At 44.2% G+C, this 140047-nt stretch overlaps 3 protein-coding genes across 19 annotated transcripts; all 3 read left to right on the top strand.

The window, feature by feature from the left end:
• The first annotated feature begins 1282 nt into the window (after positions 1 to 1282).
• ARFGAP3 (ARF GTPase activating protein 3) lies at positions 1283 to 36498 on the top strand. 11 transcript variants are annotated; one of them, XM_028728752.2, is made up of 17 exons: positions 1283 to 1495; positions 4811 to 4929; positions 7154 to 7226; positions 8268 to 8399; positions 11196 to 11279; positions 12117 to 12204; positions 12667 to 12723; positions 13285 to 13329; positions 14716 to 14762; positions 16248 to 16387; positions 20232 to 20357; positions 23552 to 23680; positions 25047 to 25184; positions 27623 to 27746; positions 28294 to 28384; positions 33706 to 33827; positions 34888 to 36498. In XM_028728752.2, exons 1-17 carry the CDS (start codon positions 1427 to 1429, stop codon positions 34903 to 34905), a joined length of 1602 nt encoding a protein of 533 aa, XP_028584585.2. In that variant the 5' UTR covers positions 1283 to 1426; the 3' UTR covers positions 34906 to 36498. The 11 variants fall into 11 exon arrangements, with proteins under 11 accessions (XP_028584585.2, XP_028584589.2, XP_028584584.2 ...); XM_028728751.2 differs by having other exon boundaries at positions 1284 to 1495; positions 12664 to 12723; XM_028728756.2 differs by lacking the exon at positions 11196 to 11279.
• A 23151-nt stretch (positions 36499 to 59649) lies between these two features.
• Positions 59650 to 110021, top strand: A4GALT (alpha 1,4-galactosyltransferase (P1PK blood group)). Of its 5 annotated transcripts, none has more exons than XM_077930746.1 (2): positions 59650 to 59776; positions 102758 to 110021. In XM_077930746.1, the coding sequence occupies exon 2, from the start codon at positions 102805 to 102807 to the stop codon at positions 103864 to 103866; it is 1062 nt and encodes a 353-aa protein (XP_077786872.1). In that variant the 5' UTR covers positions 59650 to 59776; positions 102758 to 102804; the 3' UTR covers positions 103867 to 110021. The 5 variants fall into 5 exon arrangements, with proteins under 5 accessions (XP_077786872.1, XP_028584591.2, XP_028584593.2 ...); XM_028728758.2 differs by lacking the exon at positions 59650 to 59776 and adding an exon at positions 59785 to 60119; XM_028728760.2 differs by lacking the exon at positions 59650 to 59776 and adding an exon at positions 66799 to 67094.
• Positions 110022 to 125392: 15371 nt separating this feature from the next.
• Positions 125393 to 139824, top strand: LOC114596899 (poly(U)-specific endoribonuclease-like). Of its 3 annotated transcripts, XR_013393325.1 has the most exons (8): positions 125590 to 125666; positions 129015 to 129114; positions 129549 to 129660; positions 132821 to 132942; positions 134600 to 134712; positions 135758 to 135911; positions 136964 to 137652; positions 137701 to 139824. XR_013393325.1 is itself a non-coding variant. In XM_028728762.2 (7 exons), exons 1-7 carry the CDS (start codon positions 125570 to 125572, stop codon positions 137225 to 137227), a joined length of 885 nt encoding a protein of 294 aa, XP_028584595.2. In that variant the 5' UTR covers positions 125393 to 125569; the 3' UTR covers positions 137228 to 139824. The 3 variants fall into 3 exon arrangements, 2 of the variants coding, with proteins under 2 accessions (XP_028584595.2, XP_028584594.2); XM_028728762.2 differs by lacking the exon at positions 125590 to 125666 and adding an exon at positions 125393 to 125589 and having other exon boundaries at positions 136964 to 139824; XM_028728761.2 differs by having other exon boundaries at positions 136964 to 139824.
• Positions 139825 to 140047: the final 223 nt, after the last annotated feature.

The raw sequence follows: 140047 nt of genomic DNA, 5'->3' as shown, positions 1-140047 counted from the left end.
TTTTTGGTGGGACAGGCCTCCATCCCTTCCCCAGTCAGTGCCAGATTACCAAATAGGTAGCAGGTTTTCAGGAGCCCTGCAACTATGGGCCAAAATAATACTGATCTAGACAGAAAAGTACAATTGAGCTTTAAAATCCAAAAATACATTAAGAGTTAATTTGTGAGGGGCCCCCTGAGATTTTGGCTGCCTAGGGGCCTCCACAGAGTTTGGCCCTGTGCCCAGCCAGCTTCTTTTTAGTTGCAGGTCATATCACATCCTGCTTCTTCTCTAATTGGAAAGGAGAAACGAAGCCCTACATGAAACCCGTTAGATTTCTTTCCCCTTCCTCTCAAGCCTGCGCTTGTTTTTCATGTAGGTAAACAACATAACAAGGGACGCAGGTGGCGCTGTGGGTTAAACCACAGATCCCAGGACTTGCCGATCAGAAGGTTGGCGGTTCGAATCCCCGCGATGGGGTGAGCAGCCGTTACTCGGTCCCTGCTCCTGCCAACCTAGCAGTTCGAAAGCACATCAGTGCAAGTAGATAAATAGGAACCGCTCCACCGGGAAGGTAAACAGCATTTCCGTGCGCTGCTCTGGTTCACCAGAAGCGTCGGCCAATAAAGCGAAATGAGCACTGCAACGCCAGAGTTGGCCACGACTGGACCTAACGGTCAGGGGTCCCTTCACCTTTAAACAACATAACAAAAAAGCCCTCCAGCAACCCCCTTCCTCTTAATTTCTAAGGACTTGAGGAGGGGGCTGAAATCTTGAACGTTTTAGTGCCTGTACCTTGAGGCAAACCTTCAACCAGTTATTTCTCCGCTCCCCGACCCTCCAAAAAAGAGCACCTTTATTTTCTTGGATCAGGAAACTATTTCAAAAAGGGACTTTGTATTGGGTATAAACTTTTTGCATCTCCTTTGAGGATCATCAATGAAATGTGAGAAAACGAAACGGGCATTGGTGCTTTTCCGTTCACTTGTTGAGCGTTCACACGTATATCCGTGTCGCCTTTATTCGCGTGTCTCCTTTATATGCTCCCCCCCCCCCGCGCATTAACCCTCTCCGCGCCCCGCCGCCCTGGGCCTCGGCTCGAGGGGAAAGGAACCCCGCCCTCCCGGTCTCCCAGGCAACGCCAAAGCGCCCAACCGGCTGGCGCGAAGGAAGCCCCGCCCCGCTTCCCGGCCTTCCCAATCCGCGCCCAACAAATCAGCCCTTCCCCGGGACGCTCCCCACGCGGAGCGTGCGTGGCGCGACGTGGGCCTGCGCGCGCCCCCGCGGCGCCGCGTGGAGGCCCCGCCCCGTCGGCGGGAGCGTGCGAGGCGCGCGCGGCTTGGCCTCCCTCCTCCCTCCCCTCCCTCCGTGGCGCTTGAGGCGGCGCTTCTTGAGGCGGCCGGGTCGTCGTCTCCGGGTCTCCGCCGGGCGTCTGCCCAGAGGAAGGATGTGCGAGCCCAGCAAGCAGGACATCGGCGCCGTTTTCCGGAGGCTCCGCGCCGTCCCCACCAACAAGGTGAGCAAGCGGGGCCAGGGCGGCGGTGGCGGCCCCAAGGAGGGAGGCGGGCTTCTTCTCTCCGCTGACACGTCGCGCCTCCCGGCCCGGCCCGCATCCCCGGGAGCTTCGTGGTTCCCGTGTGGTTGTTCACTTTTGCCTGGAGCCGAGGATCTCGTCGGGCCGCCGCTTCGCAGCGCGGAGAGGCCGGGCAAAAGCACGACGCGCGCGAGGAGAAGAAGATCCCACGGAGATCGTGATCCTCGTCCTGATTTCGCACCTTCTGTGGCCCTTGCGCCCCCCCCCCTCGGTGCTTTCCGATCTCCCTCCCCGAAATCGCATTATCCGCCAGGCGCTTTGCGCTCGCGATCCTAACACCCCGAGGTATTCGTCCGATTAGGCGGGGCTTGCTTTCGCGTAGACGTGGCCAGATTCCGTTTCTCTTTTATTTTTTGCATTTGTTTATTTATTTCCTTGAGCTCAAAGTGGGGCACATGGTCCTCCTCCCCCTCCCGCTCCCCCCATTTCATCGTCACAACAACCCTGTGAGGTCGGTCAGGCTAAGAGAAGGAGGCTGGCCCAAGATCAGATCACCCATTGAGCTTCATGGATGATATGGGGATTGGAACCCAGGTCTCCCTCTTGCAAAGGACTTCATTTCTAGGGACTTGAGGAAGGGGCTGAAACCTTGTAAGGGTTTTGCTGCATTTGTTTGCAGACAGACTTTGGTTGAGTTGCTTTCAGCTTTCTTTTTTCTGCTGCCCAAGGCCAAACGCAAAAGAAAAAAAGGGCACATTGATTTACTTGGATCAAAACAAAAAAAAATTCCTTCCAGTAGCACCTTAAAGACCAACTAAGTTAGTTCTTGGTATGAGCTTTAGTGTGCATGCACACTTCTTCAGATACACTTGGATCAAGTATAGGGAAACTGGGAAACGTAGGGACAGCTATGTAGGTAGATGTGTCCTTCCTGATTTATATCCATCCATGTCTTGTGGAGCTGACGTTGTGATTCATCCCTCGCCTTTTGGAGGGTGAAGTGCATCTGCTCCCTGCCCAGAACTCCTCACTCCTTTTTCTTTGCTGGAATTCATGGTCAAGGTTCTGCCTGCCTTGTCACTGTTGGCAATATTCCTTTAAAGCACAGCATGGAAGGGAGTGGAAACTGATGAGGTGGCTTAGGAACTAGGGCTGTAGTTGATTTTGTCTTTTGCATTTTCTTCTTGGTGAAGAGTGAGTCAGTGACCTTTCAGAATAGGAGGAGCACTGTAATGTGGGCTTTTCCCACAGGCAGTTATTTCTGCGTATTTTCTTCATGTAATTTTGTTTGCTCGTTCCTGCACACTCTGACATGACTGTATAATTTTATAATGATCGGTTACAGTGCCCAAAGTCAAGTTACTTTATCTTCTGTTCTGATGGTTTGTGGAAATATGAGTAAAACAGCATGTTCATTTCAAGCAGTGATTCCGAACTTGTTCTGAGTTATAACAGATTAAGCTACGTGGATGATGAAATCATTTTATAAGATGATGAAATAGAAATGCTGCAGGGCAAACAGGTTCACGCAAATTGGTTGCTGGCAAGTGGGCTAGCTGAAAATAATTACTGCTCTGTTATAGTTCTTTAGTGATATGTAGATATGATCTTCAGGTTCACAAAGTTCAAATGTTGGATTATAAGGCCACTGTTACTTCAGTCAAGTGGTTTTGAGGTAGCTGTGTGTGGACATGATCATAACAAGGAGGATTTGGAATTCAGAGGCTACTAAATGGATAAAAGTAACATGTTCTTCTGGTACCTTGGTAGGTGCTCTAACGTCTTACAGTTTAAAAACTGGGTTGTATATTGTTCTGGATCATATTAATGTTTGTTAACGGGTCTGTTCACGTGCACATGTTAGGAGGTGTCAGATGGTGACAGTTATCCTAGTGAATGTTTTTTGTTTGTATAAATCAGAGTGGGTATCAATTCTATGTATAGTAATTTGGAGAATGCCTACTGTCTTCTAGATGCTTAACTCCCAGTTTAAGTGTGCATAGAATTGCAGCCCTAGACATGTTGGGCTTCTTTTGTGCAGTGTTCTGATAGGTGACCTAATAAAGAGATAGACCATATAGTCCGAAGCAGCTAGGTGACGGTCTTCCACCTGCAGGTACAGTGTTAGAAACTCAGATATATAAACTAGGTGCCAAGTGGCTCCTTAAACCAAGATTACAGTCGTCAAAACGGAATGTCTAGTTGCCATTTTTGGGCAAGAGTTTTCAAATGATAGACTGACTGTGATTGATTAGTTAAGGTAGGTAAAGGTAAAGGATCCCTGGACGGTTTAAGTCAAGTCCAATTCGACTATGGGGTGCAGCGCTCAACTCCGCTTTCAGGCCGAGGGAGCCAGCGTTTGTCTGCAGGCAGCTTTCTGGGTCATGTGGCGAACATGACTAAACTGTTTCCGGCTCATGGAGCACCATGATGAGTGCCAGGGCGCACGGAAACACTTGTAACTTCCTGCTGCAGTGGTACATATTTATCTACATGCACTGGTATGCTTTCGAACTGCTAGACTGGCAGGAGCTGGGACAAAACAACAGGAGCTCACCCTGTCACACAGATTCGAACTGTCAACCTTATGGTCAGCAAGCCCAAGAGGCTCAGTAGTTTAGACCACAGTACCACCTGTGTATCCATCAGTTAAACATCTGGCTAATTCAGATGGCATCCTTGAGCTAGGTTAAGAGCATTGAGAACTTGAAGGAAAGTCACTTGATTCAAGGACAGTCCTCATATATTGGCCTATTCCTACCTCTTTTTCTTAATGGTGACACAGACCATTCATTACATGAGAATATTCTTCACAACTGTGAGCTGGGCAGTGGGGTGGGGTAGTTGAAGACAAGCTACAAAAATTAACTATAATGTTGTTCACTGCTCCCCCTCAGGCTGAACAGAAAAAGTATTTTGGTTCCTGAAATTTATTCAGATTGTGCAGATAAAATATAACTGATAGAATTCTACAGGATGGAGTATTAGTGTTGAAAACAGGCAAGATCCAAGGATCCCCAGGCATGCACCTCCAGGTGGTAGAGATGTCAGGCACCACCCTGGCACCCAGGAACCTTCACTTGGTCGAAGTGGTTGATAGGTCCAAAATGTGCCTGATACCCACTTGATTTCAAAGACTGCAGGTACACTAGAAGTTACATCAAGGCAACCAACTTTTTGCCTTACTTCAGGTCATTTGCTGGAGTAATTTAGAGCTATTTATTCTGCAGGTCTCAAACTGCGCTTCAGATGCTTACTTGTCACTATATGCTATACACTTTTTGTATTGTTTTCTAGATATGCTTCGACTGTGGAGCGAAAAACCCAAGCTGGGCAAGCATAACGTATGGCGTTTTCCTGTGTATTGACTGCTCAGGGACTCATCGATCACTCGGGGTTCACTTGACTTTCATTCGGTAAGGAATTTGCTTGCTGTTTTTGGATTGAGGATGCTTTTTCTGTGTTACTGCATTTGTCTGACTTTCTCCCATATTTGTGAGTAAAAGGTTTGTTCATCTTGTGTGCCTCTTTTATAAGGATGGTATCCAACATGGCCCTTCTGCTGACAGAAGGCACCTGTCATCAAAACAGGGGAGGGAGGCAATTTTCAGATTTTCAGCAATGTCTTCCCCCCGCTGCCACCTCTAGCGCCACCATAAATCTACTCCGGAGGGCCTTCTGTTGATAGAGAGAAAGCATTGAATCCCACCCTCAGAATGCTACTTTAGCATCATTAGTAGATACAGGAGAATTTCTTTGGTGTGGTTTCCAAGGAGTGGTTAAGATCTGAAAATTGCTCTTTCAATATCAGACAGTCACCTTTTGGATCAGACCTGAAATTCTGGATACGGTTTAACCTGGCTTTTGTTGTGCTGACTCTTACTGCTTTTATCCCCTCCTAGTGGTGCAACAATGAAACTGCTAGAACAGTTGTAAAGCTAAGCAGAGTCCACTATAGTTTCAAATAGGATGGGGCACCACTTGCTGGGATCAGACTAGATGAGCCTTGGGGGACCCTTCCAACTCTGCAATTCTATGGTGATATTGTGTTAACTGTTTTAAATGGTTTCTTGGGTAGTCTGAAACGGTGGGGTCTAAATTATATAAACATGTTGAAATTATTGGATTTATTCCATTCTATAACAAAGGCGGCATTTTTTCATCTCTGCCAAGCTAAGCAGTTGGCCCCTTATCTCTCTCGCCCTGACCTAGCCACTGTGATCCATGCGACGGTCACCTCCAGACTGAATTATTGTAACTCGCTCTACGTGGGGCTGCCCTTGAGACTGACCCAGAAACTCCAGCGGGTGCAGAATGCCGCGGCGAGACTCCTTATGGGGTCTTCGCTGCGAGATCACATTCATCCGGTTCTATACCAGCTGCACTGGCTCCCGGTGGAGTACAGGATCAGGTTTAAGGTGCTGGTTTTAACCTTTAAAGCCCTATACGGCCTAGGACCCTCGTACCTACGGGACCGCCTCTCCTGGTATGTCCCACAGAGAAACCTACGGTCTGCAAATAATAACATCCTCAAGGTCCCAGGCCTCAGAGAGGTTAGGCTGACCTCAACTAGAGCCAGGGCCTTCTCGGCTGCGGCTCCAATCTGGTGGAATGCTCTGTCACAAGAGACTAGGGCCCTGCGGGATCTGACATCTTTCCGCAGGGCCTGCAAGACAGAGTTGTTCCACCAGGCCTTTGGTCAGGGCGCAGCCTGACTCCCTCCTCTGGCAACCTGCACAGAATTTTGCCTAATCGGTTGCCATCAATTTGATTTTAATTAATTTTTATAATGAAATATTTTTAGAATGTGTGATTATTTGACTGTTTGATTATTTGATTGTTGTTAGCCGCCCTGAGCCCGGCTTCGGCTGGGGAGGGCGGGATATAAATAAAATTTATTATTATTGTTGTTATTATTATTATTATTATTATTATTATTATTATTATTTTACCATTGAGATGAAACATTTATATTTTTATTAAATTGAAGTGGTTTTAAATATAAACAAAGATTTGATTGCCTTCAGCTTTACTGTGAATGTTGCCGTCTGAGGGTTGTGCATCAGAAAACAGCAATCATGGGTTTACATTTTTGAACTTAACATTTATGAGTCATATATCTGATACTGAATATCACAATCTTTATTTACTTTACCAACCAATCCCCTGTGTCATGCTGGTAGTTGAGCTTCATACTTTGAATACTGAATATTAGAACAGCTTTCCTAAAGATTGGTTGGTTCTGTTTACAGGATCTAGAATGCCAGAAGTATAAATGGAAGTTTCCCTTTTAGATGACTGTGCCACATAATTGACAATTTTGTATTTTGGCTTTAAAGACTTAATTTTTAAAAAAAAGTAATTCATCTGAATTACTTTTTACATGGCGTATACAGCCATGGGAAAAAGAAAGTGCACCCTATTTGAATTCTGTGGTTTTATCTGTGAGCACATAATAACAATCATCTTTTCCTTACCAGGTCTAAAAAATAGGTAAATACAACCTCAGATGAACAACAACACATGACATATTACACAGTGTCATGATTTATTTAACAACAACAAAAAAGTTTTGCTTCAAGATTTTGTTTGGAAATAATGGTTAGTTCTCAATTTTTTTCTTATTTTTTATTTTGGTAGGTCTACAGAGTTAGATTCTAACTGGTCATGGTTTCAACTGAGATGTATGCAAGTTGGAGGAAATGCTAATGCTGTAAGTTTATTTGTGAAGTTGAGTTTTTACTCCCTGAACTGAATATCATTCATATTTTGCAGAAGCTCTCTCTCTCTGTCTCTGTCTCTCTGTGTTATTTTTGTGGGAGCAAAAGCTGCACTTTTTAATTTAAACCTGAGTGGTTAACCTGTAGCCCTTCAGATGTTACTGGGCTAAATTCCCACCAGTCCCAGCCAGTGGTCCAGCAGCATCTGGAGAACCACAGATTAGTCAGCCCTGATTTATGTATATAATTCTACTCCATTTATTTAACCACAAAGTGTTCCCAGAACAGCAAGCAATACTGTACTGAACACAAAATTCTGCTTCTGAGAATCCTGTCTTCTTTCTTTGTTTACAAGCAAGTTTCTATTCCTTATGGATGCAAACATATGCTTGAAAATGTATGAACAATGCCTGCTGAAATCTGGGGTTGTTTTCTCATTGGTATGGGGTTAGGGCTTCCATGTTCTAGAAAAACCAGAATACATTATGCAAAACATCAGCAGCAGAATCAACTGCAGAATCAGAAACTGTATTTTGCGCAATTTATACAGGTTATAGAATTCGGATTGCCTGTGTGCACTTTTTAAAATAATGCTTGAGTGCATGCAATCTTGCTTATGGCTACTAGATTTTCTCATGCTCCTGATATTTACCCCAAACATGTATGCATTATAAACGTTTTATTACTTGTATTTTAGCATGTTGCTCTCATTAACTTTGTTTTCTTGCTCTTTTCTTTTCTGGCTATAACCTGTATTTGGTTGACCAATAAATTTTGATTTGATTTGATGTTTGAATATTTGATATTTGAATTTACACTCAGATGGAAAATATGTAAATACTATAGAAAAATGCTACAACTTTCATCTCATTGCATACATACAAGGGTTCTTGATAATGTTCACCCACCCTAACATAGCATAACCCAAACATAAATACATTTGCTTTAACTTTAAGGAATAAACCCACCCTCAAATGCTTTTAAAAATACACACATTGTCTTTCTTTAATGTACTCTCTCTTTTTTTTTTGTAGTCTGCATTTTTCCACCAACATGGTTGCACTACAACTGACACCAATGCTAAGTATAGCAGTCGTGCTGCTCAACTTTACAGGGAAAAAATTAAGTCGCTTGCAGCTCAGGCAACACGGAAGTATGGTACTGATGTAAGTGATCTGCACTCTACCTCATTCATTGATTCTTGTTTTTACTTTCTTGTTAGACCACTGTTGTATTTCCTGGAAATCTAATGTTTATAAAGCTGACATGCAACCAATCACATGGTGTTCAGACATTTGCTTAGCTCTTTAAGAATGTTGCAGTAATGAGGAAAGATGGAAGATGCTGTATCAATTAATATCATGGCTTCCGTCATCTCTTTGGTGCATTCTGTCACCTCTGTAGCATTTAGGCATAGTTCTGGCACCTCTTTTTCTAGAAAAAAAGCCCTGATTAATATTAATCACTTAAATTGTATTTCCAGGGTGCTTTGCATTCCTGAACAGATTATTACAAAAAATTAGGGGGGGGGAACCCCACTACCATATTTTCACTGAAATGAAATATTTTTGGCCCCAAGTATCAGCGTGTCATCACTTGGCATGTTGCCTTACTGCACCAAGTACAATCTTGTTCATCGTACAGTTTCACCAAAGTTGCAGAAGTGTTTATGTTGGGTTACAGTACCTGTATAATTAATACATTACCTGTGCAATCAGATGAGGTTTAATATGTTCACCAACATAAAGTGTGACCAAGAGGTTCACTGATTTTGTATGAACTGTGAAACATATTTTATAAAAGTCAAAATTAGTTTTACAAATGGATATGAGATTTTTAAAATTTTGAAACATCTAGCATTATCTTTGTACAAGTAGAATGGATTTCTGTTAGTTCAGTGGGAATTTACCTTTCTCTGCATACCTCCAATCACTCCCAAAATCTTCTCTGGAGGGTTGGAATGAGAATGAGAGGAAGATGAAGTGCTGTTGCACAAGTGGAAGTCAATTCAAGCAACATTGAATTGCACCCTAAGCAGCGTTCAAAATTCACCAGGCGCATTGCAACTGGCTATTGGCCTCTTGTGACCAAGTGAAGATGCCCGGGTGGCAGGATGGCACATGATGTCTCCACCATCTGGAGGTGCATGCCTGGGGATCCTTGGGTCTGGACTGTTTTCACGCACAATCAGAATGAATTTCAGGAACCAAAAAGTTGTATGAAAAAATATGACTTTGAAGCCAGCTGGCCCTGAAATGACTTATCACCTGGTTTAAGGAGCCATTTGGCATCTAGCTTATAGATCTGAGTTTCTAACACAGACCTTGAAAAAGTAATTACCTAATCTTTACTGCAGAGGTATGAAATCTTTTTCTGTCCAAGGGCCCATTCCCTCTTGGTCAAATTTTTGGAGGCTGCATGCAAAAGTGGGCATTGAATGTAAGTCTGACCTCTGTACAGTAGGCTGTGTTCCAGCCCTGCAAGCCAGAGGTTGACACCCTGCAAATCCCCCCCCCCACCTCCACCCAAGGAAATGAAGAGACATTCTCATTATTCAAGGAGACATATGGTAGGTGTGGAGCATGGCTGCTAAAAAGTGGGGCCTGGGGAGCGTTCCACAGTTTTGGAGAGACTACAATAAAAACCCTGTTCTTGGCTGTTTGTGTTTGCACTTGCTTAAAAAAAAAAGACAATAAAATAATCTGACTGGATATCAACGGGTATGGGGAATTTATTATGCAATTATAATGTCTTTATAGTCCTGATCTAATCACTTTTATGTTAATCTGATGCACTGATCATATTTAAAATTAATGACAACTTATATAGGTTTGAAATATTTTTTCTGTTTTTCTGACCTTAGTTACTTCTGTTAACTGTATTCTTCCTTGAAATGTAGAACCTCATCTGTAAATACTCAAAACATAAGTCAAATCTGCTACCTTTTATACGAGGCCATTAAATGTAATATTTATCTTCACATCTGTGTGACTTTATGGAAGTCTACACTTTGTTCTGCAGAATGGAGCTCCCTTCATATGATGAGTATGTGAAAAGGACTACAGCTGCCTATAGGAAACAGTAGAGAAATTGAGCATTTTAGCGGTCCCAGCGCCTGCCAACCTAGCAGTTCGAAAGCACCTCCGGGTGCAAGTAGATAAATAGGGACCGCTTACTGGCGGGAAGGTAAACGGCGTTTCCGTGTGCTGCGCTGGCTCGCCAGATGCGGCTTTGTCACACTGGCCACGTGACCCGGAAGTGTCTCCGGACAGCGCTGGCCCCCGGCCTCTTAAGTGAGATGGGCGCACAACCCTAGAGTCTGTCAAGACTGGCCCGTACGGGCAGGGGTACCTTTACCTTTACCTTTTATGATTGGGTAGCAGCAGTATGTTTTCCCACCCCACCAAGGCAAACAAAGAGGTATGCCTGTCTTTGGCTTTGAATATAAACCTGGAAGTTTCCTATTTGGCAATACAATGGTCTACTCTAGTATTGATTTTCTGTGGCTTTTGGAAGTCTATAGAACTGTGTTCTTTCTTGAATTGTTTTCTTTTGATTTATAAAAGTACATTTCTTTATAGCTAGGGAAATCCCAAATGTCTAGAATCTATGTGACCTTATTTTTGGGTAGCCTTGTGTCAGTTTCAAGCTGACAACCCAAATTTGCTGTCAGATGGAATGGTGATGCTGAAAGAATTTGAGAACTGCTGAATTTTCATTGGAGCATATGAATGCCAGTGTAAATTGTCTGGAGCTTAGGGGCCATCAGATTTTGAATGCTTACATTAACTGTATCCGTTGCAACATTTCCAATAGGTCTTGCATTCCTGTATGTTTGCCTTCGTTTCAAAGACTAGTCCCGTGTGATGCCTTTATGAAACTGTCTGTACATGCTGTTGATTATGCCTGAAACATACATTGTTGAGGGAACATCATGAGATGACATGCTGTGTTTGTTCTAGTTGTGGATAGATGGCAGTGGAGCCCCTCCTCTATCACCACAAGAAAAAGAGGAAGACTTCTTTGCATCTCACGTTTCTCCTCGGGTATAGAATAAGTTGAATTTTGCTTCTTAAGTCTCTGGTATTTCTCAAGTAGCAAAGTTTCAGTATCTGTTCTGGCCCATGCATGGATGTACAGTAAACGTCCCATCTGTTGTCTTGAGAGGGCCATGGATCCATGCTCTTCATGGCCACCACAACCAAGAGTGGGAGGGTGGGGGCTAGTGTTGTCCCTGTGTTGGCATGAGCTGCCTCTGTTCAGCAGCGGAATAGATGATGTCACTAGTTTACGCCAACACAACATTGCACTTCCTACAGTTGATCATAGTAGTAGGTGGCAGTTTAGTCCTTGCTCTCCCACTCTGCACTGGTGACCAGATGTGCATCCAGCATCCCCGCTACGGACTGATTGAGTAATATGTGACCTGCCATATAATGTTAAATCTGAAAGTGCATCACTTTTTATCAGTCTTGTGACAATGATTGCTATCAGTTACTGTTCATACAAAATACAACACTTTGTAATCAAGTTTACATTGATTTTAAATAATGTTTGTAGGGTTGTTGAATTTATGGAATTGGCAGTCGTCTTATCTAATTCTGTAACTTTATGTAAAATATTCTGTAACTTTATGTGAAAATATTCTAGTGACAAGTTATGGCAGAACTATTTGGATCCTTTACTTTTGTTCCGTAGATGATTCATAATTTTTCTTACTGAAAAAATGTAGGTGTGAAATTTTAGATGTCTTATACGTGTGTTTATAATTTTCATGACGGCATAAACATTGAGATTAACCAGTGTCTTAGCTAGTTCAGTTTTGGGGTTACTTTGGGCTTATTCCAAATAGATAGTAGTAACTAATTTTTCCTTTTCTGCAGGTTATCAACACAGAATGGGAGTTATCACATCAGGAGACAAGTACTCTAAAACAGACTTCTCTAGAAAATGATTCAGAAAGCAAAGAAGGTACAATTTGAGGAGGAGAGACAGAGTTTTTAGACTAAAGTTTAGCATTCTTGGCTACGACTTATTCTTGTGTGGCCCTTTTATAATATTGCTGCACATTCAATAATGATAGATGCTAAAAAACAGGCACCTGTGTTTAACAAACTTCTGCAAAAGGGGAATGTCTTATGCTGCTTTATGAATAGTCAGTTCTATTGTCACTGCATCTGAAGCACAACTTCAAACATGATGGAAATGCAGCATAGTTACAAAAATCTGTTGCCACTTTCATGTTGTAATCCATTTGCAGTTCCAACTTCTGAATACTGTGATTAACTTATTTTTCTGGTGAAAAAAGTTCACGGAGAGTGGAAGTTCGGTGTGGGGGACATGAGTGTTTCTGGGGGGAAATCTCTCTACTGAGGTATTTTTGAATATTCTAAAATGGACTATTTGTACTTAATGTTTTTATATATCTAGAAGATCCTGAACATGGACCAAGTGTTGATTGCCTTAGTGTCTCGCCACAAGCTTCATTAGGTAATCAGTCCAAAACAGTCCTGTGTGTTTTGATGTGTACATGTTTGAAGTGAGTTTGGTTTGGGAAAAGCAGTGCAAATTTTGCACTGAGCCTTTGGTGACTGGCACCAGAGCCAGCACAGTATCTAGGTATGAAGAGCATCTAAATGTGCTCTTTTGCTCCATTCATGATGCTTATTTCTCTTCTGAGAAATGTAATGTGATAAAGGCCTCCTGAGCCTGTCACAGGTCAGAATGTATGTGGGGGATTGCATATTTGAATGCTCTTCCATGATGAATCCTTTCATATAGAAAACCAACACATCTGGCAAAAACAGGCTAGCTTGTTATAAGTCTTGGCATATGTAACATAGGGGAGTTTAGACCTGTAATTTTCCCCAGCTGTAGTCTGGAATAGTGCAGTCCTTCGAAGACAGTATCATACACTTAACCCCCTCCCTGCCCTACAATAGTTTGGCCTTTAGGGTCCAGCAGTTGCCATGTGCTATAAATTCTGTTGTTTATTTAAAACATTGACCTTTTTAGTTAGTGACGTGTGTTTGTTTTTATCTCTTATTTTAGCCAACTCGGAGAATGTAAATGCTTCTGGCACCACACATAGCAAAGGTGACCGTGGATCTTTTTAAATATCCTGTTTGACTGCTTGAGTTTCCACATTTAGGACTTACGTGGAATAGAGCATTATAACAGTTTTCTTAGCTTCTTATACCAATTTAAGCAAATACCTCTAACAAATTCATTTTTTGTTTTTTTATTTTGAGGAAGTAATAATAAAAAATAAATAAGAATAAAAATGTGCACCCCACTACCGAGACCACTCCATTGTAACTATCCAGCCTCCCAAAATTTCAACACCTCTTGCGATGGTTTGACCCCTTTCTGTTTTAACAGTACAAATTCTACAAACACCTTCAAACCTCTTAACAATTTAAACAGTCTTAGATGCTTTTAATTTTCCCCAACTATATTTCTGGATCGCTGATATTCCCATACATTTCTTAAGCATCTTGAATAGCCTCTTGACCTTTTAATACTTCAGTATTTGCTGTATTAAGCTGGCATCAGTCTGGAGATCCTCACATATAGGAGTGGTCTGCATCCTTATTTCTGTGAATGCGGATCTTCTTTTATTCAACAAACAGATGATTGACAATTTCAGCTCTGGGAACATAAGAAAAGATTTGCTGGATGGGGCCAAAGGCCTATGCAGTTCAGAATCCTTTTTCTCACAGTGCCAGTCAGACGCCTCTTGGAATCTCCACAGAATACGAGAGCAGTCTCCTCTTGTTCCCCAGCAACATGCTGCCACTGATTCTGGGGATAGTATGCAACCTTCATGACTAGTCACCGCCATGATTTTGTCTCATTTCCTTTTAATAAGTGCATAAGAAAAACTTAAGGTGTATCAACTGGTTTAATGTCTGCTGGTTTAGATTTATGACCCGAAATTCTATTCTGAAACTTTGAGTTGAAGGGTGGAATCTAAATGCATTAGAGAGAGGAAGCTAAGCTATTTTTTTGGAGATGACATATAAGTTATTAACTGGTTTCCTAATTTGTGCCTAGTGTCTTGATTCCCTCCCCATTCTGCCCCGGGGCATATAGTTTGTTCATACTTCTGTACCCCGTGTGTGTGTGTGTGTGTGTGTGTGTGTAAAAGTGTGTAAAATCTGACAACTTTGGTTAAATATCGAGGTATGCTTGTCAGTTGGACAACTTCTCTGAATTGCTATATCCTTCGCCCTTTGTGAATTTGGTAGTTCACAGAAATGTATATGTTTATACTATAGCTAATATTTTAATGTTGAAAATAAGACATTTCATACTACACTGTACTGCTAATTTCTTTATTAATGAAACTGCTATATTTCAGTTAAGGAAAATAAAGGGGGAAGCTTGCTGATACATCATGCTTTTGTGCAGATTGCTGTTAAGAACATTTGCATGCTCAAAAAATACAGATCATAACAAAATATGTGTTTAACTTTCCAGAGGCCAGCTCAATGTTAAAGAAGAAGCCAAATCAAGTAAGAAAGGGGGTAAGTGATTCGGTGCCATGATTTCTTCTGTTAATGGTGTTGTAAATCAGCTTTCTCCATAGGATCTATGTTGCATTTTTGTACACTGCCATTTGTCTTTAGGTAAAAGGTATAAAACACCAAAATAAATTTTAAAATCCATAATAAATATTGGGACTCCTGCCCAAAAGAAGTACTGCATGCATGTAGTCCTCTTCTCAAAAGCTGATTATCCTTTTCATTAGCTACAGTGGTACCTTGGGTTAAGTACTTAATTTGTTCCAGAGGTCCGTTCTTAACCTGAGACTGTTCTTAACCTGAAGCACCACTTCAGCTAATGGGGCCTCCTGCTGCTGCCACGCCGCTGGAGCACAATTTCTGTTCTCATCCTGAAGCAAAGTTCTTAACCCGAGGTACTATTTCTGGGTTAGCGTAGTCTGTAACCTGAAGCGTATGTAACCTGAGGTACCACTGTATTTGGCATGGAAGAGAGACTGGATCCAGCTCTCTAGTCCCCTTTTAAAGAGCTGACTTAACGAGCTTCCAGCTTTGTTTGTTTACTTAAAGTCTATACATATAGAGACCCAGCTGAGGATTCACACTCAGGCTCAGTTCTTCAAGCATGTAGGAATATGTATGCTGAAGCGTTGCATTGAAATAAAGGAGTGATCCATTTGCGGGAGGTGTTTCTGCAGTTATATAGCACTCTAGATGACTTTTGTATCTTGGTAACAGAGTACATTTGTTCTCTCTGTACAGTAGACCCTCGGGTTACGTTACTCTCGAGTAACGTAAACTTCAGGTTGCGAAAGTGGCAAACCTGGAAGTATTTTTCTGGGTTTCGCCACTCGCACATGCACAGAAGTGTCGCCTCTGGATACGGATTTTTTGGGGTGTGCACGGATCCCGGAACAAATTAAATTCATATCCAGAGGGTCCACTGTATTTTATGTAATTTGACCACAAGCGTACAAGGAGTAGTATTTGCCACAATTGGTAAGCATTGTGCTAACATTTCATAGTGCTGCATATTGTTGAAAAATCATGGCCTGGCCATCAGGAGTGTTCTGTGGGATGGCATGCTCGCCTCTGTTCCTGGTTCAGAGCAAACTAGTTTTTGCGTCTGAACTAGCGAGACATATGGCGACTGCTAACTATAGTGTGCTTCTAAATCCCTGAATCTTTTTTCATGTTGTGGTTTGAAGGCAAAATACATTTAGGTGTCAAAACTTGAGCTTACCACAAACCAGGAAGTGCAGGAGAAATTGGGGTTTGGTTTGTCTGTGAGGTGCAAACTGGATCTTGATTCAGCCGGCTATTGCCATTGTTGGAACTTTTTTCTTTTCTTGTTTACCATGTGATAGAACAAATGCACATGTAGTTTCTTTACCTACCTGTACAAACAGATGCATTTGTTTAGTTTACTTTATTGGTCCTCTCCCTCTCCCCTCCTTCTATTCACTTACATTTCGGACTGTAAAATGACTTATTTCTTTCTCATTAAAGCTTGGAGCCAAGAAAGGTGGTTTGGGGGCCCAGAAGATGAGCAGCAAGAGCTTTAACGAAATTGAAAAGCAAGCCCAAGCCGTAGATAAAATGAAAGAAGATATGCATGCTAGCAAAGGAACGGAGAAGGAAGAGCCGCTGTAAGTGTAGCTCACTTTGCATGTATAATATGTTTGCTTAGCAAATACGTAAGCTGGATTTTTGTAGTTGTACTGAATGGTTCTTGATGCGGGGAATGCTTTAGACCAGGGGGTCAGCAAACCTTTTCAGCAGGGGGCTCATCCACTGTCCCTCAGGCCTTGTGAATGAATTCCTATGCCCCACAAATAACCCAGAGATGCATTTTAAATAAAAGGACGCATTCTACTCATGTAAAAACATGCTGATTCTTGGATCATTCGCGGGCCGGATTTAGAAGGTGATTGGGCCAGATCCGGCCCCCAGGCCTTAGTTTGCCTACCCATGCTTTAGACAGCACCTGTTATGCTTTAAGAAGCACCTGCTTTCCTTTAGCCTGAAGCGTAGCTGATGGAGTTGAAAAGCAGTTTGAGCAAGCTGTGATAACAGGATGTTCTCAGACTTGTGATGCTTTCCAGATGTCCTTGGGCTCAAACTCCCATCAGCCCCAGCCAGTGGGGATGATGCCCATAGCATTCCAATAACGTGAGTAGTGCACAGTGTGGACTACCTCCCCCTTAGGCAACCCCCCCCTTTTATTTCAAAACATGTTATACTGCCTTCAAGACTGCTTGCAGTCAATTTAAAATGCAAAATATTTTTTTTAAAAAACATTTTAACAAGCGGCTAGAGAAATAAAATGCTAAAAAGCAGATGAGATTAAAACGCTAATTAAAAGCACCCAAGAAAATGATTATAACAGCTTCTGACAAATGTGAAATGCTTAGCCAAAATCCTTCCTGGAAAGAAAGATCTTTGCAGTGTAGCCAAATGCCATGGGAGAGATAGGACGGATGGTGGGCCTCCTTTGGGAGGATACTCCAAAGCCTGGGCATAGCGACTGAAACGCTACCCCTCGCCCCGTCAGCCCCAGCCAGGTGTATTTCAAGGGTTGTTCAAGGGACCCAGGGGCTTCCACTGAAGAGCTTAAGGATGAAATTTGCATGCATCTTGTCAGTGGAAAAAGCTTGCCAGTTTCCAGGCAAATGGGTGCAGCGTTTTCGTTTTTGGCACCTTTAAAGTTGGATTTTATTTATTTATTTATTCCTAAGTAGCAAGGATGGGTTGCAGGTGGCGCTGTGGTCTAAATCACAGAGCCTAGGGCTTGCTGTTCGGAAGGTCGGCGGTTTGATCGGAAGGTCGGTGGGTGAGCTCCCATTGCTCGGTCCCAGCTCCTGCCCACCTAGCAGTTCGAAAGCACGTCAAAGTGCAAGTAGATAAATAGGTACCACTCCAGCAGGAAGGTAAACGGCCTTTCCGTAAGCTGCTCTGGTTTCGCCAGAAGTGGCTTAGTCATGCTGGCCACATGGCCTGGAAAAACTGTCTGCGGACAAACACCGGCTCCCTCGGCCAGTAAAGCAAGATGAGCGCCACAACCCCAGAGTCGTCTGCGACTGGACTTAACTGTCAGGGGTCCTTTACCTTTTTAAGTAGCAAGGAGTGTCCATAAGATTGCAACAAATGCTAGGCTGAATTGGGCAATTTAGGGATATTCAAACGATGTCCAACACAAAGCGGACTGAACAGAAATGACTTGCTTGAAGTGGAAGTCTCCTGTTAAAATGCCCAGCTACCTTTCAGTTGGCCACCAGATGGCAGCATAAATGTGTTTTTAGGAGTTTCAAGCAATTATTATGGCTCTCTCAAACCAGCGATCTCTTTCATATTCCAGGATGAGCTTGTGGAAATCCCCAGAGCAAATGTAAGGGGCATGCAGGAAGTTGCAAGGAGAAATCCCTATTCAGATGGAACTATTAGTTCGATCCCGCCCCTAGACTACATAGTTTACTTTAAGGCAATATATCCCTGAATATTTTCCTTGCACCCCGCCCCCCAGTTATTTTCAGGGATAGTTTAAGGTGTTTGGGGAGAACAGCACATTCAAATACAATGCACCCAGCTTGTCCTTTTAAAATTTGGCTGCAAACATTTTGGCATTTCAACACATCTTAGTTAAAACTTTTATGAATATCTGTGCTGTCATGACCCCTTAGGAGGTTATTCATGGGTCACACACACAAAAATTGCACCTTGCTTTGAAGACGCATATTGTTCTTACCTTCTTGATTTTGTTAATGCTGTCAGAGAGAGATAAAAGTAAGTGTGGTTTTTGTTTTGTAACTGAAAAGTCAAGTGCACGTTGGCTGAGCGAAAGCTTTTGCAACTTACTTGCATGGCTTCAGGATCAGAAGCTCTATTGCAAAAACTCCAGTGAATGTAATCCTATTAATATGTGTTCATTCATCTAGCTGTTATAATCATTTCAATTTCATTTCCTTATTTTCTCCTCTTAACTTTTATTCCCATGCAAAGTATTTTTAAATAAGTATCTGACAATCTAAGATACTACCTGGTGGTCATGTTATGTCTTGTGATATTTCATTGGTTTCTGGGTTGTATAATTGCAGGAGATCAATTGAATGTACCAATGTAATTGAAGAGGAGCACAGGGCCAACAGAGGGAAAATGTAGCCTGGGTCCCCATTCCGGGAGGGGAATGCCTCTTGTACTTCTTAGAGTGGAAAGCTAGATGTACAACAGGCAGCTAAACATATATCCATCAATAAGATTTTTGAGTTAATTATCTCCCCCACCCCCTTTTGTGTTGTGATTTGCATTGAATTTTCAGAGTGGAGAAGATTCATTTTGAACTTAGGTTCCTGGGTACTGCATATATATACATGAAATTGCGTATAGTGGGAACACCATCTAAAAAGCTGGTAAACACCCTCTAAATATTCAGAAACCCACAGAAATCCGCCAAACTCCACCACAGTCATTCCCTCCAAACCTCCTTTCTCAAAATCCAACTCTCCGCAGGCCTCAGAGGTCTGTGCAAAGGCTCCTGGGATTGCAAGCTTGGGATTTCCCCGCTCTTTAGGAGCCATTTTTGCTGTTTTTGCAGTTTGAATTGATTTATTTAACTATTTCCTGGCACTGTGTGTATATACACATGTGTGAGCCTAATATGCATAAGTGGAGGCCTGTACTTAACTGTCTCTGGTAGGCAATAATCCATGCTTTTGGATACACTGAAAAGCTTCAGCAAATGCCCGCTCTTCTGATCACGTTGCCCTGTCCTTTTTACCGGAGGATCATTTCCTTAGGTGTCCAGACTCAAACTCCACTGTTCTTGCCCAGCCAATGGCATTGTGCCTTCCTGTAAGCCTTTGGACTCCTTTTGGTTGACTGTACTGCAGCTCCACAGATCATTTTGGAAGGTCCCCTGCCCCCTGTCTTAGAGCAGTGCTATACAGTGGTGCCCCGCAAGACGAATGCCTTGCAAGACGAAAAACTCGCTAGACGAAAGGGTTTTCCGTTTTTTGAGTCGTTCCGCAAGACGAATTTCCCTATGGGCTTGCTTCGCAAGACGAAACGTCTTGCGAGTTCTTGCGAGTTTGTTTCCTTTTTCTTAAAGCCGCTAAGCTGTTAATAGCTGCTAAGCCGCTAATAGCCGTGCTTCGCAAGACGAAAAAACCGCAAGACGAAGAGACTTGCGGAACGGATTAATTTCGTCTTGCGAGGCACCACTGTACTTCTGACATGTTTGACTGTGTATGTGTTCTTCTGTGAAAAAGCCTTTTCTGTTAGGAATAGCTAGAAAAGGTTTTGGCTCAGTGTGTGCTTTCCCCACACAATCCTCATGTGACAGTTGCATGCAGTCCCGGCACATGCATTTGAAGAGCATCTCACACCTTAGGGAGCACTTTTGGTCACCTGCTATTACTGTTCTCTGCATTGATCAGTGGGTGGTGGGTGGAGATTCAGGTTTCCATTTGACATACGTTGACTCTGCTCTGTTTTTAGGGTGTCATCATTACGACTGGCCTACAAAGATCTTGAAATTCAGATGAAAGATGAAAAAATAAATATGGCTGGTAAAAAGAAAACTGAGGTAGAAAGACTTGGCATGGGATTTAACAGCAATAGAAGGTATGTATTGTTGGTTTTTAAAATAAAATATATATTGCTCCTTCATTGCCATCGCAGAGCAGGGTACCTAAAACAAAATAAATTATAACTACATTGCTAAATGTTTACTTATTTAAATATGTATAGACAATTTCATTAAAATACAGCAAGGTAGTATAGAGCATGGACGCGGGTGGCGCTGTGGGTAAATCCTCAGCGCCTAGGGCTTGCCGAACGCATGGTCGGCGGTTCGAATCCCCGTGGCGGGGTGAGCTCCCGTCTTCGGTCCCAGCTCCTGCCCACCTAGCAGTTTGAAAGCACCCTTAGGTGCAAGTAGATAAATAGGGACCGCTTACAAGCGGGAAGGTAAATGGCGTTTCCGTGTGCTGTGCTGGCTCGCCAGATGCAGCTTTGTCACGCTGGCCACGTGACCCAGAAGTGTCTGTGGACAGCGCTGGCCCCCGGCCTCTTAAGTGAGATGGGCGCACAACCCTAGAGTCGGACACGACTGGTCCGTACGGGCAGGGGTACCTTTACTAGTATAGAGCATACAAAAATACAACAACATCATCAATAAAAACTGCTTGGGAAAAGGAAGTTCATGTTTCAGAGGCCTGTCTGACTTCTGTCGTGTCCACTCAAGTTGACTCCCTGCTCCTCATCATTTGTTTAGCACTTGGAGGAGTGTGTCACAAGGAGCCATAGTTAATAGTTTACCATGAACACAGAAATTGCTCCCACTCAACTCCTATCCTGGGGTGAACTATGGTTCCTGGCTTAGCATAAGGCTCACGCTGGGATCAATGTTCCTTTTCCTCAAATCACGATTTGTAAGCCATTTGTTTTGTTAAAAAAACCAAAAATATTACTGTGATCTTTCATTTGTTCTTTGGTTCTTGATCTCTGTGTTTACAGTTTCCCTTTGTGAGGTTTCCTTTGGGCTTGTGATCCTTATAAGGGCTTTAATGGGAATAATGAAGGGGAAGGGGCAAAAATTACTTGGAGGCTGAGGAAACCATGAAGGTTTTCCTTACTAATATCCTCTCAGTGTGCTGAGTTCTATCAGATTTTAGTATGTGTAGTTTTTATTATTAGGCATAATTTTAAATGCCTATATGAAGAGAGCAAGGCATGTGTAAATATTATGAATTACACAAGCTGTACTTCCACTCAGCATTACCACAAGGTTCCTGATGCTATTCCGCCAAGAATTTTCTCAAGGCAAAATATAGTTGGCAAGCCTCAAACCTTTCTCTGCCCAGAGTCAAACTGAATGAAAAACAGGTGAATAGGGTAGGGAGAAGACTGCTACGAATTTTTAATTCCAGAGGGGTATCCATATAGTGTGCTGCAGAAAAGCTCCAGTGCCTTGTAATACCTTGGCTAATGATTTGTTGTGGTATAAACATTGGCACGTATTCTGCTAGTCTGCTTTGTCAGATGCATGAAGGACACCATCAGATGAAGTGGGCTGTTGTCCATGCTGTGAAGGCCTTTGGGTATGTTTAGCACCACAATACTGTCGTGTTGCCTTTTCTGCAGCAGACTAACTGACATGGCTTGCGGAAGGCACTGGAATTAAGCTTGTGAAGTGACAGACACCCATATAAACAGCAGGATTAATCCAGGAAAGCTGATCCCATAATTAATCTCTGCTGCATTTGCTCGATGTTCTAGGCCAGGGGTCAGCAAACCTTTTCAGCAGGGAGCTGTCCCTCAGATCTTGTGGGGGCCTGGACTATAGTTTGAAAAAATAATAATGAACGAATTCCTATGCCCCACAAATAACCCAGAGATGCATTTTAAATAAAAGCACACATTCTACTCATGTAAAAACACCAGGCAGGCCCCACAAATAACCCACAAATAGATTTTAAATAAAAGGACACATTCTACTCGCTGATTCCTGGACCATCCGTGGGCCGGATTTAGAAGGCGATTGGGCTGGATCCGGCCCCCAGGCCTTAGTTTGCCTACCCATGCTCTTGGCCCTTCAATACAAAGCTGTCTTTATGCTCTAATAAAGTTACTCATTGGAATAAGTGAGGGAGAAGCTTCAGCATTTCTAGTGAATGTCCTGGCCTCACTAGGATGTCTGGCATCAGTTTGAGACTCAGTGCTCTAGAACAGCATGAGATTGCAGAAAGATTTCCCCCCCTGAAAGCTACTTTAAAATCTTGTTGTCATGGCTGAGGAGATCTGAAATTTGAGTTGTTGTATTAAGCTTGATTATTACATCGGGCCTTGGCCTAATTAGATGTTTACTGAAAATTCAATTCATAGAATCATAGAATCATAGAGTTGGAAGAGACCACAGGGGCCATCGAGTCCAACCCCCTGCCAAGCAGGAAACACCATCAGAGCACTCCTGACATATGGTTGTCAAGCCTCTGCTTAAAGACCTCCAAAGAAGGAGACTCCACCACACTCCTTGGCAGCAAATTCCACTGTCAAACAGCTCTTACTGTCAGGAAGTTCTTCCTAATGTTTAGGTGGAATCTTCTTTCTTGCAGTTTGGATCCATTGCTCCATGTCCGCTTCTCTGGAGCAGCAGAAAACAACCTTTCTCCCTCCTCTATGTGACATCCTTTTATATATTTGAACATGGCTATCATATCACCCCTTAACCTCCTCTTCTCCAGGCTAAACATGCCCAGCTCCCTTAGCCGTTCCTCATAAGGCATCATTTCCAGGCCTTTGACCATTTTGGTTGCCCTCCTCTGGACACGTTCCAGTTTGTCAGTGTCCTTCTTGAACTGTGGTGCCCAGAACTGGACACAGTACCCCAGGTGAGGTCTGACCAGAGCAGAATACAGTGGCACTATTACTTCCCTTGATCTAGATGCTATACTCCTCTTGATGCAGCCCAGAATTGCATTGGCTTTTTTAGCTGCCGCGTCACACTGTTGGCTCATGTCAAGTTTGTGGTCAACCAAGACTCCTAGATCCTTTTCACATGTACTGCTCTCAAGCCAGGCGTCCCCCATCTTGTATTTGTGCCTCTCATATTTTTTGCCCAAGTGCAATACTTTACATTTCTCCCTGTTAAAATTCATCTTGTTTGTTTTGGCCCAGTTCTCTAATCTGTCAAGGTCGTTTTGAAGTGTGATCCTGTCCTCTGGGGTCAGGATTCATAAGATGGGCTTTGTCCTTTTAACTGAATTTCTCTTTGTCCGTTTAATGCTAACGCAGTCGTATCTTCTCTCCCATCCCAGTGGCATTTCCCATTCCGTAACTTCAGATATGCAGATGATACAACAAGAAACACCTATAATGGCAAAACCAAGGAAAAAGTACAATAATAACGATGACGTCGACTCCTATTTCTCATCCCCTAGTTCAAGGTAACACTTTCACTTACTTGGTTGGATTAAGATTAAAACGTTTAGGCAGTGGCAGAATGTTTTGTATTTCCAGTTCAAACTCTTGAAAGCACTTTCAGCAGATGCAATGTACTAATAATTTAGAAAATCATAAGCGTGAAGGTCATGAACAGATGGCGATATGAGGGAAGATCGATGAAACACCTTGTTTTCATGTTGACTTTCGTATAGTTTTGGAGGATTTGAAACCCTGTTTATCTATGAGATACTCATATCCATAAATACCTTCCTTATTATTTTTTAACATTTCTGCAGGTGTTGGTTGTGTTCACATGACCAAACTCTGGTCTTAATAAGCCAAGGTGTTCATGAGCTTGTGGCACTTAAATGCAGCATCCTTTTCGATTATAGGGAGAGAAACCAGGAAGCAGCAATTGAACTATGGTTTAAACCAGGCTTCCTCAAACACTGCCCTTCAGATGTTTTGAGACTACAACTCCCATCATCCCTGACCACTGGTCCTGCTAGCTAGGAATCATGGGAGTTGTAGGCCAAAAATATCTGGAGGGTTGAGTTTGAGGAAGCCTGGTTTAAACTTAGCTTCTGAATCCTGGCTAATTTGGTATGCATTAATCTGGCATCCACATTATTTATTTGTGGAACTCCTAAACCACCCATCAAAATAGATCCTAAGGTGGCTTGTAAACATTAACAAAATTATAAAACCTACAACAAACCAAGTAACGTTTCTGAAAACTATCACACACAGTAAAACTATGAAACAGCTGTTCACACAAGTCCTAGGACCTTGGACAGTCCAGTTAAATTTCACCCAAGGCCTGGGTAAGTCAATGTGCCTTAACTTGGCTCCAGAAACCTAATAATGTAGCCACCATACTCGCCTCCTTGGGGGGAGAATTCCTTTGTCAGGCATGACTACAGGCATGACTATCCTGGGGCGCAACAAGAAGGGCCTCCCAAGGCCCAGGTTGGCTGGTAATGTGAAGCTATGGCTAAACATGAAGCACCTGCATGAAGGGAGGAGCCAAGAAGAAGCAAGGCGGCAGCATGAGAAGGCCTGATGCTCATTCCTATCTTGATTTATTATGGCATTAATTGGTCATGTGAACAGGTTAGTGGCTTGAATCAAAACGACCGCCGGTAGAATTCCACTTTCCCACACTTCACAGCCCCTTATGTTTCCTGAAGAGCTGGTGCTGGAAAATCACCTAATGCTTTCTAAGTAACAAAATGCATTGCCGTTGGACTAGAGGAAAGCATCGCCTTCCCAAAGGCGCTTTCAGCTAAAGGCTCAGCTCTTGCTGCCCCGAAGGCCAGGGGGACCCTCCAGAGCAGTAGTCCAATAACATTCTCTTTTCCCACCCAGGTACTTTGATTCCTCCGAATTGAGAAGTAGCACTTTTTCTAACTGGGACGACAATTCTGATTCCTTCTGGAAGAAAGAGAGCGGCAACAGAGACTTAGATACAATTCTGTCTTCGAAAACTTCAAGCTACTTAGAGAGGTACCTAAAGAAAACCTTCATGTGAATAAATCTTCAACTAGGGATGATCTGATAATAATCTTACTGATTTTCAATTACAATCCAATAATAGCCTTGTTATAACAGTACCAAACTATAATACAATTACTAATACTGACCATTCAAATACTGAATTATATAATTTAGGTGCCCCCCCCCCTGCCAGATTTGATGAACCTTATCAGTTCCTTGGCAAGTTCGCAGATTCCTTTTATCCCTCCGTTCGGCTCAAGATAAATGAGCAATTATACCGTATTTTTCGGCCCATAGGACGCACCGGCCCATAGGACGCACCTAGTTTTTTTGGGGGGAAATAAAGGAAAAAAATCCCCCCCCCCAGGTGCGCTGTGCTAAGCCCGAAGCTTGGGGCGTGCGGAGCTCAGCGCGCCCCAAGCTTCTGGATGCTGGCAAGGTCTCTGCTAGCCGTCTGCTCATTTTTTAAAAATGGATATGAAAAAGTCATATTTAAATTCATATTTTAAAAATACAGTTGTATTTTCTCTCAGCATATGCTTTTCTAATTTATTCTAAAACTTGAGTTTTTAAAAATGCATTTTACATCTGGGAAAGCTCAGTCGGTAAAGCGTGAGACTCTTAATATCAGGGTTGTGGGTTCGAGTTCCACGCTGGGCAAAGAGATTCCTTCCTTGCAGGGGGTTGGACTAAATGGCCCTCATTGTCCCTTCCATTATTCTACATTTTCCAGACAAGAATTACATGTCAAATTTGGAGAAATTCTAAATCCGAAGGATAATTATGTTCTGGTCTGGTCCATGTATTAATTTAGGAGTTGTGAATTAGGTCAGTTTATTTAAAAATGCAAACCAAATAAAATTCTCCTGCCATTTAACCACAGAGGCAGAACAGGTAGTCTAAGCCTGCTCACTTGTATCTAAGATATTCAGTTGGGAAATTCTATGAGTAGGCAAATACTGAATATTGAGTACAGCGATCTGCTTGTGGCTATGTTAAAACCTTTATTTCTATGCACAGGCTGTATTAACATATAATACAGCAATATTACTGATTAGCATTTGCTACTCCTTTTATCTTTGGTCTCTCTGTGTGTTATGAGCTCATGAGAAATTCATTGACAAAGCAGCTAAATAGGTGAAAACCTCTAAAAGTATTCTCATAAAGAAATAGCCAGCAAAATTGTATATAAAATCCAGAACAGGAGGGGATTTTGTAAAAAAATATAAACAACAACCATCATGTCCTAGGTTTTAAAAGGTAGAATGTTAAATTTTAGACTAAGGATTCTTGCTTAATACTCTAGGGATCATGGGCTTTGCTGTGGTTTCTGTATGTGAAGAGAGGTTTTCCAAATCTATCAGTCTGTGTCTTAATGGTGGTTAAAGTTGCAGTTAAGCAGTGCATTTTCAATCTTCTCCATTTATTGATATCAATACATAATGGAAGAAGGAGGAACATCAGGGAAGTGTGATCCTTAAATTTTTGATGTTTGTAGATAAAAGTGATACGCAAGGAACCCAGCAGACTTCTTGTGAAAACAGATATTTTTTACTAATGTTTATGTACATAAAATGATTGGGTTGCTAACATAGCTGGGATAATTCCTGTCTTTTATGTGCATCCTGTTCCACCTGGATTATAATACATTAAATATTTATAAAATCTAACCAGTTGAAATAAACTAGGTGACACTGTACAATTTTTAAAATGAAGTTTTTATTTATTTTCAAATTATGTTAATTTGAGGAAAAAAATGTTCCAACAGTAAACAACATGCTGGATAATAAAGTTTCATTTGATGACTCTAAGAAGTCTTGCCATATTTTTTGAATGGGTATTGGGTAGTTTCGTGCCAGGGTCTGAACAATTCATGCATTCAGTAAATATTTGCCATGAATTATAAAATGAAAGTGGATGGTGCTTGCCCCTAGGTGCTCTGACCTGACATGTCAGTTTCTCAGCCAGTGCTGTTGACTACACTCTGGCATGCCAAGAAGCGATGCTAAGACCAGACCTAGTTTTCCAGCATCATAATGTACAGTTTCTGGAATTACCACCATTGCCATACCAAAATTCCCCAGCAAAACGATATTGCATACTTCTGCTTGACTTCATTATTGCTATTTGTGTATTAAGCTTTTCAATTAATTAATAGGTTTCTGAAAGTTCTACTTAATCTTACTCTGGTTATAAACTTTCTACTTTATTTACCAGTGTACGTGGATGTGATTATATGTAGGGTTTTGTTTTGAGATCCACCCCCCATGCAGATGGAAGCCACAGTTGTTAAAATTGCTGCTCTAATGAAATAGCTAAAACTACAAAATGTATAAATCTATTAACGCCATCAAGTTGATAAGCAATATATTAAGGGTTCTTTTAGAAAGTTAATGCTACTTGCTGGATCCTCTCAGATATAACCATGTGGAACAATGTTCTTTTAGGCCTTCGTCTCGTCGTAAAGCCGAGTTTGAACCTCCTGCAAGCACAGATGAGGCCCAGAAGAAATTTGGCAACGTAAAAGCTATTTCATCAGATATGTACTTTGGAAAGCAAGACCATGCTGACGTAAGTGCAAATTAAATTGCACTAATTGCAAAACCGTTATGCAGTTGTTAACGAGTTTGTGGTGTATTTGGAAACATCACATTGCTAGAAGCAAATTTTTCTTGTGGAAATAGTTGTGATTTGAGAGAAATCAGAGTGATGATGTTCTTTTCCCTCAAATTTTTTTTTTGAAACTTTCAAACCAGTTTAGAAAAGTGCATCTGCTTGGATGTTAACTCAATAGAATATGAGCCATTTTTCTCCTAGTAACCTATACTTTGAGTGGCTTTGCATATTTGGAGGAGAAAAATCAATGACCTCAAGCATATTTGATAAGCTATGTGGAGAAAAATGATTCATTTATTTACAATTCATGATACCATGAAACGTGTTTTGGGTTGTGATGTTTAATACTTGCAACTAGGAAGTGAATTAAGAACTGGAGTTAATATAATACTGGCTTTACCAGGATATTCAGCTTCATAGCAACAGCTGAAATAATCTCACCTAGATGTGAAGCATGTGTAAGTTTATTATCATTGTTGAAATCTTCTTAACTCTTTCGTAGTATGAAGCTAGAGTTCGGTTAGAGAGACTTTCAGGAAACTCGGCTATAAGTTCAGCTGATTTGTTTGAAGAACAGAAGAAACAACCATCAGGTAGGAAAGGAAAATGATGAACATTTTTGCTGTTTTGAATTGTGTACAGTCTCCTGTTGATCAGCATACTGTCAGTGTTGTTTTAGTTATGGAACTTACTGCTATCCTCATACATCCTGGAAAATAAGTCCTTGGTCGAATATACTTCATGAGCAATCCTAATATTGGCCTGTTTATATATTTTGAGAGCTGTTTTTTGTTCCTGTCCTGGGCAGGTGCCCCTGTTTTCTCACCTAACAGCAGCCCCTGCTACTGTTAACGGCACCTGTTCCTTGAAGTCAATATAGTTCACTACTATCTAAACAAATGGGTTGTGTTGAATACATGAAATTAAAACCAGCAAGTTCTTGGGTGGGATTTAATACTATGGACGCCTTCCTTTTTAACTCGGAATGCCCTGCCTGTAATTCTGTATCCAGTTTCCATGTATTGGGAAGATCCTAGCTGTACTGTGCTTTAGATCTACTTGCATGGTCAGTCAAAGAAATCCCTTTGCAGGTGAGGAGAGGGCTGTTACACTCAGGTCCTGCTTGGAGACTTCCCAGGGATACTTGTTGTCCACTGTCGGACTGGAACAGCAGACCTTGTTTTAATCCCACAGGGCTCTTTCAAGCTGCATTTGGGGCTGTGTTAATTGGTCCGTAGTAAAATACCAAAATGGATCAAGCTAGCCTCAAAAATAATTGTGTCTGTTTTACTGCTTGCCTTATGTGTGAAGGGAACCGTTCAGATGCTGGCTGGAAATAATATATACAGTGGTAAAAAGGTAAAGGTACCCCTGCCCGTACGGGCCAGTCTTGCCAGACTCTAGGGTTGTGCGCTCATCTCACTCTATAGGCCGGGAGCCAGTGCTGTCCGCAGACACTTCCGGGTCACGTGGCCAGCGTGACATCGCTGCTCTGGCAAGCCAGCGCAGCACTCGGAACACTGTTTACCTTCCCGCTAGAAAGCGGTCCCTATTTATCTACTTGCACCCGAAGGTGCTTTCGAACTGCTAGGTTGGCAGGCGCTGGGACCGAACGACAGGAGCGCACCCCGCCGCAGGGATTCGAACCGCCGACCTTTCAATCGGCAAGTCCTAGGTGCTGAGGCTTTAACCCACAGCGCCACCTGCGTCCCTGCATATACAGTGGTACCTCGGGTTAAGAACTTAATTCGTTCTGGAGGTCCTGAAACTGTTCTTAACCTGAAGCACCACTTTAGCTAATGGGGCCTCCCACTGCTGCCACGCCGCTGTTGCGCGATTTCTGTTCTCAACCTGAAGCAAAGTTCTTAAGCGGAGGTAATATTTCTGGGTTAGTGGAGTCTGTAACCTGAAGCGTATGTAACCCGAGGTACCACTGTAATGTGTGTTTGTGTATACTTAAGTTACTAGGCTTTTGTCTGAAAAGTAATCATTTCATTTGAAACAAGCCAGTTTCAACCTCACTTCTTCCAACAACCATAGCCAAGATTAACCACACTTCTGGGTTCAGGTGCAATTCTAAACTGCCGTTAATAAAAAATGGAAGTGAAAGCGGCCAGTCTTCTCAATTTTAAAGTGCCATTAATCAGTGAAAGCTGCCAATCTCCTCACAGCTGCACTGGAAGAAGTGAGGGGAGAGTAGGAGCACCTGAGTGTAAGATTCACCTAGGATCATTCCCATTAAATATTATTGTATCATCATGTCCAGATGCAACCAGTGACTAGTACTGTAATTGATACTTGGGGTTGAATTTTAGAACTTCATGTTACTATGGGCTGGAGCCTCATTCCCCCCAGATCTATATTTCCCCCCTCCACCCACTGGTGGAGGAAGAGGAGTGGGGGGGGGAGTGCACAGCCCCCGGCAGCGTGATCCCAGCAGGGTGCCATTGCGGCTGCCCCCCCCCATGCTGGGCGCCCTGCCCCTGCAGGTGGCGCGCTCCACTCCAGGACGCGCGTCAGCCATGCCCCCACCTGCTCTCCGCCCCCCAGTTCCGGAGCATGAAGCTCTGCCACTGCCTCCACCCCAGTTCTCTGTTTCTCATAGAGTTTGTGTTTTATGTATTGAAAGGTATTCCTATCAAAGCACACCAAAAAAGATATTAAAAAGTTAATATTTAATGAAAACTTTCTATCAGATTATCACCACAGTGGCTCTTACAGCTAAAGGACTTTGTTGTGCCTTTCAAAAAGGGTCTTCTTTGGATTTACAGCTAAAAAAGCTACAAGCAAGACCTTTGTATGCACTGTGTTCTGGTCCACGGTCCTATATAAATCCTTTTAGATACCAATGATTGTCATAAAACTTGATTATAGTAGGTTGATAGGGTCTAATTCTCTTTGTGCATATCTGCAGCAGGAAGCTTGCAACTGGATAATCTAAAGTGCCTGCTATTTAATACTGGAGAGCCATTAGAGACTGGTAACATGACACGCACTACGTGCTGAAACTGAGCAAAGAGGTTAACTGCTGTCTTGTAGCAGTTCACTGCAAGAGAAAATGAATAATTTTAAAAACACAGTATAATGAAACCTAGACAACTTTACAAACAGTGATTGATCCATAGTGTTTTACGATTAACAGAATTTTCAACTGTATATGTTCTTTATGAAACTTCCCAGTACCTTTTACACAAAACATGATCACGTCAGGTTTAGATATTTGAAATCGCTGACATCTTTAATGTTATGAAAGTGTACCAGATTTTCCTACACAATTTATCAAGTGGAGGCAACTCTGATTTTTTTCTGCTATTTAGGTACCAGCATTTGAGTTTTGTAAGCCTAAAGATTTATTCATTATTCGACTTTGTAGAATGCAACTCTCACGGTAGATCAAAGGGGGAAACTGGCCGCATCTGCCTTGTTGAGTCACACAGGAAGAGGCCCACCAATGGCCTCCACAGCATTCGGGATCTCTAGAGAGCAGATGAGGTGCTTTATCTCTAGATCAGGAGATAAAGTTCTTCTATTTTTAGGGGTCTTATTGAATTCCACTTCAGAGATTCTCTCAAAAGAGCAGGCAGAAGAATAATTTATCTTTTAGCCTAGCTGTAAGCACTGCAGCGCTAAGTTTGGAGCCCAATCTGTCTGCCTGCAAGCAAAAGGCAGGATTTTCACCCATCTAATAGCTGGAATGGGAATGGCTAGAAATATTGATTGTGTGTGAGAGAGAGTGCCTGCTATGTGCCTCTGTGTATGCATGTGGGTGAGCATGCATATACTTTGGCCACACTTGCTGCTGGCATGTGGCCATGTGACTATCAGTGTGACTGAGAAATTCTAGCCCCCCTTGCCTTCAATCCCTCTCTTCATTTTGATGCTGGAAAATGGGTGTGTGGGGTGTTCGAGGAGGGGTAGTACCTCTGGTTGGGGTCATGTTGTGCTCCTTCTGCAGTAGCTTGCCCAACTTTTTTTTTTTAAATAGATATTTATTAAGGTTTTTAAAGTGTTACAAAATAGAAAATAAAAAAAACAAAAAAACAAAAATAAAAATAGTTAAAAACAATTCCATCTTTCCTTTGCTTAACTTTCATTTGCTTATTTCCCGGACCTCCTCACACCTCCCTCTTTGTATTCCAATTCAATTTATTAATTCAGCAAATCCTTTCCCTCTTTATTTATCCTAATCTTTCATTACATTACCTTAGTCTATTATCATCTTATCTTGTAGAAAACCTTCAAACTTAAAGCTTAAGTCTTATTTTTACCAACTTCTAATAACCATAATATTCTTTCCTAATTCTTTAAACATTTTTGCTAGGGCTAAGCAATTTCATTTCAACATCCTTCTAACATTCATCAATTTTATAAAACAAGCCTAGTAACAAAAAAAGAAATAAAGACAATCTAATCTTCATCCAGCGTCCCTTCCTCCTGGTCCCGGGTTTTGTCAGTCCTTTTTATCCCATTGATCTGGCGCATTAACCTGGTAACCTTGTATCCGAGGCCCTTAAGTCTCTTCCATGCCCCTTCCGCAGCTCTTCTTCATATTCTCCTTTCACTTGTGGGAACTCCAGCTTAGTAATGTTTTTGACCCTTTTCAATAAACCTGCCCCTTTTCTATAGTCCAAACTAAATTCCGTATGATATTTAACAACATGTTTCAAAATCCTTCCAAAATTGCCCAACTTTGGTCCCCACCCTGCACTCAGCTCTCTCCTGTGGCTCCTAGAAGCTGTCAGCAGGCAAGAGCAGCCACAACCCGGGAGACGGTTCTGAGTGGCCAGCTAAAGCAGGTGAGGGGATGAGCCGATGGGTCTCAAACCCTCAGTCAGTAAGGGACTTCCTCTGCATGTGAAGACAGATGGAGCGGATGAGACCAACAGTGGGTGCAGCTGTCAAGAAGGTGGTTTTTGTATGTGCTGTATAGGGAAGTGAGAGGCAAGGTAGTTCCTCTAGAAAGAAAACTCTGATCCTCAACTGCTGCCTTACAGAACATCTTCGAATGGAGAAAAAAAGGCTAAGGAGTAAACTTTCCCCAGCAATTCCTGCAGCCAGGCTGGTGCCACATTGCATTGCTGCGCTTTCCTTTGGACCACATCAGCCAGGCAGCCCTGGACCTCCAAACACACTGCTCAGACTTTGGCCCCAGGGAGGTCACTTCAGTGCCGCCAATGCAGCCACTTAAATTCACAAGTGGAGGACCCTCCGTGGTCTCTTGAGACAGACAGATGCAAAAAATAAAATAGAAAATCCTCTGCTCTTTCCCCCAGTCTCACTGGAACTTATTTTCCTATAAATCAAAGAGGGGACTTCCTGCTAAATTATTTTTATGTGCAATGTTCAGGTTCAGAATTGTACTTTCTCTCAAGTAACTTTTTAAATAGCATCTTTGTTTCTGAAAATGAAGCTCAGGAATTCCCCCAAAACATTAACATTGCAGTGCAAAACCAGCTTTTTACCATTTAATGGTAAAACTACAGAAGTCATTGATAGTAAACCCAAACTACTGTTTGGTATTTTGGTACATTAAAGATAGATAGATGAGTTCACCAACATTTTTGCTGAGCGTCCTTTCCAGGTTATCGGGCATCTCCAAAATTGTTTAAGAAGAAGGGGTAACGGACAAGCTTAGAACAATGTTTCTGAATTTTGAGTCCTGTTCAGATTGTAAATATTGGAACTACTTTGGAGCATGTTTTGCCATGCAACTCTTAATGTTTGTCACAGCCATAAACCTTCTTTCTAAACAAACACAATTATGCACCCTAGTCTTTTGGTTCCATAGATTTTAGATAGTTGTTTTAATCACGTTGAAATGATTTGTCTGATAAAATTAACTGAGGAGACCTGAACTCACCTTTTTTTTTTTTTTTTGCATAACCACTAAATTTATTTCTCACTCTATTCTTAGGCAGTTACAATATTTCACATGTCTTGCCCACGGCTCCTGATATGGCTCAGTTTAAACAAGGGGTGAAATCTGTGGCTGGAAGGCTTTCTGTCCTGGCAAATGGAGTCATGACTTCTATACAGGTTAGTAAACTTACACAAAAGGGACATTTTCAAATTTGAAATCAGGTTTTATATAGTTTTCTGTCGGTAGCAGACTTACCTCCTGTATGTGAGACGCTGGAGCGTTCTTCTTGTGTAAACTCTGATGGTTTTATTCTGTCACTTCCATAACAAGGCTGGATCCCTTTAGGTAAAACAATTTGTGTAGATCTATTCATGGAACATACAGTTGGCCATATTTTAAGTGTTTTCACAGTGGAGTGGGGGGGGGGAGGAGTAAATTTCAGTCCATTTATTTTCGTAGTTGTATGTTTTATGTAAGACATATGTAAGGCATATGTATGTTTTATGTAAGACATATATTTTCTTATGAATATTTTATTTACATCACTTAGAGGTTTGATTAAGCAGTATATAAGTCTTGTTACATGAATAGAGTACAGCTGTTACACTACTGCATTTTTTTTTACAAGGGGTGGGGAGTTTTTGCACCCTGTTAATCATTGTAGGAGGTGGGGATTATTTGTTTGCTGCTGATCTTAATTTTATTATGTATTTTGTGGTTTTTCTATTGTATTTTTCTATTGTGAACTGCCCTGAGATCTACGGATGAAGGGTGGTATACAAATTTAATAAATAAGTGGACAAAATAAATAAAAATAAAATATAGATGCAGACTTTAACAATTCAGATCTATTAAGGTCCAGAAGACTTCTGCCAGTAGGAATGTAAGTTGACCCCATAAATGCACACAGTTCCATGTCCACAGGGAGATTTTTCTACAGCAAGCAACTGGGAAGTCCCATTCTTTTCCTTCTCAAGCTTGCTTCTCTGGCTTATCACCAGTATCAGGAGCTAATGTACTAGAAGACGACATAAATCAGCAGTTCTTTAAAAACAAGCTGAATCTTAATTTTCAAAATCCATTATATGGGCCATTTGTTAAACACTAAATTACAAAATAAATGGGTAGAGATTTCGATTTGCGATGTTTCAGATATAATAGTTCATGCAACTTGTATTTTTGCTTCCTTCTAAGAGAGAGCACCTGTTCATTTCTTTTCATTTCCTTCTCTTTTAGGATCGTTATGGTTCTTAACCATTTGTATTCAACTGAACTTGGATACACAGAAGAAGAGCTTTTTAAAAACAAACACGCACCACACCTGCCATTGATAATAGTGCAAATCTTAAATGAAGGCTGTAGAATATTTTGTTTTAATTGATCTCACACCTGTATGTTTTTACCATGTGTCCTCTCTGGTTCCTAGCCACCTTTCATTTAACCTAGTGACTTGTTATTACTTCTTTCATTCTATTATTATTCTCTTCTGCTGTTTGTGGCTTTTTGGTGCTATGAATAGCTTCCCCGTCACTGCCGAGAATTCTGGTTCTGAAGCCAGACAGGAAAGGCAAAGCATTCTGTTATGTCTTAACGCAGAATTAGTTACAGACAAGCAATGAGATTATTTTCATAATATATGCTTGTCACCTTACAGAAAAAGTTGTCTGTGATAGCTCACTGGCTGAAACCTCAAGTTAGCTCTTTTGCTTAGCCCTTCCACACATGGCGATACTGGAGTGGCCATGAAACTGGTCCCTTTCCTATCCAGTCGGTGGGTAGAAAGTAGTATCTGGACAGAGCGATTCCTCAGGTAATCAAAGGTGGGATTTTCCCTACCAAAATATTTACGCTACTACATGCATTCCAAAGTCTGAAGTGAGGGAGACCTAAGGGATTTGGGGCATGACCTTCCAGGGCTGCAAGGAGGAGTGGATTGATGTACAATCCTAAGGAATGTTGCTGATCTTGCGGCACTTCGAAATAAGAAGTGCCGCAAGAAGTGTGCATCATCCCAACAGACCCATAGAAGAGGCCACAATTCAACACAGAGTTAAGAATGGGTTGAGTGTGTGTTGGATTGTGTCCGGTATGTCTTGATAGTTTAAAACTAGTACTGATGAACGTCTCAAAATGGAAGCTAATTGCTATGCTCTAGTTGGAAAGTGAAGTAGTATTTGAAGCATTATTTTCCCCCATGTAAACAGGCTTGCCTAGAGCAGAGATTTTGTCACTTGTTAGACTCTCATTTTCCCCAACCAGCATTGCCAATGGGAGGATTGGAGCTGTAGACCAAAACATCTGGCGGGCCCTAGGTTCCCTATACCAACCTGTCCTGTGTTAAAGGACCTTGCTTTTGTGTGTTGACGGTCTGTTTATTCATAACAGTTAAGTTTTCTTCTGAATTTCAATTTAGGCTCCTTAAGTGCTTTTAAACAATCAATATGATGTATAAAATTAAGACTAAAGTGTTTCTGTCTGTACAAGTAAATGCACACAAATAGATATATTATACAGAGAGAGAATCTACTTATGAAACTTGCAGGGCCAAACAGTCTCATCTTAGGCTGTTTAAATTTCTTAGTGCTGTTAACTTCCGTAAGAATTTTAACACCATTTATTTTTGAGAACAAAATACTGAATATGTGCATAAATGTATAAAGAGTGGCTGTGTTTTAGACAGCCTGGAAGCATAATTCCTAAAAATAAACTGAATTGGAAACTTGGTGGCCTGAAAGATCACCAAAAAACCTACATTGTATCAGTTCTGTATTCCCCCCCCCCTTGAACAGCTGCCCTTTGAACAGCTGCTCAATAAATTTAGAAATAAATTGTAATCTTTCATGTGAAGCTTTGTTTTCTGTTGCCTGATTGAATTTCATGTTGTGTGGATTATCATGAATTTTGATTCCTATCTGTCAGGAATGCAGAAAAGTGTGTGTGCATGGGAGAGAGGGAGAGAGAGAGAGAGAGTCACGCTTCTTCAGGGTTCGGCCTTTATGAAAACAAAAGCACACCAGCAGACAGATGGACTCTGAAAATAGAGGTGGCTAGTCCTGAAGGACCAGGAGACTTCTTGTTTAAAGCATAATGACAGAATATGGGACCAACAGGAAGCCATTTCCAACAGCTCAGCATGACATGAACCAGCAAGATGCATTATTTACTTATAAACAAGAACTGTCTTCTCCTAGGAGTTACCTGCTCATTGCAGGGAACCACTTGTCAAGAACCTCATGTTCCCAGCAGATTGTGATGAACTCATTTTTGTGTGTGTTTATTTTGACCCAAGCATTAATTGTTGTGACTTGGATCCTAAGATGCATTTATGGAAGTTCACAGAAGGAAAGGGTTGCATCCAACACTCTGTGTGCTGTGCTTGTGCAATGGAACGTCTTCCTTTCCTCTCACCAGGTGTCCCCAAAATCTGCTCTTTTGGTCCCCCCAACCCTTGAGCAAGAGGGAAAGAGGAGGAAGCTCCATCCAAGCAGCCACCGTTTGCTATCCTGACCTGCACCCCCCTGTTCTTCCTTCTGGCACAGGGCAAAAAGCAAGCTGGTGGCCCTTTTACTGGTTAAAGCTGGGGTGGAGAACCTGTGGCCATCCAGGGGTTTTTTGGGGGGGGTGTGACTCCCATCGACCTCATCTAACATGGCCTGTCATCAGGAATACATGGAGGGCCACAGATTCCTCATTCCTGGCCAGAATGATCACAAGCAGAGATAACATTCACCCTGTGGACCCTTGGGAAATGGAGTATTTGGGTATGAGGTATCTGTGGAAGGACCCATATCTCAAGGTAGTTGCTTGAAAGCCTCAAAGATACTGTCTATTGATAGTTTTGCAGGGAGGAGCAGAGTCACTTGAACATCATGCTCAAACTCCCAACCCACAGAGCCGCTTCAGGATGATCCCATCAACACTACATGTGCAAATCTCCCAACACTTCGGTCTCATAAGAACACCAAGGCTGCTTCTGAAATCTAATGCTTGGGGAACTGAGAAGTGGAGAACAATATTAGGAGCATATTGCATAATTTATGGCGAACCAAAAAGGCAGGCATTGGGAAATAATAGCAAAGCGGTTGGTTGTTCTCAAAAGGCTCCCTAGAAATATACAGGATGTGTGAGAAAGTTGAACTTAGAAATGGGAAGCTGTGGGGGATAGAGCCACGTACAATTCCTTGAGGAAGACAATACAAATTTTGTGTTCTGGTTAGAGAGATTAACTGCAGAACATATCCTTGGCCTTTGATATGGCACCAGAGGAAAACAATAGCCAGACAAGCAGATCAAACTGCTGCCAAAAACATCTCTTGAGGCAAACAAAACAAAACCCTTTGGAGCTGTGTGCACTGTACAATCTGGCTGATTCAAGATAACGGTTCCCATGATACGAAACCTTTAGTGGGGTCTTTAAATGTTAAACCACTTTGTGAATCAGTCTGGGCTTAGAAACAGGATATAAATATAAATCAAGGGTCAGCAAACTTTTTCAGCAGGGGGCCAATCCACTGTCACTCAGACCTTGTGGGGGGGGGGCGGCGGACTATATTTTGAAAAATAATAATGAATTCCTATGCCTCACAAATAACCCAGAGAAACATTTGAAATAAAAGCACACATTCTGTTCAAGTAAAAACACCAGGCAGGCCCCACAACTCACCCAGAGATGCAGTTTAAATAAAAGGACACATTCTACTCATGTAAAAACTGATTCCCGGACCATCTGCGGGCTGGATTTAGAAGGCGTTTGGGCTGGATCCGGCCCCCGGGCCTTAGGTTGCCTACCCGTGATGTAAATGAATGAGAGAAAGGTGTAGTAATAGCTGCTCCACTTAAATCGTCTGGCAACTGGATCGTTCTAATCTTTGTGGTAAATCAGAGGTAAGAGTGTGTCTGCAGGCGCACAAACAGATATGCAAATAGATTGGTGTCTGCTCAGCATACATCCTGGAAACGTCTAGGAACAGTCAGTACCTTCTCAAGCAGAGAAACCTCATCCCTCCTGGGCATCCCTTTCTCTGCTTCCTTCTTACTGCTGCAATTACGGCTGCTGGGAACATCACAGCATCTTTAAAATTCCCAAGGCAGTCTATTTTTTCTTCTTTGTTGTCTTGTTCTCTTTGCTGTTTCTCCTTTATTTAAAAATGTATAGCTTTGCAATCTTAGTCTTTTATAGAGGCAAAAATTGTCCCAGTCCCAGTCACTAGCTACTATTTAGTTTGGAGTTGGATTTAATACCAAGGACTAACACCAAGCTGGGCAGGATCTTCATAATAAAAATGAAAAACGTACTTACATTCTCAGTCTTCTTGCTATCCCTCTTCAATAATTTCTCAAAAGGTTTTCACGATGCATTCCATGTCTACTCAGAAGTAAGTCCTACTGAGTTCAATGGGGCGCATGGTCAGACGAAGGGTATTGCCCCGGGCCTCACTATGTCTGGAAATAAAAACCGCCATAGCAAAATTAAGCACATCTGCAAAGTTTGCTTCAAGGAGGAACGGCTATGCCAGATACAACTGTATAATATGCTGCCATTCTGATTGCAGTGAGTACTGTACCAGTAACTTAAACAGATCTCCTCCCTAGATCTTTGACCAGATGGGTACAGACTGCCTGCTTTCAGAATGGCTCAGGTTAAACAAAAATGCTTGAAATTTTTCAAGTAGGGATGAGCTCTGATAGAGCTGTGGTTTCCAACCTTTTTAAGTCCATTGCTCCCTTGACCACCCACATTCTTTTTTGGGGAGCCACTTCCACTGAGGTTCTGTTACATGATGTGCATAAGTGGGGATTCCCCCGTTCCTCCCTGTTCTGCCCCCGCCAGCTGCCCTGAATGTTCTTCAGAAATATATGGGCTTCAAGTTAATGAAAGCCCCCTCTCGGCTCCCCTCAAGTGTTTCTCGTCTCCCCAGGGTGCCCGGTGCACGGGTTGACACCCAATGTGATAGACTATTGTTAGAGCACAGGGCAAGTAATTAACATATGCTGAATTCTCTGGGTGTCCTTCCATTGGCCTATGTTTTGTTGTGCCCTCTAGTTGGGAAAGGATGACATTTTGAAATCCAATCTTATAGTTCAGGGCTGGGGAGTCTGTGACCCAATAGATATTGCTGGACTCCCAACTCCCATCAGCAAAAACCAGCATGACCAATGGTTGGGGATGGTGAGAGTTCTAGTCCAGTGAAACCCAGGGGACCAGAACGATGACAATGTATTAGTAGAAGAAGAGTTTGGATTTGATATCCCACTTTATCACTACCCGAAGGAGTCTCAAAGCGGCTAACATTCTCCTTTCCCTTCCTCCCCCACAACAAACACTCTGTGAGGTGAGTGGGGCTGAGAGACTTCAAAGAAGTGTGACTGGCCCAAGGTCACCCAGCAGCTGCAGGTGGAAGAGCAGAGATGCAAACCCGGTTCCCCAGATTATGAGTCTACCGCTCTTAACCATTACACCACACTGGCTCCAGTGTGTGCATGCTCAGAGGATGACCTCCAAACCATCCTAAATATCTTTGCAGAAGCTTACAAAAAGCTTGGCCTTCACTCAACATCCAAAAACCCAAAGTGCGGCACCAACAAGTACAAAATAACCGCTCTGCAGCGCCACAAATCCAACTCAATGGTGCAATGTTGGAAAAAGTCGATCAGTTCTACCTAGGCAGTTATCTTTCCACAAGGGTAAACATTGATGCTGAAATTCAGTATCACCTGAGCTCTGTGAGTGCAGCTTTCTCCCGATTGAAGGGCAGAGTGTTTGAGCACCAGGACATTTGCAGGGAAACCAAAATGCTTGTTTACAAAGCTATTGTACTACCAACCTCACTGTATGCTTGTGAAACATGGACCACTTACAAACGCCATCTCCAACTTCTCGAAAGATTCCATCAACGGTGTCTCCGAAAAATCTTACACATCACTTGGGAAAATAGGCGAACTAATATCAGTGTACTGGATGAAGCAAAGATCACCAGTGTTGAAGCAATGATTCTTCAACATCAACTTCGTCAGACTGGTCATGTGTGAATGCCTGATTATCATCTTCCAAAGCAACTACTCTATTCTGAACTTAAAAATGGAAAGCGTAATGCTGGTGGTCAACAAAAGAGGTTTAAAGACTGTCTCAAGGCAAATTTTTAAAAATGTAGTATAAACACCTGGCAAATAGAAGGGGAAGAAATGGAGGCAGTGAGAGATTTTACTTTCTTGGGCTCCATGTTCATTGCAGATGGTGACAGCAGCCACGAAATTAAGAGACGCCTGCTTCTTGGGAGGAAAGCGATGACAAACCTAGACAGCATCTTAAAAAGTAGAGACATCACCTTGCCGACAAAGGTCCGTATAGTTAAAGCTATGGTTTTCCCAATAGTGATGTATGGAAGTGAGAGCTGGACCATAAAGAAGGCTGATCGCCAAAGAATTGATGCTTTTGAATTATGGTGCTGGAGGAGACTCTTGAGAGTCCCATGGACTGCAAGAAGATCAAACCTCTCCATTCTTAAGGAAATCAGCCCTGAGTGCTCACTGGAAGGACAGATCGTGAAGCTGAGGCTCCAATACTTTGGCCACCTCATGAGAAGAGAAGACTCCCTGGAAAAGACTCTGATGTTGGGAAAGATTGAGGGCACAAGAAGAAGGGGACGACAGAGGACGAGATGGCTGGATAGTGTCTTTGAAGCTACCAGCATGAGTTTGACCAAACTGTGGGAGGCAGTGGAAGACAGAAGTGCCTGGAGTGCTCTGGTCCATGGGGTCACGAAGAGTCGGACACGACTAAACGACTAAACAACAACAACAACAAAGTATAAACACCGACAACTGGGAAACACTGGCCTGCAAGCGCTCCAGTTGGAGAACAGCCTTTACCAAAGGAGTCATGGACTTTGAAGACACTCGAACTCAGGACGCAAGGGAGAAATGTGCTAAGAGGAAGGCACGCTTGGCAAATCCACACCATGATCAACTCCCACCCAGGAACAAATGTCCCCACTGTGGAAGGATGTGTGGGTCCAGAATTGGCCTCCACAGTCACTTACGGACTCATTGTTAAAACCATGTTTATGGAAGACAATCTTACTCAGCTACGAGTGATCGCCAAAGAAGAAAAAGAAAAAGAAAAAGAAGATTCCTGCATTGCAGAGGGCAGAGGGTTGGATTATTCACAGGGTTCCTTCCAACTCTATGATTCTATGAATCTATAAGTCCTCCAACCCTGCCATAGTGAATTATCCAGATTTATTTCTCGAATCTCTACCCGTTTTGAGACACAAAGGCACCCAGTGTGCAGCTTCATTTATCCAAAAATTCAAAGTTTTGAACAGCATAAAATAGCTGCTAATTTATCCAACGCTCTTACATCTTTTGAAATTTTGATGAGGCCTAATGTAGTGTCCAAAGGCTTGTTGCTTTATTGTATATAAATGACTAATGGAAAATGAGAGGCAGTACCCAGGTTTTGTAGAGAAATAAAATAAATGCTTACACTGAACAATGGTTGTCACAGATATTTAAGCAAAATCAAAGCTGTTCATTAGACATGGGCTGTGGAGAAAAATGTCTAAAATATTCTATAGAGACAGAAATATGTACACATGAAACTGGGACAAAACTGAATTTTATTTTTATTTTATTGGAGATGTAAGCTGCAAACTGGAACTTTTGGGCACATTTGCTGGGAATGTAAGGGCACTATCATTTATTAAATTTAGCATAGGTAAAGGAAATAACTGGATATGAAATACAATAAGTCCTCAGACTATCTTACTTGAATATATAGAATCACATGCTCAGGTAGAACATAGGCAGTTAGGTACCAATTTGTTAATTAGGTGCAGGAGTTCCCTAGCTAGTAATTGTGAACAAGCTATTCCACCTAACATAAAAAGCAGACAGCTTTACTGATGCACACGTATTTATGGGAAGACAAAATGCTTTTGCCAACCTGCGCTCTTTGTTTATTTACAGTTAGAACAAAACTACAGGCATATTGGCTTTGCAATGTATTTCTTTTAAACTATTCTTTATTACACAATCTATTTCCCTTTTATAATGTTCTTTCTATCTTTCTCTATCATCTATCTATCATCTATCATCTATCATCTATCATCTATCATCTATCTATCTATCTATCTATCTATCATCTATCTATCTATCTATCTATCTATCTATCTATCTATCTATCTATCATCTATCTATATCTATCTCTATCTATCTATCTATCATCTATCTATCTATCTATCATCTATCTATCATCTATCTATCTATCTATCTATCTATCTATCTATCTATCTATATCTATCTATCATCTATCTATCATCTATCTATCTATCATCTATCTATCTATCTATCTATCTATCTATCATCTATCTATCTATCTATCTATCATCTATCTATCTATCTATCTATCTATCTATCTATCTATCTATCTATCATCTATCTATCATCTATCATCTATCATCATCTATATCATCTATCTATCTATCATCTATCTATATCTATCATCTATCTATCTATCTATCATCTATCTATCTATCTATCTATCTATCTATCTATCTATCTATCATCTATCATCATCTATATCATCTATCTATCTATCTATCTATCTATCTATCTATCTATCTATCTATATCTATCATCTATCTATCATCTATCTATCTATCTATCACCTATCTATCTATCTATCTATCTATCTATCTATCTATCTATCATCTATCTATCTATCTATCTATCTATCTATCTATCTATCTATCATCTATCCACACCATCACCTCTCATACGAAGTTGCCCAAATGCTTAATTTAATCTGGGGAAGGTCCTGTCCCCACCACCTGAGATGCAGTAGCCTGGTATACAGGGCAGGACCTTCTTTGTGGTGGTTTAATACAAGCTATTTGCAAATGGAGTCTAGTGTTGACAGACAGCCACAACCTCACCTGCCTCCCACCTGATGTGACAGGTGTGTGTGGTTTTGAGGAAATGGCCTTGCAGGCCAAATGAAGACCCCTGTGCTGGAGGTTCCCACCTGAATTACCCAATCCTCTCTTTCTCCAGCAAGGCTTCAATGGGAAGTTATGAACCTTGCTTCCATTTCAGATTTGCTGTTGGCACCTGCCTGTCTCGGGAGACAATGGAAGGGTGCAACCTTTGGGATGAAGTCAAACTGTTAGAGAGTTACAGCCCCTATTGGGGCTGCAGAGACCGATATGGGAGAGACGTGTTTTGTTGCAGCTGGGGCAGATGAAGATGTCTGGTTGTGCTGCTGCAGATGCACCATGGAGTTTCTTCACTCTAGGCCAGGGGTAGAAAACCTAAGGCCCGGGTGCCGGATCCAGCCCAATCGCCTTCTAAATCCGGCCCACGGACGGTCTGGGAATCAGCGTGTTTTTACATGAGTAGAATGTGTCCTTTTATTTAAAATGCATCTCTGGGTTATTTGTGGAGAATAGGAATTCATTCATCCCCCCCCCCCTTTCAAAATATAGTCCGGCCCACCACATGGTCTGAGGGACGGTGGACTGGCCCACGGCTGAAAAAGGTTGCTGACCCCTGCTCTAGGCTCTGCCCAGCTGTAATTCTTCCTCTGAACACCACTATGAACTCATGACCTGAATGTCTCCAGGCGCTGCAGACGTCTTCAAGGGATGTCTTCATGGCATGTTAGCAGACACCTTTGTAAAGTGGAGTTGGTCTGCCAGTAGCCTGGTGCCTGAAGCCGGCTTTCTGCAGAACACATCCTTGCGGATCCTGCCAGCTTCCATTCTGTGGGCATGGCCAATCACTGTAGATGTTGCTGAGACAGGAGTGCGAACATGTTGGGAATGTGGGCTTGACAGATCACTTCTTTGAGAAACTTCCTGGACATGTGATGCCTGAAATCAATTAACAAGATGGATACACCACGTAATAAGAACAACATTCTAAGCAGATAACATAAAATGATATAAAATATTCATAAGGAAATACTGATAAATTCAGCAAAACTTCAAAAGCAGGTCATAAACTAAAATGATCAAAATACAGATAAAACAAAAAGTTTTAAAAACAATATATGTAGTGGAATTGCATGTCTTGGTAAAGGTAAAGGGACCCCTGACCATTAGGTCCAGTCGTGGCCGACTCTGGGGTTGCGGTGCTCATTTCGCTTTATTGGCCGAGGGAGCCGGCGTACTGCTTCTGGGTCATGTGGCCAGCATGACTAAGCAAACCAGAGCAGCGCAAACCAGAGCAGCGCACGGAAACGCCGTTTACCTTCCCGCCGGAGCGGTACCTATTTATCTACTTGCACTTTGATGTGCTTTCAAACTGCTAGGTTGGCAGGAGCTGGGACCAAGCAATGTCGCGGGGATTCAAACTGTCGACCTTCTGATCGGCAAGCCCTAGGCTCTGTGGTTTAATCCCTCCATGTCTTGGTAGGCTTGTCTAACCCTTTTTTTTTTTTTTTGTAAAGCAGATGTTGAAAAGGGTACAATGAAGATCCCTTCCTGATGTCAATAGGCATTGGGTTCCAGAGTGCAGGTGCGGCAATTTCTTGCAAGTGTGGAATGAACATAATGTGGCACTTGTAAAACTGCCAGCTCTGCTGATGGAAGTGGTTGGTTGGGTACAGATGTGGTAAGATGATCCTTCAAGTAAACTGTATTAATTATTGTTGGCTATTGTTAATTATTCTGTGCCACCCGATCATCTGTGCCCTCTGGGTGGTTTACAAATTAAGATCAATACAATCAACCCAAACTATCAATACATGAGTGGCACAAACACAAAATGCAACATAAGACCAAGATGTTATGTCTGGATGCAGCCACACAGTCCTGATGAAGTGTTTGGGGCAAGGTGGTGTTGTTTGTTGATTCAGGTAGGTAGCTGTGTTGGTTTGACACAGTCGAAATAAAAAATTAAAAAATTGTGCAGTAGCACCTTAGAGACCAAGTAAGTTTGTTCTGGATATAAGCTTTCGTGTGCATGCCCGTTTCTTCAGATACCATGTACATTAAAGCTTATACCCAGAACAAACTTAGTTGGTCTTTAAGGTGCTACTGGACAATTTTTTTAATTTTTAATTTGTTTTGTTGTTTGTTGTTGTTTTTTAATATGATTTTTATTAAATTTCCTGTTTTACAATTTCAAATAAACATTTTACATAAGGTATCAGTGACTTCCCTTCTCCTCTTTCCATGGTTCGTTTTACATATCTTATATCCCTGCATATTTTAGAAAAACTATACCAATCAATTTTCCATTATTACATCCATCAAAACTTATTTACACTGTTGAATTTATCTTAATGCTGCCAGCAGGGCAAAATGCTTTTTGAGGGAGAAGCGAGAGGCTCTCTGCCAGGATTAAAAGAGAAATCTGAAGGAAACAGCAGCAGAAATGGCTGGTGTTCACATATTTGCCTGGAATGGAAATCAGTAGTTTTTGTCAGAAGCTGAACTGCAGTGGAACAGAAATGGATCTGCATGTGACGAATATGGGGCAGAACAGAAATCAGTGCCTTTGTGCGCCCCACATTAAGAGCCGCCTTCATCCCTACCATTCATTGCTTAACTTTCCAGAGTGACAGACAATTGTAATAACTCTTAATAATAAAGCACAGGCTGTCTGCAATATCACCAGCTGAAATCAAAAGCTGTACTTTAATGCAAAAACTGAGAGGAAAGGAGAATATCCAGAAACATGAAAGATGAAGAAATGTCAGGAGTTGAGCTGCCATTTAGGACTCTCTGGTCATAATAGAACTACTCACGCCATTAAAGGTACCCCTGCCCGTACGGGCCAGTCTTGACAGACTCTAGGGTTGTGCGCTCATCTCACTCTAGAGGCCGGGGGCCAGCGCTGTCTGAAGACACTTCCGGGTAACGTGGCCAGCGTGATGAAGCTACTCTGGCGAGCCAGAGCCGCACATGCAAACGCCGTTTACCTTCCCGCTAGTAAGCGGTCCCTATTTATCTACTTGCACCCGGGGGTGCTTTCGAACTGCTAGGTTGGCAGGCGCTAGGACTGAGCAGCGGGAGCGCACCCCGCCGCGGGGATTCGAACCGCCGACCATGCGATCGGCAAGGCCTAGGCGCTGAGGTTTTACCCACAGCACCACCCGCATCCCACTCATGCCATTAAACCACTGCAAACTGCAGACTGGAGAAGAGCAAATAAGGTAATTTGGTCACATTCCAGACCCAAACAAAGTGGAAGCCATAATACAGCTATGAGCGCCAAAATCCCTAAAAGAACTAGCAGCTGTGTTTGGGATGGTGTCATGCCTATCAAAGTTCATTCTGAGGCTCACAAAAACCACAGTCCCCTTAACAGAACAAAAGGGGGAAAAAGCAGTGAATGGTACTGGGACAACAGTGTCAAGGTGACACTTTCGAACATGAAAGAAGCCATTGCCCAAGAAACAAAACTGAAATATTATGATTAAAATATGGAATTAACACTGCAGGTAGATGCCTCACAAGAAGCAGTTGGGACAGCCCTACCCCAGGAAGGCCCCCCCCCAGGGGGGGGTACACACTTCCAAAGCACCAACATCCTCAGGAGAATCAGGGCCAAATGGAAAATGAACTAATTGCTATTTTTGCTGGGAGTCAGAAGTTTCATCAGTACTTCTGTGGACGTTTTGTAACTGCAGAAACTGACCATAAATCCTGAAAAGCTTCCTAGGGTAACCTTTAGCCTCTGCTCCACCAACGCTACAGAGCACAAACGTAACTTTTCAATGGTACAATTTAAAAGTAACATACAAGCCTGGGAAAGCCGTCCCTCCAGACGATCTGCTGTGTAGAAGGACAAAATGCCAAAGAGGAGAAAGACTTAGAAGAAAAGCTGCGCCTGATGTTACAGCATCTCTTGCACCCGCAAACCAATTGGAAGAAACCAGACATACATGAGGCAACGTCTGTATTGAAAGAAACCACAAGTGCAGGATGGCCTGTCCACGGGCATCATGTTCCCTCAACCATAAGCGATTTCTGGAATGATAAGATGGAACTAACAGTAGAAAATGGTCTGCCTTCGAAAGAGGAGAGGGCATCTGCTACTGCCCTGGCATGAATGCACAAACACAGAAGATGGTCAAAAGCTGTGGCACTTGCGCAAAGCACCAAAAACCGATTTGCCAAGAACCCATGATAATTCGGTGGGGCCTCGCAGAGCCTGGCAGCACTTCTGGCTATAGAAGTGGAAAGAAGGGATCACTTTGCTGATGGCTGATTATTAACTGGGAGCGGCCGCCGAGACGCCATAACACCGGTCTTGAAAGACCTACATTGGCTCCCAGTACGTTTCCGAGCACAATTCAAAGTGTTGGTGCTGACCTTTAGAGCCCTAAACAGCCTCGGTCCAGTATACCTGAAGGAGCGTCTCCTCCCCCATCGTTCTGCCCGGACACTGAGGTCCAGCGCCAAGGGCCTTCTGGTGGTTCCCTCACTGCGAGAAGCCAAGTTACAGGGAACCAGGCAGAGGGCCTTCTTGGGAGTGGCACCCGCCCTGTGGAACACCCTCCCACCAGATGTCAAAGAGAAAAATAACTACCAAACTTTTAGAAGACATCTGAAGGCAGCCCTGTTTAGGGAAGCTTTTAATGTTTGACGGACTATTGTATTTTAATCTTTTGTTGGGTGCCACCCAGAGTGGCTGGGGAAACCCAGCAAGATGGGCGGGGTATAAATAACAAATTATTATTGTTGTTGTTGTTGTTGTTGTTGTTGTTGTTGTTGTTGTTGTTGTTGTTATTACAGCCACTACTTTGAAATGACTGAATTTCTTTAAAATAAAATAATCTCATAAACTAGGCACAGGCAACACTTTCACGGCATGGCATTTGTGATGAATTGTTCTCTGCAAATTTACAAAGTGGGGTTTCATTCATACTACCAGCAGGCCATACTACCCACAACCCAATGGTCTTGCAGAGAAATACATACAAATAGCAAAGCAGATACAGACTAAGGCCAAGGAAGATGGAAAAGATCCATATACTGGGTTGCTGAACTACTGCAACACACACATGGGATTGGAAGACTCGCCTGCTCAAAGGCTAATGAGCAGAAGGCTCAACTCCAGGATCCCTGCCAAAGACTCCCTCTGGAAGCCAAGAGCAACAGATCTTCACCAGTTGAAAGCAGGCTGGATTGATGGAAAACAAAAACAGAAATTCCACTATGATAAAAGAGCCAAAATACTAAGACCGCTCCTCAGATCAAATGTAAGGCTACAAAGCCTGCCAGACACCTGGTATATAGGTGAGGAGAATTCAGATGCATCTCCATCCACTGGGTATGTGACCATCAGGAGAGGTTTGTTCCCCTACCAAAGAATCCCTTAACTGTACTCTAATAAATGTCGTGTGTTTGCAGCGGATGTGCTTCCCAGCACCAGAAAGAAGTTCCACAGGAAAGCCTTTTACAGGGCCAGCTGGTTTCCTGGCGAAAAGACCTGCAGTTTTGATGTGTGTGTTTTTAGGAAGGAACTGTTCTTTAAAAACAAACACACCTTTTAACAAAATAAAACAGCTGCTAGATGGGTCCTGGGTGTTTTGTGCCTCCTTGAGGAACCATTTCCTCTGCCCTGAGGAGAGAGAGAATCAAAAGATGGAGAGAGCTCTGCCCATTTTGTACTTAAAGCAACATTCAGAATTGGTTTAGAAAGAGCCTTGAAGCCGGGTGGGGTGGGGTGGGGGGTTGTTGGACTCTCACTCCCATTAGCCCCAGTTAAGTCCTGGTTTCCTGACCTTGCTGGTAAACAGGGCAGACGCTTCGCCCAGCTGTGTTGCATGCTAGCTCCAACAGCTGACTTCAGGAATGGAGAACACAAAGCCCAGATCCAGTTCTGGTCCCCAGCCTAGCTCTGACAGGAGATTTGGGATGTTGTTGCAAATGCCGGGCACCCATTTGTCTGGCATCATCTGAGATCTCCCAAGGACCACAGAGCTCACTCCCTGGCAATTTCTGCCCTCATTGTTTCCCCGTATAGCACAACTACTTTATTCTTCATTTATTGGCAGTCTCGCCCCCGGGAGCACAGCAGATTTTATGATGTTTGAGAACTAATGCGTCTCAACTATATCTCCTCCTCCTCGTGGTCTAAAGTGTCTGGCACCACATAAACACTCTCAAATCTCCATTGGTGAATGTATGCCAATAAAGCCATTATGTGGTTTTTCACAGAGGCTAGGGAAACAAAATTATTTTTGTCTTTGAAAAACTGCACAAAGTTGTATCAGTGTATTCTTCCATCTGATTTCTCCAACCATAGATTCTGGAGTATGTGACAGACCCCTCCTTTCTTTCCAGCCCTACAAAATCAACAGCTGTCAACGGGATGAGGTATAGTGGCCCAGCACCGCTCTCTGAAACCATCTCTGTAAGTAGGAGCAGACCTATGTTAACATAGACCCTGTTGCTCCCAACTCACCAGGCCGGTCCAGCAAGATAACATGCTCCATGACAGCAAAAGCTATGGACAGATTGAGCAAAAGTAAGATGGTAATGCATGAGTCGACAGTGTGATGCAGCAGCAAAAAAAAAGCGAATGCTATTCTAGGCTGCAGGGACGCGGGTGGCGCTGTGGGTAAAACCTCAGCGCCTAGGGCTTGCTGATCATATGGTCGGTGGTTCGAATCCCCACGGCGGGGTGAGCTTCCGCCGTTCGGTCCCAGCTCCTGCCCACCTAGCAGTTCGAAAGCACTCTTAAGTGCAAGTAGGTAAATAGGGACCGCTTTCTAGCGGGAAGGTAAACGGCATTTCCGTGTGCTGCGCTGGTGCCGGCTCACCAGAGCAGCTTTGTCACGCTGGCCACGTGACCCGGAAGTGTCTCCGGACAGCGCTGGCCCCCGGCCTCTTAAGTGAGATGGGCGCACAACCCTAGAGTCTGGCAAGACTGGCCCATACGGGCAGGGGTACCTTTACCTTTTATTCTAGGCTGCATCAACAGATATATAGTGTCCAGATCAAGGGAAGTAACAGTCGCACTGTATTCTGCCTTGGTCAGGCCACACCTTGAATACTATGTCCAATTCTGGGTACCATGGTTTATGAAGGATGTTGACAGGCTGGAAGGTGTGCGGAGGAGGGCAACCAAGATGATCAAGGGCCTGGAAACTAAGCTTTATAAGAAACAGTTGAAAGAGCTGGGTGTGTTTAGCCTGGAAAAGAGGAGACAGAGAGAAGATACGATAACCATCTTCAGATATCTGATGGGCTGTCCCATGAAAGATGGAACCAGCTTGTTTTCTTCTGCGCTGGAGGATAGGACTTGAACCAATGACTTCAAGTTAATCAACAACTTTCAAGGGCAGAAACACACCACTTGAGGTTTAAGCAGAGGTTGAGTGGCCATCTGCCATGGATGCTTTAAGGGAGATTCCTGCATTGCAGGGGTTGGAATAGACGACACTCAGGGTCCCTTCCAACTCTATGATTCTATGCATTCCTCTCCCCATCTCCCAATAAATGTAATCCATTAGGATGACCAAGGCCAAAGCCAGAAGGAAATAGATCCAGATTTCTGGTTTCCTGCAAGAGTGCTTGAAACCAATTTCCACCCTCTCAAGCACCTTCTCCCAATAGGGTGGTAGTTACCAAATACCTCAGGGTCCAGAGTAGTCCCCCCCACCCCGCCTCATGAGTGGGCACAACACTGCCTCTTCATGGGTGGAATGTAGAGATGCATTGTAACACAGGGCTACAAAACAGCATCCTTGTGCAAATTGGATCTCAACAAGCCAAACGTTGCCCACCAGCCATTGCTCGTGGCTTGACAGGCTCATGCACGTGGCACAGTGAGGACTGGACACAAGCAGTTTATCGAGTCCTCAATGAGCTGCAATAAGATTAGTGGCCACAAGGTGTGCCACATGCATGAGCTTGTCAAGCCACGAGTAATGGCTGGTGGCCTTGATCTGAAGAAAAATTTGATGCAAAACCTGGAAGTTTCTTCCCAGGCAGAACACTGGCATGAATTTTCAGAAAAGTTAAAAGAATGTTTAGAAGTGTTGAGAGGTTTTCCGGGGGTCTTATGTAAACCACAGGTTGGGCTGAAAGAAAATATGCTTCTAGATTCTCTCCAAGACTGTTAAACACAGAAGACGAACCCTGCTGCATCAGACCAGTGACCTACGTATACAGGGCAGGACCCAGTTTCCCACAGGGAGAAGCCAAATGTCTCTGGGAAGCTTACAAGCCTTGCCTAAAGACCTCAGTTCCTCCAGTTAACTGGTTTACTGCCTCCGAACAAGGATCACTCACTTAGCTAGCATGGCTGACTGCCATGTGTAGACCTCTTATCTATGTATTTGCCTAATTCCCCTTTCAAGCCAGCTGACCTAGGGACTGCCATGTGGCAGTAAGAGCCATGAATTCTGCACTGTAGTTTTGTTTCTCTGCTCAGTCAAATAAACTACTATTGCTGGATTCTAGACACTGACATATTCCCAGCTTTGCGGAGACAATTTCACTGTTGTTATTTAATTTTTTTAATGCAATATAAAACAACCCTTTAATGGAATGAAGAAGGAGAGCCATACCATCGTGGCCAAAAGCTGCACCCTCTGGCCCTAAAATTTTACAGGGCAGGGCATTCATTTTAAGAATGTTAACTTTGCTCCCCAGACACAGCAGCAAATTCACCCACCTGTCGAAGTCCACCCTCGCACTGTTATTTTTTCAAATCCATACAGGGTATTTTGATCTAGTGATAACAGTACCATAAATACAGGTGGCAGCTGACATTGCATATGTTGGTTAATCAACAACTTTCAAGGGCAGAAACACACCATAAAAAGAGGAGGAAATAATAAGCAAAGCAGAAAGTTGTCATCGTAACCAGAGCTTCGTAAGGGCCACACAACAAACAAAGTAACAAGTGGAGTTAAGGAAGATTATTATTCAGAAAATAATACTCTAATTCTGATTTTAAGAATTTGAAGTGTCAAACACTTCAGATGTGAAAAAAGCAGCAATTATACAGCATAACGTTTGCAACAGAAAACCCACTGTTCCTTTTGTAGCATCCAAGCTTTAGGCTAAAATCACCTAACTGATGACAATCCACTTTCACTGTATAGCAATATTTTATATCTGTGAGCCTCCTTGTGAAAATTGCACCTAAATGTGGGGTGTATTATTTATAAATAGAGGGAACAATGAATTGTGACGTAGCAACACCGAAAGCACAGCATATGGCCATGAGCAATGACACATTTTAGATCTATCAAAATCAGCTCAGACATAATTGAGTGCATAAAATGCAAATCTAAATCAAGAATCACTCATCCAAGAATTAAGTCCATATACAGAATAAATGGGACAGTAAAAGGAAAAGTAGCTCTGAAAACATTGTGTTTGTAAATGTTCTGTTCCACAAGTGGGAAAAATAACAGCTGCTTTTGAATGATGAGGTGGTCCATTACTCACAGATATCAGGATTGTACACTGTGGCCAGAGAAGGCCAGTGCAAGTAGATCCATACGATCATTCTTGGGATCCATAATTTTATGCATTGACCTTCCTGGGCATTGAGTCAGGATAACATTGCCATTTAACATGTTGTTCCAGCTTGTCTTTGGAACACAGTTACATCCTTCCCACTCTCTCACAGGGTGAGAAGTTCCAGGGACACTGCTGGAGACATAGGGTGTGTTTGCGCCATTTGTGCTGTGTGCAGATTTACAGGCAGAGTCGAGCAGTTCAAGAACTCTGCTCTAGACCAAATAGACTCAAAGGCTGCTTCCAGAACTCATCCCCCCCGCTCTCTTACATTCTGTGTCTCTCTGTTCTCTAAATTGTGGTTCTCTGCTGCCAGACAGAGCTTAGTCCATTCCCCTTAGTTGTTGGTGGGTGTGGAGAGAATGAGTCACCTTCCAATAGCATTTCCACATATTTCAGGGACTGGCTGTTTCTCAAAGTCATCTTCTAACACGCAGCATCCACAAAGAGCCCATCGCTGACCATTAAGAACATTAGTCAGTCACTCTGGCCTGCTATGACTCTTTCTTTCCAAACCTAGATCCATTCAGCAATCAGATAGTACACTCCTAAGACAGCGCCATTTAGCTAAATGAACCTAGCAGTTTATTGCAGACAAGAGACACTGGTCCACATATGAAACAATCAAGATCACTTAAAATGATTATTGTTCAAGGAGATGAGTAACTATATAAGCTTTAGAAGACATCTGGAGGCAGCCTTGTATAGGGAAGCATTTAAAATATTAAATGCTTTATTATGTTTTTGTCTAAGCTGGAAGCCACTCAGAGTGCCTGTGATAACCCAGTCAGATGGGTGGGGTGCAAATAATAAAACTATTATTATCATTACTTTCATGTGGAAAGTATTTTTGGCTTGCCCGGTGCTCTGGTGTTTAAATTCTTCTGTAGAATTTCTCTTGCCCACAAAGCAATGTGGGTCAGTGGTTGCAGCACCATGGACAACTCCCAGTGAGCAAAATGCTCTGACAAACGCTAGTGGTGAACTAAGGACCTTACAAGTCTCTTCTTCCACCCCATCCTCCCCTACTTCATCCCCCTTGCCCAAAGAATGCAACCCTTGGCCTGCAAACGAACTTCTTCATGTTTCCATGACCTCCTGCCTAGCACAATCCTTGCAGCAGCCCTGGAGGGACTTTTCTCCTCCAGCAAGCCAGGGGCATGAGAAGGCATTGGTGAGGGAACTGGCTAGGGCATCATCCTCAGGTTCTGCAGGCTCCTGACCAGCCTCGGCCTCAGAAGTCTGGTGCTGTTCTCCAGAGGCTGATTCCCTCAGCCTGCTTATCCTCCTGTCACTTGGCTGGGGCCGTGACAGTAGGATGGATAATTGTGTCACCATCCACTTATTTGGCTGACACATGAAGCAGGTTGCAGTGATCTTTTATCTGTGCTAAACAGTGGCAAATCAACAGAAAGGAGATCCGACATTGTGGTGCATGCAGGTTCCACATGCATTTGTAAAGGAAATGCTGTGAATCTTAAGAACTGTGGAAAGATTTAGAGCGGTGACAGATGATTGCCATGATGTGAAAGTATAAAAATAGTACCATGTCCCATGAGAAACCTTTTGAAATCTGCAGCCAGACGCCTTTTATGACAACCAAGCTGTGGCCATGAGAGATTTGTCTAAAAAGAAGAAGAAAAGAACTCTGCACTTCTCAGCAATACTGACCGTTAGGGGATAGACAGTCACAGGTCTTCTTTGTGGCTACCCAGACATACAGGGTGATCTTATCCATGTCTACTCAGGAGGAAGCACCAATGAGTTTGGTAGGATTTACTTTTCCTCTGCACAGCCATTTGGAAATTGTCTGGGGAGTCTGTATGTTTAGGATTGCAGCCTTAGGCTGCTAATTGTAGTGCATTGATGGCAACATTTTAAATTGTTTTTCGTAAATGATAACATCATAATTAAGGAAACAAAGCACATGGCTCCAATTATCTCAGAGCAGTGCGTTCCTGTGCTTAATGAACAAGGACCAGATGAAGTTGTGAAAGCCAAAAATGTAATGATCTGACACAGGAAAAGGAACAGAGTCAAGATAATGGAGGGAGAAGCAGAACTAAAGGTCAAACTAGATATGATGTGAAAACTGTTAGAGACAAGTTTGGAAGCAAGATTCCTACTCTCCAGTAGCAGAGTTCAGCACAATGGCAATTGCTCCAAGCACATTTAAACATGGTTAGATTTTGCATCTATCCTCATCCACCTTTAAACAAATGTCACAAAAGCTTGGCTTTGCAAATAAATGAAGATTTTACTCATTTCAGACTCAGCAAACTTTTTACATTCATTGGCAGTAGAATGAAAAAGAAGAATTAAAGTTCCAAATGACTTCATAAGAAAAGTACTTGGTTTCCTTACAAAAAGGATAATGTAGTCTTTTGGTTGGCAGAGATGCAGGGTATAGAAATCTCATTTTAGAGATATTTTAGTCACTTGAACTGGGAGCCATTCCACATGGCTCCTTCTTCAAAGAGAAGAGAAAGGGGGGGGGGCAAAGACTGCCGAGAGCCTGCTAAGCGCCTCCCACACTGAAGACTTGAGCTCAGGGTTCAGTCTGCCTCTTCATGAATGCACGTGCTAGACATTAACTGGATATTTCAACAAGAACTGCCTTTTGACATCAGATCTGATGTGAAGCTTGGTGTTGTGCTTAGCAGTAGTGTGTGGTCAGTGGACTAGAGGGACTAGGCTAGTTCCCTAAAAGGGCCTTGTTTCTCTCATAGCCACAGCTTTGGATTCAAACAGAATCCAAACATGGTTCTCAAATGTTGCTCTCACTCACTCTGCAGCTTGCTCCTTTTCTCTCTAGCTCACATCACTTCACTCTCAATTCCAAACTCTGGCTTTGAATAAATTCCAGAAAGTTGCTGGCTTAGAGATAAACTACAAGAAGTCAGAACTCATGTGTATTTACATCTCCCCCCCAAAGGAGCAGAGCAGACTACAAAATATATGTCATCTGAAATTGGCAGTTTAAAATTTGGTAGTTTTAAATATCTAGGTGTCATTATCCCAAAGGAAAGAATGTGTAAGAAAAACTTCGAGTCCTTTATTGCAAACAGTGAGACAAGATTTATCGGGGAGGGATAAATTTCAGCTTACATGGCTTGGGAGGAATGCAGTGCTGAAAGCAATACAGCTTGCTACATTTTCATTTCTATTTCAAACTGTGCCCATCGAGATACCACTGGATTTTTAAAACAAGGGGGGCAGGCAATGATAGAATACTTTAGTGGAGAAGTTACAGAGCCACCAACAAATAAAGCAACTCTTTCCAGAGTGGTTAGAGCAGCTGGTTCCACCATGAAGAGCCTACAAACTTAAAAGGACTCTGCTGATTGAGAATGAGACAAGTGTCCCAGGGGCGGATATTGAGAATAGCAGGCAAACACCCACCGTTGCAGCACCTGAAGGGCCTGGGGGAAAGTGAGGAGCCATTCTTATGAACCATGCTTATGACAGGGAACAAATTGGCCCATTGGTTCGCCCCAGAGCCTCCCTTCCTAGGTTCTCTGAGATTTCTGGGTATACACAGGGTGGGAGGATGAGGAGCAAGACTTGTTCATCAAAGGGAAGCCTTTGCCACTGCAGTCCTCAGAATTCAGCTGAGGATCTTCTGCAGCAACTCTCCTCAGAACAAGGGCATGTATGCTTACCTTGTTCGGTGGCGGGGAGTGTTTGTGGAGAGCTCTTGGTGGAGTTGCAGCAGTTTACAACACTCTTACTGACCAGCAATATAGGAAGAGAGGAGGCTATTCTAGGGTGTGGGAGACTGATCTGGAGGAGGACTGTGAAGTAAACGGAAAGAGTTCCAAGAGTCATGGATGGTGCCCAACCCCCTGCAGCTTGACATCCTGTTAGGAGGGACTGGCCATCCGAGTGCTGGAGGGAATGTCAGAAGTCGGGATCACTAACCCACAGTAGGATTGCCCAAGCAAAAGGGTAGCTTTGGTAGGCACTTTGATATCATTGCTAGAGTAATGCAATTATTTGTATGAATAATATGTAATTATTTGTATGGTTTAAATAGATTTTATATATGTATGTAGTTGTAAATCTATTAATATTTAATTTTTTTATTCCCCCTTATATTTTTAGTGTTTATGATCAGCAATAAGAACTAAAGGCGAAGTTTAAATGAATAGAGAATAATCTGGGTTAAAGACTCCTCTTGCTGCCCTTGTTTTCAGGGCAGAGAAGCTCTAACACACAATGACTTATGAATCATTCATCTCCTAATGGAGATTGAAAATCACATGGAGATTGGACATTACATGAAAAGTGAGAATAATTTTGCCTTGAGATGCTGTGGTGGAGTATGGCAGCTCGCTCTGGCTGATACCGTTGTGCATCAGCGCAGGTTTGCTTGGGTGGGGAGGAGGTAACTGAGGAAGGACTATTCTCCCTTACCTTTCTTTTATTACCCCTTAACTGAGAATCTGAGGCCCCCCCCCATTTCTCAGAAAACATATTGGATAGAGAACCTGAGTTTTGATCTGCACAGATTATAAACGTCATATGTATATATGCAGACAATGTGATTTTGTCAAATTGTTTGAAGCAATGTATACCCTCTGGAGTCAAGGTCTGTTTTATTGTTTTGCGTGTGTTGCAGTTAAACTTTATTCTTAAATGTATCTTTGAATCCTGTGTTTGGAATACTCTGCCTGTGCTGAGGTGATCTGGATTTGCTGCAGCTATAAGCTTCAGGAACATGGTGCAGGCGAAAGGCTTAACCCCTCAGTCATTACCTGGTGGCCCTAATCTGGATCTTGACCTCTGTCATGGCTTGAAGAAGAAGAAGAAGAAGAAAAAGAAGAAGAAGAAGAAGAAGAAGAAGAGGAGGAGGAGGAAGAAGACACTCTCAAACATGGGATTCAGTGTCAGGTCTCATTTGATCCACTGATTCATAGATAAAGGGATGAGGCAGAAATTTGTTTTTGTTTGCATTGTAACTCCCATGGCCAGTTGCCCAGGAATGTACAAAGACAAGGAAAGTTTCTTACCATCCCCTTTTTATTCAATATTTACAGAGAGAGGCTAATGAACACAGCCTCTTGGATAATGGCGTTGTCCTGAGTGAATCTCCACCCCCTTTCCCCCCACTTCCCCATTCGTCATCATCATCACCTCCTCTACAGGTGCTGCTACGTGGCTTCTGTCTTTGAGCTCTTTGCTCTTCTACTTTTAAGGCTCGCCGAGTTCTGGGAGATGGTGGGTCTGGAATGCTTTCTAGTGACAATGTGTCAGCCAGTTGCTGCTCCAGCTCTGCCTGCTCCTCCTCTGCCATTATTTCCCAACTTTCCCCCTCATCTTCCTCTGAGCTGTGACCTCCCTCAAACCCCTGTTGTAATTCTGTCTTCCTCTTCCTCCTCCCTGGAAGGATCCAGCTGGGGAGGGAGTCTCCACTATTCCTCCTCTGCCCAGTCCCTGACACACTCCTTGCCAGCAAAGCTGAGGCTCCCTTCCCACCAGCCATTTGCGCAGGGGGGAGCCCAGCTAGATGAGGGCACTTGGCAAGTATGAAGCAGGCACACCCATGTCAGTGCACACAGAGTGGCCTCGCCTGCTGCTCCTCTCTGTGAGCATTGGTTCCACTGACGCCAGATGAGGAGCACCGGCTGGGCCATGCGTAGCGACGCCCCTCGAAAATCCACACCCGAGGCCATGGCCCCTCTGGCATGCCCTCTGCCTGGTTCTCTGTGGCTTCACTTCTCGCAGTGAGAGAACCACCAGAAGGCCCTCAGAGCTGGACCCCCATGGAGATATTCCTTCAGGTATACAGGGCTGAAGGCGTTTAGGGCTTTAAAGGTGGTCATGAGGTGGTCTTGACCACAACCCCAATTTTCAGTATGAGGAGAATACTGCTCTGCCTTTCAGGGCTGTTGTCAAGGTTCCCAAGTATGTGAAGCATTTTGAACCCTTGAAATATGCAACATAAACACTAAGCGGTACTATTAATTACTTAGTGATAAATGGACTGCATTATTAGCCATACTGTGAGAGGTTTGTGCAGAAATTACATTTCTTTCTCAGCACTGTAAGCTCCACACTTCAAAGGCAGAGAACACCTTTAAAGTAGCTATCTGTGTAAATAGTCCTAATCAGTGCTATTTCTCTAGAAAAAGAGAGGCTGGAGCCCACCACGAACTTCTTCCTTCCTCTCTTAGAATGGCAATGGCACACACCTGAGAGGTGCTGGAGCTGAGCTCCAGCTGGGGGAAAAAAGCCCTGCTCCTAATTAACCTGTTTACTGTAAACAGATCCAATTAATCTGTTACCTGGCAGGGATTCCTGAGAGCATTAGAGTCGTACCCCCTCAAGAATTGATATTTTGCTGCTGGGAGAACAGGCTTAGTTTCCAAGTTCATCATTTCTCATGAAGCTTTCTTTGCCTTCAGTGGTGCTCTTAATTTGCAAGGAACTGAGGAAGGAAAGGCTGGCGATTTTGTTTGGAATGCTTACAGCCGAGTGTCATATTACAATTTCCTAGTAAATGTCTGTAAGCATTGGGAGAGGCCTTAAAGCATTTTTATTTTTTTGCAGGGACTCGCTCTCAACAAAACCCACTAATCGGTATATTTGCCGATGAATTAATCACCTGCTGGACTGATGAGCTGAAAGCATTGGTGAGTAGTGGAAAACTCTCTGTGTTGCTTTCATAGGCGCAGGAGATGCTAGTGCAGAGCCTCCCCTACAAAGCGCATAACAATAACAACTGTGAGCTTAGCGGCCAGCTTGTATCATTTATTTTTTCTGGCAAGCAGGACTTGAGCTGGGAAGAAAAAGAAAGGGAGAGGTGTGGCTAGAAGGGGCTTGGAAATGATGACAACTCCACTATCTGGGAGTGGAGCTTTTTCCTTTTTGGAGAAATGGCAAAGAGGCTACTTAGAGAAACAGTTGCTGTCTGTTCCGAAAGCATCTGGCACCTGCCAGAAGTGCCCATCTCAAGAGAACGCATCGCTTTGGAAGGTAAGCCTTTATTTTCTGAAGGCGGCTGGCAAGGGTTGCTTTGGTGAGACTTTACTTGAAGGCTTGAAGCTGGGAAAAGCTCACAAAGGAGGAGAGGAGGGGGGGCTGCCTAGCTGCTGTGTAGCCTTTGAGATGCCGTTCCTTCTGGGCAGGAGGGTGGGAGTGGGAAGAAGTTGTGGCCTTCAGTGACTTTTCTTGCACTGTGGAAGAGGCACACATCTGCTGGAGAAAGCTCTCTGGAGGGTTAAAAGCTTTGCATGCAAGATCTGAGAACAGTCAGTGAAACTGCGTTTCTTCGTCATGATTGGATGGGGACTAATAGCACAAGGAGTACAAATTTGCGCAACATGCAACTAACTCAAGGGGGGTTGCTGCCATGAGATGTGGAAATGTCCTCTCTCTCAGATGACGTTCACATAGGCAGACAAATGCGTGGTGCAGGATAGTTAAACACAGCTCCATGTACAGGGGCCGTAAATCTTCCGGGTGGCTGGGGTTCAGCAACAGAGGGACACGATTGTGTTGCGTCCTGCTTGTGAGTGACCAGGCACTTTTGACTGGCTAGCGTTGGAAAACAAAAATCTAGACTAGCTGGTCTGAGTAAGCAAGGACAACGTTGATGTTCTTATCAGGAGAGGCGAAATGTAGTTGGCCAGGAAACTTGTCATTTACACTCATGTGAGAACAGAAGGTTTATTGCTAGCTCTCCATTTCCCCATTCAGGCCTGGTCTCTGGCTACAGTTCAAACAGGGAGTACTTCGTCATCAGTATTATTAAACCTTTTGACTGTTTTTGATAGAAAGTCCAGAATAAACATAGTAGATAAAGGCACATCTGGTGATATGCACACAAGGGGTGTCATAAGGGACTAGATTGCCAAGTCAACCTCTTTGCTAGTAAATTATGCAACAAAAGAACCAAAACGTTTTCATTTTGTTTTAAATTTATGAGCATTAAATATGCTATATGCCCCAGACTCTATATGTACCTGTAGGTTAGCCATTAATTAGCATGGCTTTGAAAGGTGCTTCAGGGTTCTCTTTTGTTTTATTATAACAGATTTAGGTGGTTGAGATTCCCCCACTCCTGCTGTTCTGGAACTCATTTGCATAGTTGATCCTGATTAAATATTTAAAGACAGAAGTTGAAGCATTTAGGGCAGAGGTGAGAGGGAAGATAAGAGTAAAAATTGGGATATGAACTGTGAGAGAGAGCAAGAGAGAGATCAAGCTGGGCTTCAGGACAAACACTCGATGGACACGTCAAGGGCCTTTAATAGCAAATGTCTGAGTTCCAAGAAGAAGTTGTGCCAGCATTCTCAAGTAAAGTATGTTGGTGGAATTCTTGCGTTCCAGGTCCATGAAGTCATATTGTGCTTTAATCTTTATTTTTTGCTGTGAATCAGGTTCACTCTTCTAATTCATACCACAGCACCGCAAATGAGATTTCCTCCACCTTGACTAATTGGAAGGGAAGAATAAATTGGTTCTTTATCTCAGTGCAAAGTACCTGAACTTATTCGTGCAACCTTCACATTAGTTTCTTTACAGCCATCTTAAGTAATTGAAACTGAGTATAGAAAAAAGTGTGGAAAACACAGGGCTTTCTCCTTCTCCCTCCTTCTCCCCAATGCTATTATCTCTCTGCTGAAACTTGGAAAGTACCTTTTAATTCTTTGTAATCTGGATGTATTCTCGCCTGGGAAGGGAGACTGGAATGTACTCTTGCCACATAGGTCAGCAGGAGAGCACACACATTGCCTGCTGCAAATCCCAGACTCAGCTGCTGATATCTCTATTTAAAGGAGGTTCAAGGAGCAGGAACTGGGAAGAGCTTGTGCTGGAGAGTCAATTCCCAGATAGAGGAGACCAGGCTGGGCTGACACAGACTATGGGCCTTTCTCCACACTAACTGTTTAGAGTGATATAGGTGTGTGTGTGTGTGTGTGTGTGTGTGTGTGTATGTATGTATGTTGTTGCTGCCACATGTCACCGTCCATTATTCAGTTAGTATTCTGGAATAATGTGCTAAAAGAAACCCTCCAATTTTCTTCTAGGTAAAGGTAAAAGTAAAGGGACCCCTGACCATTAGGTCCAGTCGTGGCCGACTCTGGGGTTGCGGCACTCATCTCGCTTTATTGGCCAAAGGAGCTGGTGTACAGCTTCTGGGTCATGTGGCCAGCAAACCAGAGCAGCGCACGGAAACGCTGTTTACCTTCCCGCTGGAGCGGTACCTATTTATCTACTTGCACTTTGACGTGCTTTCAAACTGCTAGGTTGACAGGAGCAGGAACCAAGCAATGGGAGCTCACCCCGTCGCAGGGATTCGAACTGCTGACCTTCTGATTGGCAAGCCCTAGGCTCAGTGGTTTAGACCACAGCGCCATCTGCATCTTCTACAACTGCCCCCTCAATCAATTGAAAGATTCAAAATGGATTCTCAATATTTTCCTTTGCACGGCATGTGCACAAGTACCACCCCAATTTCTGCATGGAGCAGCTGCGTGCTGTTTGGGAGGTGTCTGTTCTGCACCACTTCCATCGACTGGTGCCAGCTGTCTAATTGTGATCACAGATCATAGGATAGATATGGGAGTGAAAGGCAATGAGACTGATTAAAAGTCCTGCCCACAGCAGCAGTAATTGCTTTGATAGATGAAATTTCATCACACAACAGCCAGTTTTGCCATGGCTCAGGAAGACACATAGCTCCTCTTCTTATTTTCTATACACCCAAAAGTTTTCAATTATGGGACCGAGACGGCTCTGGTCGCCCTAACAGATGATCTCCGCAGGCAGCTGGATCGAGGCGGGTCGGGGCTGCTGATTCTTCTTGATCTGTCAGCAGCCTTTGACATGGTCGATCACAAACTCCTGGACCACCGCCTTGCCGACGTGGGGATCCAGGGCACAGTCCTTCAATGGCTGCGCTCGTTTCTCTCTGGTCGGGGACAGAGGGTGGCGCTTGGGGGGGAATTGTCATCGTGTCACTCCTTGGTGTGTGGAGTGCCTCAGGGTGCGATTCTCTCCCCAATGCTTTTTAACATCTTTATGCGCCCCCTCGCCCAGCTTGTCCGGAGTTTTGGGCTGGGTTGCCATCAGTATGCTGATGACACCCAACTCTATCTGTTGATGGATGGCCATCCTGACTCGGCCCCAGACACACTGACCAGATGTCTGGAAGCTGTGGCTGGATGGTTACGTGGGAGCCGGTTGAAGTTAAATCCTTCGAAGACAGAGGTCCTCTGGCTGGGGCGGGACGATATGGGATCGAGGGGGCAACTCCCATCTCTTGCGGGGGTGCAATTAGTGCCAGCACCGTCCGTTAAGAGTTTGGGTGTAATCTTTGATACCTCCCTCTCTATGGAGGCGCAGATTACAGCTATAACAAAGGCGGCATTTTTTCATCTCCGCCAAGCTAAGCAGTTAGCCCCTTATCTCTCTCGCCCTGATCTAGCCACTGTGATCCATGCGACGGTCACCTCCAGACTGGATTATTGTAACTCGCTCTACGTGGGGCTGCCCTTGAAACTGACCCAGAAACTCCAGCGGGTGCAGAATGCCGCGGCGAGACTCCTTATGGGGTCTTCGCTGCGAGATCACATTCATCCGGTACTATACCAGCTGCACTGGCTCCCGGTGGAGTACAGGATCAGGTTTAAGGTGCTGGTTTTAACCTTTAAAGCCCTATACGGCCTAGGACCCTCGTACCTACGGGACCGCCTCTCCTGGTATGCCCCACAGAGAAACCTACGGTCTGCAAATAACAACATCCTCAAGGTCCCAGGCCTCAGAGAGGTTAGGCTGGCCTCAACTAGAGCCAGGGCCTTCTCGGCTGCGGCTCCAATCTGGTGGAATGCTCTGTCACAAGAGACTAGGGCCCTGCGGGACCTGACATCTTTCCGCAGGGCCTGCAAGACAGAGTTGTTCCACCAGGCCTTTGGTCAGGGCGCAGCCTGACTCCCTCCTCTGGCAACCTGCACAGAATTTTGCCTAATCGGTTGCCAACAATTTGATTTTAATTAATTTTTATAATGAAATGTTTTTAGAATGTTTTTAGAATTTGACTGTTTGACTATTTGACTGTTGTTAGCCGCCCTGAGCCCGGCTTCGGCTGGGGAGGGCGGGATATAAATAAAAATTATTATTATTATTATTATTATTATTATTATTATTATTATTATTATTCAATTACGGTAGCAGTAATTGTGCCCTCGTTGACTACAACACTGTCATTGGGTGGTATAGACACACCCAGTCCAAGATCTGTTGATAAAGTATTCAAATCCATCCATTTTATTTTGGAGGGCAATATGCCTGGAATCTCTGTCATGCAATCTCATAATTAGCTTGGTGTTTTTCACTCAGTTGTAACCTGTTAAAGAAATCTAGTACCTAGCAATATTTATAAGAATTTCTACCTTTCTGCTACATTTCTGGAGAGAGTGAGTTGTTCTGGAGTTCTGAGTTGCTTCATCTTTTTATTTATTTATCTCCCTCTCTCCCTGGTCTTTTGTACTTCTTCCACCTTCCTTGTTGCTTAGTGCAGTCAGTCCAACTTGCACTCAACCACTTTTGGTACCATTCTTGGATTTATAACTTGCAGAATCCAGGATGTCTATAAATATTGTTGCTGTTGATGTCCATCTGTCTCGAAAGAGAATGGAGTGACCCTCTGGGGGGGGGGGAGCAGCACCAAAGTGACCTCCCTGGGGTGCAAGCCTGGGCAGTGTGTCTGGAGATCCTGGGCTGCCCAGACGACAAGACCACCCTCTTGGCCTGGCTGATGTTGCCCAAAGGAAAGCAGAGTACAGTGGTACCTCGGGTTACGTACTTAGTTCGTTCTGGAGGTCCGTTCTTAACCTGAAACTGTTCTTAACCTGAGGTACCACTTTAGCTAATGGGGCTCCCACTGCCATCGCACGATTTCTGTTCTCATCCTGAGGCAAAGTTCTTAACCCAAGGTACTATTTCTGGGTTAGCGGAGTCTGTAACCTGAAGCGTCTGTAACCCGAGGTACCACTGTAATACATCTGGCACCAGCTTGGCTGCAGGAGTTGCCGCAAGGAGGCATACAAAGCGCCGTCCAACCATCATAGGGACTTCACTCGGAGGGTTTACTAGTACAGAACACAATTTAAAAGCACAGTTTGTTAAGGGCGCTGGGAAGTGTAACTCTGCAAGAGTTTGCTGAATTCTTTGCGAGTGGTTGGACAATATGCCAAAGTATCATTTAGGAATTAACCATCCCAAACCTGAGAGACTAAGCCTGTGGTTTAGAAATCTCTGCCCCAAGTGAAGTAGCCTGTAATAAATGACAACTGTGGAGTATAACCTCTGCATATGTATAGCTAGTTGTTCTCCGTTGTGTTGAGACAAGGAGATTTGTATTAAATGTCAAAGGAATCTTCTTCCTTGGAAGTTTTTAAGCAGAGGTTGGGTGGCCACCTGTCATGGATGCTTTAATTGAGATTCTTGCATTGCAGGGGGTTGGACTAGATGACCCTCAGGGGCCCTTCTAATTTCATTGAGCCTGCTTAATTGCTCTCATGGTAACTGAGATCATTTCCTGCTCTGGTTAACCCTTTCATGCATGCAAGTGAGAATCAGTAACTGTACAGTATATTACTACAAGTTGAAAATGTAAAATCCCATAGTTACTTGAATCTGTCTCTGGCACTAGTTGAAACTTGTAAGCTCCTTGTAAGATGAAACAGAAATAAAGAAATCCTACAATGCTATGTCCATGGAAAATGTAGTATTCGTATTAATAAAGCTGGAGATTGACAAGGCTTTAGCTGAACTGAGTAGTATTACACTGTGGGAGGCAGTGGAAGACAGGCGTGCCTGGCGTGCTCTGGTCCAGGGTGTCACGAAGAGGCGGACACGACTAAAGGACTAAACAACAACAACACACATAGTGGCTGGAGGCAGCACCTTCCTTTGTATAAAAGTCTCATCATAATAGGCAGAAGAAAGATCTGAATGGCAGGTGCTGTTTACAACTTAATGTTCATAATTTGGGCAGTATTGTTGAGTGTGTGCTTCTTTTTTTGCTTCCTCCCCATCGTGAGAGTTAAGGTCTAAATATGGTTGATGTCAGCTGGACTTAGTTTATTAAATAAATATTTCTCCCCAGGGGAAAAAAATCAAACTATTAATAGCTGTCCTAAGAATGTCGTATTTTCCTATGCTCAACGGCAAAGGCACAGCATAAGAAAACATTTTGATTTCGTCTTAAAGCAAAAATTCTTCTCTCTGTACTCGCTGGTGTCTGCTGTGTTGAGATTAAGGAATTATGTTAAAACCAAGAGATCTGACTGTAGGATAGTTGGACTGTGTACCTTGCCAGCATGGGTCCTGGCCAGAGTTGCTCAGCAAGTGACCAAAGCGCTGCCTTTAGGGGTGTCAAGGAAGCAGCCCACAAACTGAGAAAGGTGGGAGAGAACGGATGCAGAGAGGGCTGGCAGATGCTGGCAAAGCCTAGTAGAGAATTGGGAGGGAAGGTGGAGGATGGCACAGTTTCTCAGCATAGGAAATACTTCCCGACAAGAGGAACTGTTGTAGGTCAAACCACGCAGGAGGAAGGGGAAACGGACGGCTCCCCCAAAGTCCGCTCCCCTTTTTCGGTGGGCCAGGCGTCCGGGACCCTGCAGTGATCCGGCGCGGGGAGTTGGCGACCCCCTCCTGCCTCCTGGCAGGAGGTTAATCTGCGCCGGTAGGGGGCGTGACCGTGGGAAATTTAACTTTGGCGCGGCCGCAGGGCGACGCTGGATCCTTGCCCTTCATCGCTGGATCCTGCGCGGTGATCTTCTCTTGCAACCTTTGGATTGAGCCTTTTGGCTTTGCGTCGGATCCAGCAGCCCGGAGTTCCTTGCCTGCGCAGCCTCTCCCCTCCGTCTCCCGCTTGGAGCATCCACGCGCGTCGAGTCCAGCCTACAATCCAGGCAGGAGCGCGCAGCTGAAGTTCCTGCGGTGGGTGAGTGACCCTCAGTGACCCGTGAACTTGGCGCGGGCTGGCGAGGTGTCCTTGTGCCGGCCGGGTTGGGTCCTGGGCTTGAAAAGGACGACTTCAGAGGCGCCTTCTTCGTGCGCCAGGGCGGCTCCCCGGCCCCTTCCTCCGCGCGTCCTCCGTCCCACCCCTGCCCTGGGGTCGCGTTTCTTTTGCTGCTTGGCGGTGCCTCTCTGCATTGGTTCCAGTTACAGATAGGTAGCCGTGTTGGTCTGCCATAGTCAAAAAAAATTCCTTCCAGTAGCACCTTAAAGACCAACTAAGTTGGTTCTTGGTATGAGCTTTCGTGTGCATGTGTATCTGAAGAAGTGTGCATGCACACGAAAGCTCATACCAAGAACTAACTTAGTTGGTCTTTAAGGTGCTACTGGAAGGAATTTTTTTTGTCTCTGCATTGGGTCCGGGAGAACCTGCGATGCTCGGCGCGCGCGAGTGCGCTTCCTGTTTTGCGCCTCCTTCTTCCTCGCATCGCTTCTCCTCGCGCCGGCTTGCTGCACCTGTGTGCCTGAGCTTAAGGTCCCGGTTTTCTCTCTGCCAGCCGACTGCCTTGTGGTTGTGCGTGTGCGCTTCAGAAGGTCCGGGCAACTTGCTCATCTTGGCCCTTGCCTCCTCCGTGCCGAGTGTTTGAAGGCAGTTTGCCCCCCGCCGCACCTCTTTTTGCGCGCGCGTGTGTGAAGAGTTTAGAGTGCCATTTCGCTCCACGTTTGTTTGCGCTTTGGGCGAGGCTTGATCCCGGGTCGTGGGCTCGGTTCATTCTTCCTCGATCTCCTTCCTCTCCACCATTCTGTTGAACCACTTGGTGGGAGCTAGAGCCCCCCCGGATCCCCCACGTGCCAGATCCCCTGGCCTTCTGGCACATCAACACCCCCTTTCCGCCCCTCCCAGAGTCTTGGCTTGGCTGGCGAGCGCTGATTTTATTGGGGGCCAAGGGAGTTTAACTTGTGGCTTAGCTAGGTAGTTAGCAGACAGAGAAGCAGATAACTCATATTTTAATACGCTACATAAATAGTTAAAGGCCGTGCGGAGGAGCGAGGGATCCAACCAATTCATTGTACTGATAGTGGTGGAAAGGTGCTGAGCGCTATTTGTGTCTGGCTGCTGTTGTGGCGACCTTGCGATTCCTTGTGTTTGGTGTCGGCATATAGGGGGGGGGGTCAGTTTTTGGTAGAGGAATTGCTTAGAACTGATTCACTTTAGAGCTAGCCCCCCCCCCCAGCTATTTAGTCAGGCAAAGAGACAATTACACAGGTGTCATGTTGAGGTTTATTTCACTGATAAATCAGAGGATCTTGAGGCTGAACTGTCTGTGTTTTTTTGTATAGAGGTTGTTCCCAGTTAGTGTAGTCAATACTGAACTATTTTCATCTGGTGGTTGCTTCCAGTCGGTTTGGTGGCTGCTGCCAGTTAGTGTGTAGGCAAAAGGGAACTGCACTCATTTGGACTGTGTACATTGCCAGTATTGGTACTGGCCAGACTTATTCAGCCAGGCAAACAACCTGTTGTCTTTAGGGGTGTCAAGGAAGCAGCCCACAATCTGAGAAAGGTGGCCCAGAATGGCTGCAGAGAGGGTTGGTAAAAAGGTAAAGGTACCCCTGCCTGTACAGGCCAGTCTTGCCAGACTCTAGGGTTGTGCGCCCATCTCACTCAAGAGGCCGGGGGCCAGCGCTGTCCGGAGACACTTCCGGGTCACGTGGCCAGCGTGACATCGCTGCTCTGGCGAGCCAGAGCCGCACATGGAAACGCCGTTTACCTTCCCGCTAGTAAGCGGTCCCTATTTATCTACTTGGGGATTCGAACCACCGACCTTTCGATCGGCAAGCCCTAGGCGCTGAGGCTTTTACCTACAGCGCCACCCGCGTCCCAAGCAGAGAGGGTTGGTATACACTGGCAAAGCCTATAATTGGCAGGGAAGGTGGGGATGGCACAGTTTCTCAGCGTAGGAAATACGTCCTGACAAGGGGAACTGTTGTGGGTCAAACCATGCAGGAGAGAGGGGAAACGGACGGCTTCCCCAAACTGCAACTGCTTCACTTGCCCCTTCCGTCCCTACATCCCCCTATTTTGCTGGCAACTAACAAAACAACAATAATCCGGGACTTGATCCTGGAAGAAGGAGACCTGATTATAAGAGACAAATTTGGATGAGTCAGAGAGTCCAGCTCTGGTCCAGCTGGTTTCTCTGTGCAGCGTTCATGCCAGAGGTGGCCTGCCCTATTTCCCTGCCTGTGATGAAACAGGAAGGGGCCCTGCCAAAGCCTTGCTTACTAGGGTTGTGTGGCAGAAACAGCTTCCAGGTTCTGGCTAAATCTTGTGGGGCTCTCACAGGACCTCTTCAGAAGCTAGAAGCCACCATTGCTTCCCCCACTTCTGTGGTGGCAGTGGTGGCCCCCATGGCAGCCCCCCTTGGATTCCGTTGCCTGAGTCCACCTCATGGATGGTCCAGCTCCGAACAAGGCATGACTGAAGTGCAGCTGGGAGAGGAGGAGAAATTTTGTTTTTACAGAAGCTAGGAAGAGAAATGGGCTTTCTGTCACAGTCAACATTTACTGAGTGTCTGATCATAAGGTTGTGGTCCACAGATATCCTACTGCCCTGCTGACTGCTTGACCAAGGTAGTCTGGGGGTTGGGATCTCCTCAGTTTGGAGGTGACTTCCGTGTCAATGCTGAGGTCTCTCCAATCAACAGCTGGAAGGTGTGGTAAATACAGTGAGGGGGAAAAGTATTTGATCCCCTGCTAAATTTGCCCGTTTGCCCTGTGACGAAGAAATGACCAGTCCGTAATTTTAATGGTAGGTTTATTGTAGCTGTGAGAGACAGAATAACAACAGGAGCCCCCCCCAGCTTTTCAGACTTTTTAATCTATAGAGAATGCAAGTAATATAATTTATAAAATTATGAATGGCATGGAGAAAGCAGATAAAGAAATGTTTTTCTCCCTCTCATAATAAAACTTGTGGATATCCCAAGAAATAAAGTAATTCTTCAAGCAGTGCAGTGATGGCCAACGTGGATGGCTTTCGAACAGGATAGGAAAAATTAATGGAAGAGAGAACTATGGATGGGGGTAGAAATGCTTCCAAACACCATTTGCTGTAGACCCCAGGAGGAGAGCGTGCTTGTGTGCTCGGATCCTGCTCAAAGGATTCCCACAGAAAGCTGGTTGTCCCCTGCGAGAACAGCATGCTGCATTGATGCTCCACTGGCCTGATCTAGCAGGTTCTTCTTATCTTCCTGTGTTAACTGAGGCAGCTCACATGATCTCCCCCATGGCAACACGTTGTACATGAAGATAACAGTGCCTGCATGCACACTGCTACTGATCTTAGGGTGACATGGATGTCAGTGTCTATACCCAGAGGGTGGTGGCATCCACAGTGGCATCTGATACGCCATGCATAACGGTCTGGCTTCCGATACGAGACTTTTCAGAAGTGTGAGAATCTTTCTCCTTTTCCCCCCTCTCTAGCCAAGCAAAGAGCCTTTCTTCACTGATGTTCTGTTTAAGAGGAAAACGTTGGTGGAGTGAGTCACAGGTGCAGGGAAGCCTAGTGGGGAGGAAGACGTTTGTGGCCAACGGTTTCACTGCGTCTTCTGTTAGATCAACTTCCGTAGTAGAAACTCTTGGCCTGGTTTTACTTCCAGACTTGCTGGCACCCAGTCACTCAAGTTCACCAGCAGAGAGAAGGATAAATAAAGATGACAGCAAAGGGAATTATTGTCTGTATCTCACATTCAGTTAAAATCTTTATTTCAGCATTCGCTTGTTCAATTTAAATGCATTTCTATTAGAGGGTTAGAAAATGTAAGTCGCCAAGGCTTTCCCCAAAACACCTGAAGTATTATGATTCTGCCTCTGGTGAACCATAAAGCAACACTAAAGGTTTTTCTTGGTGGGATGGTAGTTGTACTCTGATGCTGTTTTTCCACCAGGGAAAGCTGAAGAAGTGTGGAAATACTGAGCTCAGTCCCAGACAATTTTTCTTAGTGTGGGGTGGGGTTTGAGCCTTGGCCTTGTGTCGCTTGCCAAGGATTGGCTGACTGAGGTTTTAATCATGACTGAAAACTAGACTCGTTTCATACAGAGATGTCTCATTTGGTCAAAGTGACACATGCCTTAGCTACATCCTGTTTGGATTACCGTAATGTGCTCTGCGTGGGGCTGCCAGAAACTTCAGCTAGCTCAAAGAGCTGTGGCCAGATTGTTGACTGGGGCTGGTTATAGGGAGCAGACGACTCCCTTGTTACAACAGCTTCACTAGCCTATTGGTCTGTTTCCAGGCACAATTCAAAGTGCTGATTATGACCTATAAAGCCCTAAATGGCTTAGGTCCAAGCTATCTGAAAGACTCTATTCCCTCATATTCCTTCCTGCCTTCTGAGATCTTTGATGATGATGATGATGATGATGATGATAATAATAATAATAATTTATTATTTATACCCCGCCCATCTGGCTGAGTCTCCCCAGCCACTCTGGGCGGCTTCCAATCGAGTGTTAAAAACAATACAGCATTAAATATTAAAAACTTCCCTGAACAGGGCTGCCTTCATATGTCTTTTAAATAGAAGAGAGCTGCTTATTTCCTTCACATCTGAAGTGAGGGTGTTCCACTGGGCGGGTGCCACTACCGAGAAGGCCCTCTGCCTGGTTCCCTGTAGCTTTGCTTCTCGCACTGAGGGAACTGCCAGAAACTCTTCAGGGTTTTGTTTGCACCATTTTGTTACATTTAGATGAATTCACACGTGGATGTTTTTAAAGACCACCTTTTGACAGTAGAAGGCACTCGTTAAGTAATTAAAGCAGGACTGCAATAAGTTAGATTTTAAAATGTAGTTGGCTAAAACTGTGCTCCCAATTAGTCAGGCAGCCAGCTTAATTTTTGTATAATTATTTTACTGCACATTATCATATCCTTTTTAGCCCACCAGAGGTCAGAAATAGGGAGGATTTGTGCAGAAGAAGAGCACTTTTTTTGTTTTTTGTTTCTTAAGTCTTCACTGGAAGAAGTCTTTTACATGTGAGCCTTCCGTATGTGTTGAGTATAAAGCTGCTGACAGGTGGAAGAACTTGAGTGGAAACAGGCTATAATTTTGTGCTTTCAGAAGGCACCAGAGCCCCATGCAAAGAATGCATGATGAAGCAGGGCTATCCCTCCATCAGTAAAATATGATTTATATTGACAGAGGCATCCTATAAAACTTATGCATTGTATACTGTGGACGTGTTGGGCTATTTTAGCAGCACGTACACAGCTTCAGTGCTGATGGATCTAAATATCAGCTTTGTACAAGGGATTGTAAATTATGTTCACTTGCTTGCAGTATGGAAAGTATCTGGGGAAATGTAATTTTATTCTGTGAGACTTTTATAACCTAATAAATCAGGGCTGCAAAGGTCAAGGGGAAGAATAATTTGAAGAGTGCAGCCTAACTGTTCCTATTTAGGAAGTGTAATGTAAGTCATCTTCACTTAAGAGAAAGTACAGTGGAAATAATATCACCCGTGAAATGCAATGTTAGCCTATTTTTTAGAATGTATAGTTTGTTTTTTGCAGGGCAACTGGCTGCACTGCCCTAGATCCGGCGTTGCAGCACACATTGCAGTAATGAAGTCTTGAGGTTACCAATGCACTTTGGTCTGACAATTCCTGTCCAGGAGTGATCATAGTTGGTGCACTTGGTGATGAGTCTGGGTGTCCTCGGGTCAAGGTGGATGATTCAGAGATACAGCTCTTACCTGAGCTACCCTCACTAATACTGCAAAAATAAGAATTGGTCTATCTCTGTGCTAGGGAGGTGGGATAGCTTGGAAACGGGACATTTTGGGGCTCACTGAAAGGGCATATTTTAAAAGTCGAACAGCCTATATTTCCACTCTTTACTTTGCTGCGTATTCTGTGACTTTAAATCTCTGCTTGGTTTCTCTCACCAAAGAGTACTTGTCCCAACCTTGGATCTTAGCTTGTGGGATTCCAACACCCTCTGAACTGGGTAGCTGGGTTAGTCTGCTGCAGCAAAGTCAACAGAAAAACTTGCGGCAGCTTGAAGACTAACCATTGTATTTTGGCAAAAGCTTCCACGCACCATTTCATCATATGCAAAGATAGTCTCGCCCCCTGCACAACGCCTTGTATTGAGAGTATGCCGGTTCATGCCCATTCAGGATTTTATTGTTCTGATACAGCTTTCCAAATGTTCCAAGTTCTGTGCAAAATGAACAGACAAAGGCCACATTCCGAGGCAGATTGAGGAACTTTATGTCAAAGAAGGAAGTTTCTACAAAGCCTGACTTTCCTTAGCGTTAACTGTAAACACCGCTTTAGAAATGCTATCGACGAGAAGAAGGGGGCAGAGAGGAGGGAGGAAGGTTGGGGTGGTAATACTTAGTGTATGTGTGGGGCATCACTTGGGTAGGTTCTCTTTCGAGAGACAATACGCATAATTTTGTAAAATGCTCTCAAGGTAAAGCAGTGAGTTTTCAAACTATTTACATGAAGCTGCTGGGTGCGGTCATTAGGGAGCAAAGTATCACCAGGATGCTGATATCACACAGCTCTGGTTCTCTATAATATCTGAATCAGGAGAGGCTGAATCGGGAGAAACAGGTGGCCAGATGCAGTGGTAGACCGGGAAGACAAAGGTTCCCATGTTTGGGAAACTGGCAAGTGTATAACTTGGGGGGATTCCTGGATACCTATTTGTCACTCGAGGCTCAGGTGTTCTCTGAGGCTAGGAGTGCCTTTGACCAGCTTTGTCTAGTTCACCAACTATGGTTGTTGCTGGACAGGAATGGCCTGACCACTGCAGTCCATGCATTGGCAACCTTGAGGCTAGGTAAAGGTAAAGGGACCTCTGACCATTAGGTCCAGTCGTGGACGACTCTGGGGTTGCGGCGCTCATCTCGCTTTACTGGCCGAGGGAGCTGGTGTATAGTTTCTGGGTCATGTGGCCAGCATGACTAGGCCACTTCTGGTGAACCAGAGCAGCTCATGGAAACGCCATTTATCTTCCCGCTGGAGCGGTACCTATTTATCTACTTGCACTTGACGTGCTTTCGAATTGCTAGGTTGGCAGGAGCTGGGACCAAGCAATGGGAGCTCACCCCGTTGCGGGGATTCAAACCACCGACCTTCTGATCGGCAAGTCCTAGGCTCTGTGGTTTAACCCACAGCGCCACCCGTGTCCTTAACCTTGAGGCTAGATTACTGTAAATGAGCTCTACGTGGAACTGTCCTTGGTCTGGTTCAGATGCTCCAGAATCCTCTGGCTAGATTGCTGATGGGAGCTTCTGGTCGAGAACATGTGGCACAAATGTTAAAACAGCTGTACTGGCTGCTCATCTGCTACCAAGCCGGGTCCAATGTCCTTGAATTGATTTCAAAGCCCTGAACAACCTGGGTCCAGGATACATCAAGGATTGCCTGATGTTCCAGCTCCATCCCTGACATCATCACTCCCCGAGCTGGGGAGGCTTGTTTGGCAAATCAAGCTTTTAGTTTCACCAGCCCAGGGACACCCTGCCGACAGAGATTCAACAGGCAACATCTGTGCCAGTTTTTAAATATTGCTGGAAACTTTTATGTTCTGACAGGCAATTAATGTGCAGGCAATTAAGAGGACAGCCCCCACATTGGTCTACTGTTGTTTGTTTTTAATTTCTTTTTGTTTTTAACTAGTTTTTAAACTTGGTTTTATGTTTTTATATTGTAAATCGATGTGATCTATAAATACTGTTATAATAAATAAATAAATAAATAAATAAATAAATAAATAAATAAAATACATCAATACAGTGGTACCTCGGTTTAAGAATAGTCCGGTTTAAGAACGATTTGGTTTACAAACTCCACAAAACCAGAAATAGTGTCTTGGATTGAGAACTTTACCTCGGTCTAAGAACGGAATCCAAATGGTGGAAGGGCACCAGTGGCAGGAGGCCTCATTAGGGAAAGCACGCCTCAGTTTAAGAATGGTTTCAGTTTAAGAATGGACTTCCAGAATGGATTAAGTTCGTAAACCGAGGTACCACTATATTACAAACAATAAAAGTTATTTAAATTTCTTAACAGAAATTCATATGTATTTTTCTATTAATATGCTTTTCATTGCTCTGCGGGCCATAACATATAAATAAACCAAAACTAAATAAAACAAACAAGCAAACAAATAAAACTACAATATAGTTAATATGTGCTAGAAGCTCAGAAACAAGTTTGCAAGTTGAGCTGTCTGAAACAATTGATTGGATAACTGATGAAGCTATTCTTGCCGAAGAGCAAGCAGGATTTAGACAAGCAGATCCACTATAGACCATTGCTTTGTACTAGCCCATTTTATAGAGAAGTATGTTAAGAAACCAGGTGGTGTGCTATACTTAGCTTTCATTGATCTGAAAGCTGCATTTGATTCAGTCTCTCAAGTAAGACTGTGGAATAAGTTGAACTCTTCAAGTATAGATAAAAGATTATTGTTCTTGATTAAATGTCCATATAAAAACACTGTGCTGAAAGTGACAGGTGACAGCAAAAACTGCAAGGCTTTTAGTGGGGGCAATTAGAATAAGATCTATTATTTGATTATAATCATGTGTCATGAATGTTTCCCTGGGGAGAGCATCCATCCATTCATCCATTCATTATTAAATTTCTATACCACCCTTCACCCAAAGATCACAGGGCGGTTCACAACGTAACAATATAAAATGAGAATACAAAAAACAAACAAAGCAACAACCCGACAAACATATTGTTTTTGCTTTATTTATGCTTACGCACCAACAAGATACACAAAAAGAAATAGACATAATCCACAAAGGGCCTAATTTCCCCCCATTGTTTTTGGTTTCTTCCTCGCATGGTAAGGGTGAGACAGCAGTCAGCCTTTTGTCCCCAGCATTTTCACTTTTCTTCAATCTTTTCTCCCTCCTTCCCCGATGTGCTGGTCCTGTGGGTTACCCAAGAGGCGAGGTCCAAGTCCAGTCCATGGTCAAAGGTGCAACGTGTAGGCAGTCTGTAGTAGCTGAAGCTGGGTGCAGGGCAGGGAGTCAGGTGAAGTCAGGAACAGGCTTGCAAGCAGGGAGCCAGGGCGGGTCAGGAACTATGGCAGAAAAGCAGGAGAGGGTTCAGGCAGGAACCAACAATGTTGCTCCCACAACTTGGGACTGGGGCTGGCCGGCTTTTATTTGCCCCGAGGCATAGGGCGGCCCCAATCCTCTGGTGACTCGCCTCTCCTGGTCTGGAGGCGAGTACTCCTCCTGCGGGAACTTAGTTCCCTTCGCCTCTCTGTCCCGAGCGTCTGCTGCACAGGAGAGGCTGGAGGGTTACCTTGATCTCATTGTCCTCGTTCTTCCTTTACTCCTTTTTAATTCTTCCAAAGCGGAGCACCTTCCCTTGACTTGTCACGCCGGCAGCTCATTCGAGATCTTCTACAATTATGTCCTCCTCTTCAGGTGCTGGCCTAATACGGGCCCGGTTTCGGGCTTTTGCCTTCACAAGCTCTCGACAGTTCTTGAAGAGCTTTGTCCCAAGTGGTGCCAGAGGAGGCTGCTCCTTGGGCTGGAGCGGGGCCACTTTACTGCTCTTTTTGAGCGGCATTACGCTTCTCAGTCTCCTGAGCCACTCTGTGCCGCGAAGGACAAGTCCTCTGAACTTTCCTTCTTCCTGAAGGTCTGGAACTAATCGCATGGTTGATTCTGGCTCCGCCTTCCTCAAAATCAGAAGCAAATCCCAATCCTCTGATTTCTCTCTTAACGCACCTACACACCTCTCTCACTCTCTCCTCACGAACCCACAATGGACACCTGTAGTTGGTGGCTTTTAAGGGAGAAGCAGGAGATGTCACAAAGGAGGGCAGGCCATTGTTACCATGGCAACCCACCCACCGTGACTCTGGGCTCAACTTGCCCCCCCATGTTTCTTCAGAACTTTGAAGCACCTGCTGTTCCATCTGCAGATGAATCTTCTGTTTTGGAGTTCATGTTTCTATACTGGATCATTCTTCATTCAGCCCCATTTCCAAAGGGAGACAATCCCAACATCCCTTGAAATGCAGTAGAAGACTCCCAAGTCTAGGGGTGTCCATAGCACAGGATTAGACAATCTGCTTTGCATTATCATCCTCATCCTCATAGATAATCCTGGATGACATCTCCAGTTGGGGCAGAGAATGTCCCCTGTCTGAAACCCGGTTAGTTTAGACGATGCTGAGGTGGATGGGTCAATGTCTGACTCTGTCCAAGGCAGCTTCCTGTGAATATTCCTCTTAAGTCATTTACCATGAAGACAAGCAAGCTGACCTCTCCACAAGACCAACAATCCACTTCTCCATTTAGAAGTCCCTGTTTTATATACAATAATGCAAGTACAAAAATCTTGAATATGAGAGGAAGCAAAATTCTGGTCTCTGTAATGAAGCAATAGGCAAAGGGTCCTGAAGCAGAGCAAGTTGGGGGGGGGGCATCTGTCCAGGACTCTTCAACAGTGATTCCTTCATTGCAGGGGGTTGGGCTAGATGGCCTTTGGTGTGGCCCCCAGTTCCAGGATTCTGTAATTCTAGCTTTGTACTCTGTACTGGGTCCTCTTAGATTTATGCAGCATCACTTTTCTTTTTTCCCTTTCCTTTTTGAATTTGCATTTTATTTATTTCTTAACATTCTTATATTACATCGGTAAATGTTGTCCTATTACATTACAGGACTTGCTATCATATATTTTCCAACATGTATACAAAAATTATATACAAATTTTATATACCCAGAAAGAAAATGAAACAACAAAAAAAGAAAGAACAAAGATAAAACAAAAACTACCCCCCCAAATCATATACATACCAACACACTGTATGTTCCTGTCTATCCCGTTGTATATTCCATTTTTACAAGTGAATGTACTCTTATGATTGTATATTTTGTTACATTTTATCTAATACATTCCTATATCAATATGTGCTCTTAGTCTTATTTCTCAACTCAGTCTCACTCCAGTGTCAATCAAATGCTAGCATAGATAGCTAACCTTTACTGTATTTTTGAACATATGTTTTATATCTATCCCACTTTTCCATAAATTTTTGTTTTGAATTGCCTCTTGGGGTATTTGTTAACTGCGCCATTTCAGCAAATTCTTGTAGCTTGTCATGCCAGTCTGTTATTCTTGGGGCTTCTTGTTCCTTCCACCCCTTTGCCACCAGAGTCCGAGCTGCGGCTGTTGCATATGTGGTGTAGCCAGTGTGGTGTAGTGGTTGAGAGTGGTGGACTCATAATCTGGTGAACCGAGTTCGATTCCCCGCTCCTCCACATGCAGCTGCTGGGTGATCTTAGACCAGTCACACTTCTCTGAAGTCTCTCAGCCCCACTCACCTCACAGAGTGTTTGTTGTGGGGGAGGAAGGGAAAAGGAGATTGTTAGCTGCTTTGAGACTCCTTAGGGTAGTGATAAAGCGGGATATCAAATCCAAACTCTTCATATAAGAATACCTCCCTCAAGGCCTTCAGGATGTCCCTGCCAACAATGCTTAACAGAAATGCCTCTGATCTTTAAAAAAAAGTTAAACCATTTTTTTCAACTCCTTGTAAATTAAGCCCCAGAACACTTTGATCTTCCTACATGTCCACCACATATGATACATGTCGCCATTACTCGCATTATACCTCCAACAAGTACCGTATCTTTCGCTCTATAGCACGCACCCGACCATAACACGCACGTAGTTTTTAGAGGAGGAAAACAAGAAAAAAATATTCTAAACGAAACAGTGGATGTATGATTTTTGTGATTCATGCTGTGGCCACAGACATGTGATCTGACAGTGAATTTGGAGTAGCCCAATGCAAAAATCCTGAGGATCCACGTGGATCCATGCTTTGTAACCACGTTTTGCACCACTGCGGCCCCAGGCAACAGTGGGTGCGTGATTTTTTTGGTGCAAGATGTAGCCATGGACATGCTATGTGATCTGATGGTGAATTTGGGGTGACCCAGTGCAAAAATCCTGAGCATCCATGTGGATCCGTGCTTTGTAACCACGTTTTAAGTGGGGAGGGAAGGAAAAGCACTCAAGGGACAAGGAGCACGCGTGGGGTGTGTGGAGAAGGATGCTGCTAATAATGCAGGAGAGGGGTTTAAGGGGAGAAGGAACACGCGTGGGGTGTGTGGAGAAGGATGCTGCTAATAATGCAGAAGAGGGGTATAAGGGGAGAAGGCTCCTCTCCTCTCCCACTTTGCTCCTTTAAAGCAAGCAGGCTCTGCTTTTCTCCCTCCTCCCCGCTCACCCCCTGCTTAGTGAGCTGAAAAACTTTGCTGCTATGTAGCGAGCTGAGTGGGGAGGAGAGAGGGACAGAGAGCCTGCTCGCTTTAAAGGAACCAACCAGACAGGCGCCGCTTACACTCCTCTCCTCTCCCGCTTTGCTCCTTTAAAGAAGCAGGCTCTCTGTCCCTCTCTCCTCCCCACTCAGCGGCTCTTCTCCCGCTTTGCTGTTTCAAAGCGAGCCACGGAGGAGGGAAGGAAGGGGAACCATGGATCCTCTGCTCACGAGTGCAGCAGATCGCCCCCCGCCACCCGTAGGCATTCCCTCCATAACACGCACAGACATTTCCCCTTGCTTTCTAGGAGGAAAAAAGTGAGTGTTATGGTGCAAAAAATACGGTATTCGCTAAATTTTTATACATCTTCGATAGTCTTGAGGGGGTGAGGTATCATCTGTGCTGCATCTTTAACATATTAAAAAGGCCATGAAATGTTAATCAGCCAAACATTTTTGCCCATCACCTCAAGATATGAAACAAAGGCGCCCAGGTAAGACTTCCTGAGGAGATCATTCTACAAGTGGGGAGCCACTGTGGAAAAGGCCAGTTCTCTTGTTGCCACCCTCTGGACCTGTCATGTAGGAGGCACACCAAGAAGGGCCTTAGATGATAATTGCAGGGTCCAGGTCAGTTCTTATTGGGAGAGGTGGTCCATTTCACGAAGCAGCATCTATTGTTTTGTGACTGACCCTGGAGCTCCTCATAATCAGCACACACCCTGTCAAATCCTGTCAAACTCTGCCCTGCCCATGATTCTCTTCCACTTGCCTATCCTGACTCCAACCCCTCCTTGCCAACCCCTGATTTTAACTTCATCTCCTCAGACAAGGGATCTCGACCTTTCCCCTGAGGATCCTTATACATTGTTACAAGTGGGGAGGAGAGAACTCTTTGACATATGCCACCCAAAAAACTTTCAATAAATTACGGTATTTCAAGTTGGGTATAGATTGATGTAAACCCCCAAAATGTATTTTCTATAGTTAAGTTTTTACCTTCAGTACGTTTTGTTTTGTTTTATTTTATTGCTATGGCTAGTGGCTGATGGGGACGCGGGTGGCGCTGTGGGTTAAAGCCTCAGCGCCTAGGACTTGCCGATCGAAAGGTCGGCGTTTCAAATCCCTGCGGCGGGGTGCGCTCCTGTCGCTCGGTCCCAGCGCCTGCCAACCTAGCAGTTCGAAAGCACCCCCGGGTGCAAGTAGATAAATAGGGACCGCTTACTAGCGGGAAGGTAAACGGCGTTCCGTGTGCTGCGCTGGCTCGCCAGATGCAGCTTGTCACGCTGGCCACGTGACCCGGAAGTGTCTGTGGACAGCGCTGGCCCCCGGCCTCTTGAGTGAGATGGGCGCACAACCCTAGAGTCTGTCAAGACTGGCCCGTATGGGCAGGGGTACCTTTACCTTTACCTTTAGTGGCTGATGCAAATAAAGAGTCTTCTGATTCTTTGCAAGTTGAGCTGTCTGAAACAATTGCTTTTTGACTCTCAAAAGTCTTTCAAGGTCTGTTTAGAGTTTTGGGAGTACAGAATGACTTGAAGTTTTTCCATACCTCGGTTCCAAAATAAGAAAAATGAAGAACAAATGTCCTACGTTGTTCAGCTACAGGCTGACCTTTGCTACATTCATATGAATTTGACAGGCAACTAATTAAGCATGTAAGGTCATAATAAATGGGTTTTTCCCCCAGTCAGAACTCACCAGAACTCAGTTCTGGCACCTCTCAGGCGGGCGCCATTGCCATTGTAAGAGAACAAGTGAGGTGTTCATGGTGAATCCCAACATCTCTTTTTCCAGAAAAATAGCATTGACTATGGCTTCCATTTTTCTGTATGTATGGTCTACAGGATTTGTTTGTCTACTACTGGCCCTTGGCATAGGATTAACAACAAGCCAAAACAAATGGACATGTGAGGTGAGTCAGGATGGGGGAGCTTTCCAAACTGTGTGTCGGCTGCAATGTGTAGGCGTGTTGCCCAAATAATAATAATAATTTATTATATCTACCCCACCCATCTGGCTGGGTTTCTCCAGCCACTCTGGGTGGCGTCCAACAAAATATTAAAATACAATAGTCCTTCAGATATTAAAAGCTTCCCTAAACAGGGCTGCCTTCAGATGTCTTCTAAAAGTCTGGTAGAAGAAGAAGAAGAAGAGTTTGGATTTGATATCCCGCCTTTCACTCCCCTTCAGGAGTCTCAAAGCGGCTAACAATCTCCTTTCCCTTCCTCCCCCACAGCAAACACTCTGTGAGGTGAGTGGGGCTGAGAGACTTCAAAGAAGTGTGACTGGCCCAAGGTCACCCAGCAGCTGCATGTGGAGGAGCGGAGACGCAAACCCGGTTCCCCAGATTACGAGACTACCGCTCTTAACCACTACACCACACTGGCTCTCTGGTAGTTGTTGTTCTCTTTGACATCTGATGGGAGGGCATTCCACAGGGCGGGCGCCACCACTGAGAAGGCCCTCTGCCTGGTTCCCTATAACTTGGCTTCTCGCAGTGAGGGAACCACTAGAAGGCCCTTGGAGCTGGACCTCAGTGTCCGGGCTGAATGATGGGAGTGGAGATGCTCCTTCAGATATACTGGGCTGAGACCGTTTAGGCTTTAAAGGTCAGCACCAACACTTTGAATTGTGCTCCCCGCGCTCCTCCCAGGGCTGGAAAGAGGTTAGTTTAACCTCTGGTTTATGGCACAGCCTCCCCACAGAGTGTCCAGAAACCTAGCAGTTCGAAAGCACATCAAAGTGCAAGTAGATAAATAGGTACCGCTCCGGCGGGAAGGTAAATGGCGTTTCCGTGTGCTGCTCTGGTTTGCTGGCCACATGACCCGGAAGCTGTACACCAGCTCCCTCGGCCAATAAAGCGAGATGAGCGCCACAACCCCAGAGTCGGTCACAACTGGACCTAATGGTCAGGGGTCCCCTTTACCCTTCCCCCCCCACAGAGTCTTGTCTAGTACCGTATGTTCCGGAGTACAAGACAACTTTTTATCCCTGGAAAATCACCCCAAAAGTCGGGGGTCATCTTATACGCCGGGTATACGCGTTGGGAAGGAGGAGAGGGAGCCAGTGAGCAGAGGCACCCCTTCTGTTGTCGCTCCTCCTCTCTCCCCACAGAAAGGGATGAGGAAAGTCCTTCCAAGCATGGTGCTCACCTGCCCACACACCTGCCAAACGCCTTGCCTCGGGCTGCTGCGATGGCAGAGGCAGTGGAGGGGGGCGCACTCTGCCCCTGGCGGCGCTCAAACTCTAAAACTCTAAAATTGAACAGCAAAAGTTGGGGACGTCTTATACACCCAGTCGCCTAATACGGTACTTGCTTCGTACCATGCTGTGTGACTTAAGATCTTTGCACCATGCTAAGTTCTTTTCATTTTCCCCAGGTCTTTTACATCCATTTCAGCCTGTTAAATCTGCTTCAATCCACTTTTCATTCTTGGCTTTTCAAGTTTTATTCTCCAGTTATTACTTGCCATAGTTATTGCATTTTTACCTGTTTGATTTCATGTTGCAAGCTGTGTTATCTTGTTATCAGGTAGCAGGAAGCCTATCAGTGCTGTAAATGAACACTGATAATAGGACAAAGACCATGGAGGTGGATTTTAAACTCAATATACCGGGTTGAGGTCTACCAATATCCACTACACTGTGCTGATTGTCCAGCAGGGAGACTGAGAAGTCTCCAGTCAGGTGTATGAATCAAAAGGTTGCAAAACCACAAAAAGAATGGTGAAATGAATGTAACAACTGATATCACTGTCATTGCAAAAAATGGAGGGTGGGGGTGACCACAGGAAAGAAGGAGGTCATTGGATAGATCCATGACAACTTATATCATATGATCTGCATGACACAATAAAGAAGCTAAATTAACCACCTGGTTTCTCACCAGCTGCAGCAAATAGTTACCTTGTAGGCAACCAATTTAATTCGAGTCACATAGCAAAACCCAGACTTTGTCAACATTTTTTTGTCACATCAGTCCAGTAAATCAGTGTTTCCCAACCGGTGTTCCGCGGCACACTAGTGTGCCGCGAGACGTTGCCTGGTGTGCCGTGGGAGGGAGGCGGGCGAGTCGGGCGGCGAGAGGCGGGGCGGCGGCGGCGAGGAGAGGCCGCCCAGCGCGGGGCTCTCGCCGTCTGGCTGCCTGCGTGGCGCTGACGTCACGGGGCTGTAACGTCGAAAGAAACCCGGGAATCCAGGCTGCGGACAGCCAAACTTCGCCTTTTCTCTATGGCCAGCTTTCATCCTATCATATGCTAATACGTCTACGGTTGAAGCTGCGGAAGGGCGGAAGTTCCTGCGGGGAAGAACCGTCCGGTGAGCCCCGCGATCTTGGGAAGCTGAGTTCCCCCCTCGAGAACCGCCCCTCTCCCGCCGCCCTTCTTCTTCTCCGCTGCCCGCGTATGGTCCCGCCGCGTAGCATCCTCTCGGCGCCCAGAGCCCGGGGGGCTTCCTGCTTGCCATGGCGAGCGGCAGCAGCCTGGCGGTGGCAGCTGGCCTCGCAAAAGCTCCCGCCGCTGGAGGCCCCTTTGCGCCTGTCGGCCGCCTGCTCCTGGGAGTGCCGGGCGGACCTGGCGGGAGTCCTGCGCCTCGTCCCGGAGGGGGAAACCGACCCCTGGGACCCCCGCTGAACGGGTGAGCAAGGCGCCCGAGACTGGGGGGGGGGATACACACGCCCCAGGTCGCGGGCCTTCCTGTTCTCTGGAAGGAGCCCCGGGAGCCGTGGGAAGGAGGCGAGGGGCAGCCGAGACGGGGCCTCGAGGGGCTTGGCGGGGGGCTGCCCCTCTTCCAGACACCCCCCAACCCCCCAGAATGACCGCCAAATGCTGAACAAGCATCAAACAACCACAGAGGCTTCCGCGTCGTGACTCAGCGGGCAGAGTGTAGGTGTGTTTTTGCACGAAAAGGATCCCAGGCACATCAGTTCCCGGCGTCGATCCCTGCCTTGGAAACCTTGGAGAGCTCCTGCCCTCCAAGTGCAGACCCGCCGCTGTCAACTTTTTCCACATTGAACCCAAACACATTGCACTTGGGGGACCAGCTTCTTAAATCTTTGGCCATATAGTTTGCACGGTTGCACTTGGCACTGCGACCCAATTTGGATCAATTGGAAGACCAGTGGGTGTAGCAGCAGCCTGGCAAGAATAGGCTCTTGTCCTCATTCCACTTTTTCAATCCACCCTTCCCCCTCTGGGGTAGCTTTACTTGCTCTAGAACAGTGGTTCCCAACCTTTTTTGGGGCCATGCCCCACCTAAACAACTCTAAAATCCTGCCCCCCCCATGACGTATAATTCTTATTATTCAAAAAGTGAATAAGTAAAAAGTGACCTTTCCCCATCTGGCATGGTGGTGTGCCTCGAGATTTTTTTCATGAAACAAGTGTGCCTTTGCCCAAAAAAGGTTGGGAAACACTGCAGTAAATAGTCCAGACACAGCGTGTTATTTAGAGCTCTCATTTAATGGGCAGTTGAAAATAAGTGGGACACACACACACACACACACACACACACACAGAGAGAGAGAGAGAGAGAGAGAGAGAGAGAGAGAGAGAGAGAGAGATTGAGATTTGCACACAATTATTGACTGATTCAGACTCCAGAATACCAGCTTCCAAGCAACTGCAGCCTGAAAATGTACCCTCTTTAAAGATTTTTATAATAAGGAAACATCTGTTCATGGGTGTAATTCCTTTTGAACACTGTTTCTAGGTGACCGTTTTTGAACATGGTGTTATTTTGAAAAACACACCACCTGAGGGCTGGATTCAAACTGGAAAAACTTCCAGCGACTGTATTCTAATCGCAGGTGGAGTTAGAGGCAAAAATGAGTGGGGATGATTGTCTAATGACCCCCCCCCCAATATTTTACCTACATATCAGGGGGAATTGTATGTAAAATGTACATAGAATCATAATACAGTGGTACTTCGGGTTAAGAACTTAATTCGTTTTGGAGGTCCGTTCTTAGCCTGAAACTGTTCTTAACCTGAAGCACCACTTTAGCTAATGTGGCCTCCTGCTGCTGCCACGGTGCCACCGCTGCACGATTTCTGTTCTCATCCTGAAGCAAAGTTCTTAACCCGAGGTACTATTTCTGGGTTAGCGGAGTCTGTAACCTGAAGCGCCTGTAACCTGAAGTGTCTGTAGCCCGAGGTACCACTGTATGTATGTAAGAGATGTAAAATCCATTGCTAAGAAATCACAGAAAATGGCAGGGTCGATTGAAATGACTCATAGGTGACATCAGATGATGTCACATGATTGGCAGTTGGGCAGAGCTTACTAGAAATGTCCTCATAGGCCATTTTGAGGGGTGTGGCAGCAGGCCTAAGTAGGTTCCTCACTACAGCTGCAAGGCTTGTTGACCCTGCAATTGTGTTCCCTATGTCATCTTACACACAGAAATGCTGGCTGTGTGTGTCAATACATTTCCTCATTTTCCCCTTGAAATATTAAAAATTGCTGGGGTGGATCTAGAATTTATGTCCCTGACTATATATGTTTTCATTGCATCAGATCCCCAAAATATTATTCTTCTTTACTAATTTATATACCACTTGTATACCAAAATGGCTTTCTTACATTAAAACTTTCCACAAGCCACTGACATTTCTGTGATTTTTTTGGGGGGGCACCACCGAGTGGTAGCAAGATTCTGGGGGGTTCCAGAATTCTCCTTTGGAGAATTGACGACATGGCGGAGACTGTTGTAGCTTTAAGAAATATGGCTTATTCAGCTGTTTACACCTTCAGTCCTCATGGCAGGAGTCCAGATCTTACAGCATGGTCATCTCAAGCAGGACTGTTTCCCCACAGCAGTGCAGCCCTGGAGTCCAAGACATCTCCAAGTCAGCCAGCCTTCAGCCAACCTGCCCAAGATGGACCTCTCCCCTTCTTCTCCCCAGCACACCTTGCCAAAGACTCCTTGTTCCTGCCAACTTGGCAACCTCTCTCTGCCCAGACCCAAGTTTCCTATCAGATGGGCCATCAACACCTTTTGTCATGTGAATGCCTTTATCCCAGGTGAAGCCCTGGCTTGGAAAGGAAGCTCAGCCTGTATTTATCCACTGACCTGCAATCTTCCCTTCAGTACTCCAAATAACTACCATTTATTAATTTCTAGGGTTTGGGGGAGTCACCCACCAGACTCACAACAATATAAAGCAAGGCATTTGTCTTACAGACTTTGGTTTCTGTCGGTGGGTTGAGATACTAAAACTGGGTTAAAAGCCAAACTAATGTGCGTCAAACCAGGGGCACAACCACATTTTTTTGCTTGTTTTAATTACATCCTTTTAAGGTGAATGGGAGAAGGTAAAAGTGGAAAGACTGAGGGGTAAGAGGGTGGAGAGAGCTAAAGGCAAAGGGTCAGCAAAGTGAGATACGGACATGTATTAAAACAGTAAAAACAGATCCATGTGACAGGTTGTGGTCATAGGTCGTGGCAGGCATGAACACTGTAGATGACTGATCGATCATGTTGTAATCTTTGTTTGGAAGCTGACTAGTTCTTCTTTTATTAGCTCCTGTGGTTCAGCTCAGTCTTCCTATTTATCTAATAGAAATTGACTATACACTTTAAAATTTGCACTTAGGATGCTGGAGTGTGGTCTGTTTTGCAACCATTTTAAAATATTGGGATTATTATGCTTTGCTTCCACAACTGATCAATATATATGTGAAATAATTTGGCTAAAATGGGAGCCCACCAGGATAAACTAGATTTGTGCTCTTCTTGGGGAAGCATATCTATACCTATACATGTCAAGATATATATTTTTTTCAGTTAGGGGAAACGACTGGCAATTTTTCCAAAACAAAAGGATATTTTAATAAAATGTTCTGCCTTGCTACGTATTAAAAATATCATTGAAATTCTGTACTCATGGGAAGGTTGGGTGGAAAATATTATCTCATGCATAGTATATGCAGCCCCACCCCACAAATCAAGTTATTTTTCTCGATGACAAGCCCAAATCAGCACATTTTGAAATAAAATTCTGTTGTCTTAAGGAGGTTCTTATAAATTCCACCCCACCCCTGCCGCAACCATTCTTGAAAAGCTTTTGAAGTTTTGCTGACTCTCAGTCATCTAACCAGGGGTCCTCAAACATTTGACCTCCCCGTCTCCCTTGAGAGAGCTGGAAAATACGGAGGCCCCCAGTCACAACATGGCTGTGCAGAGGCAGAGGCAAAATGGTAATTGAGGAAGGCAGAGTTTGGCACAGTCATTTTATATTGACATCCTATCCCTCTTGGGAAATTTCTTTGCCAAAGTGATAAGCTCTCCCTCTCTTTTAAACCAGAACCAGTGAAGGCGGTGAATGTCCTGTGTGAGTGTTTAGAGGTGGATGTAGATAGAGGGCGGCCAACAGATTGAGGTTGAATCCTGATAAGACAGAAGTACTGTTTTGGGGGGAGAGGGGGTAGGCAGGTGTGGGGGACTCCCTGGTCTTGAATGGGGTAACTGTGCCCCTGAAGGACCAGGAGCGCAGCCTGGGAGTCATTTTGGACTCACAACTGTCCATGGAGGCGCAGGTCAATTCTGTGTCCAGGGCAGCTGTTTACCAGCTCCATCTGGTACGTAGGCTGAGACCCTATCTGCCTGCCGACTGTCTTGCCAGAGTGGTGCATGCTCTGGTTATCTCCCGCTTGGACTACTGCAATGCGCTCTACATGGGGCTACCTTTGAAGGTGACTCAGAAACTACAACTAATCCAGAATGCGGCAGCTAGACTGGTGACTGGGAGAGGCCATCAAGACCATATAACCAGAGGCAGAGCAATGTGGGTGCGGGGGGGGGGGGGGCAGCCTGCCCTGCGTGTCATCCTGAGGGGCGGTGACATTTGGCATGCTGCCCGCCGTTGCCCCTGCTCCCACCTGGAGCAGGCAGGCAGGGGACAGGACAGGAGTAACATTCAGTGCACCCCCCCCACCCGTGACTCCCAAGCTTACAGCAAGCGGCGGCCCTGATGGCTTGTTGGAGCTGCTGGCAAAGTGGCAAAGCTCCCCCCTTCCCCCAGCTCACTGTAGGCTTTGGAGTCGAGGGCAGGGGGGGGGGATTTCCGCACCGGGTACCACCTGGTCTTGCTACACCTCTGCATATAACACCGGTCCTGAAAGACCTACATTGAATCCTGCTACATTTCTGAGCACAATTCAAAGTGTTGGTGTTGACCTTTAAAGCCCTAAATGGCCTCAGCCCAGTAGACCTGAAGGAGCGTCTCCACCCCCATCGTTCTGCCCGGACACTGAGGTCCAGCGCTGAGGGCCTTCTGGCAGTTCCCTCAGTGCGAGAAGCAAAGCTACAGGGAATCACGCAGAGGGCCTTCTTGGTAGTGGCGCCCACCCTGTGGAACGCCATCCCATCAGATGTCAAGGAAATAAACAACTATCTGACTTTTAGAAGACATCTGAAGGCAGCCCTGTTTAGGGAAGTTGTAAAAGTTTGAAGTTTTATTCTGTTTTTAATATTCTGTTGGGAGCCGCCCAGAGTGACTGGGGAAACCCAGCCAGATGGGCAGGGAATGATGAATGAATGAATGAATAAATAAATAAATAAATAAATAAATAGCAATTCATGGTTTAGCTTTCCACACACTGAATACCGACCCTCCAAGTGTCGCTATTTTCCAGGGACATACCTGATTTAGAGAAGAAGAAGAAGAAGAGGAGTTTTGGATTTGATATCCCGCCTTTCACTCCCTTTAAGGAGTCTCAAAGCGGCTCACAATCTCTTTTCCCTTCCTCCCCAACAACAAACACTCTGTGAGGTGAGTGGGGCTGAGAGACTTCAAAGAAGTGTGACTGGCCCAAGGTCACCCAGCAGCTGCATGTGGAGGAGCGGAGACGCAAACCCGGTTCCCCAGATTACGAGACTACTGCTCTTAACCACTACACCACACTGGAAGCAGACCCGATTTCTGATTTGATCCCGGAATGTCCCTCTTTTCTTTAGGATGTCCCTATTTTCATTGAAGAAATGTTGAAGGGTGTGGATCTGAATACCGAGATGTCTGAAGGCAATCCTGCAGGGCGAAGTCTTTAAAAAAAGTTTAAAGTATTTTATTATGTTATTATATATGTTGGAAGCTGCCCAGAGTGGTTGGGGCAACCAAGCAAGATTTGGAGGGGATAAATAGTAAAAATATAATTATGGAATGGGCCATCCCTATTTTCATAGGAGAAATGTTGGAGGGTTATGTGAATATAGGCAGTTACTCTGGAGGTCCTGGGATTTCCATTCCCTGTTTCAGGCAGAACTTGCTGATTCAGAGAAATTTAGTTGAGAAGACTTTTCAGTTCCTCTTCGCCCACCCCACCTCCACCTCAAGGTCAGCGGTGGAACTAGCCGCTCAGACACCCGGAGCGGCGCACGTGCCATGCACCCAGGGGGCAGAGCGATCCGCGTTATTCCGTCTTCCTTTCTCCTATGTATCCTATACCTCACCCTCCCTTTCCCCTGCTCCTTTTACATTTACTTCTTCCTGTTACAACTTTCCTCTCTCACCCCCTCCTTTCTATTTCTCCTTTTTTAAAACCCCATTATTAAAAATAACCAACATGAATATTTTTCTATGAATTTGCAAACCCTCAAACTTCACAGTCTCCTGGCCACCGTTACTTAGCAAGTGCTGGTTCTGGCAGCGGTCCAGTCAAAAGTCTACGGCGCAGCCAGAGGTCAAGGTGGGCGAGTGAGGAGGGAACTCCACAGACTGTAGTGCTGATGTCCACCTGAAGATGGCCCAACATTTCAGAACCATGGAAAATAACAATAACAACAATTTATACCCTGCCCATCTGGCTGTGAACAGATTTAGCCTATTTTGCCTGGCTCACTTTCTTAGTAGTTTCAACACAGCATAAGACTCAGGGAGGAAAATCCAGAGACCAAATCAGTTGCATTCAGACCAAAGCTGTCAACGTTTCGCTTTTTTAAAGGGAAATTCCCTTATTCCGAATAGGATTCCTCGCAAGAAAAGGGGAAAGTTGACAGCTATGGTTCAGACCCCACGGAAATTTCATGACAATTTTTTTTGCTTTGGTTTCCAAGGGATGTAGGTGTAACTAATGGATGGTGGTTCTTACATTTTAGCAGATTAGTTCCACGTATTCAGATTCCATTTTATGGACACCTTCCTGTGTTGCTCTGTAACATGCATCTCAGAGCCCAGTGATGTTCCACCCACCTCTTGTGGGAATGTTTAGGAAAGTAGGAGAGGATATATTGAGTAAATATTATCCCTCCTCTCTCACGCTAGTCAGCAAGAAGCAGAGCACATTCCCTTGCAGATTGTTGGAAGCAAGTTGGTGGGTTCATTAGAATCATTTAAGTTGAGCAATCCAGTCTGGCTAGTCTAGTCTGGCTTGTTCCTTGTCAGTTTCCCATTTTATTTTCCTCTTCAAATAATATTAATAACACGACAGTCTTGATTAAAAGTGAGAGCAAAGTTCACTTACATTCAGTCCACAGCAGTATTCTGAAGGCTGGTATTATCTTGTGGTTACAAGTAACATTTGTAGAGAAAAGAAGTCTGAGCTAGGCCTCAGACTTTCTACCTTGGGGCTTCCATCCTCTGTAAGGATGAGTCATGTGCTGCTGGCTAAGAGCTAGCAGAGAGCAAAGGAGAGCAAAAAAAGGCAAAAGAGAGGAAGATAGCTTTGTGACTAGCCCTTTTATAGGGTCTGCTAGGGTCACGCCCATCTACCTGGTCACACACAGCGGGGGGAGGGGAGGCTCCAGAGCAGGTATGACAGGATGTCCACCCTGTCTGGGGCAACATTTCCCTGTGTGTCCACTCTGGGCAACAGGAAATATTGTATCTGACTGCTTCAGTGATTATACATCCCACACCTCTCATGTCTGAGTGGGTCTACCAATGGGGCTCTGGGAGACTCATCTTACTGGAGCAATTTGGGAAGAAGCCATGGGGAATTTTATTAAAGCGACCACATCACAGGCCTGCATCAACCAGAAAGATTGATAGCTGTATCAGGAGTTTCAGTGGCAAAGTCAAAGAAGTGACTCTCATTGACTACAGCTTGACAATAGTGCTATGTAGTGGCATTTGCCCTTATTGTTCATAGATTTTTCAGTGCGTGACAAATATTTATAAATATTGAATGCATGTACACCTGCCAAGCTCTCAAGGATCACTCATTCTGCCGTTGTTAATAATGACATACAAAATTGGACACTGAATAATTTATTGTACTGTCTTCAGTACTAATTAAGAACGCAACCAAGTTTCCCTGCATTTATCTTGAATTTGGATGAGAACATAAGAAGAGGTTTCTGGATCATACCAATGCCTCCTCTAGCCCAGCCTCCTCTTCTCAGAGTGGCCAGCCAGAGCAGTATGTTTTGCACACTGCCACACTTACGACTCCGAACAAAAAACAAACCCCTATGTTGCAATAAGAACCAATCACAACAACACAAACACAACCCGTAGGCTAATAGTTAGTAGGTAAAGGTAAAGGTACCACCGACCATTAGGTCCAGTCACGAACGACTCTGGGGTTGCATGCTCATCTCGCTCTATAGGCCAAGGGAGCCGGCATACAACTTCTGGGTCACGTGGCCAGCATGACTAAGCCGCTTCTGGCGAACCAGAGCAGCGCACGGAAATGCCGTTTACCTTCCCGCCAGAGCAGTACCTATTTATCTACTTGCACTTGACGTGCTTTTGAGCTGCTAGGTTGGCAGGAGCTGGGACCGAGCAACGGGAGCTCACCCCGTTGCAGGGATTCGAACCGCCAACCTTCTGATCGGCAAGCCCAGGCTCTGTAGTTTAGACCACAGTGCCACCCGCATCCCTAATAGTTAGCAGAGAATATATAATAGAATAATGATACCATTCAAATTATAGGAATAAGCCAATCAAAATTCATATGTACAATATAACAGAGTGGTAGCAAGGACCGTCAAGCCGTATGTTTAGAACAGATGTCTAAGGACAGTCTCACAATAGTCTTTCAAAAGTTTCAACAGAAGACGTCTCAAAATCCTCAAAAGGACAGTGTCTCCTGAATGATACTACTATTTCGTAATAGTCTTCATCAGCTGGAAATAAGATACAAGGCATACGACAGATGAACTGAGCTACCTGCATACACATTGTATAATAAAGCAGAATATACAAAACAGAATATAAAAAAGGGTACATACCTGATACTTTTCAACAGAATATGTAAGTAAGATTCATGCTAAGATCAGTGCTCACTAGAGCTGTAGTGAGCTGCTGATACTTGCAACACAATTGCATAGGACATATGAAGCAAGCCTCAGGTGTTTCCTGTAACGATATACTACTTAAAGGAACAGTATGGCCTATACAGCATACAAAAACCAAGTGGGCCCATGAAAAACAAATATACGGAGGAATAGTATTAAATGTTTCATTTAAAAATTGCTGCACGCATCATTTGTTGTATGTTTAAACCATTTCATACTATTCCTCCATATGCAACCTTTTTTAAAAAAATCTGTTTTGTATATTCTGCTTTATTATACAATGTGTATGCAGGTAACTCAGTTATGACTCTGCTTATGACTCCAGCAACAAGAGATGGAAACTGGAGTAACACGCAGTGGAAGAGTGAAAACCTCGCTACACACACAGGAAGCAAAACCAAACCCACGCAATGTGCTTCAGTGTGTCCACACTGGAGTAACATGCCAATTGATGTTGGATTATTTCTTCTTCTTCTAGAGGATTATCTGCAGATCAGGAAAATCTGATTTAATGTTGCGGGGGGGGGGGGGAACATGGGGGCTGCCATTTTGATTAGGACAACACTGTGTAGGTGATATGAAAAGCATGCACACCATAAGTGCATCATATCCGCTCTAAACTGCTGTGTGCACACATTCCCTGACCCATAAGAAAGGACGCTAGTTTTCTTTGTTTGAATTCCTTGTGTGTGTGTTTATGTATGGTTTTTATACTACAGTTTTGGCAGCCTTTTCATGCAGCATTTTTGTTCTCATGATATTGTTTGCTCTTTTATGTTGTACGATGCTTACAGATTATTTAAATGTTATTAAGTCGTTTATAAATGCTTTTAAACACATAAGTAGTTATTCAATTCTGTGGGTGCTTCCAGGTGGAGGGTTCTTTTTCTCACTAATCATTAGAGAATGCTGAGAAGAACTTTCCCTCTGAAAGCACTTACAGAAAGAGAAAGAGAAAGAAGAGTATTGGGAGGCAGCAAAGTGAACTAACGTCCAGCAAGAGAAAGAGGAACTTAGAGATGCAAATCGTAGTTCCAAAGAAACGCACATCTACCCAGGGCTGAGATCAAGCTTTCATGCCTCATCAGAATCTCTTTCTGCTGGATCAGATCTGTACCTACCTTCTTAACAGAAAGCAATGGAAAGTCACAAAGAATGGCCCTGCCGAGCTTAAGTGACAAACCGTGAGTCCTTCCAGGAGGTTTTCCCCCTCATATCGTGCATGCAAGTTATTTTGTTCTTTTGCTCTGCAGTATTCATACAATGTCCTTGGCACTAGAATCAGTCCAACTAGGCACCACTGTTTGGGAATTTAACAAGAGCTGCAAAAATGTTATTAGCTGAACAATGGAGAACTTTGGAATTGCCTGCATTCTAAGAATAGCAGGATAAAGGGCCAGTTACAGATAGGTAGCCGTGTTGGTCTGCCATAGTCAAAACAAAAAAAATTCCTTCCAGTAGCACCTTAAAGACCAACTAAGTTAGTTCTTGGTATGAGCTTTTGTGTGCATGCACACTTCTTCAGATACACTGAAACAGAAGTTGCCAGGTCCTTCTATATAGTGAGAAGGTGGGGAGGGGTATTACTCAGAAGGGTGGTGGGAATGGGTGATTGGCAGATAGCTGTGATGAGCCTGTTGACAACTCTTAACGACTGCAATAGGTCTTACAGGAAAAAGCAAGGGGTGAGAAGGTGAAAAATGGCTTTGTCATGTATAATGAGATAAGAATCCAATGTCTTTGTTCAGACCAGGTCTCTCCATGGTTTTAAGTGGGTATCTGAGCTTACTGAGAAAGTAAGATCAAAAGTCAGAACAGTTTGAAAGTTCGTGGTCACCAGTTCTAGGAAAAGTAAATAAAACTTAGTGCTATTTGAAGGATTTTCATTTTTAAAAAAGATAAATAAGATTTGAAAAAAACATTACATGACTAAATATAATTTGGGGAGAGAGAAACAATATGAAATATTAGGCTGTACGCGCACACATAATTAGTTGTAATTATTACTTTGTTGTTTTCTTGCCTTTGTATATGCATTTATATTTAGAATAAAATACTTTTTAGAAATCCTGTTGCCAGTAACCCATTTGTAGAAAGGTCCTGCCAATTTTGATTCTCCCCATTCCTCATTTTTTCCAATCTTAAATTCAGTTCTCCACATTTCTGCAGCAATTTGTTGTCTTTTTTATTTAAAATATCCTCAGTACATTAGTGTGACATTTTCCCAATAAAGACATTTTTGTATGCAGTAATGTACACATTTTTTTCAGGCAATTTCTCCCAGCACACTGCATTTTTGATATGTTATTGTCATTAATATAAATACGGTTGTGCTTATGAATACATTTTTTGTAAACGGTTGTTTGGAGAACTACATTTCAAAGTTCAGACAAGCGCATATTTTGAAGAACGGCTGTGTTTTGTTTTTTCCTGTCATGTTACACTTGGCCTTAAAAGTCTTAAATGAGTCAAATATATATATTTCCATTTTCTGCCCAAATGTCAAACGTTCACACTTGGCCCTTATTATTTTTTTTTTAAAAAAACATCTCATGCCTTTAAAATGGAACTGCCACAACATCTCTCTTCACAGGAGAAAATAAAGTGAAGTTGTCTGCCCAAAGCTGAATGAGAGTTACCATTCGCCAATCAAAGTAGGATTTTTAAAAATGCCCTTAATCCTGCAACAACATTGTTAATAGAAATGCTAACCAGAAATGGGTGACTACGTATGAGAAGGAAAGGCTGGAACTGTAAATACTTAAATTCTGTTCAGTGTTCTCCCTCCCTGTTCCACATCTTCTAAATGTGGAATAAGGACAGAGGCATACCTGGGTTCTCTCTTTTTTCCACAGTATTACAAATCCAACCAAATTACTTTAATACAATTTCTTAAAATCAGGTTTCCCGCTCTTGTTGCAAACATACATGTTGATCGTTTCCTCCCATAGCTGCATCATTTCTTATTTAGTGTTCAGTTGTCATCCGTCAATGTCAGGCTTAAGGAATTCTCTCCCTCCCCTCGATGGTTTCAAGAAGAAGGGAGAAAACAAGAAAGCTTTTACTTATGATTTATTCCGTCATTATGGTGGCAGACAGAGAATCCAGTCCTTTCTCCATTATGGAGTTGCTCGCTCTGGCTCCTCCCCCTTCCCTCTTTCCCAACAGCCTCTGACCCTACGCCCAGTGGAGAAACACCTCTTCATTCGTTGCTCTTGCACCCTTAATGAATGTCGCATTCTAGGGGATGGCAGATCATGTCCACTGGCTGCTCTATCTCCCCCGCTGCTTCTCCTAACTCCTCATAACTTGGCTGCTTGCCTGTCTCTGCCTTGTTATCGCCCTCACAGCTCGGCTGTAACTCAACCTGGCCTCCCTCTTCCCTGTCAGCTACAGGAGAAGTGGGGGCTGGCGGCGATCTCCACCATTCCTCTTCCTCTTCTTTCCAGTCCCTGACAGTCAATCTTCATTACATCATTCTTGCATTTTCCTCCTGCACTTTTGGCAGCTGGTTGATTGCAGTCCATTGGCAGTCCAGGAGCGCCTCTTGATTAATGCCAATATTCCAGATTAAGGAGGAAGCAAGCACAAATCATGCTGGAGACGGAGGCTCGTCCATAGCAGGGACACACTCCCAGGTGGCACCCGTTCTGCCTTTCAAGTTGGCAGATACAGACTTGAGCGGCACAGTGGGATGCAGTGAACTCCCCAGACCCCACTGGGGAGCATTGAGGCATACCTGGGCTCTCTTGCACCCTTGGCAAAGAATGTGTCATTGCCCCCCTGTCCCCCGCACCTTCCTTCAAACCCTTGAGAGCTGCTACCAGTCAGTGTAGATCAGTGTTCCCCAACCTTGGGCCTCCAGCTGTTTTTGGACTACAATTCCCATCATCCTTGACCACTGGTCTTGCTGGCGAGGGATGATGGGAGTTGTAGTCCAAAAACAGCTGGAGGCCCAAGGTTGGGGAACACTTGTGTAGATGACACCGATGGTTGGGTGATCTAACTCATTTTGAGGCAGCTCCCTATATTTCCTGAATTATTTAGAGGAGCATTTTCAGGCGGGGTGAATAATGATTGAGTCTCTTTTTACTTTACTCTCAAACGCACACACACGGTGGTGGTAAGGAGAGAGAGGACAGTGCTAGTTGGAAGAGGGTGTTGATTTGTCCAGGTGTTGCAAGCAGTGCCAGTGAGCCCAGTCAATCCTCAACTATGGGCAAAGAGAAACCCAGCTTCACCTGTCGTCTTTGCAGCTCCATTGCTCAGGCCCTGCCACACATACACACACACACACACACACACATACAGAGAGAGAGAGAGAGAGAGAGAGAGAGAGAGAGAGAGAGGAAGCTGTTGCTAATTCTATTGATGCAAAGATGGTCATGCTGGAGACAAGTGCCTCCTTCTGTATGGGGCAGTGGGTGCACACTCACAATATTTTTGCCACTCCCTGGGACTGTCAACCTTACCAATGGCTAGGTATGCCTCTGAACAAGGTGTGCTCTAGCTCAGGTGATCACTCCAGCACACGTCTGCCATTGTGCTTCCTCTTTTCTTTTTCTTTTTTCTTTGCTTGCCAGTTCCCAAAGGTCTGACCTAGTGTTCTCTGAACGTCCAAGCATGACGTTCATTACTTATTGATTTCACAAAGTCCAATGCACTGTTTGACTGTAAAACGAATAAATAAAAACCAACACCTTCCCCCCACGAAGCAGCCTTTACTGTAGAATAGTCGACCCCTTTTTTAAAAAAAATAATTAGAAGTCATGCATAAAAATTCTCCTCCCATGTCCTCCCACCAGTTTTCTCCCCCCCCCATCATTCAGAAAACTCACATTTTCATAAGTTCCTACATGTGTATGCTGTCTTTCCACAGTTCAAACCACGCTCAAGGTGGCTTGCAACATGAAAAAATACTGTTACCTGCCACCCCAATCTCTGCCGAACAGTACAGTGGTGCCTCGCAAGACGAAATTAATTCGTTCCGCAAGTTTTTTCTTCTTGCGAGTTTTTCGTCTTGCGAAGCACGGTTTCCCATAGGAATGCATTGAAAATCAATTAATGCGTTCCTATGGAAACCGCTTGCCAGGCTGGCGGTGCAGAGAAGGGCTTTTCTCCCCACCGCAAGCCTTCAGGACAGGTACGGGAACAGAGGGGAAGGCGCGCAGCGCTTCTCCTCTGTTCCCGGGGCTTGTGGTGGGAGGAGGGTTTTTCCTCCCCACCGCCAACATTCAGAACAGCATTCTGAATGTTGGCGGTGGGAAGGAAAACCCTTCTCCCACCCCAAGTCTTCAGGACACCCATCCGAAGGCTGGCGCGGGGAGAAGGTCTCTCCGCCCCGCCGCCAGCTTTCGGAGCATCCTTCAGAGGCTGCTGCCATAGTCACGCGTCACTTCTCCAGCTGGGAGAGGGTCGCGGGGCTATGGCTTCTTTAGCCCCGTGCACGCTCTCCCAGCTTGAGAGATGACGCTCGGCTATGGAGGCTCCTGCCATAGGCACGCGTCACCTCTCCAGCCGGGAGAGGGTCGCGGGGGGCTTCTTTAGCTTCGGAGCAGCCTTCCGAAGCCTGGCGGCGGGAGGAGGTCTCTCCGCCCCGCCGCCAGCCTTCGGAGGAGGTCTGAGGACAGTGGGGAAGACGCGCTGCGCTTCCCCGCTGTCCCGGAGATTTCCCTATGGGCTTTCGTCTTGCGAAGGAAGCCCATAGGGAAATTCGTTTTGCGAAGCGCCTCCAAAACGGAAAACCCTTTTGTCTAGCGGGTTTTCCGTCTTGCGAGGCGTTCGTCTTGCGGGGCACCACTGTAGCAAGATTCCAGGGGGCTTGGCACTTAACCAGGATTTGTGTTTTCCTGGAATGAGACATTGTGGAGTCTGTAGTGTCTTTAAGAAATGTGGATGACGTACACATATTTACACCTGAGGTTTGATGGATGGAGGGAGTGCAGAGCATTACACCCCAAGTGTGTTTCTTGTTGCTCCCCTCATAGTTTCAGCAAGAAGCCAGCCATGAAACCTACTCTCTTCATGCAGCCTCTCCCAGCCAGCACACAGGAATTTCTCCCCGCCTTCCGCCAAAACTCTGTTTTAAAAGGACACATTATTTCCTGCGGTCGCAGGGCTTTATTTCCCTATCACACTGGCAGCCTCCCCCCTCACATAACCAAACACTGAAATCCTAAACCTGGCTTTTGTCTCAGTACTGGCACCTTTCTTTCCCAAATGTTGAAATGTGGCACTTACTTCCTTAACAACTTCATGGTGAGTACCGGCACTGTTTTTCCTAAGAAAAAGAGCATGGGTTGTAAGCAATAAATGAAACATAAAAAAATGCAGAACCAAATCGAGCAATTTCCACATAAATATCAAGATCTAAAATAAAGATACAAAAAACCAACAGCCTCTTTCAACCAGGATAGTCCCACATCAAGAATTGCCAGTGTCCCTGTGAATAAGGAACTGGGATATATGTACCCATAAATAAGCTCGGGACATGTTCACTACCAGGGGACTGTCTCTGCTTGCTAAAACCACACTTGGTTTTTGCATGCTCCAAATTGTACAGCCCAGCCACAAGGAGACTTTCCCCTACAATATGACCAGGTATCATGTCTGGTCCAAAGCTTCATTTTTGTTTTTGTTTTTTGGCATGATGCCCTCATGACTAAGGAACAGGGTCTGCACTCCAAAATAAGCTTTGGATCATCACAGATCATGCATCTCCTCCACCAAGGAGATTATCTACTAAGGAGCAGTGGTATGGTAGTACATTCTGAAGAGCAAATGGTCTTCATTCTGAAGAGCAAATGGTCAAAGGCCTGGAAACGATGCCTTATGAGGAACGGCTAAGGGAGCTGGGCATGTTTAGCCTGGAGAAGAGGAGGTTAATGGGTGATATGATAGCCATGTTCAAATATATAAAAGGATGTCATATAGAGGAGGGAGAAAGGTTGTTTTCTGCTGCTCCAGAGAAGCGGACACGGAGCAATGGATCCAAACTACAAGAAAGAAGATTCCACCTAAACATTAGGAAGAACTTCCTGACAGTAAGAGCTGTTCGACAGTGGAATTTGCTGCCAAGGAGTGTGGTGGAGTCTCCTTCTTTGGAGGTCTTTAAGCAGAGGCTTGACAACCATATGTCAGGAGTGCTCTGATGGTGTTTCCTGCTTGGCAGGGGGTTGGACTCGATGGCCCTTGTGGTCTATTCCAACTCTATGATTCTATGATTCTATGAGCAGGAAGTCTTCATGTCAACCATCATAGCCACACCCCTTCTAAGATCACATAACAAAAGTGAATTTTTGACCAATTATGGCTTCAGTACCAACCCAACTTCTATAAGTGACTTGTAAAAAAGCAAATGTTGGACTCAACATGTTATTTGGAAGGGACAGTCTCACAGAAGAGGATGTGTAGCTTGTGGAGTAGCTAAATGTTAGCAGACCTTGGAGCCTGAGTGAATCTGATTGGAATAATCACTTAGTTTCTGGAATTCAAAGGCTTTATTTATGCAGTAACTATTTAGAGGAAATGTGGAGGTGTATGTCTCAACAAGTTGGGAGAGAACAGCTTTTAGGAGTGGAGCTTTAGAGGCAACGGCAAACAAATGCTGGCTAGATTGCTACACACGGACGCTCTAGTGATTTAAAGAAACATATGCATTAACTACAAACTCAAGATAAGGGAATGTATTTGCTTTCCTCCTTTTTCTAAGTGGAAGGGGGCTTGCTAGAAAAGATGATGTCCAAAAACAGTGCTTTGCAGTAGAGCCACTCAAGGGGAATCCAAACGTATTTTGGGCGACCCAAAACTTTTTTTGGGGGGTACAGAAATATATAAACTTTATTCAGAGTTCTGATGCAGTGTCAAATAGGGAATTGGATCCAGGAACCCTCTTCAGTCTCCAGTTGTAGCAGTGAGGCTTGCAAAGCAGGGCAGTGTACAAATTTAATTAATAAAAACAATAGAAGTAGCAAATCATCTTTTTCCTGTCACAGAAATCAATGTGGTCTTTTTAGTTGTGGGGGTTTGTTTCTTTAAGACATATGTGGTCTGGGTGTGGCTCTTTCTATAGCTGTGCGCAAACTATCCAGAACCTTAGCGCTGCCTGAGTGATAAGTCCTGGCTGCTATGCCAAGTTGTTGAGCTTTAATTCATAAATCAATATTGCTATTTGAGTTCTCCTGCTTCCTGGTATGACGGCAGACCCATTGCAGGGTTTCCTCGCACGGTGAGTACCCTTCCCACCGGATACTGGGTGGTACAGTTTGTCTTGGGAGATGATGGGGGACTGTGCCTTGGGGGGATATTACCGTGGCAGATAAAGCTGCTGCTAAAAGAATAGATTCAGGGGTCAATGGAACAGTTGGCAACCCTACGCCCAACTGCAGAGAGTCATACTAAAAACTCTTTTAATAATCCTTCCCCGCCCCCAAGAAACAAGCGGGTTGAAAATGGCTTTGAAGCAGAAAATGGAGCCAGTCTGGGGTTAGGAAAAATGATAAAAAAACACTTTACTATTCTGCAAGGGAAACTAAGACCATTATTACCGGTACTCCTGATAAGAATTTTGGCAGCACACCCTGTACAGTTTTTACTAGCAACTACATGCTTGCTCACTATTGTTAGTTGCCTCTGCGGATTGACCCTAAACCAGATTTCTTCAGAAATGCTTGGAACGTAGTTTAATTTTTATGTTTTCAAATTGTTCTTTTCCCACACCGGGTAGCTTTCAGGTGAAGCTGGCAGGATAGGGTGGAGTTGCAGAATTTTGCTACGGTTTTGCTGAATGGGGTTTACCAGAAAAGTGTTGGATCTGGGCAGGGAGGTCAGGGCTGCACAGACACATTGGCAGAGGCTCCTGCTGGTGTGTCCACTCAGCCCTGACCTCCCTGCCCTGCCCCAGTGCTGCCCAGGTTAAAAAAAAAAGTAAGGGACCCCTGACAGTTAAGTCCAGTCACAAACGACTCTGTGGTTGCGGTGCTCATCTCGCTTTAGTGGCCGAGGGAGCCGACATTTGTCCACAGACAGTTTTTCCGGGTCATGTGGCCAGCATGACTAAGCCACTTCTGGCGAAACTACAGCTGCGCACGGAAACGCTGTTTACCTTCCCGCCAGAGCGGTACTTGTGCCAAGAGTTATTATTATAAACAAGTCCTCTAAGGGAAAACAAAAATATATGGAGTTGCTATTTTCAAAAGAGAACTGTGATATTGGAGTATACTCTTTGCCTTAAAATATGAAGTGAGAGGGCTTAACTAAATTTATTTTTGCCACTGTGTTATTGTAAAATGGAGAAGAATCTGCCCACCTCCAAGTATTGCTGGGTTCAGCCCCAGTCAGCATGACTAGTGATGAGAGATTATGGGAATCAACAATCTATTGATTGCCTATAATCTTTGAGAATCCTTGGAGAACAGGTGAAGCCCCTGAAGACTGGAGGTGGGCAAACGTTGTCTCCAAAGTCTCCAAAAAGGGGAAAAAGAAGACCCAGGTAACTACTAACCGGTGAGCTTGACATTGATTCCAGGAAAGGTCCTATAAGAGTGATAGTGAGCACTTAGAAAAGGATGCTGTGGTTATCAGGACGCAGCATGGGTTTCTCACAAACAAGCCATGCCAGATGAATCTCTTTTCTTTTTTTATTGAGTTACAATCTTGGTGGATCAGGGGAATGCTGTGGATATAGTGTATTTTGCTTTCAGTAAAGTTTTTGACAGAGTCCCCTATGATATTCTTGCGAGGAAGCTGGTAAAATGTGGGCTCTATAACTGTTAGGTGGATTTGTAGCTGGTTGACTGTCATGAGTGGTTCTTCGTCTTCCTGGGGCAAAGTGTCAAGTGAGGTGCTTCAGGGTTCTGTCCTGGGCCTGTTGTTGTCCAACATCATTATCCAACTTGGATGAAGGAAATGAGGGTATGCTCATCAAATTTGCAGATGGCACCAAACTGGGAGGGGTAGCTAATTTTCGGGGGGGGGGGTCATCTCAGTTGTAATCATGATCAGCAATTTATGTTGCCACTTTGTATTTATTTCACTCCTTATTTATTAATCAAGTTATTAATTCATTTGGTTTGTTTGTTTGCTTGCAGCTCATTTTGGTTTTCCTTCAAGTTCAAAACTCTGTAGTGAGTAGACGATGTGGAAAGTGCCTACCTGCATACTGAAATTAATCAAGTTGACTTCAAACTACAAACTCTGGGCTGTGTGCATCATCGTCTTTAAGTTCATGTCTTTCATCTGTATCATGTTCTACTGGAGAATCACCCAGGATGCCCAAGACAAGAGACAGCACTACAGTTTGCCTACAGAGGTTAAGTGTCCTCCTCTTCCCACTCCTTCATCCAGATGGCCTCCTTCATCACACAAAGACATATACTTTGTAGAAACATCGGAACGAACGAATCCAAACTTCCTGTTTATGTGTTCTGTTGAATCAGCCGCCAGGGTTCACCCTGAGTCCAGAATCATTGTTCTTATGAAGGGTTTAGCAAGCTACAATAAGACTTTGCCCAAACACGTGGCCTTCTCCTTGCTTAGCTGTTTTCCCAACATTGAATTCAAACATTTGGACTTGATTAACCTTTTCTCTAACACCCCCCTCGCTGGCTGGTACTCAGTGGCTCAGCAGAGGTGGGAGCCTTATTTCTTGCCCATCCTTTCTGATGCATGCCGAATCACCATCATGTGGAAGCTTGGTGGCATCTATTTAGACACAGACTTCATAGTCCTCAAGAACTTAAATAACCTCACCAATGTGCTTGGTACGCAGTCCAAATATGTACTTAATGGTGCCTTTCTCTCGTTTGAGCCCAAACACAAGTTTATAGAGCTTTGCATGCAGGACTTTGTGGTGGACTACAACCGCTGGATCTGGGGGCACCAAGGCCCTCAGCTCTTGACACGCATTTTTAAGAGGTGGTGCTCCATCCATAGCCTCCGAAGCAGCAAAAGCTGTAAGGGTGTTACTGCTGTCCCACAAGATGCCTTTTATCCCATTCGCTGGCAGGATTGGAGGAAGTACTTTGAAGCCATTAATGCTTCCGAACTTCCCATACTCTTTAGAAACACCTATGCAGTGCATGTCTGGAATAAGAAAAGTCAAGGGACACAACTTGCGATCACCTCTAAAACCTTGCTAGCTCAGCTGCAATCCCACTATTGTCCTTCCACATACAGGCTCATGAAGATCTCATTCTGAAGGGGCAGGGCCGAGCAGCAGCCTGCTGTTGATACAAATGCAAATCAGCCAAGCTGTTCAGCCCTGGCAGGTAAGCACCATTGTCTATCACCATTTGACAATGGTGGCCCCACGGAGCAGTAGAGTTGCTGGCTCAACATTTCAAAGAGCAGCTGAATGGCTGTGAGTTCCAGCAGGCTTGGGAGTTCAGAAAAGAATACAGTGGTACCTCAGGTTAAGTACTTAATTGGTTCCGGAAGTGCTTTCTTAACCTGAAGCGTTCTTAACCTGAAGCGGACTTTCCCATTGAAAGTAATGGAAAGTGGATTGATCCATTCCAGATGATGAAAAACACCCCTGAAAACAGCAATTTAACATAAATTTTACTACCTACAGAGGCCATTGATCCATAAAATGAAATTAACAAAACAGTACAAAATGGAAATGTGATTTTTTTTCCTTACCTGTGCTGATGATAGTCATTGTTTGGATGGGCGCTCAGGGTCCTCTTCCACAATTGGCTTGGCTTCTGGCATTCAGGGAGGCCTCTGAGAGCTCATGCAGCTGGAGGCCATTTGTGGAGCCTCCGTAGGCCCCGCGGATGTCTGGGCTTGGCTCTGGGCAGCGGTGAGGCCTCCAAGAGCTCGGAAAACTCACTTCCGGGTTAATATCATTCGTAACCCGAAAAAAACGTAACTCAAAGCGTTTGTAACCTGAGGTACCACTGTACTTTTATGATGGCCAAGTAAGATATATGCAAACTTTTGAGTTGGGACTCTTCCTTATTCTGACCATAAAAGAAACATGCATATTTTCTAAAAAGAAGGGCTAGGTGCCAGCAGAATATGACACTTAAACCATGACTGCAGGCTTTTGCAATTTAAAGATGGGAATAGATTCAGGCTGCAATTACATGTGCATTGCATACATTTTCACGATCGCTTCTGAACCTTTCGTGCCTCAGTCAATGTGCCTTACCTCGCTGAAATGTGCATTTACTTGGCTTGGTATGTGAAGCTGCTCAACTCGTAATGTTCAGCTACATTATAAAGTTAGCAGAACTTTCTTTGCATTTTTTTCACCCATGCTCAATATGTAAACAAAGCACCCCCTTTACTCCTTGGTGCCTTGAATGCTTCGGTCTTAAGCATGCTCAGCAGAGGCACAGCACATGCCAGATGTTTGTACTAAGAAGAACTCCAGTTCCCTGCAAAACTACCTTTCTCGGGGTTCCTGGAGAGGAGATGCTGCTGCTGCCTGGAGCAAAGTTTAAGATTCCAGGAAAGGATGGAGAGACTAAGAAGAGCATCTCAGAGAGACTTCTAATGAGACATCTCCAACTCCACTGCTGCCACGTAAGTGGGAAGCAAAGAGAACAGTGGAGTGGGGAGTGAATTTTGGAACTGAGTTTTCCCCTCCTTAAAACTATTTTTCTGAAAAAGCTTGGTTTGCACAGGACAATTCTGAATAGAGCAAGAGGCATCCGCTCATAAGCACCTACCACCATAAACATGTCACACCTGTTCGTTCTTCAAATGCCGTCAGACTCCCTTCTATTAGTGCACGAGGCAGCATTTTCTCAGATGGCGGGACAGGCTTCTCTGTGGTATATGTATCACTCATCTCATGTGTTGAGCCTCTGGGTCAGAAGCGACTAACCTTTTTCAAGCTGGGTTTCCGGTCCTGCCTGCCTTAATGGAGGCAGCCCCCACAATAGCGGGGGATTGTTGGCGAGCAAAAAACAAGGATGACAGAGGGCAAATTATCATTGCAGATTCCCCCCATGGATGGGGGGAGGGGATGGACTTCACTTGCATTTCATCTCGGTACCTGACTCTTGCTTCAGCATGGAATGCGGGAGACACGGAGGCGCTGAGTGCAAAAGCCCTTTTCTGCCTAAAACCCTCCTACGCTGCCATTAAGAAGCAGAGGTTGTCTGTTTGACTGGATCCTTAATTGGCTTTAAATTACCAGTGTGTGGTGGAAAAGGGTTGCAACAACATACTGCTGAATATACAGGCTACATGGATCAAAGGTTTGAATTGAGATAAGCTTTTCTTTGGCGTGAGAGTCGGGGAGGGGAGAGGAAACCCCACGGTTTGTTTATTCTAAGCTTCTTTTATGTATTTATGATTCAGCAACCCTCTCTGGAATATAAGATAAAAAGATATTTACAAGTGAGGAAGGGACGTTGGAGTAATATTCATATTAACAATGGAAACTGTGTGTGATATGAAATGAAGAAAGGATGGGGAGGGGAAGCTCAAGTATGACTGTGTTGGAAAGACAGAGAAATTCCCCTCACCTCCATTTAAAAACAACAGACAAGAAAAAAGAGATTGATATTTGTATGTGCTACTGATGGAATGTAATCTAAGATAAAGTTTAATTAGACCATAAATCTCTTGCTGGAAAGAAAAGAATTTGGGGACTGTGATAAGAACGCTGCAGAGATTCTGGGAGTTGGAAAGGAGTATTAAATCTTCAGCATGTTCAAAAACTGCCCACCTTTTCCTAGGCCTAGGGGAAAATGGCGGAGATCTGTGACATGTTTTATTAGTGAGACAGAAAGTTTTCTAGCAACCTGTCACCTGTTCCGAGGCATCGAAGCAAGGGACGGAGAGATAAGACTTCTGAGAAACAGTTCTACCCGAAGCCACGATGGGAGAAAACAACAGCTGGGAAGTGAAAGAGACAACACCATATGGACAGAAGAAATTTCCATGGATGTAACAGTTTTTACACGTAGGGCAGAATAAAGATAATCACTTGAAGCTTTATAAATTTATATATTGTAACATCACGAATGGAAATAATTCATTATGTAGCTGTTGACTAAGGGATTATTATTATTATAACTCAAATGTAACTGATATTAATTAAGATTATGGAACGCAGTGATATAAGATTGAAAATGCACCCAAACCATCAACTGGGGAGCCACTTTAACTAAAATGTATTAATGGGAAGTTGATTGGCACTTTGATAATTGTATAATTTGGGAATTAATTGTTGTTGTTATAATTTGGCTATTATTGGGGGTATATTGGAAAACTAATTTAAAAAGTTTTTTTAAAAAAAAGATACATTTTTTCAAGCTGAGGACCACACACGGGCTTATGATCAACTGTTCCCGGGCCACATGTCAAACTGGGTGTGGCTGAGAGGCAAAAGTGGGTGTCACCAAAGCTTAGAAGTGGCCATGGTGAAAACTGCACTTCTCAAGATGTTTGCTATTTGAAATATTTTTTTATCATTCATAACTAAATTCAGTTTAATAAAAAAAAATTTTGGGAGGGTCATGGCAAAGATGGGAGTCTCACACATAAAATGGCATTGCTGAAGAGAACCTAGTATAGGAGAAGCCATTAAAATATTTTAAAAATAAAAAAATATATACATTTACTTACCTAATTAATTATTTTGGATGACAAGTTTTGGCTGTGGCTGCGGGGGGTAGAACCATATCTTTTGGAGGGTTGACATTACTTGTGGACCATGGTTAGCTTCTCCTGCTCTAGGCAATGTCAGAAACTTGGATGCAATCCCGGAATGACATGAGGGTGGCAGTCTCACAGCGAGTGCCATTTTCTGATGTTTGTATATGCATAGCTATCGAGCGTCCCTTATTTGGCGGGACAGTCCCTTATTCTAGCGCCATCTCCCGCTGCTGTCCCTTATTGATTATGTCCCTTAAATAAGCTACTGAAGGTAATGGGGCCCTTTCTATGTCCAGCTGTCCTTTGTCAACAACAAATTGTTGCTGTTTTTTGTGTTGAATATATGCTATATGGTAATTTATGGACCTCATAGGTATCTAAAGCCATTTGCATGCAACAAAGTATGTATTTTATCAAAGTAATTGTTGATCCCTTATTTTGGCTGATGATCCCTTATTTTCAAGGCTGCTGGTCCCTTATTTTCAAATCTGTAAGTTGACAGCTATGTGTATATGTATTTCCCCTTTCTGTATTACTTGTGTACACATTTCCACTGCCATTTCCTCCATGCCCCCCTCTGCAATTTCTGATGGAAAAGGCATGGTCAAGGGAAAGCCTTCTGAGTTTAAGCAATGCCATGGTGAAGAAGAGAAGGAAGTAGCCCTGTTGTTGCTTGCTGGTTGCATGCATTTTGAAGAAAGAAGCAACAGGCCAGTGCAAAGTTACAACATTTCCCCAAATGCATCTGTCGAAAAAGGCAAGACTTTGCCTCAAGCGTTTCAGTTTTACTGGAGACTTGAGAAAGGGAGAACAGAATAAAAACGAGTGCCATGGTTGTGGAAAAGGAGGAAGAACTGGGTTAGTGGCCGCTGCCTGTTATAACCATCAAAGAGACATTTCCTTACATGAATAAGTTAAAATGTCAGGAAGCCCTTCCCAGATGCTTGCAACTCTATTTAAGGAGGAAAGAAAGAAAAGCAACAGGCAAATAAATGCTCTTCAGATGGAATGTACTTGTTCACAGCTGACACCAAAAAGTAGGTAGATTCGATTACAAATGTAAATGCATTGCAGTCCCTCTTGCAGTGTTGTAAACAAAAACTACTCCTTTTCCCTTATGGGGTACCCAAGAGCCCATATAGAGTCCTTCTGTAGGTTCTCTATCAATAGGAGAAAATAACAGAGACCAACCAGAGAATATTGAGAAGCAAAGCAGCTAGTAAGCCTGATCTTTATTAAAGCTGTTGCAACAGGGTGCTCCCTGCCCCACACAGGAGGGGGGCAGGGACCATGAGCCATGGGTGCAAGCCCTTATATAGACATTCTAAATTGCCCGCCGTGGCGTCCAAGACCACTCCCAGAAACATCATACATACATCACAGAAGGGGTGTGGCCCAAGACCACCCCCTTAATACATCAGAAAAGGGGCAGAAATCTGGGTGTGTTGTTTCTTCCTGTCTGCCAGGCTATCTGATTGGATTACCTGGGCATCCTGGGCACTCTTTTGTTATGGCAACTACTCAATTCCTGAATCCAGACCACAGGTCACAGGCTCACCCTATTCATATCTTAAATGTGCCCTTAAGACAGGATTTGTGAAAGAGAGAATGGGGAGATTTCCCATTTCCTTTGACCTTGCAGAGAAATATTTGAGGTCATTTTGGGAGAGAGAAAATGGTTTCAGGACTTTTCTGTGGGTTTCAGACATGTGGTTTACATATTTGTATGTGTTTGCTAGGTACATTTATGAACATCTATTATATACACACACACACACACACACACACACACACACACACACACAGTGGTGCCTCGCAAGACGAAATTTATCCGTTCCGTGAGTCTCTTCGTCTTGCGGTTTTTTCGTCTTGCGAAGCACGGCTATTAGCGGCTTAGCGGCTATTAACGGCTTAGCGGCTTAGCAGCTTTAAGAAAAAGGAAACAAACTCGCAAGAACTCGCAAGACGTTTCGTCTTGCGAAGCAAGCCCATAGGGAAATTCGTCTTGCGGAACGACTCAAAAAACGGAAAACCCTTTCGTCTAGCAAGTTTTTCGTCTTGCGAGGCATTCGTCTTGCGGGGCACCACTGTATAAGACCTTAAAATTCTTATAGCAGCAGTGTCCCCTCCCCTGGGAGAAAGGCCCATCCTAAGACGGAGAACAAACTGGACAAGACAATGTTTTGGGGTTTAAAATTAGCCACAGCTTTATTGATTCGAGATGTAGGTAGGATTTGGCTTAGGGTGTGTATCCCTCCCAGCCACCCGCTGGAGGGCTGAAACTTGGCAGGGCTGATCTTGGGATTTGTGTGTCCATCACGAGACACAGGTCTACACAGATGGCCTTGGCTTTTGGACAGACACTTCCAACTGGACCCCTCCAACGGGGTACCCCTGTGATCACACTGTTCCGAGGTGGGGGTGAGGTGGTACCCTGCCAGATGTTAGACTAAGGGATTTCACCTAATGCCTTATCTTTTTATGATTTTCAGTTTCAACATTAATTTTACAATCATTTTAACATCTCAAAACTTGACTTCTCTCCCCCTCTGTCTGCGGTTCCTTAAATTATTTTTAAAAATATTTTCTGCATATTCCAAAGTAACTGAATTTACTCATTTATTAAATTAAGTTAATTTGGAACTGCAGGTTATTACAATAATCCTGCCAATGTTCTTATCTGTTTACAGTCAATTTTTAAATATTCAATAAAACATTCCCATTCTTTTGTAAAAAGATTGTCTTGATTTCTTATTTTTCAGGTAAGTTTCACCAATTCTGCATATTCCATAAGTTTTTGTATTCATTCTTCTTTCCTTGGGACTTCTTATTCCCATTCCCCCCCCCCCCCAATGCCGTATCCACCAAAGTTGTGACTATTATTATGGGTAGGGCAAAATGTGCAAATGAGGCCAATCTGATTGGAGGCAAAGTCCTTTCCACACGACCATTTGGGGATTTCCCAACTGCTGGCCATCTGGTCAGACATTGCTCCCTGAGGGCCGGGGGCCTGATGTGACCAGCCGCAACTCCTCTGAACTCTTGAACTGGGTACACGGCCATTTTCTTGCAGTTTATAAACCCTGCTCCACGCACATTTGAACTGTGTGCCTTTCTTTCAGTTATACACTCTAACAGGCAGATAAAGCATGTTTAAGCCTAAGGGGCATTGCTGAAATCTGTCTTGGGTAAGCGTTTCCTGTAAACTGTACTGCGAAGTGTTCTCACATAAAATGCAGGTGCACTGACCGCAAACAACCAGGTAGCTGGAGGTAGGGCTTCCTGGAGGTAGGGCTTCCATATCTGATTTGGCAGTGTTCAAGAGGCTGCTCAGCTTTCCGCTTTACAATGTCGCCAGGGTCTTAGAATCTCCTATCACCATTGTTATCTGATGCTCTACTATTGTGGAATGTCTTTAAAGAGTAACGTGATGCTTAGCAAAGAAAAAAAAGAGCAAAGTTTAAGATTGTAAGTTGGCTGGTTTAAAGCATACCAGTTTGCTTTTGATATTTTTGGTCGCCAGATTTGACTTCAGTTCTCTAAGCTGCATCTGTTGACTCACACCCAAGTGCAATTAAAATTGGCATTTTAATTTCTCTCTTTCTCAAGAAGTGGCAACCTTAGGAGGAAAGATGAGAGCAATGGCAGGAGGAATTTGGGAAGATTTTGAAATGAGAAAAGAGAGGGGGAGTGGTAGTTACTAGACCAAAAGCTCCCTGGTCAGTTTCAACTACAGTGGTATACCTTGGTTCTCAAACTTAATCCATTCCAGGAGTCCATTCGACTCCTGAAACCATTTGAAAACCAAGGCGTGGCTTCCGATTGGCTGCAGGAGCTCCCTGCACTCAAGCGGAAGCCACATCAGATGTTCGGCTTCCGAAAAATGTTCGCAAACCGGAACACTTAACTTCCAGGTTTGTGGCATTTGGGAGCCGATTTGTTTGGCAACTAAGCCATTCGGGAACCAAGGTTTGACTGTATTGTGCTCTGGAGAATAGCACCCAAACCAATGGATTGAAGTTACAAGAAAAGAGATTCCAACTAAACCTCAGGAAGAACTTTCTAACAGTAAGAGCTGTTTGACAGTGGAATACTCGGGAGGTGGAGGACTCTCCTTCCTTGGAAGTTTTTAAGCAGAGGTTGCATGGCCATCAGTCAAGGATGCTTTAGCTGAGATTCCTGCATGGGGTTGGAATGGATGACTCTACAATCTCTAGAATTCTATGATTCTATAGCAGGGGTCGGCAACCCGCGGCTCCGGAGCCGCATGTGGCTCTTTTACACCTTTGCCGCGGCTCCGGGGCGGATACTAGCGAGGGGAGGAGGCCCATTGTGCGCCCCGACACTCCCCACTGTGGCGGGCGCTGTACTGGCTGTGACGTCGCATGTGGGCGGTGTGTGCGTTAGTCATGCACCGTCCCGACGTCACCTTCCCGCTCGCCCGCCCGCTACATTGTAAGGGGCATGTACGCTGGTCACTGCATTGAAAGGGGCCATGTACGCTGGTCACTGTTTTGAAGGGGAGTGAAGAACACACACACACACACACACACACACACACACACACACACACAAAAGGTAACTTGTTAATTTAACGTTTATTTCTATGAGGAGGAGTAATTCTGAGGGGTCAAACAAAGAAATAATAAAAAAGTGACAAAAAAGTTATTTTTATAATGACGAGTTTTGCGGCTCCCAGTTTTTCCCCCCTTCAGAAACGGGTCCAAGTGGCTCTTTTTGTCTTAAAGGTTGCAGACCCCTGTTCTATAGAATAGGACTATTCAAAACCACTGCATTTAAGGAAAGGAGTGTAGCCTCCCCTTTACTCAGTCAAGGCTTTCCCCCTCCACTCCTTTACATTTATGGCCTAGTTTTACCCCTGCCTCAAGCGTTCTATTGTAATGTTGGCGTCGTTTTTGCTAATATGGCCTTGTGTCTAGAAGATACAGACTGGTTTCAGCTGCCTTCCATCCATGGCGGAGAACTGCTTGGAAGCTCAATAGCCCTTTCCAGAATCAAAGAGCCTGAAACCAAGAGTGAGTTGTAAACCTTTTAATAAAAAAAACAGTCAAGAAATTTGGCCCAGATAGAAAAGGATGCCAACTGAATAAAAGCTGCTTTGTGTGGCCTGACCTTGTAGTTCACAGCAGCCAATGAGAGTTTTATCAAGGGCAGGGCTTAACATCTCAGAACTTCTGTACATGAACCTACAACGTGGTCAGCTTTGTGGTTCACATCATCCCACAGCAAACACCTTGAGGATACCAGAGGGGTAACCGCGTTGTTAGCTGGCTGCAGCAAAACCAACAAAGAATAAAAGCCTAGTAGTGGTTGTTACTGAGAATGAGCAAGGTTTGAATGCATGGCCAGCTGAATGTTAAACCTGTGCCTGCATAAAATGTTGTTTAACATTCTGCATGGGAGAAGAATTTCTGGGTGGAAACCATGCTGAATATTCTAAACCTGAAGGCAGACCTGTTTGGTGAAGCTTTTTAAAGGTTTAACATTTTGCTATGTTTTTATATATGCTGGAAGCTGCCCAGAGTGGCTGGGGCAACCCAGTCAGGCAGATGGGTGGGGTAATAATAATAATAATAATAATAATAATAATAATAATAATAATAATATAAAACAACAACAACCGGCCATTCCCCCCTGCAAATGGCACTGCAGCAGAGATGGGGAAATGAACCACAGCAAAATGGTTTTTAAAAGAAAGAGAACATTAAGGGGATTGGGGAAAACATTCCAGCTCTCCTTTTGGCACAAAAATTCAGAGAAGCAAGTGTGAGGGTTATTTGCTAAAAGCTGTTGTTCTCATTCTTTCCTTTTGAGTTTACAAGAAAAACAGTTTGGCTGGCTGGTGGATCCTTTCCAAGCTGTTTGCAATCATTGCAGTCAGGAAACATCTTTGGAAAAAGAGCAGATTTTTTGCATTTGACTTCTTTTATCATGCTTACTTTCTTCTGTACTTCATAAATACATAAAACTCCTCCAGAAAGCGGTCATTCTCACCTACACATTTATTATTACCGTATTTTTCGCTCTATAAGACACACCAGACCACAAGACGCACCTAGTTTTTGGAGGAGGAAAACAAGAAAAAAAATATTCTGAATCACAGAAGCCAGAACAACAAGAGGGATCGCTGCGCAGTGAAAGCAGTGATCCCTCTTGCTGTTCTGGCTTCTGGGATAGCTGCGCAGCCTGCATTCGCTCCATAAGATGCACACACATTTCCCCTTACATTTTAGGAGGGGAAAAGTGGGTCTTATAGAGCAAAAAATACGGTATATAAAAACATAATAAAGCATTAAGTATTTAAAAACAACAACACTTCCCTATACAGGATTTCCTTCAGACAGCTCAGGGGTCAGATAGCTCCATACACTCCAACTTTTCTCCAATGAAAATAGGGACATCCTAAGGAAAAGTGGGACATTCCAGGATCAAATCAGAAACCGGGAAGGCTTCTCCAAATCAGGGATATCCCTGGAAAATATGGACACTTGGGGGGTCTGGCATGTATCGCTCTGGTGAGACAAAGTAGGGTGCCTGCCAGCTTACCTGGTAGACAGCCACAGAATTACTGGTAGCTTCTGCAAAGAGAAGTTCTGCCTCTCCAAGCTTTTAGAATTGTTTAAGGGGGGGGGGCAACAAACGTGTAAATGCGAGCAATGTGGTAGACGTCTTATATTTTGAGATCAGCAGCTGCTCAATGGAATGGGGATCTGTTTTGTCCTGCTGATATATCTTGCGCGCTGCTCACCACAAAAACTTTTTGATGGCTTTTTACCCAGGTCCGAAACAAATGGGAACTGTCACTGTTTTTTAGATATGTGATAAGGTCTAAAGGGGCACAGCAGCTACCCTATTAATTCTCTTCTTAATGTGTGTTCTAAATTAAGCTCCCTGACGCAGCACCAGATTGTTCTTTATTTCTGTTCCTCTGCCTTAAAAAAGAACTTGCATTTTCTGATCTATGCTAGTTGTGAGGAACCCATAGTTGTTGCATTTTGAAGGGGAACGGTGGATCGTTTCCGTGTTCCTACATCCGACTTTGTCAATCAAGACTGAAAAAGGGCACTCCATTACTGCTTTCTTACGTATAACATTTTATTCTGTGTGAAGACCCCCAAGACCTCCCAAAGAAAGACGCAGTTGACACCAATATTAGTTTAAGGCTATTGGCATAATTTTGGCCACAACTTTATTGATTACAGAATGTGAGTGGTTTACTTAGGCACTGGTTCGACTAGCTGCACCTGCACCTCCGGCAGGGCAGCACTGACTCCTGGGCTCCAGCAGAAGTCAGCCAGGATAAACATGGTCCTACCACAGACGCAACCTCACCCCAAAATGTTCCCAGGTGCTCTGGCGTGGCCCTAACCCAGGGGTCAGCAAACCTTTTCAGCAGGGGGCCAGTCCACTGTCCCTCAGACCTTGTGGGGGACCAGACTATATTGGGGGGGGGGGAATTAACGAATTCCTATGCCCCACAAATAACCCAGAGATGCATTTTAAATAAAAGGACACATTCTACTCATGTAAAAACACACCGTGGGCCGGATTTAGAAGGCGATTGGGCCAGATCCAGCCCCCAAGCCTTAGTTTGCCTACCCATGCCCTAACCCCTGGAAGGGGATTGGACAGAAGCATGGTGAGCACCTGGATTCCTTTAACGGAATACCCGATCGCACATTGGGCAGGTGTGACAACCTCCCCTCCCCTCCACCTTGAACCAATGCCTAACCGCCAAACCTTACCAAGTTGTGATGATTTGCTATGTGGCAGGCAAAACCCAAGTGGCACCAGCCAATCCGCCAAATGGGAAAATTCCTACTGGGCCCCTGTCCCAAAAGCAGACGACCCACAACGGCACAGTAAGGTCATAGCAAGACCCTAAATATAGGGAGGGTGGTGAACGAGGCGCTAAGAGGAAGCTCGAAGCTGCGTGCAGCGGCATAAATAGGTCCCCCGGCTGCAAATTCTCTCAACCCCATTGGCCAGAATTCTCCCAGCAACCGAGGGACCCAATCAGGTTGTTGTGGCTATCCAATCGCTTCCAACCACACAAATGGTGAGGTCAGTCTTGGAGATCTCACCGGAAACACGTGCCCTCCGTGATGAGGACACGGTTTCTAGAACCAGTGGAGGCAAACCACTTACTTTTTTCTGGTGCATGTTCAGACAGGAAAAGGGAAGAGTTTTCAATGTGTATCAAGTAACTTCTCCCACCCTTGAGGACAGCAGGATCTAGAATCAATCTAGATTGAAAGTGGCGTGTCAAGGATGAGCATAGACGATTCCAGATTGGGAAACTACATTTTTGTCCTCCAAATGGCTGTATGTGTGCAGCTTCAATCTACTGGCAAGAGTAGATTATTTTTTCCATTTAACTTCTTTTTTTTAAAAAAAATCCATCCTGAGGAAGTGATCTGCACAGCAAAAAAGCTTTCATATGCAACACTGACTAGTAAAAAAAAAAGGCATCATTTTGATGTGTCTTTTGTCTTTTCCAGCCATGTATTGTCAGGAACAAAAACAAGTTTATTTAGTTACAAGCATGGCTGCTGTTGACTTAGTGGGTCACAAGTTATGCAAATCTGCACCAGTTGCTTCCAGATCTCTTGATCCCAAGCAGAAAAGAAACTTTCTAAAGCATATTAAAAAGAAAAGGCCACAAACAATATTATTTTCTTTCTCATAAACATTTGAAAGAAGGAAATGGATAGATTTTTCATTGGCTCAACATACTATTTCTCAAAGGCAATTTGTCTGGAAATGGCAGTAGTGACTGTTAACCTAAACATTAGAATTTGAAGGCATGACTTTAAAAAATGACAGCACTGATATTAAAAAGTCTTCTCTCTTTTCTGTGAGAGTATCTACCCCTGCCTAAACCACAGTGCTGTAATAATACCTTCCATGCCACTCTCCTGAAAGGAGGGATCCCATGTTTGGAGCAGAGGTGATGAAAGGGAGTCATTCCCTCAACATGGCTTTCATATCCAGCCTGAGCACCTGGTCCAGCCAAAGTGAGTACCTGCCTGTTGCCATTAACCATGGAAAGGACTTTAACTAAATACCATATTTTTTGCTCTATAAGACTCACTTTTTCCCTCCTAAAAGGTAAGGGGAATGCGGCAGCTAGACTGGTGACTGGGGGCGGCCGCCGAGACCACATAACAGCAGTCCTGAAAGGCACTGGCTCCTAGTACATTTCCAAGCCTAAGTCAAAGTGTTGGTGCTGACCTTCAAAGCCCAAATGGCCTGGGCCTGTATATCTGAACGAGCATCTACACCCACATTGCTCAGCCAGGACACTGAGGTCCAGCGCCGAGGGCCTTCTGGCGGTTCCCTCACTGAGAGAAGTGAAGTTATAGGGAATCAGGCAGAGGGCCTTCTTGGTAGTGGCGCCCACCCTGTGGAATGCCCTCCTGTCAGATGTCAAGGAAATAAACAACTATCTGACTTTTAAGACATCTGAAGGCAGCCCTGTATCAGGAGGTTTTTAATGTTTGAGGTTTTACTATGCTTTTATATGTACTATAAACTGCCCCAAGTGTTTGGGGAAACCCAGTCAGATGGGCATAGTAGTAGTAGTAGTAGTAGTAGTAGTAGTAGTAGTAGTAGCAGCAGCAGCAGCAGCAGCAGCAATAATAATAATAATAATAATAATAATAATAATAATAATAATAATACAGTAAGAATGGTATAAATTTTGATGATTTGTCATTTTTAGTAGAAGATCAACAATTTTGAATTTTAGTTCTTTAAGAAACTGAGCAATATGCCATCTGGACCTGGTGACTTGTTAATTTTAATATATCAACGTGGGATAAACGGGTAACAAAAGCTTCGCAGAAACGACCATACCTTGCTGTTGTAACTGCTTGCATTACAAAGAAACGACCATACCTTGTTGTCGTAACTGCTTGCATTGCAAAGAAAGAGGAAACTTGGGGTAATAAGTCAAGTTAAGAAATTGCTGAGAGTAGCTGAAAGATAATGCCTTATAAGGTACTAGGAAGGTTTGTAGGTGACTCAAAACAGCCACAAGGGAAAATGGAGGAGAACAGTTTGAAAACTATTGTGCATGCTTAAATAGGCTATGAATATCAGTCAAACTGCCCCTGGTGGAGCTAGAGTTAATCAGCATGATCATAGGCTGTATGTATTGGAGGGGGTGCATATCAAGGGGTACATATATGAAATAGGCGGACCGGGAAGTCTGTAAACTACAGTCTCCTAACCAATAGGACAGGGGTCAGCAAACTTTTTCAGCAGGGGGCCGGTCCACTGTCCTCATACCTTGTGGGGGGCCAGACTATATTTTGAAAAAAAAAAATGAACAAATTCCTATGCCCCACAAATAACCCAGAGATGCATTTTAAATAAAAGGACACATTCTACTCATGTAAAAACACTCTGATTTCCGGATCATCCACAGGCCAGATTTAGAAGGTGATTGGGCCGGATCCAGCCCCTGGGCCTTAGTTTGCCTACCCATGCAATAGGAGGAGGGAAATTCGGACAGACTGTAAGGCATAAAGTAGCTTTGATGTGAACAAGACGGGTCCCTCCCTCTTTACAGTACAAGCTGGGAGCAGCGCTGTCTCAAGAATAAACAACCTTTGGTTTGGCCTGATCTCGGTGTCCGACTCTTTCTTCTCACTGAGCAATTGACTCCCTCTGGGGAAGATCCCTGGGGCAAATTTGTCCAACAATCAATCAGCCTGAGAGCTTCATTTCTAATCAGAACATCACTCTCATTGTTGACTTTGTTTCTCATTAGGCGATTCTGCCAGTGCACACAGATTACTGTGACCTGTGGCTGTAGCTGGGAGACGTTATCGCTACTCTCCATTTCTGCACCTGCCTTGCTTTCTTCAAGAGTTCGAGGCGGTTTTGCATGAGGGCAGCTGTGACATCCCAGTCACGTGGACACAGTTCCACCATCCTGAGTGTCCTGGTGCAGGAGCGCAATTTGCAAAGTTATGCTGGGATCTGGGCCCTTGCACGGGGGGCTCTTGTCTCAACATTTCAGGTGGCTGCACTGAGACATCAGTTTGCACAGAACTTTCCCATCACATTTGGCCTCACAATTATCATTTGGGAAAGAGAACTATGCTGCCTTGTTTACAGAGTGGAAACTGAGGTTGGTTGGTCATGACAAACTTTGTATTCAGGGTTCAACTTCAACCCTTTGATGGTGATTGCAAGCTCAACCACATTCTAAGAAGTTTCAATGTGGGGCTGGTTCACACATGCATGTTCGCCACTGAATAACTGCACCATCAAGTGAGAAGAGATCTCCACAGGGGACTTTGTGTGCAACCCTCCACTCACTTGCACGATGGTTCGTAATCTCTGCTTTTGTTAAAAGGGGGACCTAAGAGGCTGACGTTTGGCCTGCCTGATGCCTCTTAGACGCTGTTGATGTGGGGAGGGGCTTTTGAGAGGTGCAGGGGCTGCCACTGGAGTGGGAACTGAACATCTCCCATAAATGAATGGAACATCTCATGCAAGCACTTTGGTTCCTGTCCAGTGCTTATCAACCAAGCTAGTTCACTCATCTACTGCCCATCAAGCGTGCAGCAATCAGCAGATGGGCACTCCAATCATGCATATGGGAACTGGTCTGCAGGTAAGGTAAAGGTGAAGTCATAGAATCATAGAGTTGGAAGGGAACCTGTTACCTCCTTGTAGCAGGTAACAGCTATAATCTAGTCAACTATAAGAATCATATAGCATTCAGGGTTCTCTTAAACTACCAGGGCTAGGATCTTGAGAATGCTGAGAAACTAGATTTCATTTTAATGAGAGTGAATTTGCTGCATACAGAGCAGCATTAGCCGCTGAGTACCGGCTCAGCATAATGCGATGAAAAGTGGCTCTAAAGCTGACATTAACTGTGCCAAGTTCTCTTTATTATCCCCTGCCAAATAGGGTCACCTCATCCCAGTTTCCTCTATGGCACTGGTCTTCAGTTGGTGGACCAGGGCCAGAGCCCTCCCTAGTGTCCCTTAGAAAGGAGCCGTATCAGCGCCCACTCTGTGCAATCACTTCACCTTGGTGCCACAGTTCCAGAACAGGAAGCTTCTCCTATTTTGGATCTCGCCATGACAGGAGCATCGTTATGCCATACACATATTTTTTGCTCTATAAGACGCACCCAACCATAAGACACACCTAGTTTTTAGAGGAGGAAAAGAAGAAAAGCCAGCAAGAGCCACAGACATGCTCAGCTCTTTAAAGATAGAGTGGCTCTTGCTGGCTTTTCTGGGAGGTGGGAGAAGGGACTGATGGGCTGCCCTCCGTCCCTTCTCCCACCTCCCTGAAAAGCCAGAGCAAGCTGCTGTGCTGGCTTCAGAGATAGCTGCGCAGCCTGCATTCGCTCCATAAGACGCACACACTTTTCCCGATACATTTTAGGAGGAAAAAAGTGTGTCGTATGGAGCAAAAAATACGGTACATCATACACTCCATAGTCTGATAGGTGGTTTTTGTGTGGCCCCCCCTCCAGCCTATGCCCTGAGCAGGGGCCAGTTTCATCCTAGACTTGCAGCCTGGCCTAGGATGAATTGCACAGCAGCATTGTTGTTGTTGTTTAGTCATTTAGTTGTGTCTGACTCTTTGTGACCCCATGGACCAGAGCACGCCAGGCACTCCTGTCTTCCACTGCCTCCCGCAGTTTAGTCAAACTCATGTTGGTAGCTTCGAGAACACTGTCCAACCATCTCGTCCTCTGCCGTCCCCTTCTCCTTGTGCCCTCCATCGTTCCCAGCATCAGGGTCTTTTCCAGGGAGTCTTCTCTTCTCATGAGGTGGCCAAAGTATTGGAGCCTCAGCTTCAGGATCTGTCCTTCCAGTGAGCACTCAGGGCTGATTTCCTTCAGAATGGAGAGGTTTGATCTTCTTGCAGTCCATGGGACTCTCAAGAGTCTCCTCCAGCACCAGAATTCAAAAGAATCAATCCTTCGGCGATCAGCCTTCTTTATGGTCCAGCTCTCACTTCCATACATCACTACTGGGAAAACCATAGCTTTTACTATACTGACCTTTGTTGGCAAGGTCTCTACTTTTTAAGATGCTGTCTAGGTTTGTCATTGCTTTTCTCCCAAGAAGCAGGCGTCTTTTAATTTCGTGGCTGCTGTCACCATCTGCAGTGATCATGGAGCCCAAGAAAGTAAAATCTCTCACTGCCTCCATTTCTTCCCCTTCTATTTGCCAGGACAGGCAAGTAAATGGTTAAAAGTTTGGGTCCCCAAATGCGCACTTCGATTAAAGGTAGCTCCCGGGTCCGAAAAGCCTGAAGACTTTTGTTCTATGGTAAAAGTGGGATCGTGTAGTTACACCAACATGTAAGTTGCTCAGGTGACTTTATGCCTGCAAATTCAGAACGAGCACAGCAGTGAGAAGCAAATCTGTTGAGTGTGTGGGGACAGGGACTGGAAGGCAAATGCCATCTCTTACGCCCCCTATCTTGCAGAGAAGGTCTGGCTGCAATTTAAGGGAGTAAATATTAATGTGGAGGGATGGATTTAGAAGGAAACTCCTAAGCCAGCACAGGCTCACTTCAGAGACCACTAAACTGGAAATGGCAAACTGCTGCCCTCTAGTGCCCTCCATGGGAAGAGACTGATAAAAGACCTGCGTTTGGCTTTATAGATCCACTTCATAAATGAGAAACTTGTTTCTTTGTCATTCCAAAACTAGGTCTTTCAAAATTGTGCCAATAGTAACTTGCTGACATTAAGCTCACTGTTTTCTCTCTAAAGAGCTCAAATTATGAAGAGCTTCATAATTTCTTATTCCAGTTTATTGCTGCAATGCGCTTTCTTCTTCCTCTTCGCATTGCCCCAAACCACTGGTGTTTCTTTTTCACTGTAGAAGATCTCTTCTCATGTTTCTGTAAAAATGGAAGTGTTTCTCCTTTCCCTTCCTGTTTACGCCACTTTCTTGTTGGAAGTTTGGGTGCAGCTTTTCCCCCAAGACCAAAAGGTGCCGGAACACACCTCCATCAGAAGACTCACCCCAGAGCCCACAGGCGATTTCTTCAGGCTGGGGGTGGTGTCTCCTTGCCAGACCGAGGCTTGCTGAGGTGCAGGCAACCTTAAAGAGCCCCCCAGCATCCCTGGCTTCCGTGGGGGCTTGCTCAGCTGAGACACAGCTGTCCAGTGCATCATCTGTCAGCTGGGAGGCTGAAGAGCCTCAGCAAAGTCCCAATGTGCCTCTGGCTCATGAGGAGACGCTCTCCAGAGCCCATAGAGGATGTCCCCATTGGGATCTGGGGAGGGTATCCTTGTGAGCTGGAGGAGCAGCAGGTCTTTGCTGAGGCTGGTCAGGTCTTCCTCCCACTTCCAGAGACCACCTGAGAGGTGCTGGAATGCCATTCCTGCTGAAAAAAAGTCCTGGGTGCAGCTCAGCTTGCAGAAGAGGGGTTTGCATGAGGTTAATAAAGATAGAGGAACGTGGGTGGCGCTGTGGGTTAAACCACAGAGCCTAGGACTTGCCAATCAGAAGGTCAGCGGTTTGAATCCCCGCGACGGGGTGAGCTCCTATTGCTCGGTCGCTGCTCCTGCCAACCTAGCAGTTCAAAAGCACGTCAAAGTGCAAGTAGATAAATAGGTAACACTCCAGCAGGAAGGTAAACGGTGTTTCCGTGCGCTGCTCTGGTTTGCCAGAAGCGGCTTAGTCATGCTGGCAACATGAACTGGAAGCTGTACGGCGGCTCCCCTGGCCAGTAAAGCGAGATGAGCGCCACAACCCCAGAGGTGTCCACGACTGGGCCTAATGGTCAGTTGTACCTTTACCTTTAAGAAAGATAGAGTGACATTCATGTTACCAGACTGTCACATACCTTTAACCTATCAGCTTATTTTTCTATCTCCTTGTTGTTTAGACTGAGACATCTTCGGTTGCATCCTGCTTGCCAGTTCCTCCTCGAACTTCTCTCTGTGACCTCAGATCGAGAGGTCATCTTTCACTATCCTCCAAGAGAACAAAGGAGCAAGCATGGCTGCCTTGTTCTTCTCTAGACTAGAATCATAGAATCATAGAATCATAGAGTTGGAAGAGACCACAAGGGCCATCGAGTCCAACCCCCTGCCAAGCAGGAAACACCATCAGAGCACTCCTGACATATGGCTGTCAAGCCTCTGCTTAAAGACCTCCAAAGAAGGAGACTCCACCACACGCCTTGGCAGCAAATTCCACTGTCAAACAGCTCTTACTGTCAGGAAGTTCTTCCTAATGTTTAGGTGGAATCTTCTTTCTTGTAGTTTGGATCCATTGCTCCGTGTCCGCTTCTCTGGAGCAGCAGAAAACAACCTTTCTCCCTCCTCTATGTGGCATCCTTTTATATATTTGAACATGGCTATCATATCACCCCTTAACCTCCTCTTCTCCAGGCTAAACATGCCCAGCTCCCTTAGCCGTTCCTCATAAGGCCTCGTTTCCAGGCCTTTGACTATTTTGGTTGCCCTCCTCTGGACACGTTCCAGTTTGTCAGTGTCCTTCTTGAACTGTGGTGCCCAGAACTGGACACAGTACTCCAGGTGAGGTCTGACCAGAGCAGTTTCTGCATTTCCTACTATAAACAACTTTCTTATTTTCTTGCCTACATCTCTCTCTCTCTCTCTCTCTCTCTCTCTCTCTCTCTCTCTCTCTCTCTCTCGGTAAAGTCTCCTGTTTAACCCAGACTCGCTTGTTAAATACTGCTTATTCTGCAAACGAAAGGGTTTCCATAAGTAACTGATCCCAATACCCAATACCCCTCCTGTACTTTGTTCAAGTAAAATGCAGGCAACCCGCCTTTGTTACTTGCCAGATCCTCCTAGATCTGGATTCCTCTGATATCAGTTATTTAGTTATGTCACTTTTGGGCAGGGGCTTCGATTTGTAAATACAGACTTCCATGATGGGAAACTACAAGAACTGTGCTGGAGGAAGAATTGAAGGAGAAGGAAAACGTACCCCCCCCCCCGGGAACCGGGGCGATTGAGGAGTGCGCCTGGTGAAAAGAGCCGGAGATTTTGACAGCTGTCAAAGTATCTGTCAAAGTCGGAATTTTAAAGAGGATTTTATTACGAGGACTTTGCTGGCTAAATTTGTTACAATTTGTTATAATTTGTTAAGACTTGAATACAAAATGGCGAAAACACGGATAACAACCGGACTTTTGGAAACAAAGTTACAACAATCCCCCTAGAGGAGTTTCGGGACATTACAAAGATGGGAGTAAGCAGAAAAAAACTCCGGAATTTTACAGAACTGGTTATCTCCTGGGAAAGCTGCAAAACTGAAACAGTATTTTGTCTACAGGGTGTTCAGACTAAAAGGAGACAATAGAATTTTCTATTGAAGAAAGGAAGGGACTGAACGCAAGTTTTTGTTCCTGAATAACAACAACCCATGTAGAGTTACTAAACTTCTGAATAAGAACGTCTCAGCAGCGGAACAAGAGGAATCTGGACTACAACCTTGAAAGAACAATGGGGGAAGCTCTATAATTTGACAGTTTTAAAGATTAAAGATTTAAGGAATTAATTTTAAAAATAATTCTAAAAAAGGGAAAAACCTGCAAGGAGTTGGGGGAAAAAATGGGATTGATGGATTTAAGATTTCCAGGCAGAAAACATAGACTGGTGGACAGGGGGAAATTAAACCGGGGAAGGGGGGGGGGGGAGAATTAGAATCCAAAGGCTTGCAACTATCTTCTGAATTGGTTTTCTTTTTTCTACTATACTTTTTATTCTTTACATTTCTATTCTGTGTGTTTTTATTATAAAAAAAAAAAAGGGGGAAATTGTGGAATGAAAATGCGGTGGGCCTTGGGGAGAGATCTTTTGTCTTTCTATCAAGGGTATTGATAAGGATTGCATAAAATTAAATTTGAATAATGGGGTAAACAAATTAAGTTTTAAATAGAAGTGAGAGCTTGTGGAGACAACAATATGAAAGGGGAATATGGTAGGGGTGGGGGAAGGGGGGAGTCCCAGAAAGTGGATGTTTGAAAATAAGGCTTTGAATGTACTTTCATCTTTACTTTCTGTATTCTGAAAACTTTAATAAATATTATTTAAAAAATAATAATAAAGAAATCCCTGAAGGCATGCCTGTTTTCACAAGTCTCTTCCAACTGACTAACTGGGATATTTAAATCTTCCCTTATCCTTAAATTCTTTCCTTAAATCTGTTTAGTCAAAGTGTAAGTCCAAGGGCAGGGTTCTCTCTCTGTGTGTGTTTTAAATTAAAAATATTTATTGTTCTTTTTAATGGTATGCTTTAATACAGTGCTGTGTGGTTTTTTAGCCAGTTATGCAATAACTAATAAAAAGCAAACAATTTTCAGGAGAGAATGGATCACCATAGCAGTCAAAAGTGAGGCAGACGGCCACTTCTCTTCAGGCAGACATTGTTGTGTCTGGTCTAACCATCTCACATCCAGTTTTCTCCTACTTATTGATCTCTTTCAAGCCACTCTGGGAGCCTTGTCAAAAATGATTTAAACAAACAAACAAACAAACAAACAAACAAACAAACTCTCCACCAGCTTAGATAGGCACATTAACTGTCTTCCTGCCTTCTTTTATAGCTTCTGCCTTATAGCTTAAAGGTAAAGGGACCCCTGACTATTAGGTCCAGTCGTGACTGACTCTGGGGTTGTGGCGCTCAATCTCTCTTTACTGGCTGAGGGAGCTTCCGGGTCATGTGGCCAGCATGACTAAGCCGCTTCTGGCGAACCAGAGCAGAGCACGGAAACGCCGTTTACCTTCCCGCTGGAGCGGTACCTATTTATCTACTTGCACTTTGACGCGTTTTTGAACTGCTAGGTTGGCAGGAGCAGGGACTGAGCAACGGGAGCTCACCCTGTCACAGGGATTCGATCGGCCAACCTTCTGATCAGCAAGTCCTAGGCTCTGTGGTTTAGACCACAGCACCACCGAATGAATCTATAATAATAGGAAATGCTCTGAAGCTCAACGTGAGTCATTTTAGCTCCTGTTGATGTGCTTCTGTCTATCTGGTGGGAACCTGGAGGAGAACACATATTGTCACTGTTTGCCCAACCCTCAGGTTCATTTGGTTTACTTCCTTCTCTTTGCAATGTGTCCCTTTCTACAACTTCCTTACTCCTCCAATCACCTTGAGAGGCAGCTCCCGGTAACCAGGCTGGAGGCAGTGCAAAGGTCCAGGGCTGCTTGAAAAGGGCTTTGGAAGTGAAACCGGGCATTCAGCTCATTGTGAGTCAGTTTGCTTGGGGGAGAAAAACAGCATATGGTCAACATGGCTCAAAGGTAAGAGAGGGTTGCATGTTTTGGCATTACGCTGCCGCCCTGTGCACTGGGAACAACTTAAGCTTGAAGAATCACAGGTACGGTCCCAGGGACACTTGGAAAAGTGTAGATATATTATCTAATCAGCATGCAATGCACTAACAAACTATATCCTAGGTAGCAATGTCTCTGATAAGCACCAGCAAATCATACGCTTAGCAAATGCAAATTGCATTCCCTAGCTATAACAGATGGTTTACTATGTTGTGTGTACTGTGCAATTAAACTGAAGTTTCGTTTTCCCTAGCCAAGTGCAGCTCTGTTTATAGAATAGTACTATTAATTGTTACAGTTACAGTTCAGTCAACAGGGCTGAAATGGGAGGAAATTAAAGTACAGCCACAGGGCACTTAGGCATTTATTTAGAGCCAGTAACCATGGCTGAAACATTGAATGTTAAGAAATCTTACAGGTGTTTAAAAAGAGCTTTAAAGGCAAAATAATATCATGAAGGTGCATATCCAGGTTTTATTAAAAGAAAAGAAAAATCTGCTGTGTCTTTTTGCAAAGTAGATCTTAGGGTTTTAGAACTCTTATGCTGAAATGAGCCTTCTATCTGCCGGCTTCCAGTGTTTATACTCTGGCAGTAATTTTCCAGAAAGAAGACATGCATTTTCTGAGAGGGGGAGCTTTTCCCCAACTTACTCAACAATTTATAGTTTACTATCTGCTCAGTGGTGCAAATATGACACCACACAAGCTGCAATTCTGTTGAAATCACTGAGACTTACCTCTGAGCTGATAAGCACAGGATTGCTGTCCATCAAGTTATTAAGGAAGACTTTCATTCTTTATAGACAGAGCAGGGTTTTTATTGTGTCATTTGCTGAATGTGTGGTAAGTCAATAGGTTATGATTGTTCTTCCTTACTTAAACAATTAGACCAAGGCAGGTGTACAGTATTTTAAGTCAAACTTATTTTTAGCATTTGTAGAAGATGTGCCATTGGAACATCTGGCCACACTCCTTTTTGTCTTTCAGATTATCATGACGTTTTGTGACTGTCTTTTGATTCCTTATGCCGCTAAAGTTGTCCTGGAAGGCTCAAATTCTATACATGCTTACTTGGGAATTTGCCTTTGAGTTGACATGTATATGATTGTACTAGAAATGGAGTCAACATTCGACTGTAGGGACGCCAGTAAAAAATTAATAGCAAGAAAAGGAAGCAATGGTGTGTGTGAGAGTGTGTGTGTGTGTGTGTGTGTAGTCTTGTCACGATTCTGAATATATCACACCACAAATAATTCTATATTCTGCCTATGGGACTGCAGCTCAATGAGAATTGTTTTCATATGAGTGAAAAGTCATTATATCTATGAGTCAGAGAAAACCATGAATTAGTTGGGGGTGGGGTGGGGGGTGAGACTTCTATACTTGGGTCTGCAAAAGCTGTCCAAAGTTGGCACTCACCATTTCTGATTCTGCCTCCCCTCAAAGTTCCCAGTTCTTCCTGTACTTTTAGATGGTGTTACTGGAGGGCGGGGAGGGGGCGGAATGACTTTTCACACATTTGCCTTAAATACGATTTTCTCACATTCTGAGAGAAAATATTATTGTATGCACCTTACATCTGACTGATGATAAAAGCTGGCAAAGAGGTTATGCTAGATTGGAAGGAACATTCACAGTGCCATATATGAGGCCCCTGAAAAGTATGCAACAGAGTTCATATGGCAAAAAATACACCCCATGTTTGATGAGCCTCTCGTGAATTTGGAGATTGGAAACAGGTCTGTGGAAGTGAAGAAGAGGCCTGTTCATTGTGTCAGGCTTGTCAGTCTTGCGCAGGGCTGGGCAGACCCCTCTGGTTGCTGGAAGGCCAACGTTTTGCAGGCCACCTTGACAAGTGGGCAGAGCTACCCTCCTGTCAATCCCCTGCCATCATATGATGTCAGCAGGCTTAAGCTTCAAGCTGTGGCGTCAAAGAAAAATTCAATTCCCATCAGTGTTTGAATGATTTTGTAATGCTACTGGCTTAAATGTCCGGTACAGGAAAGGCATGCCTGGCTCACCAGAAGTGCTCTGGCGGTACAACCTCACAAGTGTGGTGGGCCTAATTTGGCCCACAGATGAGAGGTTCCTCACAACTGGTCCCCTGGCACAATTCTTGTCCTAGCTACGAAAAGTCTTCAGGGCTGATGTCCAGACAAGGCTCTGCTCCGGGGTGGGGGGTGGGGGAGAGGGTCTGCACCTCTGTGGCTCCCATGTTTCTGACACAAAGTCTGAACTGGCATGCCACTTGGTTGTCAACAAGGCTCTAAGTTCATGCAGGCTGCAAGAAACTATAAGCGGACTGAGGCACAGCCAATTGGCAAATGAGGTTGCCAATTGCCAAAAAGAAAAAAGAAAGCCATATTGAGGAACATATTTTGAGCCAAAGGATAGGAGTTAAGAGCAGAGTAAAAGAGTTTAGACTCAGTTGAGTTTATCATTTGTTCTCTGCATTTCCTGTTTCCAAATATACCGTATTTTTCGCCCTATAGGATGCAGTTTTTCCCCTCCAAAAATGAAGGGGAAATCTGGGTGCATCCTATGGGGCGAATGCAGGCTTTCGCTGAAGCTTGGAGAGCGAGAGGGGTCGGTGCGCACCGACCCCTCTCGCTCTCCAGCTTCAGGAAGACATCCGCAGCCTAGGCAGCCCTGCGGGAGTTCCCGCAGGGCTGTCTAGGCTGCGGATAGTAGCCTGCTTCCCAGAGCGCCGGGCGCGCTGAAAGCAGAGCTCCGGGCGCTTCGGGAACACATCTGCAGCCTAGGCAGCCTTGCGGGAGTTCCCGCAGGGATTCTAGGCTGTGGATAGCAGCCTGCCGCCCGGCGGGCGCGGCACCCTGAAGCAGAGCGCCCCTCGCGCCCAGCAGACATTGGCCAGCCCTACAAGCTCGGGGGACAGCAGGGAGGCGCAGCGCCGCCATCCCGCTGTTCCTCGACCTGGTTCGGTTTCGCCGACATGCTTTTGGGGGGGAAAGAAAGGGGAAAATTTTTTCCTTTATTCCCCCCCCAAAAAACTAGGTGCGTCCTATGGGACAGAGCTTCCTGTGGGATGAAAAATACGGTAGCTGATTCTGCATAAGCATGAAAAAGCACTTTCAGCACATTTGCACAGCTCCTAATGGGGTGCTTTTGGTTTCCTTCTCTGCTTTTGAAGGGAGGCCTTGAAAGGGTGCAGAGGTGTCACTGCTGCTGGGCTGCAGGAGGGGGGCAAACCCACAGTGGTTCACCCCACGAGAGCAGCCTCTGTGAAATAGCCCTTGGGGCAGGGTAGTCCTCTCTGTGTGCTCCACCAACCACAAGCCATTGCTCTCCGCAAGCCAGGAATTGGCTATCTGATCTATGTTTGTGTTTGATTTTGAAAACCCCCCCGCTTCTCTGCCTATGTTTATTTGCAGGCAGATTTTGAATCACGAACTCTCCAAGCTTTTCAATGAGCTCTGGGATGCTGATGTGAACCGCTTTGTGCCTGGAAAAGACTATACCATTTCCTTACAGGTATCAGTTATATGTGTCACTATGCTTTAGCTCTCCAGTCTTCTCCCAAAAAGTGAGCATTGGCTGTGCCAGGAAGACCCACCCTCTCCGACTATCCCCACCCTCTGGTGTCTGTGCATATGGTGTGAACATCCGCAGGGAGGGCATTTTGCGCATTCAGCCGCGCCACTGAAGGCTCCTTCCTTGCAGACACCTGTGCTGAAACCATGTGAGCCTGTAGGCTGGGCTGCTTGCCACATTGGAACATGTGAGTAAAGCATATGAGCAGAGCTTACGTAAAAGATACAGGGAGTTATTATCTGTATTTTGTATTTTACATTTCCCCCCATAACCCAAGTTTGTCAGGGGCTGGAGTCAACAAGCAAAATAACTTTTCAGATATCTCACCTAAAACTGCAGCACACATCCATCATAGTTCCACATTTTGCTTACAGGGGAAAGCTGGTTATGTACCGCAGGGCAGTAATGCGGCCAGAGACAGCGCTTCTGAACCGTTGTTTTGCAGCGTAAATGAGCCACGTCTGAAGAACACGGAAACTTATTCAAGTAAGGCTCCTCCCTTGAAGTTTAACTGTACAGCACACTCTTCTTCCATTCAAGGGATATATTTAATATAGAGGACCCTAAGGTCCATGAATAATAACAACTTAAGGAAGCCAGACTATCCTCCACCAGGGCCAGGGCCTTCTCAGTGGTGGCTCCGACCTGGTGGAATGCTCTGTCCCACGAGACTAGGGCCCTGCAGGACTTGATCTCCTTCCCCAGGGCCTGTAAGACAGAGCTATTCCACCTGGCCTTCAATTTGAATTAACCTGATCCTCTATTCCCTTTTCCCTTTCCTCTTCTATGAAGAAACCCTTCTGGGACCCCACATTTAAATTCTTCCCTGGTCTTCTTGCTGGTCCTAGTAGGACCAACTTGGCCAGTTAGCCCTGCTGATCAATCAATAGACTTTATTTGCGTAGCCAACAGGCCATAGCATCAAAGGACGAACACCGACAAAAATACATTACAAATATTGTTACCATAAAATCTTATGACCTGTTAAAACCCTAGGTAGAAGCTGGATTATCATTCATCAATGATCCTCTGTCCCATGGGCGGCGGCCTTTTCTCTGATAGATTGTTCCAGGTTGGTTAAGTAGATAGACCAGCCAAATTGAAAGATTATAAATATAAATATAACCTTGGAGGGATGGTCAGGACAGGGAGAAAGATAATAATAACCAGATGCAGATAAATTAATAATCTCAGTACTTAAAACTTGGCAGAGGTAATAAAATAATAATAAAAAAACATAATGATAATAGTAATAAGATCCTAGGCGAGGAATCCGGGTGACGACACTGATGTCATTCAGATAGCAGCTCTCAGTCTCATTGCTCTCTCAATAAATTTGGCAACCTTCTCTGTTGTCGAGCTGTTCTGGTCGGCTAGGAGTGAGAACAATTTGGCTTCACAAGAGTGGCCCGGGATGGCGGATAGGAGCGGCGTGATGGTCTCGTCCCTGAGATCTTTATATAGGGAGCAAGACAAGAGAACGTGTGACACAGTCTCTACGTAGCCAGCTCCACAGGGGCAGAGCCGGTTCTCAAATGAAATTTTTTGATATCTACCTTCGAGAACAGCTGAGGGTAACATATTTAGTCTGGCCAGTGTAAAGGCCCGTCTGAGTTTTGAAATGGTTAAGGTAGACAAATAAGGTGCCCGAAAATCAAAGTGGGAGGGGGTCAGATAAGCGTACCAATTACTAAATTTCTTAATATAGGCCAGATTATTCTGCTGCTCAATATCCTTCATGCACTGGTCAATAATGGTTTTTGCCTTGGGGAGACCCATTTTCAGGAGATGGCCCTGGTGATCATTTGATGTTTACTGATTAGGGGTTTCCCCCCTCAAATGACCCCTGAATTTTTAATTTTTATTGTCATTGATGCTGACTTTATGTTGTCTTTTATGCTTATTTTAAGTCACATTTTAATCAATGTTTTATATTTGCCGTTAGCCGCCCTGAGCCCGGTTTTTAAACTGGGAAGGGCGGGGTATAATTAACAAATTATTATTATTTATTAATTTATTATTAATGTTGATTTTTATTAGCAAAAACCCAGACTCCGAGAGAGGGGGAGCTATGAGATTGCCCAAACAGCCAAACTACAACTCTCATGATTCTTTGGAGAAAACCATGCCGATTAAAACGATATAAACAAGCCCATATATCAATATAACCATACCAGTAAAGGTACCCCTGCCCGTACGGGCCAGTCTTGACAGACTCTAGGGTTGTGCGCTCATCTCACTCAAGAGGCCGGGGGCCAGCGCTGTCCGGAGACACTTCCGGGTCACGTGGCCAGTGTGACAAAGCTGCATGTGGCGAGCCAGCGCAGCACACGGAAACGCCGTTTACCTTCCCGCCAGAGTGGTACCTATTTATCTACTTGCACCCGGGGGTGCTTTCGAACTGCTAGGTTGGCAGGCGCTGGAACCGAGCAATGGGAGCGCACCCCGCCGTGGGGATTTGAACCGCCGACCTTTCGATCGGCAAGCCCTAGGCGCTGAGGCTTTTACCCACAGCGCCACCCGCGTCCCCCACAGCGCCACCCGTGTCCCCCATACCAGTAGAGTTACAAATTAGGAGAAATTAGGAGAGCCACTGATATATTCAGTCGGTAGCAAATCACTTTAACATACGTTTTATTAGTGGATGTGTGCAGGAAAAATACACATGAGATTTGCCTGTTACGAAACATGGCTGCATACTTCAAGTAGCTGGTTTATTCCAGTCGGAAGATCACAGGATTTTATTTTCCCGCAAACAGAAACCTTGCATCCCATGGCCCACACTTTCGCATCCCCTAACACACACACACACACACACACACACACCCCAGGAGCAGGAGTTCCACTTACAAGGCAAAAATAAAAGAGAAGGTTTTCACTGAAAGCAGCAGAGGAGCCCTGAGTCCTGGCCACTGTATGGGAGTGGAAATTTTTGGGATCTTTCTCACAGAGTGTGCTACGTGCTGTACAGCAAACACCTAGTCCTGCTGATAGCACTTAAAGTTTGCAACCATAGCCCAAAGGCCATTTCCCCCCCTGACGGCCCTAGTACCCTGCAACTCATAGGCAAACTTTTTACTTAAGGCATGTGGCATAAGACAATGGCTGAGTCCCCACTGCACCTTTAAAATACATGACCCCCCCCCAAATATTGGGAACCATAGTTTACCCTTCACAGAGCTATCATTCCCAGCACCCCAGGATTCTTGGGGGGGGGGCAGTGTGCTTTAAATGTATTGTGTGGATGCAGGGCCGTCTTAAGCATATCTGGTGCCGTGGTGCAAAGCTCCCTCTGGCGCCCCCCCCCCCCCCCGTTTCCCAGAGTTTTTTAGGGAGGACGGCGCTGCCGGCGGGGCTGGAGGAGGCGGGCGAGGGCGGCGAGCTGATGCTGGGAGGTGCCGTGTCCAGCCTCCGCCTCCTCCCTGGCGCCCTCCAGAACTTGGCGCCCCGGCGCCCCGCACCTCTAGCCTCTATAGGTAAGACGCCCTTGTGTGGATGCAGCCTGAGTGATAAGAGAGTCCACACATAAATTGGTATTTGAACCCAGGCCCAGTCAACACTGTGCCCACTGCGTAAGGAACATAAATGAAACTTATCTTTCTTTCCACATACTGAATTAATCTGAGGGATATATTTCTTCTTATAGCCTTTATTTCCCTATTGGACAACTACGAGACATCAACTGGTATGGCAGAGCTGGTGACGGCAGAGGAAATAGCTGAAAACAACCGCTTTCTCGATGCAGTGTTAGAAACTGACGTGATGAAAGTGAGTACAGGAGGAGTGGTGGGAATGCCTATATTTTGCTTTAGTTCAGCAGCACCAGTGCCCATTAGAGGTCCTGGGATTCTGCAGCCTAAATGTACCTAATATATATGAACCTAATTATAAATGAACATATATATATATATATATATATATATATATATATATATATATATATAAAATCTATCTATCATCTATCTATCTATCTATCATCTATCTATCTTTCTATCTATCTATCTCTATCATCTATCTATCATCTATCTATCTATCATCTATCTATCTATCTATCTATCTATCATCTATCTATCTTTCTATCTATCTATCTCTATCATCTATCTATCTATCATCTATCTATCTATCTATCTATCTATCTATCTATCTATCTATCTATCTATCTATCTATCTATCATCTATCTATCTATCATCTATCTATCATCTATCTATCTATCTATCTATCTATCTATCTATCTATCTATCTATCTATCATCTATCTATCTATCTATCTATCTATCTATCTATCTATCTATCTATCTATCTCTATCATCTATCTATCTATCTATCTATCTATCTATCTATCTATCTATCTATCTATCTATCTATCTATATCTATCATCATCTATCTATCATCTATATCATCTATTATCTATCATCTATCTATCATCTATCTATCTATCTATCTATCTATCTATCTATCTATCTATCTATCATCATCTATCTATCTATATCTATCTATATCTATCTATCTATCTATCTATCTATCTATCTATCTATCTATCTATCATCTATCTATCTATCATCTATCTATCTATCATCTAATCTATCATCTATCTATCTATCTATCTATCTATCTATCTATCTATCTATCTATCTATCATCTATCTATCTATCTATCTATCATCTATCATCTATCTATCTATCTATCTATCTATCTATCTATCTATCTATCTATCATCTATCTATCATCATCTATCTATCCTGGTATTTGTTTTTGAATAAGCACCCAAAAGTTAACTCATGTTCAAAATGCTGCATCTAGTTAAAACAGTTTTGCTCTTTTGACATGTTAAGAAGATGGAACTAACCTGTAAGTAAATTTTTGATTGGCTATAGACAGTACTGGATTTAAAGGAAAACTAAGTAAGCTATAGTCAGTGCGTCTTTAAATCCGGTACTGTCTATAGCAAATCAAAAATTTACTTACAGGTTAGTTCCATCTAAGTACACTATAGTTCATTGCCTCAGATTGTGAGGAGTCTCTAAGTACTTTTTTCTTCTTGTCAGTTCAAGACTTAATAATTGGTTAAAAAATAAAGGAAACAGGGAAAACATACTCTTTATTGTTTTCACTGTCCTTTCTATTAGAGCTTGACAGAGCTTAGGACCTCAGCATGTCTTAACTCGGCCTTGGCTAAAGAGACCATTGACATTAGAGAAGGAGTGAATCATGATTGTGTCAAACAACAATTCCTCTCTGCTAAGGGGCTGGCTTTTACAGATCTCTGATACCCATAAATATGTGAGACTTCACTCTCAGTCTTGTCTTCCCAGAAACTTTCTGAACCTTTCTTCTGCAGGAAACTCTGCAAACACTCTGAAACCTGAGGTTTATGTTAAGATTTTAACACACACACCCCATTCATGTCAATTTCATCTCTTTCAGCTTACCCATCAATATTTGGTAAAAAAAACCTGGACTAAACCAGATCTCAAGGATTTCAAGTCTCAGCTCTATGCAATTTGGTTTCACCTCTACTCCAGGGATGGAGGAAAAGGGTATGGCTGATTTTTAACAGACTCTACCATAGCTTGAATGATGTAATATCCAAATATTGTACAGACTTTGCAGCTCGGACCTAAAGAGTAAGAAAATACACTCTGTAGGAGGATATCAACCTTCTATGTTTACATGGGAAAGTAGAGATGTCAAGGAAATAAAGAGCTAACTGAGAAGTGAGGTTACAGGGAACCAGGCAAAGGGCCTTCTCGGTAGTGGCACCCGCCCTGTGGAACGCCATCCCACCAGATGTCAAGGAAATAAACAATTATCTGACTTTTAGAAGACATCTGAAGGCAGTCCTGTTTTGGGAAGTTTTTAGTGTTTGAAGTTTCATTCTGTTTTTAATGTTCTGTTGAAAGATGCCCAGAGTGGCTGGGGAAACCCAGCCAGATGGGCAGGGTAGAAATAAATTATTATTATTATTATTATTATTATTATTATTATTATTATTATTAGGATCCTTGGTCTATTCCAACAGGGCTATTTAGATGTTCTTAGTGCAAGTGCAAGAGCTTTTGCTAATCTGCTCTCTGACTTACTTAAGGACTCTTATAAATCCAGCTGGTTCCAACTCATACACAGCAAAATCAGATCTATTGGTATTGACTTGGAACTCTTTTATAATTCAAGTGAGCAATATATTTATTGCAATATTCAAACCAGATTAAGAGACATTGAAAAACAAAACATCGAATAAAATTGGCTCCCCCAAGTTCTATGGTTTAAATGCAACAGATAGCAGGGTCACTTGTGTCTCAAAATTAATTATTCCAGTCCAACACATGGCATTTATATTAGGCCAACTGAATGTTTTCCCCTCAGCTTTTGTCAAGGGCAGATATTCAAACATCCCCAGAAATGATAGACATTGCGGATGTTCTTTGAATGTGCTGGACACTGTACAACATATCTCTTGTACAACCAGCTACGTAAACGTGTAACATCACGGCACAGTGAAAATATCAGAGTCTATATGTCTGCCCTTGAACAGTACTTTTCCTTTCCCCACTCAACCCCAACTCCCAATGATTTGCTTTGCAGACCTGACTCTTGCGGATTCGAACATGTATTTGTTGGGGAAACTAAGCGAGGTAAAGAGATCCTGGGACTGCACAACTGGGTGCAGTTTTACCTTCAAGAAAAACTTAGGCACATTGACTACAAGGGCTATGTAGCCAGGAAGAAAAAAAACAGGGTAAGAAGCAAGTCTCTCTCTCTCTCTCTCTCTCTCTCTCTCTCTCTCTCTCTCTCTCTCTGTGTGTGTGTGTGTGTGTGCATAATATACAGCACATTCTGCAACTGTTTATGTGCACAAATCTACGCCTGGGTTAGCAAATAAGCAATACACGTAGGACGTGATATTCGAAGAGTACTTTTAAAAACCCAGAGCGTCTTCAGGTAGAAGCCTGCTAAGCATATTGCTTCTGATTTCTCTTGGTTTATACTTGCATCAGATTCCTCTGTCATTCATTCATTCATTCATTCATTCATTCATTCATTCATTCAATATCCACCCTGCTTTTCCTCCCAAAGGAGCCCAGGGTGGCAAGCGATAAGAAAGAAAAACATCTTGGGTGGAATTCAGTGGGGTGCTAAACAGGGCATGTGCGGCATGGGGAACAATTTCCAGTCAACTTTTGTGCCCCCTAAACCTATTCTGGGATCCCCCAACCCTTCAAAGCAGATTTAGGGGACACATACAGTAGGAACGAGGAGAGGAGGAGGGCGAAGTCCCGCTGCACAAGCAAGCACAACCACTTAGTTTAACTCCACCCCTTCTCAACAATTCCAGGACAGATGCAGACTGGGAAAGATTTCAGCTTAAAAGCCTTATTGAAAGAAGAAGAGTCTTCTGTAGGTGCAAGTGCCAAGTGCCTGGACTCAGGAGCCACCGACCCACAACACCTCCATCTTGCCAGGACTCAGAGTCCGTTTATGGGCCCTCATCCAGCCCCAGATCCAGGGCTTGCACATCCTAAGTGGATTTTAGACATGATGCATTACATTTACATGTGTTTTCCCCCCTAATTCCACCCCCCACAACCAATGGCTTCACATCATCTGAGCATTCAGGGAGATGGGCTTTGCTGCCATGCTCAGCTGGGAAAGTGCCAGCAAAGCCCACCCCCCACTTTCCACTGTGCAACATCACCAGCTTCCTTCCCTGGCCCCAGAAATCCCATTGGTTTGATTCAGTCATAATTCAAAAGGCGTATTTGTTCTATTGTGTTGTGTGTTTGCTTTCAGCCTGATGAGGACGACCAGGTTTTAAGCCTTCAGTTCAGCTGGAAGGGGCTCGTGAAGCCCGTGGGCAGCAGCTTCATTGGCGTCAGCCCCGAGTTCGAGTTTGCCCTTTACACTGTGATTTTTCTGCAAGCAAATGAAAGAGTGACGCGCCAGAGGGTGAGAATAGAGGAATACGAACTGGAGATTGTCGTTTACCGCCACGGGCAGCACATAGGAACAGCCTATCCCATCCTCCTCAGCAGCAACGCCGAAGATTTGTACTGATGACCTCAATTTTGAAGAGAAAATTATTTTTAAATTTTAAATTTAAAGTTGTTTTCGCTTCATTGTATGTTGTATTTAGAATGGTATGTAAAACAAAAAATCAGCTTTTTTTCTTTTTACCTCAGGGGTATTTTTATCTGTCTCTTTAGGATTTCAAAACTTTGCCTATGTGAGGAATTTGTGCTGAAATGATTCTATATTTCACTGTTTCAAAGTTTAACTGACCTTCTGTTTTTCTCCTCTAGCCCTTAGGCAAAAGCTCTCTTGCCTAATCTGTCCCTTCTCATGCCCCCTGGCCTCCGGGGAATTTCCCCATCTCTTGCTGCCCCCCCATTATATACAAAAAAATCTGCTCCCTCAGTTGTGTGTTGCCGAATTGCCTCATGAATCCCAGTCTTTAGAAAAGCTGCTCGGTTCATAGTCCTGTTAACGCCACTTTGTACGTTGAGGAAAACAGCATTTTAAAGCACAAGGCATCTCCCACTGCAGCTTATACCATTTCCCTGACGTTTCCCTAACTCTTATTTTGCACATGACATGTGAGCTTTCACATGACATAAAAGCCACTTCTGGAATGTATTGGACTATAGTGCAAGTGGCCATTTCCCTATTAGTTTTGCACTGCAATTTCCCCTCTTTTTCCAGGGGTTCACACCACAGGCTGTGAGGCGGCACACTGCGATGCACTTTCAAGCCTCACACCTTTTTTCATAGAAAAGATAAAACCTGCAAGGACAGCGGGATGTAAACTCAGAGGGACAGCGCGAAGGAATGACGTGTGCGAATGGCATTTAGTGCGGTGACCTTTCTCCACAACAAGGAAGCATCAAGAAACAAGTCTGGTAGCAGCCAAATTCTTCCAGGGCCTGGTGGGTGGGTGGGAGCAGATGGACTTTTAGCTTATAAATTAAAACACACACACAAACAAAAACTCAATTCCATCCATTAAACCATCCGAAAAACTCTATTATAAAATGGCTTTGGTCATTCTTTTTTATTGTGAACTAAACGCTACAGCACAATTCTACACAGTTCCTTTAGTCAACCCTAAAGGAAGAGGTAATTATGATTGGAAGCATCAGTTTCAGGGAGCAAATAGGGATTAGCAGCTGAGTCAATAAGGCAAAGCTGGTTCTGATGACTTTCCTGCTGAAAGGGGTCAGTCCTTTCTTTTTTCTGGGGGGGGGGGGGACTTGTTTTGTAACATTATTACAATGAAGTGCTTGAGAAAGAGACCTTGGCAGCCTGAAACGAATGCGGCAAGCATTTCAGACATCTTAACATGAGGTCAGGACTACTTAGAAACAGCAAGCTACGCCCTTCTTTCTCCAATTAAGGCTGGCACAAAACATTATATTCAAGACCCCGGCTAATGGACTATCTGCCTTGTGTTACCTCATCTCCACCAGGATCAAGTGCATTTGTTCAAAACTGGCATGGATCCATCCAAGGGAGAATGTCCCTGAACGTAATTGCACAGCTGAGAAAACTCTCTCTTCCATTAGGAGTGTGGTCGGAAGATACCAAAAATGCTTTTGACAGGAGACCCAAGAGGCCGTGAGGTTCATCACCCCAATTCTACGAGTATGTGAGTGGGAGGGTAGGCTGCATGCCTGAGTCTCCTAACTCCTGGATTCAGTATGGATTTGTTATGAGAATTTTAAGGTCTTATATATAAAATAAAAGGTAAAGGGACCCCTGACCCCCTGACTGTTAAGTCCAGTCGCGGACGACTCTGGAGTTGAGGCGCTCATCTCGCTTTACTGGCTGAGGGAGCCAACGTTTGTCCACAGACAGTTTTTCCTGGTCATGTGGCCGGCAGAACCAGAGCAGCGCATGTGGCGAACCAGAGCAGCGCATGGAAATGCCGTTTACCTTCCCACCGGAGCGGTACCTATTTATCTACTTGCACTTTGATGTGCTTTCGAACTTCTAGGTTGGCAGGAGATGTTCACAAATGTACCAATAGATGTTCACAAATGTACCAAGATAAAATAGATAAAATAAATAAATGTTCACAAATGTACCAAGCAAACACATACATAAATAAATAAATATATAAACCACATGCCTGAAACCCACAGAAAAAGTCCTGAAACAGAGCCAAATAGAATTTATGCTGAACCACAAAATTGAGTAGAAAATAACCAAGTTTGCAGATGTATCTAAGCTTGAAAACAAAGGGATGTGAAAAGGGAAACTTTCCCTCTGCAGTAATTTGCAGTGCACCCAAGAGGTAAAAAGTTTGCGCTGCCCCAGCCTAGGAACTTGTAAAGAGTGAACTGTGAGTGAACTAAGCCCACCTGACCTGACCTGACCAGTTGAACCACTAGAGGAAGTTGACAAGTCATCAAAGGGGAAGTTGAAAGACTGTTTGAAGATCAGAGCCTCCGGAATCGGTTGATTGCCAAATTGTATCCTGTGCATCCCGAGCCGTAAATTATGTAAAAAAGCTGGGTTTTAATTGCTCCTACGTCACAAGGGGCTTGCCTTTCAAAATGTATAAATAGTCTGGTCTGAATTGCATACTTTGCCTCAGTCCATTGGGACTGGGGACTGGCTGTACAGCTATATAAAATAAAGGCGATTTTTCCTCATATCCTTGATTAAATTTTATTGTCTAAGGGACTCTTGCTTCAAAACCATTTTGTCTCTCCCAGGAAATGAGGCCGCCATCGGGGGTAGCAACAGAACTGAGTTTGCCATACTATAGAAGAAGCTTTTTATTTTATTTTTAAAAAATACTCTTCTCCTTTTAGATTCACCACTTGCAACCTCCCAGAAAAAAGCACTGTATAGAGGTATAATATGCTTCTCCCC

The sequence above is a fragment of the Podarcis muralis genome, chromosome 6 (genome assembly GCF_964188315.1).
Source record: "Podarcis muralis chromosome 6, rPodMur119.hap1.1, whole genome shotgun sequence".
Classification (NCBI taxonomy): Eukaryota; Metazoa; Chordata; class Lepidosauria; order Squamata; family Lacertidae; genus Podarcis; species Podarcis muralis.
The sequence above is the reverse complement of the archived record's forward strand: the minus strand, read 5'-3'. Positions and strand labels throughout refer to the sequence as shown.

Coding starts and splice junctions, on each gene's coding strand:
- LOC114596899 (XM_028728761.2), top strand. CDS start 125,605: ATGTTTTGGCATTACGCTGCCGCCCTGTGCACTGGGAACAACTTAAGC. Junction 129,115..129,548: donor ACTATACCATTTCCTTACAG/GTATCAGTTATA, acceptor TTTTGCTTACAG/GGGAAAGCTGGTTATGTACC. Junction 135,912..136,963: donor CCAGGAAGAAAAAAAACAGG/GTAAGAAGCAAG, acceptor GTTTGCTTTCAG/CCTGATGAGGACGACCAGGT.
- A4GALT (XM_077930746.1), top strand. CDS start 102,805: ATGTGGAAAGTGCCTACCTGCATACTGAAATTAATCAAGTTGACTTCA.
- ARFGAP3 (XM_028728751.2), top strand. CDS start 1,427: ATGTGCGAGCCCAGCAAGCAGGACATCGGCGCCGTTTTCCGGAGGCTC. Junction 13,330..14,715: donor TGGCACCACACATAGCAAAG/GTGACCGTGGAT, acceptor TTAACTTTCCAG/AGGCCAGCTCAATGTTAAAG. Junction 14,763..16,247: donor CAAATCAAGTAAGAAAGGGG/GTAAGTGATTCG, acceptor TTCTCATTAAAG/CTTGGAGCCAAGAAAGGTGG.